Source organism: Pristiophorus japonicus, chromosome 15 (genome assembly GCF_044704955.1).
Source record: "Pristiophorus japonicus isolate sPriJap1 chromosome 15, sPriJap1.hap1, whole genome shotgun sequence".
NCBI classification, from domain to species: Eukaryota; Metazoa; Chordata; class Chondrichthyes; family Pristiophoridae; genus Pristiophorus; species Pristiophorus japonicus.
In genome coordinates this window covers 52,772,037-52,916,215 of record NC_091991.1, presented here as the reverse complement: position 1 = coordinate 52,916,215, position 144,179 = coordinate 52,772,037, and the positions used below count along the sequence as shown (strand labels likewise).

General features: G+C 46.4%; 2 protein-coding genes and 1 non-coding gene across 3 annotated transcripts in view; all 3 read left to right on the top strand.

Annotated features, from left to right (window-relative positions):
• Nucleotides 1–12,129, top strand: part of stmp1 (short transmembrane mitochondrial protein 1) — a 16,946-nt gene extending 4,817 nt beyond the window's left edge. Inside the window, exons 2-3 of the mRNA XM_070901648.1 lie at nucleotides 8,556–8,609; nucleotides 11,629–12,129. Coding sequence (XP_070757749.1) covers nucleotides 8,556–8,609; nucleotides 11,629–11,709 — 135 coding nt within the window. The 3' untranslated portion in view covers nucleotides 11,710–12,129. The remainder of the gene's footprint in view (nucleotides 1–8,555; nucleotides 8,610–11,628) is intronic.
• A 38,589-nt stretch (nucleotides 12,130–50,718) lies between these two features.
• Nucleotides 50,719–111,568, top strand: LOC139281476 (sodium- and chloride-dependent GABA transporter 1-like). Its single transcript, XM_070901647.1, has 14 exons — nucleotides 50,719–50,947; nucleotides 56,834–56,965; nucleotides 59,851–59,951; nucleotides 64,782–64,891; nucleotides 67,597–67,729; nucleotides 68,062–68,196; nucleotides 71,128–71,231; nucleotides 76,413–76,537; nucleotides 94,631–94,743; nucleotides 98,747–98,878; nucleotides 101,357–101,459; nucleotides 103,221–103,321; nucleotides 109,874–110,041; nucleotides 111,464–111,568. The coding sequence occupies exons 1-14, from the start codon at nucleotides 50,788–50,790 to the stop codon at nucleotides 111,566–111,568; spliced, it is 1,722 nt and encodes a 573-aa protein (XP_070757748.1). The 5' UTR covers nucleotides 50,719–50,787.
• Nucleotides 111,569–119,841: 8,273 nt separating this feature from the next.
• Nucleotides 119,842–120,038, top strand: LOC139226031 (U2 spliceosomal RNA). Its single transcript, XR_011587196.1, has one exon. It is a non-coding gene; the product is annotated as a U2 spliceosomal RNA (small nuclear RNA).
• Nucleotides 120,039–144,179: the final 24,141 nt, after the last annotated feature.

Below are 144,179 nucleotides of genomic sequence, written 5' to 3'. Positions count from 1 at the left end.
TCGAGTTGTAACACTTTAGAAAGGGAGAGAGAAATTTGTGCGTGAGTTACAAAGCACACATCCTAGTATAGTGACGATGAAGGTCATTGCCATGTCCCACATATGGTGGCTGGGAATTGATTCTGAGCTGGAAGCATGTGTGCATCAGTGCAACACTTGCATGCAGCTCAGCAAAGCTCCAGCAGAATCGCCGCTGAGTCTATGGTCATGGCCATCCAAACCTTGGTCCAGGATCCATGTAGATTTTGCAGGTCCCTTCCTAGGCAAGATGTTTTTACTGGTGGTGGATGCTTGAAATGGATAGAATGCATAATCTAGCATGTCCACGGCAACCACAGAGAATCTCATTGTCATGTTTGCGACACATGGTCTGCCTGACATAGTGGTGAGCGACAATGGGTCATGCTTCACCAGTCAGAAGTTTTACAAACTCCTGAAAGTCAACGGCATAAAACATGTAAGGTCAGCACCGTTCAAGCCTGCGTCCAACGGGCAAGCAGAACGTGCAGTACAAATTATCAAGCAAAGCATGAGGAGAGTAACCCAAGGGTCACTGCAGACCCGCTTGTCTTGCATCCAGCTGAGTTACAGATCAAGACCCCATACACTCTCAGGTGTCTCGCCTGTTGAACTCATAAGAGATCTTAAGACCAAGTTATCTCTTGTACACCCAGATTTAAGTAATCATGTTGAATAGTCAACAAGGGTACCACGATTGCACAACTGTCTCTCGCGAGATTTCTGTGAATGGTCCTGTATATGTGTTGAATTATGGTCAGCGTCCCAAATGGATCGCTGGTACGGTCATGGCCAAGGAGGGCAATAGAGTATTTGTTGTTAAGCTCAAGAATGGGCAAACTTGCAGGAAACACATGGATCAAACAAAGCTGAGGCACACAGACAAGCCAGAGCAGTCGGACAAAGAAACCGTCGACAACCAACCTACCAGCAGCCTCTGGACTCGAGGGTCATCAGTGAACCTGGAATTTCCATCACTGACCTGTTCAGTAAAAATGGACTTACAATTCCTGACATGGCCACTGCCACCCCCAACAAGTCAGCCATCAGCCACAATAGACTCCGCACATTCACCCAAGGCCGAAATCGAACTGAGATGGTCAACCCGGGAGCGTAAAGCACCGGACCGTCTCAACCTGTGAAAGACCGTGATAAGATCTCCAAGGAGGGTATTGTCATGTATGTACATGCTGTTTATACAATGTCATTGTTGGAGGCCACTGAGCAGCACACACATGGTGCTTCTCCTGTATAAAAGGCCAGCCATTTTGTGAGTCAGGCACTTTGGGCCATAATAAAGCAGAACCCAGTTAAACAGTACTCAGTTTGTACCTTTTATTGCATACATAACAATAACAATAGTGACTGCACTTCAATTGTATGTGAAATGCTTTGGGATGTTTCTGATAGACATTACAAGCTGCTATAATATAAATGCAAATCTTTCATTTTTTTCCTCTTTCCAGCCAGGTATTCTACCAAAGGTCCAGTGTCCAGTTTGGTGTGAGGTAGCAGCCCCAGATAATTGCAGCTGCTGATTTCTTTATAATGCATTTGTGTGCATTTCCATAGAACATTATGTTCAAACATTCACTGAGTGTGTGCGCTCTGCAATGCTGGACTGATGTCAGTGGGGTTCAGCTGCAATTTATCAAATGTTCAACCGATTTAAAGAGAGTCTTATTCCTTTGATAACTTGCATTTATATAGGGCCTTTAATATAACAAAAAATCCCAAAGTGCTTCATGGAGGCCGCGCCCAAGAGGGAAGAGGTGAGTTTTAAGGAGGTTCCTAAAGGAAAAAAGAGAGGCAGAAGAGTTTAGGAAAGAAGGTATGAGTAAGTTGGACTTGGCTAGTTAAAGTTTTAGTCCCAGGTGGGCTGAACAGAAGGTGGATGCACAAGAGGCAGGAGGAGGGGATTACAGAACTGGGACAGGTTAGAGATGGACCTTGGGGAACTGGGTTCCCACATAGTTCTTCAAGGGTTGAAGTGATGGATGAGCAAGATTTAATGTGGAATAGCTTATGAGCAGCAGAGTTTTGGACGAGATGGAGTATCACAGGCCAGCAAGGAGAATAGAGAGTAATTAAATCTGGAGGTAAACAAAATGTGTGTAAATGAGCTCGGGTAGGGGTGAAAACAGGCAATGTTAGAGGTGGAAGTAGACAGCCTTTGTGACAGTATTTTTGTTGTTGAGAAAATAGGTTGCTGTGGATCCCCTGGCCCATGTCATACCTAGTGAACCTAAGACTCAGGGTCAGGAAATAGAATGACTACAATAAATTTGCTCTTCATATAGTCACTGAATTATAGCATGTACATGCTGATACAATAAATAAATGCATATTCTCCTGCGTCACTTCACCATTGCCATGAGAGCAAGTTGGTCTTTCTAATTGAGTTGACTTCAAAGTTGAAGAAATGTTTTCCAGTGCAGCTTGTGATCCACCCAACATAGCTGTGACTCAGCACACCGCTCTGAGGCTCAATTAAGCTGTGTTTACCATGGGTGTGTTAGAGACTTATTAATCAAAAACTGCTGTTAGTCAGCTGTATTGGGGGGGGAAGAAGAATTTTTAAACAGTTGCCTTCTCACCTCTGCAGGCTTTTATTTTGATGACAACTTGCGTTTATATAGCATATTTACACAGTAAAATGTCCCAAGGTGCTTCACAGGAGCATTATGAAACAAAGTTTGACAACGCGTCACATGCGATATTGGGATAGGTGATCGAAAGCTTGGTCAAAGAGAGAGGTTTTAAGGAGCGTCTTAAATTAGGATAGGGGGGTTTATGGAGGGAATTCCGGAGCTTAGGGTCCAAATAGCTGAAGTCAAGGATGCCACTGGTGGGGCGAAGGAAATGGCGGATGCACTAGAAGCTAGCATTGGAGGAGCACAGAGTTCTCGGAGGGTTGTAGGACTGGAGTAGGTTAGAGATGGGGAGGGGCCCGACATTTAACGCTTTTAAGAATTATTTTCCTGGGCTGATTAGTTTTCAAAGTATCAGCTCAAACGTGAATAGAGCAGCAATAAAGCTATTGAAACATTAGGAACAGCTGTATTACTGTAACTGTTTGAAATATGCAGCAGATCTGCTACCATCTGTAAAGGGAAAATGCAAGTCAGCATTTTGGATATATACTATTAAGTTATACAACTGAAATGTTAACCTGTGTTTTCTCTTTACAAATTCAGCAACTTGTTATTATATAGTACCTATAATGTTGAAAAACATCCCAAGGCGTTTTACAGAGCTGTATTCAGCCAAAAATGGATGGTGAGTTAAAGAAAGATATTTAAGTGGGGTGCTCAAAAGCTTAGTCAAGAATTGCTGTTAAGGAGTTTGTTGAAAAGGAGTTGTGAAGGAGTTTAGTCAGGGAATTTTAGAGCATGAGGCCGTGACTGCTGAAGGTATAGACTACCAGTGGTGACATAGTGGAAGAGAGAGATGCACAAGAGTCCAGAGTTTGTGGAACAGAGTTTTGGGAGGCAATTGTAAAGCTAGAAGTTGTTACAGCGATAGCTGAACGGATTTAAACACGATTTAAAATTAGAGATGTTGGGTGACCAGACGCCAATGTAGGCCAGCAAGGATGGTGGTATGGGTAAACTGGAGAGGTGGACCAAAGGCGATCAACTCCGTCTCCACGGTGTTTAACTGGAGGAAATTGCAGCTCGACACCGATATTGGGACAAGCAGTCTGACAATACAGAGGTGGTGAAGGGGGTTGAGAACTGATGGCGAGGTAGAGCTGGCTGTCGAGTGTACATGTGGAAGCTGACCCAATGTTTTTGGATGCTGTCCCTTGGGGACAGCTTATAGATGAGGAATAGGAGGAGGTCAAGAATTGGGGCGATCCAGAGTAACCGTGCAGGGCTGGAAGAAAAACCATTAGAGTGGAACATAGGAACAGGAGCCCTTGAACTTGTTTTACTATTCAGTTAGCTCATGGTTGATCTGTATCTCTAGTCCATTTATCCTCCTTTGTTCCATATCCTTTGAAACCCTTAGCAACAAAGATATATTGACCTCCGTATTGAAAATTTCAATTGACTCAGCATTCACAGCTTTTGGGAATGAGCTTCAGACTTTCGCAACTCTTTGTGGATTGGACATGGGGAGTGTGGGTGAAGGTTTGGCTTGGTGGTGGTGGTGGCGGTGGAGAGGGGGTGGGTGGAGGGAGAAAGCAACAAAGAAAGCTGAATTAATGTTCTCAATCTTAGTGACTGATCAGTCCATGATCTTCTGGGGGGAGAGGGCGAACAGCCAGAGGTCGTGGTCCACATCGGTGCGAATGACATAGGAAGAGGGATGAGGTCCTGCAGGCAGAGTTTAGGGAGTTAGGAGAGAGATTAAAAAGCAGGACCTCAAAGGTAGTAATCTCAGGATTACTCCCAGTGCCACGAGCTAGTGAGTACAGAAATAAGAGGATAGAGCAGATGAATACATGGCTGGCGAGAGGGTGCAGCGGGAGGGCTTTAGTTTCCTGAGGCATTGGGACCGTTTCTGGGGAAGCTGGGACCTGTACAAGCCGGATGGGTTGCACCTCAACAAAGCCGGGACCAATATCCTCGTGGGGGGGGGTTTGCTAGTGTGTTGGGGAGGGTTTAAGCTAGCTTGGCAGGGGGATGGGAACCTGAAAATAGATTCAATTGGGAGGGGAGTAAAGCTGGAATTAGAAAACAAAACTAAAGAAAGTGAGTTTGAGGGAGCGAGGAAACAAGTAGGAAAAAAGGGTAAAAAAACAAACTTAAAGGCACTTTGTCTAAATGCACGTAGCATTTGTAACAAAATAGATGTTGACGGCACAAATTGGTATGATCTGATAGCCATTAAAGACATGGTTGCAAGGTGACCAGGACTGGGAATTAAATATTCAGGCGTACTTGACAATCCGGAAGGACAGACAGAAAGGAAAAGGAGGTGGGGTAGCTCTATTGATAAAGGATGGAATCACTGCAATAGTAAGAAATGATACTGGCTCAAATGATAAGGATGTTGAAACAGTTTGGGTGGAGATAAGGAACAATAAGGGGAAAAAGTCACTGGTGGGCGTAGTCTATAGGCCCCCTAACAGTAGTAACTCTGTTGGTCAGAGCATAAGTGGGGGCTTGTAAAAATGGAACAGCAATAATCATGGGTGACTTTAACCTCCATATTGATTGGACAAACCAAATTGGTCAGGGTAGCCTTGAGGAGGTCATAGAGTGCGGAACGGATGGGTTCCTTGAGCAGTATGTAACGGGGGGCAGGCTATCTTGGATCTGGTCCTGTGTAATGAGACAGGATTAATAAACAATCTCCTAGTAAAGGATCCTCTCCGAATGAGTGATCATAGCATGATTAAATTTCAAATTCAGATGGCGGGTGAGAAAGTTGCATCTCTAACTAGCGTACTAAGTTTAAATAAAGGAGACTATGAAGGTATGAGGGCAGAGTTGGGTAAAGTGGACTGGGAAAATAGATTAAATGTAGGATGGTTGATGAACAGTGGTGTACATTTAAGGACATATTTCACAACACTCAAAATATATTCCAGTGAGGAAGAAAGGGTGCAAGAGAAAAGATAGCCACCCGTGGCTAACTAAAGAAATAAAGGATGGTATCCAATTAAAAACAAGGGCATACACAGTGGTCAAAACTAGTGGATGGACAGAAGACTGGGAAGTTTTTAAAAGCCAGCAAAGAACGACTAAAAAAAATGATTAAGGGAAGATAGACTATGAAAGTAAACTAGCACAAAATATAAAAACAGATAGCAAGAGTTTCTATAGGTATATAAAAAGGAAAAGTGTGGCTAAAGTCAATGTTGGTCCCTTAGAGGACGTGACCGAGGAACTAGGAATGGGGAACATGGGAATGGTGCAAATTCTGAACAAATATTTTGTATCAGTCTTTACGTTAGAGGACACTAACAATATTCCAACAGTGGATAGTCAAGGGGCTATAGGGGGGAGGAACTTAACACAATCACTAAGGAGGTGGTACTCAGTAAGATAATAGGACTAAAGGCAGATAAATCGCCTGGGCCTGATGGCTTGCATCCTAGGGTCTTAAGAGAAGTAGCGGCAGGGATTGTGGATGCATTGGTTGTAATTTACCAAAATTCCCTGGATTCTGGGGAGGTCCCAACAGATTGGAAAACTGCAAATGTAACGCCCCTATTTAAAAAAAAAAAAAGAGGCAGACAAAAAGCAGGAAACTATAGACCAGTTAGCCTAATCTATGGTTGAGAAAATGTTGGAGTCCATTATTAAAGAAGCAGTAGCTGGACAGTTGGAAAAGCAAAATTCAGTCAGGCAGAGTCAGCATGGATTTATGAAGGGGAAGTCATTTTTGACAAATTTGCTGGAGTTCTTTGAGGATGTAACGAACAGGGTGGATAAAGGGGAACCAGTGGATGTGGTGTATTTGGACTTCCAGAAGGCATTTGACAAGGTGCCACATAAAAGGTTACTGCACAAAATAAAAGTTCACCGGGTTGGGGGTAATATATTAACATGGATAGAGGATTGGCTAACCAGCAGAAAACAGAGTCAGGATAAATGGTTCATTCTCTGGTTGACGACAAGTAACTGGTGGGGTGCCGCAGGGATCAGTGCTGGGACCCTAACTATTTACAATCTATATAAACGACTTGGAAGAAGGGACTGCGTGTAAGTAGCCAAGTTTGCTGACGATACAAAGATGGGAGGAAAAGCAATGTGTGAGGCAGACAAAAAAAATCTGCAAAAGGACATAGACAGGTTAAGTGAGTGGGCAAAAATTTGACAGATGGAGTATAATGTTGGAAAGTGTGAGGTCACGCACTTTGGCAGAAAAAAAATCATAGCGCAAGTTATTTAAATAGAGAAAGATTGCAAAGTGCCGCAGTACAGCGGGTCCTGGGGGTACTTGTGCATGAAACAAAAGAATAGTATGCAAGTACAGCAAGTGATGAGGAAGGCCAATGTATCTTGGCCTTTATTGCAAAGAGGATGGAATATAAAAGCAGGGAAGTCTTGCTACGGCTAAATAAGGTATTGGTGAGGCCACATCTGGAATACTGCGTGCAGTTTTGGTTTCCATATTTATGAAAAGATATACTTGCTTTGGAGACAGTTCAGAGAAGGTTCACTAGGTTGATTCCGGGGTTAAGGGGGTTGATTTATGAGGAAAGGTTGGGCCTCTACTCATTGGAATTCAGAAGAATGAGAGGTGATCTTATCGAAACGTATAAGATTCTGAGGGGGCTTGACAAGGTGGATGCAGAGAGGATGTTTTCACTGATGGGGGAGACTAGAAGTAGGGGGCATGATCTTAGAATAAGGGGTCACCCATTTAAAACTGAGATGAGGAGAAATTTTTTCTGAGAGTTGTAAATCTGTGGAATTCGCTGCCTCAGTGCTGTGGAAGCTGGGACATTGAATAAATTTAAGATAGAAATACAGTTTCTTAAACGATAAGGGAATAAAGGGTTAAAGGGAGCGGGCGGGGAAGTGGAGCTGAGTCCGTGATCAGATCAGCCATGATCTTATTAAATGGTGGAACAGACTCGAGGGGCTGTGTGGCCTACTCCTGTTCCTATTATTATGTTCTTATGTTCTTATCTTGCACTTGGTGGAGGAGAGAGGGGTGTCGGGAGGCAGTAGTAGAGAAAAGACGCCAGGAATTATCTTTGCTCTCCTGGATGACCCTGAAATAGTAGGCATTATTAGTAGAGGAGAGTGATGTCCAGTAGCAGGTTGATGTGGTCTAGCCAGATCTAGTGATGTATGGCTAAACCAGTTATGTGACAGATACACTCAAGTCTGCACCCCTTGAACTTGAGAGTGTGAAAACGGGGACTGTACCAGGGGGATCGACCAGGGTGGGCGGGTGGGAATAAAAGTTTCACTGAGTACAGCACATCAAAGAAGGTGGTGAGGGAGTGGTTGAGATCCAAATAAGCCTGCTGTGCAATTTCAGCATTTTCTGTTTTTACTTCAGATTTGTATAGCTTTATTGGTGAGCTGGCTGAAGGCTTTGCAATACCAGGAAAACACTGCAAGCTGGTTACACTACACATTTGATTGGAGCTGCTTCAAAAGAGGTGGCTTTGCTCTGTCACTGATGTCACCAGAGCTCAGAGTAGAAAGTCTGACATGGTGGTGTCTCCACTGCGTCAATAATGAACACAGGGTGGGAGCAGCTGCTGAGCTCTGAAGTGCGAAGAACTCCTCAACTGCTTTAATGTCATTAGCCACCGTAGCAAGTGCAGCACCAACTGAACCTTCAGTAATGGTCATTACAGAACAAACAGTCAAGCTCAATTTTTACAGGACCATCTAAAGTTAACCATGGTCAACTCCAGGTCCCCACTAATTTCAATCTTAGATGTGTGAAGTGTTATATTCCAGTAACTGTATTTAGGTATATGCACGCACATGCTCAGAGATGATTAGTTGTTCAGTTCTATAGAAAGTGTTATGTATGAGCATAATTGCACTACCCCACTAACGATGAGTGTGTGTGGTCGCTCTGCCCTAGTAACTTGTGTGTGTTTTCTATTTCAGTTAGGATTTACTTTTGGAAACCTAGTGGGAATGTATCTAGCCCAAAATTATCAGGTATGTTTATGAAAATTAATTAGTCTTTCAGGGATAATTTTGTATAAGCCAAGATATTTAATCCAAAAGCAGAATATTAATGTTTTATAGTTCGTGTTTCTATAATAATGCAATCCAGTATTATTAGAAATTTATTAAATCACTTGTGCAGGTGTTATGTGACTAATTTGTCTCATTTGCTATTCCTTCCTTTTTCGGTTTCCTTGTACAGGTTGAACCTCCCTTATCAGAGACTCCCTTATCCGGTACCATTCCCAGCCACTACGACATGAACAAATTGAAGTCCTTCCCCCCGATCCACCGCACCCCTCCCCCTACAATCTCTCTGCCGCACTCCCAGCCCCAAGCCAGCCAACCCCAATATCCCCTTGCTCACTTCCTGTACCATCCAATTTAACGTGACCTCCCTCGTCCGGCAAAATCCCTTGTCCGGCACAGGCCAGGTCCCGTGGGTGCCGGATAAAGGAGATTCATCCTGTACCACACTCTTATTCTGAGGCAAGGGAGAAAATATGCGATCTGCTCTTGAGTATCTGCCAATACTGTGCTATTGAGTGTACAAGAGTGGCTACTGTTGTTTCTACCCCCATTGCCAGAGCCGGATATGGCATGGTTCTTATCACCTTATATAATCTCAGGAGGCCTTTTTTAACCTAATTTCTGTGATGAGTACAATGATGCAGTGGTTACAGTATCGAACTAGCAACTGCAGTGGTCGTGAGTTCAAATCAAACCCCTCTCCCCAGTAGGTTACTAAGGACTCTGGTTTACATTTATCCACAATTGGCTACAAATCAGTGAAGCAGTGGTGAGAGTACTAGTGCCTTCAGAGCAACTCTTTCTTATGTGTATAACCTATTCAGGCTGCAAAACTTACAAAAATCTACACTTGGTGCCCTTGATATAGGTGGGCAGCCTGTAACTTATGAAATCTTGATCCACAGGCATGCCAGACTGAAAAATTTAACTTTCCCATTAGAACTGCAGGCAAAGCTCGAGTTTCTTTCAAAGGAAAATGCCTGTTTGGAGGAAGGGAAACTGGTGAATTTCAAGAAATGTCATTGGTTGCTTAAAGTTGGGAAATTGTCAAAGAACCTTGCTTCCTAAATTCACTAAAAACTTCAATTCAGAGAGTTAACCTTCTCATGTAACCAGTGTTACTTGAATAATGGAACTTTTGACCCACGAGGTACAGAAGCTTTCAGTTAGTCCCATAGAGAGCACAATTTGTGGTTTTACTCCCACGCTATCAAGGATACAGCATTACATCGGGAAAGGAATTGCAGAAAGCACTTGAGGTTTAACAACTAGGTTAGCTAAAAATAAAAGTTCTCCCTATTGATCTAAGATCAGCACCTAGACCATTCACAAGGTGCTTGTTCATGATGATAGACTTCCATTGACTCGCATCTTCACCTTTATCTTGGAAAGCTGCAACTGTCTATTTACAGATGAAGCTTTAACAGCAGTCCAGCAGATTCCTGGTGCATTGGGGAGTTGGGATACCTCATCAATTTAAAAAAAAAAACAGCGCCAGCTTGACAGTGTGGGATCCGCCTTTCATAGGTACCTGAATCCAAACTGTTCTGGATGTAGTCTGCCACTAGACAGCTTCAGGCCATATGCACAAATGCTCTGCCTCCTCAGTAGGGTGCAAGATTCAATTACATGAAGCTCTTAAGGTTGATGACAATATCATCATTGTTATTTCCAAATGCAAGGCTCATTGTGAACTGAATATACTTGTGCTGGAAATTGTCCCATAGCATTGAGATCAATGACGAAACAGCCTTGAGCTCATGATCCTGAGACAAATGTATGAAGTGTGTAAGACTTATCTTTTATAAGAACAGGTTTTTCTCCTGTAAGATCTTGTCTTGACTCTACACTTCACAGGGTTCGGATTTGAGATCGAACAATACGGATGCAGGATATTTTGTTTCCCCCTCACGGGGTAACCTTTCCTTAAAAATCGAGTGTACAAATAATCCAATAGCATCAATACACAAGTTACTGTATAGACCTACCCCGTAAGACTTACTTTGCTTTCAGTTCATTTACTTTATACTTAAGCAATTTTAAGCAAAACTCACATGTAACTAATACTACTGATGGTCAAGCGCCTAGTAATTAGTCTGTGGCTCTTTGGTTGGCAACTGACTCCAAGTTGCCCCCTCTCTGACTGCAGCACCTGACTAGAGACTTTGTAATTATACTTAGAAAATTGGCTATCAGCCTACTGTGTGCGTGTTCCAAACTATCCAGACTATCAAAAAGGGTTATGTTCCAGTACAATGTAACTTCTGTGAGCTCAGTTGGTTCTCATCAATCCGTGGGATAGTTACTTAGGCAGGGTTTGTTCTCTTAGTCTTATCAATCCGTGGGACAGTTATTGCACTTGTCTGCATTTCTTAAAGTTCAACAAAAGGCCTCTTGACCTGCAAGATATACTGGGTTATAAGAATTGAGTTAATTTGTAGATTCAGCCATCCAAGTGCTGTAGTCTTACAAGTGGGCTACAGCATCCCTGCCACTGACTGCTTCTCTAGAGCATGGACACTTATCCAAAAGGTGGGATTTGAGCTACTTGCTTTCTGCCACAGGCTTGAGCTTCAAACAGTGTGATTATCCCCAGATGAGAGTTTGAAAGCACATTAGCAATGTGTGGAAACACTCTTGAGCTCTGAGCAGATGCTTAGAGCTGAAATTTTATTGCCACTAAAGTAGTTGTGCACCCAACTTATCAGGTTTAGAAATGTTTATTACCGTAACTTAAATGCTAACAATTTCACGGCAGAAACCCACAATATGATTAGCTGATATGCTTCACTGCAATTAGATGATTATGCCATAATTTTCATTTGGTAATGACTCACTAAAGCCAGGATCTGCCATCTACCCTTCTTAGAGGAAATCTCTAGGCTAAACCAATTACGTTTTTAAGGTTTTCCTGCCATGTTTTGAAGTGTACATTCACTGAGAACAACAGAAAGTTTATCTAGACCTTTTGGCTTTTCAGATTCCAAATATCTATAAGAAGCTTGAAGAATTCAAGAAGGACGCGGAAGCACGAAAAAAGCCACCAGATGATCGATCATGAGGTGTACAGCCCACGGATAACCTTGGGACATTGGCATTCAGTTACAAGTGCTAAATTGGCTGGATGAATTGAGTACCAAACAGTATTCGGGCCACCTCAGCAATTCTATTTATTTAGCATCTATTAAGAAGTCGTCAGTTACTTCAGTTGATTTACCAATGTTTTTATTACCTGTGACCTATTGTTTTACCATCTTTGCTCCTATTGGTATTTAATTCTGCTTGGATTGGTACAATTCTTGATGGATTGTCAACTTTGATTAATGGAATCAAATCTTGATCCCAGATGTGTGCTTATAGGCCAGTGAGGACATCATAAAATCTATGCCGACTCTTATTTGCTGCTCTTTGTATTGAGAACAATGTACTGCATTAATTACATTTCTGATATCAAATATAGAGTCATTGGTACTGTAACAAAGTGTGTGTCTTGGCATTTGTTTTTTTTACTTTCCATTGCATAAAGGGTAATGAGTGGTTGCTTGTGTGTGAGTTTCATAGGAAATTCCATCAGTATTTTGGGAAATGTTGTATTCAAATTAGCCGAGTACAATGTCAAAACACAGAAGCCAATCCAGTGCTACTTAGGGTACTCTCAGGAAACACTGTTAATGTAACAACACCAAGTGATGTATATTACTCCATGCTCTAAATCTGGGCAATGTTTTTATGATATTTTGAAGCACCACAAGAAATATACGCTCAAGCTGCACCAGGAACTGATCAATGGTGAACTGCATCTATAATGGGCAGGGTTATACTGGCAGATAGAATGGTAGGTCCATTAAAAGCCTTCAGCTAGGGTTTCCGGCTTCCGAATCAACATACCTGTCCTCCATTCCCTGATACCATCATCATCATAGGCAGTTCCTTGGGATTGAGGAAGACTTGCTTCCACTCTTAGCATGAGTTCTTAGGTGAAACAGTCCAATACGAGAACCACAGTCTGTCACAGGTGGGACAGATAGTCGTTGAAGAAAAGGGTGGGCGGGGAGTCTGGTTTGCCGCACGCTCCTTCCGCTGCCTGCGCTTGATTTCTGCATGCACTCGGCGACAAGACTTGAGGTGCTCAGCGCCCTCCCAGATGTACTTCCTCCACTTAGGGCAGTCCTTGGCCAGGGACTCCCAGGTGTCAGTGGGGATGTTGCACTTTATCAGGGAGGCTTACATTAATGGGTACAAACTCAAGGAAGTGAGTTACAGCACTCACTCTAGTTGAATCATTAACTTTTATATATAAATGTTAGCTATACATGAGATCTAGCTCAGGACCAACGCTAACCCAGATGTCTGAATTTTCATGGAAAAATAAATTTCAACAAAGCAGTAAGCATTCTAATGTCAGCTGTTGGAATGCTTTTATTTTGCTGTGCGTGTGTGCCAGATCTTATCCGTGGAATTGTTTGTCTATCTCAAAGGGGTGCCTGCAATGTGTGTGTTAATGGGTATGTGGCTTTCACAGCTATCTCTGTAGTGAGTATGTGCTTATGCTGAGTGTTGGGGTTGAGTGTTTTCCCAGAGGGGTGTCACAATTCTTTCTCAATACTTTTCATAAGATAATGACCTGTTGTTCATGATCATCCTCAGAAAAAGTATCAATGGTTTTAATGTAGATACTGCAGCTTGTGACCTTTTTTAAGCCATCTGTGCAAATCCATTTTGTTTTGAACTTAATATTTAACACAACTTTTTTTTGAAATCTTTTCTGAGGAAAAATGGTGAGGAAAAAAAAAATCCCACAGCGTTCTGCGTGAATATGCAACTGGGTGAGTTGAAAGTGTGTACTGGTGCAATGCTACACCAGATGTTATAAAGAGGTAGCATCAGTAGACACTGTGGTAAACTTCAAGGTGTTAAGATTTTTGGTCTTTAGGGAGGAAGACCCTCTTACAGATGACATAGCATTAACCTGCTCTGCCACCCCTTCCTCTGCAACAGTGGCAGATGCCTTTTTAGAAAGGTGCCCCTTGTCACCATAAAAAAGCAATCCTTCTTTGTACAACCTCCCTCGCCTCAGCATTACTTCCAAGACTGCCAAAAAAGCAAGCCACATCCTCTCTCTACACCTATAATCCATTGGTGCATATTCCAAACATGCAGTAGAGAAAAAAAAAATGTCAAAGTTTTAATTCTCCGCAGGAAGTGCAGGGTACTCTTTTAAGGAGCTGCAGCAACACACTTAACCTTCCTCACATTTCCCAACACTCCCCTACTAGAAAGAAAGACTTCCATTCATATAAGCACCTTTCATGACCACTGGACCTCCCAGAGTGCATTACAGTCAATGAAGTAGTTTTTGGAATGTAGTCACTTGGAATGTAGGAAGTGCAGCAGCCAATTTGTGCACTTAAAGACCAGATAATCTGTTTTAGATGTTGATTAAGGGATAAATATTGGCCAGGTCACCGGGGATAACTCCCCTGCTTTTCAAAATAATGCCATGGAATCTTTTACGTCCACCTGAGAGAACAAACGCCTGGCTTTAACATATCGTCCGAAAGATGGCACCTCCGACAGTGCAGCACTCCCTCAGTACTGCACTACTACTCTGCCTCCATGCTCTCAGCTTTTGATCCAATCAATGCTGGGAATGTTCCGTCATTATTTGAATGAGAGGACTGTGGAAATTCCCAGGAATTCCCTTTGTCGCAAAATGCTCTGATGCACTCTGCACATCCTCAGCATTAAATCAGTTCTATAGATATTTAAATGATGGAATAGAGGTAGAAAAGGGCACGAAAAGGCAAATTAAATTCCTAGTTTTATCCAGAGGGACATTGAATATAAAAGTCAAAAGTGATGTTGAATTTATACAATTTATTGCTCATACCATTGTGGTATTACTTTGAGTTCTGGGTACTTTATTATAGGAAGACTCAGAACCATGGAAAGAGTGTATTAAATTTTTACAGTAATATGAGGTTAGAATTATGAAGAAAGAATTGGAAAAACTGGCTGTCTTCACTGAATAGAGAAGGTTATGAGGCAATCCAAGAGGTTTTTGAACATTAGGAAAGGTTCTGAGCAGGTAAAGATCATCATCATAGGTAGTCCCTCGGAATCGAGGAAGACTTGCTTCCACTCTTAGAATGAATCCTTAGGTGACTGAACAGTCCAATACGAGAGCCACAGTCCCTGTCACAGGTGGGACAAGACAGTCGTCGAGGGTAAGGGAGGGTGGGACAGGTTTGCCGCATGTTCTTTCCGTTGCCTGCGCTTGTTTTCTGCATGCAGTCGGCACCCTCCTGGATGCACTTCCTCCATTCGAGGCGATCCTTTGGCTTGGGACTCCCAGGTGTCGCTGGGGATGTTGCACTTTATCAGGGAGGCTTTGAGGGTGTCCTTGTAATGTTTCCTCTATCCACCTTTGGCTCGTTTGCCATGAAGGAGTTCCGAATAGAGCGCTTGCTTTGGGAGTCACGTGTCTGGCATGCAGACAATGTGGCCTGCCCAGCGGAGCTGATCAAGTGTGGAGATGTTGGCCTGGTCGAGGACGCTAATGTTGGTGCGTCTATCCTCCCAGGGGATTTATAGGATCTTACGGAGGCATCATTGGTGGTATTTCTCCAGTGATTGGTGGAGAAATACCACCCAGAAAGTGGTGAACCTGTGGAATTCTCTACCACAGAAAGTTGTTGAGGCCAATTCACTAAATATATTCAAAAAGGAGTTAGATGTAGTCCTTACTACCAGGGGGATCAAGGGGTATAGTGAGAAAGCAGGAATGGGGTACTGAAGTTGCATGTTCAGCCATGAACTCATTGAATGGCGATGCAGGCTCGAATGGCCTACTCCTGCACCTATTTTCTATGTTTCTATGATTTGCGGTGTCTACTGTACATGGCCCATGTCTCTGAGCCATACAGGAGAGCGGGTATTACTACAGTCCTGTAGACCATGAGCTTGGTGGTAGATTTGAGGGCCTGGTCTTCACTCTTTTTCTCAAGCGGCCGAAGGCTGCGCAGGCGCACTGGAGGCGGTGTTGAATCTCCTCATCAATGTCTGCTTTTGTTGATGAGAGGCTCCCGAGGTATGGGAAATGGTCCACGTTGTCCAGGGCCGCGCGTGGATCTTGATGTCTGGGGCGCAGTGCTGTGCGGCAAAGACAGGCTGGTGGAAGACCTATGTCTTACGGATGTTTAGCGTGGGGCCTATGCTTTCATACGCCTCAGTAAATAACGTCGACGATGTCCTGAAGTTCAGCCTCTGAATGTGCGCAGATGCAGGCGTTGTCTGCTTTCTGTAGCTCGACGACAGAGGTTGGGGTGGTCTTGGACCTGGCCTTGGAGACGATGAAGGTTAAACAGCTTCCCACTGGTTCTGTAGTTTAGTTCCACTCCAGCGGGGAGCTTGTTGACTGTGAGGTGGAGCATGGCAGCGAGGAAGATTGAGAAGAGCATTGTGGCGATGACGAGGCCCTGTTTGACCCCGGTCCGGCTGTGGATTGGGTCTGTAATGGATATGTTGGTAAGGAAGGCATTAAATCATGGTCGAGTAGGATTCTGAATTGCCAAGCGAGCTTCATGACTCTTCGTCTCTGAATCTATCATGTAAATGTCAGCAGGCTATTCAAGTTCAAGGACGATCGCAGCTGAGCATAATTCTCTCCTCACCTGACACCTGAACATGTTCAGTTCAATCAGGATGTTAATCATGAACAGAAACCCCATCCATTGTTTCTTCCATAGCCAAAGACAATGAGGCCGGTTGTGGCATCCTATGAGTGCCAAAATGTTTGATTGCCACACCCTTAGACATAATAAATATGTCATGTGATTAAAAATGCAAATACTGTCAATTTAAATGGGTAATAACCTGACATAACACTTACCAGACTGGTGCAAAGTGAACAATTACTTTGTTGCAACTGCCAGGTCGAACAAGAAACACAAATTCAAGGCCATGCAATTCAAGTAGCGAGTAACAATGAAATGAATTGATTTATGTCAACAACATTTTGCACCTGAAAGGGGCCAGTATATTTAGGGGGATAGATACAGTTCTCTGCAGCCGAGAGCATGAGTCCAAAAGGCTGTGTTGCCTGCCCGGTGCTAGGGTTAATGATGACATCTCTGGGCTGGAGAGGAACTTGGAGTAGGAAGGGAAAGATCCAGTTGTGGTCCACATAGGTATCAACGACATAGGGTAGGACAAAGAAAGAGGTTCTGCTGAGGGAGTATGACCAGCTAGGGATTAAATTAAAAAGCAGAATCACAAAGGTAATAATCTCTGGATTACTACCGGAGCAACGAGCAAATTAGCATAGGGTAAGATCAGAGAGATGAATGCATGGCTCAAAGATTGGTGTAGGAGAAATGGGTTTCGATTCATGGGGCACTGGCACCAGTTCTGGGGGAAGAGGGTGAATCGAATAACTAGGGCTGTAGATCGGGCTTTAAACTAAATGGTGGTGGTGGTGTGAGGGTTCAGATGAGGCGAAATTTAAAAGGTCAGAGTGAAAGGAGAAGGCAATAGTGCAGGGTTGCAATGGGGATAATGATAACCAGAGCATAACAGGAAGAGACAGAGCGTATAATCATAAGAGTATATCAGAAAGTAGGGTCAGAGTAGGGAAAAATGGTAAAAAGACAAAATTAAAGGCTCTTTATCTGAATGCACGCAGCATTCATAAAAAGATAGAAGAGCTCACAGCACAAATAGAATTAAATGGGTATGATCTGATAGCCATAACAGAGACGTGGTTGCAAAGTGACCAAGGCTGGGAACGGAATATTCCGAGGTATTTGACATTTCGGAAGGATGGGCAAAAAGGAAAAGGAGGTGGAGTAGCTCTGTTAATAAAGGATGAGATCAGTGCAGTAGTGAGAAATTATATTGGCTCAGAAGATCAAGATGTAGAATTACTTTGGGTGGAGATAAATACTAAGGGAAATAAGTCACTGGTGGGAGTAGTCTATAGGCCCCCTAACAGTAGCTACACTGTAGGACAGAGTATAAATCAAGAAATAATAGAGATTTGTAAGAAAGTTACTGCAATAATCATAGGTGATTTTAATCCTCATGTAGATTGGACAAATCAAATTGACAAAGATAGTCTTGAGGAAGAGTTCATAGAGTGTATTCGGATTGGTTTCTTAGAACAATACATTGTGGAACCAAGCAGGGAGAAGGCTATTTTGGATCTGGTACTGTGTAATGAGATCGGATTAATTAATGATCTCACAGTAAAGGATCCTCTAGGGAAGAATGATCATAGCATGTTAGAATTTCAAATTCAGTTTGAGGGTGAGAAACTTGGGTCTCAAACTAGTGTCCTGAATTTAAATAAAGGCACAAAGCTATGAAGACAGAGTTGGCTAAAGTGGACTGGGAAAACAGATTAAAGGGTAAGATGGTAGATAAGCAGTGGCAGACATTTAAGGAGAAATTTCATAACTCTCAGCAAAGATATATTCCAGTCAGAAAGAAAGACTTGAAGAGAAGAATGAACCATCCGTGGCTAACTAAGGAAGTTAAGGATGGTATCAAATTGAAAACAAAGGCATACAGTGTTGCAAAGATTAATGGTATGCCAGAGGATTGGGAAAGTTTTAGAAACCAGCAAAGGACAACTAAAAAAAGAATAAAGAAGGGGAAGATAGATTATGAGAGTAAACTAGCAAGAAATATAAAGACATAAGAATATAAGAACATAAGAATTAGGAACAGGAGTAGGCCATCTAGCCCCTCGAGCCTGCTCCGCCATTCAACAAGATCATGGCTGATCTGGCCGCGGACTCAGCTCCACTTACCCGCCCGCTCCCCGTAACCGTTAATTCCCTTATTGGTTAAAAATCTATCGATCTCTGATTTGAATACAGTCAATGAGCTAGCCTCAATTGCTTCCTTGGGCAGAGAATTCCACAGATTCACAACCCTCTGGGAGAAGAAATTCCTTCTCAACTCGGTTTTAAATTAGCTCCCCCGTATTTTGAGGCTGTGCCCCTAGTTCTAGTCTCCCCGACCAGTGGAAACAACCTCTCTGCCTCTATCTTGTCTATCCCTTTCATGATTTTAAATGTTTCTATAAGATCACCCCTCATCCTTCTGAACTCCAACGAGTAAAGACCCAATCTACTCAATCTATCATCATAAGGTAACCCTCTCATCTCCGGAATCAGCCTAGTGAATCGTCTCTGTACCCCCTCCAAAGCTAGCATATCCTTCCTTAAGTAAGGTGACCAAAACTGCACACAGTACTCCAGGTGCGGCCTCACCAATAGCCTGTACAGTTGCGGCAGGACCTCCCTGCTTTTTTTTACTCCATCCCTCTCGCAATGAAGGCCAACATTCCATTCGCCTTCCTGATTATCTGCTGCACCTGCAAACTAACTTTTTGGGATTCATGCACAAGGAGGAGTAGTGCCGTGCAATAAATTTTTAAGCCGGTTCACGGACTCCCAGGCCGCCTGCAATTTCTGCGGTCTGGAAGAGTCCGTGTTCCATGTTTTTATGGAATGCACAAGGTTGCAGCCCCTGTTTTATTATTTGAAGGGGCTGCTCCTGAAATTCTGGCTGCACTTCAGTCCCACTCTCCTGATCTTTGGGCACCCTGTGCGGAGGGGAGCGGGTAGGTCCGAAGGCCTCCTCGTAGGACTGCTCCTGGGCACGGCCAAGGGTGCCATCAGCCGGTCCAGGCAGCGGGCGGTCGAGGGGGTCGTTCAACCTGACTGCCTGCCTCTCTTCCGCTCTTACATCCGGTCCAGGGTGTCCTTGGAGATGGAGCACGCGGTGTCCACCGGTACGCTCGCGGCCTTCCGCGAGAGGTGGGCACCGGAGGGACTGGAGTGCATCATCACGCCCGGCAACCAAATTTTAATTTGATTTTACGTTTTAAAGTTTAATTTGTTTTAATTGCCGGTGCTTTTAGTGTCCCCCTTCCCTTTTATAGGGGGCACTGGGGAAAATTGTGATTTTAGTGCCCAAAAAAAAACCAAAAAAAAAAAAGAAAAACACAAAAAAAAAACAAAAAAAAAAGGGGGGAAAAAAAGGGCCTTGAAAATGTCTGGAGTGTCACCCAGGTCGGGTGGCACCGTTTATTGTTTTTATGTTTTCACAGGTGAACTCAAAAGAGTTTCATGCACAAGGAGGAGTAGTGCCGTGCAATAAATTTTTAAGCCGGTTCACGGACTCCCAGGCCGCCTGCAATTTCTGCGGTCTGGAAGAGTCCGTGTTCCATGTTTTTATGGAATGCACAAGGTTGCAGCCCCTGTTTTATTATTTGAAGGGGCTGCTCCTGAAATTCTGGCTGCACTTCAGTCCCACTCTCCTGATCTTTGGGCACCCTGTGCGGAGGGGAGCGGGTAGGTCCGAAGGCCTCCTCGTAGGACTGCTCCTGGGCACGGCCAAGGGTGCCATCAGCCGGTCCAGGCAGCGGGCGGTCGAGGGGGTCGTTCAACCTGACTGCCTGCCTCTCTTCCGCTCTTACATCCGGTCCAGGGTGTCCTTGGAGATGGAGCACGCGGTGTCCACCGGTACGCTCGCGGCCTTCCGCGAGAGGTGGGCACCGGAGGGACTGGAGTGCATCATCACGCCCGGCAACCAAATTTTAATTTGATTTTACGTTTTAAAGTTTAATTTGTTTTAATTGCCGGTGCTTTTAGTGTCCCCCTTCCCTTTTATAGGGGGCACTGGGGAAAATTGTGATTTTAGTGCCCAAAAAAAAACCAAAAAAAAAAAAGAAAAACACAAAAAAAAAACAAAAAAAAAAGGGGGGAAAAAAAGGGCCTTGAAAATGTCTGGAGTGTCACCCAGGTCGGGTGGCACCGTTTATTGTTTTTATGTTTTCACAGGTGAACTCAAAAGAGTTTCATGCACAAGGAGGAGTAGTGCCGTGCAATAAATTTTTAAGCCGGTTCACGGACTCCCAGGCCGCCTGCAATTTCTGCGGTCTGGAAGAGTCCGTGTTCCATGTTTTTATGGAATGCACAAGGTTGCAGCCCCTGTTTTATTATTTGAAGGGGCTGCTCCTGAAATTCTGGCTGCACTTCAGTCCCACTCTCCTGATCTTTGGGCACCCTGTGCGGAGGGGAGCGGGTAGGTCCGAAAGCCTCCTCATAGGACTGCTCCTGGGCACGGCCAAGGGTGCCATCAGCCGGTCCAGGCAGCGGGCGGTCGAGGGGGTCGTTCAACCTGACTGCCTGCCTCTCTTCCGCTCTTACATCCGGTCCAGGGTGTCCTTGGAGATGGAGCACGCGGTGTCCACCGGTACGCTCGCGGCCTTCCGCGAGAGGTGGGCACCGGAGGGACTGGAGTGCATCATCACGCCCGGCAACCAAATTTTAATTTGATTTTACATTTTAAAGTTTAATTTGTTTTAATTGCCGGTGCTTTTAGTGTCCCCTTCCCTTTTATAGGGGGCACTGAAAAAATGTGATTTTAGCGCCCAAAAAAAACCCCCAAAAAAATGAAAAACACAAAAAAAAAACAAAAAAAGGAAAAAAGGGCCTTGTAAATGTCTGGTGTGTCACCCAAGTCAGGTGGCACGGTTTAATGTTTTATGTTTTTGCAGGTGAACTCCAAAAAGAGTTTCATGCACAAGGACCCCCAGATCGGGGGGCACGGTTTAATGTTTTTCTGTTAACTTCTAAAAGAGTTTCATGCACAAGGACCGCAGCATGTTGTAATTTCTCCCCATTCAAATAATATTCCCTTTTACTGTTTTTTATTCCAAGGTGGATGACCTCACATTTTCCGACATTGTATTCCATCTGCCAAACCTTAGCCCATTCGCTTAACCTATCTAAATCTCTTTGCAGCCTCTCTGTATCCTCTACGCAACCCGCTTTCCCACTAATCTTTGTGTCATCTGCAAATTTTGTTACACTACACTCTGTCCCCTCTTCCAGGTCATCTATGTAAGAGCTTCTACAGTTATATAAAAAGGAAGAGAGTAGCTAAAGTAAACGTTGGTCCCTTAGAGGATGAGACTGGAGAACTAATAGTGGGAAATCGGGAAATGGCAGAGACTTTAACAAATATTTTGTATCGGTCTTCACAGTAGGAAACACTAAAAGCATCCCAATAATAATAGATAATCAAGGGGCTATAGGGAAGGTGGAACTTAAAACAATCACTATCACTAGAGACTAAGTCCCCTGGACCCGATGGCCTGCATCCTAGGTTCTTAAAAGAAGTGGCTGCAGAGATAGTGGAAGCATTGGTTGTAATCTACCAAAATACCCTGGAGTCTGGAAAGGTCTCAGTGGATTGGAAAACCGCAAATGTAGCATTCCTATTGAAGAAAGGAAGGAGACAGAAAGAAGGAAACTATAGACCAGTTAGCCTAACATCTGTCATTGGGAAAATGCTGGTGTCTATTATTGAGGAAGTATTAGCAGGACATTTAGAAAATCATAATACAATCAAGCAGAATCAGCATGGTTTTATGAAAGGGAAATCATGTTTCACAAATTTGCTAGAATTCTTTGAGGATGTAACGAGCAAGGTGGATAAAGGGGAACCAGTAGCTGTGGTGTATTTGGATTTCCAGAAGGCATTCGACAGGGTGCCACATAAAAGGGTACTGCACAAGATAAGAGCTCACAGGGTTCAGGGTAATAGATTAACATGGATAGAGGATTGGCTAACCAGCAGGAAACAGAGAGCCGGGATAAATGGGTCATTTTCAAGTTGGCAAACTGTAACTAGTGGGGAACCAGTGGCCTCAACTATTTACAATCCATATTAATGATTTGGATGAAGGGACTGAGTGTAATGTAGCCAAATTTGCTGATGTTACAAAGATAGATGGGAAAGCAAGTTGTGAAGATTACAAATAATCTGCAAAGGGATATAGATAGGTAAAGTGAGTGGGCAAAAATTTGGCAGATGCAATATATTGTGAGAAAATGTGAAGTTATCCACTTTGATAGGAAGAATACAAAAGCAAATTATTACTTAAATGGAGAGAGACCACAAAATGCTGCGGTACAGAGGTATCTGGGGGCCCTTGTGCATGAAACACAAAAAGTTAGCATGCAGGTACAGCAAGTAATTCGTAAAGCAAATGGAATATTGGCCTTTATTGCAAGAGGGATGGAGTAGGAAAGTCTTGCTACAACTGTACATAGTTTAGGTGAGACCACACCTGGAGTACTGCGTACATGTTTTGGTCTCCTTATTTAAGGAGGGATATACTTGTATTGGAGGCAGTTCAGAGAAGGTTTACTAGGTTGATTCCTGAGATGAAGGGGTTATGAAGAAAGGTTGAGCAGGTTGGGTCTATACTCATTGGAGTTTAGAAGAATGAGAGGTGATCTTATTGAAACATAAGATTCTGAGGGGGATTGACAAGGTTGATACAGAGAGGATGTTTCCCCTTGTGGGGGAATCTAGAACTAGGTGGCATAGTTACAGAATAAGGGGTCGTCCATTTAAAACGGAGATGAGGATGAATTTCTTCACTCAGAGGGTTGTGAATCTTTGAAATTCTCTACCCGAGAGAACTGTGGAGGCTGGATCATTGAATATAGTTAAGGTGGAGATAGGCAGGTTTTTGAACAACATGGGTGTCAAGGGTTATGGGGAGCGGGCAGGAAAGTGGAGTTGAGGCCAAGACCAGATCAGCCATGATCTTATTGAATGGCGGAGCAGGCTCGAGCGGTCAAATGGCCTACTCCTGCTCTTATTTCTTATGTTCTTATGAAAGAAAAATGCAAAATCTGCTGGTGATGGGCATTTCACACTTCCATATTTTTCCGGGAAAGCATTATTCATCTGATAGTGTGAGATATTGTAATCCAGCAGAGGGCAGCAGCTCCTGCCATCACTGGTGATGTAGTGACTGAACAGCAGGAGATTTCATATTCACTAGTGTATTTTTACTGTTCAATGTTTGTTTGATAACGTCCTGTGGAGAGCCTTGGGATATTTTACTATGTTAAAGGTGCTATATAAATATAAACTGTTGTTCATTTCGACAAACTCCTAGCATTCATTGTATTGAGCTCTGAAACTTTTTCCTTTCGTAAATGGACTGTGTTGTAATGAACTCTCTCATAGGTTCTGTGTGCTTTATAGGGATGAATCTGAGATTCTAACTTTAGGAGTACGCCTCTCAAGCCTACCCTGCCATGTTTGAAGCCATTTCAGCTGCAGATTTCTAATTCCAATTCCTTGCCTTTGCTCCATACCACTTAATGGGCTCAACTTTGGCCAGGAGTTGCTCCGTTTTTTTTGGAGTAACCTGCTTTTTCTGGCGTAACTTAAAAATCCCCAGTTTCCCCAATCAATTTTCACCAGCGTAACTCACTTAGTTACATTTTTTTTAGGTTCGTGTACCAGCCACCCATGCCAGTTCTGCCCATTTAGGTAACTTTGGCCAGCTAATAGTTCCTCCATTTCTACTTAGGCCAGCGTATGTGGCCACTTCAGAAAACCCTTGCGGAGAGTTAAAGAAATCGGCGCAGGTAGGGTCATCGGAGGCCATTCAGCCTGGGATAGGGGCGGGGAGCGGAGAGGACCTGCACCGAAACCAACCAGGCCTTACCCTTAGCAATGTTTGCAAACAAAAACTACTAACAATTTTCTAAGAAATAAAAAATTGAAATCCTACCTTCATCTTCAAACTGCAATTCACCTTTCTGCACTCGGCCCGGGAAGGCAGTGGGCTGGTGCGGGAGGCCACTTGGCCTGGGCTAGGGGCGGGACAACGCTCCGGGAGGCCATTCGGTCAGGGCTAGGGGCGGGCAGGAGAACTGATAGTGCTCCTGCCTGCCGATGATTTCTATCAGTTCTCCTGCCCGCCCCTAGCCCAACAAAGGAGGCAGAATAAATGCAGAGAATTTTACCCAAAGAAGCCCAGAAACAGAGGGAGGAAGAACATCATCATGCTCTCAAACTGACAGAGACCTACATCAATTGGGACTGTTGTTGCAGACTTGCAGCGCTACTGCGCATGTGCGGACATCATGAATCACCACTGCACATGTGCAGATGTCCCGGCACATTTTCCAGCGCAGAATGACTGTCCACACTGCGCGACTGCAGTGAAGAGGCCAGACAGCGGCCAAAGTTCCAACATTTTTTTTCGCCGCATCTGGGAACCTACATAAGCGGCGCAACTCCGGTAATTGCGCCGAAAAACGGGCTCAGCCAAAATTAAGCCCATGGTCCTTAATTCCCAAGTAAATTGTTAATTCAGTTTTTTTTTTACCAAAATAATTATTTATCTAGTAATTTGTGTTAAGCATAACATAGGAAAGTAGGAATTTAGTGCAAACAAATTGATCAGAAAATTTGAATTAAATGACTGAAGAAGAGGGGCAGATTGTGTCCCACTTTTAAACATGTCAATTTGCTTTGCATCTATGGCTTTGACATAATGCAGTAATTTCTGTCTTCACTGCATGGATGGTACTCTGGCAGAGCAAATTACTTCCCAGTTATAGAATCATCTGACTTTCATTCCATTGAAATCAATGAAATAAAATGAAAATCAGATAGGTTCTATAACGAGCAGGGGATAGGCTCTGTCAGATTACTACCCATGTGATGAAGACAAAAATTTACACTGTTGTGTTCGATATTCTCATAAGCTTTGCTGTTAATGGCCGCTGAAAATGGCCACAGCGCTAAGGAGAATAAATTTGTTTGAGGAGCTGGAAATTGGTGGCACAGCTCTAACCTTGCATGCCACGTGCAGACGTCCCAGCACATTTTCCAGCGGTGTTCAAGCTTTTTACAGCCTCTGGGAGTGAGGCAGTGGCGCACACAAGGAATTGTTAGTAATTAAAAAGGCAATGCACTCAGAATTAATACAAATTAAAATGCAGTGAAAAATGCAGTTTTCAGCCCTTACTGCCTTTCAAAGAAAAATTTTACATTAAAAAGAAGTCCCAAATGTGAATATCCAGCTCTTAGAGCTGAATTCCCTTGCGTACCTCAAAAAATGGGAAAACTACTTCAGCACTAACACAAATGGCTCAGCAAACCAGAGAAGCGGCACCCAGGGTCTCACATGCAGCACTCCAGCTTTATGCAGGGGGCCAAAACTGCAAGAGATGTCTTCTACCCACGGGCCAGGAAGCCCTCCAGTAAGAAGGTAGTGCGGCTTCACCACCGAAACCGTCACTGCCTGTAGTGTCGCCCCCACCACCTGGCTCCAGTGCCCAAAGAAGCTTCATGGGCTCAGACCTCTGCTGAAATTCAAGTGGGAGGAGACTACATCTTCAAAAGCCGTCTCCTACCAACTGCACCACTAGCCTCACACACTGCTCAATGCACGATTCCCACCCCCAATCACTCACCTACTAACAATCTGCAACAATCACGAGGCACATCTCCCATTCCCAGCATCACCTCGTCCCCTTGGAGGAGATGGTGCAGGCCATTCTTGACAGGGGCATGCCTGAGCCCTTGGTCAACGGTGGGGCTGAAAGGATAAAAAAAATGCTGGTATCCTCATACATTATCATCCTTTTGGCATGCAGCCCTTGCTTTCCCACAACTCCACCCTTGAGGGGGAGGAGGAGGAGATGGAGATAATAGAATAATAAAGTCAGCAGCATTCCACCAGCCATGCTGCAGCCACTGGGGTAGCACTGCATGACATCAGTAGGATAGGCAAAGGCACAGACAAGACAGTCACTAAAGGAATGCAGAAGGATGATGAGTTGATTTCTTCATGTCATATTGGATGGATAGATGTATACAGTTGGATTGGAAGGTTTGCTTTGTGATGGCTTTTAATTCAGCATTGTGGCCAAGAAAACTCTGTATGGTCAACAGCAGAGAGAATGTAAGGTGTGGGACAAATGTGGAAAAGGGTTGGAGTTGCGTTCACTGGTATTGCAGGTGGATGATTCCAACCCAGGCAGAAAGGGACTGAATGGGTTACATCCTTCCTTCTGCTTCCTCCTCTTCGGCTTCTTAATCTTCTGTGTCTTCCTTATCCCTCTGCAAGTGGATGCTGTAAATCTGAAATGAAAGCATAAAATGCTGGAACTACTCAGCTGGTCAGGCAGCATTTCGACCTGAGATGTGAATTCTGTTCCTCTCTCCACGGATGTTGCCTGAGCAGCTGAGTATTTGCAGCATTTTATGTCTTCTCAGAGACCCTCCTTTACCATTCGAGGCCTTGCAAGCACCCAGCAGCACTACCTACACCGTAAAAAACTTTTAACATCTGTTGCATGAAGCCATTACTTTCATAAAATAAAAAAAAAACAGTCCAAAAGCTGAAATCCAAACTTACCAGGTTGACCTGGTGTGCTTAGGACCCAGCTCTGAATCAGTGCTCGGGTCGAAGTTCAGAGAGGTGACGTTAAGTTTGCATTGTACACCGATTGACATCACTATGCCGCCATTTTTTTTCCAATGAGCTAATACTTACCGACAGTGCTACAGAGAGGAGCAAAGTGGAAGACGCTGCAGAACCCGCCACCAGCTGATAACAGGTGGCATTAAGCCCCTGAATATTTAGCCCTTAGACTTTGGAATCACAAACAAAATATCTAAATTTGGAGATGACACCAAATTGGGAGGGATAGTTAACACTTGCAACAAATTACAAGAAGACATTAATAAACTTGCAGAATGGGCATATAATTGGCAAATGGATTTCAACATAGATAAGCGTGAGGCATTACATTTTGGGAAGAAAAATAAGGAGTTCACATATTACTTGGAAAATAAGAATCTAAATGGGGCAGAGAAGCAAAGGGATCTGGGAATACAAATACAAAAATCACTAAAAGTTGCGACAAAGTCAATAATGCCATAACAAAAGCAAACCAAGCACTAGGGTTTATTTCGAAAGGGTTAGAATTGAAAAGTAGAGAAGTTATGCTAAACTTCTATTGAACCTTGGTTAGACCACACTTGGTGTACTGTGTGCAGTTTTGGTTGTGATATTATTAAAAAGGCATAGAAGCACTAGAGAAGGTGCAAAAAAGATTTACAAGGTTAATGTCAGAATTCGAAGGTTATACCTATCAGAAAAGGATGAACAAACTGGGTCTCTTTTCTCTTGAAAAGAGAGCACCGAGGGGTGACCTAATAGAAGTCTTTAAAATTATGAAAGGTTATGATAGAGTAGACACAGAGGCAAAAAAATTTCCGCTACTCAGAGGATGGAATGGGTGACGAGTCAGCTGTAAATTTAAAATGATTGACAATGGGTCAGGAACCCACTGTCAACCCACCACCACACTACTTTCCCAGATAGCGGGTCTGTCAACGCTGAACAGACCCGGCACGCAGCAGTGGGGGTGGCAATTTAGGTCATTATGACCTTGTTAAGAATCTATTAAAAAGAATTTTGAGCTGAACTTACCATTTTATCAGGTCGTTCACGAGGTTTACACTGCTCGGGGATCACGTCAGGTAAGGACGTCAGAAGTTGTGTGAACATGAATTCATTTTTTTACTTGACAGCATCAAATGTGCTATAAAAGCTCCCATCTCACAGCTGTTTACTTTCCAAGATCAAAAGCTGCATTACTGCATTTGGAAGGCACATTTAGCTTTATGCAGGTTGCAAGTGTTTGGAACAATCTCTCTATCCAGTGTCACCTCATTGGAACAACCTCTCGCACCATTGACAGATCGCTTCTGTCATCTCAAGTTCCCCTGCCATCTATTACATTAGCATGGGTGCCCTTGAAACTATCTCACCTTGGTCCTCAAAATCTCACCACGATCAGCCCCAACACCAGCAGCACCAGGCACACCAGCAACACCAACAACACCAACCTTCTCTGCAATCAACTGATGGTGCACAGGACACAGGGCATCAGCACTGGACTACATTGCTGCCCAGGACACCAGGGATGGCTATATTTACTTCACTTGACACTGTACACCCTGGTTGCCACATGATGTGCCAGGTTGGCACCACCCCACACCAACACCATAAAGCATCCGTACAATGCCCAAGCCATTCCTTTCACACTAATTACCATTGTGGGGATACTGTTATGTCTCACCATTCACTGCAACTCACTAAGTCACTTCTAAAGCTGCACACAAATCTGCCCAAGAATGCAAAGTGTTGAAAATAAAGATTACAATATTAGACAGCAGATTAACAAAAACTTCACATGAACATTGGCTAAAACACCCAAATGCCTACCCTTGTGTGTTGTTAGTTGGTATGATTGGACTATGATGAGGGTGAGTGTGAGGGGTGAGTAGTGAGATGGGGAAGTGGTAATGTACATAGAGAGAGATGGATGAAGGTGCAAAGTAAGTTGGTGTGAGTAAGGATGTGTAGGTGTAAAGTAGAGACAGCATAGTGATGGGGATGTGATGAGTGGCACAGCAGCATGAGGTTGAGTGTGGCTTTGCAGTAACGTTTTGTGATCCACTGAATCATTGAAAGCTTTGCTCCGCTGCAGCCTTGTTCTCCTGTCGTCTTCCCTACTTGTGCCCTCTTGTGCAATATGCAACCAGGCTGCATTGATCTCCTGGGGGGGTCTCTTCCGCTCATGGGAAAGGAAGAGAACCTGCGTGCTGTGACTCCCTCCATAAGCATATGGAGGGAGTCATGGGAGAGCCTGGGTGCAGCCGTGCACCTTTGTGCAGTGCTTGTCAGTGCTTGCAGTACCTCAATGCTGCAGAACACTAGCAGCACAACTGTTAAAGTAAATTTGCTCTGATGATGTAATTAAATGACATCATCAGAGCCACTTCCTTCAACTAGCTGGGAAATGTGCTGGGCGGGCTTAACAAGCCCAATCAGCGTAAAATCATTTCTACGCAGTGGGCTGGAGCCAGCAGCAAGGTTGGGACCCGCCACTGACTCCGGCCGCACCGGACCTGCCGAGGTCACGGGAAATTGCGGCCAAAGAGTGTGGGCTAGAAATTCGGCAGGTTTGCGCCCATTTACCATTGTTTTACTGCCGTGACAGGACGGAAAAAGTGTTTTTTTTTGGGGGGGGGGGGCGTTGGTAAACGCGGCACACAAAATTTAGTGCCCGGGCGGAAAATTCGGCAATGGTTTTGCGCCAGTGGTAAAAATTATTGCTCGCCCGTTTTTTTCACTGTTTTTATGATGTCAATCGGCATTCAATGTCCTGCTATTGCCGCAGGCGGGAAATTCGCCGATACTACCATTTTTACTGCCTGCCAAGAAACCCGCCGGGAAAACTCAAGTCTTACAAGGTTGGACCCACGACGCACCCGGTGCTAACGACGCCATCTTGGAAAACAGAGCAGAAGTTCAGTGCATAAAGGATTTGGAGGGAAGGCTGCGTTTTACACATTGAGGTTTTTGTGAGTTTATAGTTCGTTTTAAGGCCATTTGAGGATATTTGAGGACATTTAAAAGAATGGAGGCTATAATATCTCTGCCATTATTGCTGGCTGCTTTTTCTATGCAGCATCGAGCTGGAAGAAGGCTTATTCAAGAGCATTATGAGCGTAATCAAAGAGCTCGCAGACGTATGGTGAGGAGACCTTACCCCCCACGAGTTTACAGGGAACAGCGCTCATACCTGCAGCTGTCTGAGGCACAGTGTGTTCGGAGGCTGTGCTTCTGAAAAGAGATGGTCACAGAGATATACCAGCTGATAAAGGCAGATCTACAGCCTGCCAGCGGGAACAGGACTGCACTGCCCATTGAGGTGAAGGTGACTGTGGCACTTGATTTCTATGCCTCTGGCTCCTTTCAAGCATCAGCAGGAGACATATGCTGCATTTCACAGCTCACTACACATAGCTGCATTCGTCAGATGACTACTGCACTATAGGATGGACTTTATAAAGTTCCCAATGATCAGGGAGGCACAGAATGAGAGGGCTATAGGTTTTGCACGATTTGCTTGCTTCCCCAAGGTTCAGGGTGCCATTGACTGTACGCGCATCGCCCTGCGAGCACCTTTAGAGGAGCCAGAGGTTTACCAAAACTGAAAGGGATTCCACTCCCTGAACGTATAGATCGTGTGCGACCATACTCAGTGCATCACAGCAGTCAACGCCCAGTTTCCAGGGAGCATCCATGATGCTTTCATCTTGTATGAGAGCAGTGTCTCATGCCTGTTTGAATGTCAGCCACAAGGCCAGAGTTGGCTGATCGGGGACAAAGGTTACGGCCTTGCCACCTGGCTCATGACTCCCCTCCAGAAACCTCAGACACAAGCTGAGCATCGCTATAATGACAGCCATTTGGCCACACGCAACTTCATCGAAAAGACAATTGGAGTGCTCAAGCAATGCTTCCGATGCCTGGAGGCAGTCTACAATAATCCCCTCAGCAGGTCACTGAGTTCATTGTGGTGCGCTGCATGCGACACAACTTAGCCATCATGAGGAGACCGGAATTGCCATTGGGGACTGCAGGATCACCTCAGGGGAGAGGGGAGGAGGAGGAGGAGGACAAGGAGGGCGATGAGGAGGACGAGGAGGAAGATGAGGAGCCTGGCGATGAACACATGCCACTACTACATCAGCAGTTCATAAATCAACGCTTTGCTTGAACAATGAAAGGCAGGTTTCCCCTTTGCCTGCCCACTCTATCCCACCATATTGACTATTCCCCCTCTTATTCTACAAATGAGACACTGCACAAGAATGGTTAAGGTGAACAAAAAAATTTATAAAACATTTGTAAATTTATGAAACATTTGTACATTCTTGAAACTTTGTAAACTTTAATTTTGCAACTTAAATACATTTTGAACTTGAACACAATTTGTAAAACTTTAAAAACTTTAATAAAATAACCAAAACAGGAAAACTACAGCAAAACAACAAAAAAAACCCTGCACCAAATGTTTTTTTAACTGCGGCCATCTTCCCCCCCCAGATCTCAATCCCCCCCTCGTTTCTTGCCCCTACCCTTATCTGTGTTAGGACCAAGACGGTGTGCAGCAAGGCATGCAGAACACTGCTGTTGTTGGGGGAGAGACAATGGAGATGCCATTGGACCCCCTGGAGAAGCTCGGGCGATGGAAGGCCCGGCTTCTGAGTCGGAAGGCTCTTGCTCAGCCTCCCCACTCGCAGGTGCTGTCGGTCTGGGTGGTATGACACTGGGGACTGCAGTGCCAAAAGTCGACACTATCAATTGCCCCAGAACATTGACAGCTTCAGTGTTGTCCCAGATCACAGCTGGAATCAGTAACATGTCCGCAGATTGTGCCGTAGATTATGCCGTAATGTTGCCGGAAATGCCATCCAGGGCCTGGAAGAGCTCTCGACCGAGTTCAACAATCTCCCTTGGCAATCCCACCATATCCAGGTGTGCTTCTGCCTGTCTTTCAGCAGACCGGCTTTGGCGACTCAACCTCCGAAGAGACGGCATATGGAATTCAACCCTAGGGGTGCGTTGCTGCACATGAATTGGACCCGCTACCTTGGATGGGACAAAACCTGTGAATGTGACTTCCTCCAAGGAACTTGCGGCCGCAGCTAAAAGATGTGCTGACTGGATCACCCCCTCCATTCACTCCACACCCACCACTCCCTCCATCCCCACCACCCTTCCACCCCAAACACCCCCTTCAGCCCTTCCAGCCCCACCACCATTCCACCCCCAACACCATCTCCAACCCCTCCACCCCCAACACCCACTCCACCCTTCCACCCCCAACACCCCCTCCACCCCCATCACCCCCTCCAACCCCAACACCACCTCCACCCCCAACACCCCCTCCAACCCTTCCACCCCCAACACTCCCTCCAACCCTTCCACCCCCTCCAACCTCTCCACCCCATCACCCCCTCCAATTCCAACACCACCTCCACCCCCAACACCCCCTCCAACTCCTCCACTCCCAACACCCCCTCCAACACCTCCACCCCCATCACCCCCTCCAACTCAACACCACCTCCACCCCCAACACCCCCTCCAACCCCAACACCATCTCCACCCCCAACACCCCCTCCAACCCCTCCACCCCCAACACCCCCTCCAACCCCAGCACCAGCTCCACCCCGAACACCACCTCCACCCAAAACACCCCCTCCACCCACAACACCCCCTCCATCCCCAACACCCCTTTAACACCCAACACCACCTCCATCCAAAACACCCCTCCACCCCCAACACCTCCTCCAACCCTTCCACCCCCAACACCCCCTCCAACCCCTCCACCCCATCACCCCCTCCACCCCCAACACCCCCTCCAACTCCAACACCACCTCCACCCCCAACACCCCCTCCAACCCCTCCACCCCCAACACCCCCTCCAACCCCAGCACCAACTCCACCCCGAACACCACCTCAACCCAAAACACCCCCTCCACCCACAACACCCCCTCCATCCCCAACACCCCTTTAACACCCAACACCACCTCCATCCAAAACACCCCTCCACCCCCAACACCCCCTCCAACCCTTCCACCCCCAACACCCCCTCCAACCCCTCCACCCCAACACCCCCTCCACCCCCATCACCCCCTCCAACTCCAACACCACCTCCACCCCCAACACCCCCTCCAACCCCTCCACCCCCAACACCCCCACCCCAACATCCTCCCCAACCCCAGCACCAGCTCCACCCCCAACACCCCTTTAAACCCCAACACCACATCCATCCAAAACACCCCCTCCATCCCCAACACCCCTTCAACCCTTCCACTCCCAACACCCCCTCCAACCCCTCCACCCCCATCACCCCCTCCAACCCCAACACCACCTCCACCCCCAACACCCCCTCCAACCCCTCCACCCCCATCACCCCCTCCAACCCCAGCACCAGCTCCACCCCGAACACCACCTCCACCCAAAACACCCCCTCCACCCCATCACCCCCTCCACCCCCAACACCCCCTCCAACCCTTCCACCCCCAACACCCCCTCCAACCCTTCCACCCCACACCCCCTCCAACCCCACCACCACCTCCACCCCCAACACCCCCTCCAACCCTTCCACCCCAACACCACCTCCACCCCCAACACCACCTCCAACACCCCCTCCACCCCCAACACCCCCACCACTCCCTCCACCCCAACACCCCCTCCAACCCCTCCACCCCCAACACCAGCTCCAGCCCCTACACCCCCTCCAACCGCTCCACATCCTATCACCCCCTCCAGCCCCCCACTCCCTCCACCCCCAACACCCCTTCCAACACCACCTCCATCCCCAACACACCCTCCACCCACCACTCCCTCCACCCCCAACACCCCCTCCAACCCCTCCACCCCACCACTCTCTCCACCCCAACACCCTCTCCAACCCCTCCACCCCCAACACCCCCTCCACCCCCTCCAACCCCAGCACCAGCTCCACCCCCAACACCACCTCCACCCAAAACACCCCTCCACCCCCACCACTCCCTCCACCCCCAACACCCCCACCACTTCCTCCACCCCCAACACCCCTCAAACCCCTCCACCCCCACCACTGCCTCCACCCCCAACACACCCTCCAACCCCTCCACTCCCAACACCCACTCCAACCCGAGCACTAGCTCCACTCCCAACACCATCTCCACCCAAAACACCCCCTCCACCCCCCCACCACTCCCTCCACCCCCAACACCCCCTCCACCCCCAACACCCTCACCATCCCCTCCACTCCCGCCACCACTAGCCCCGCCCTCCGCAACAGCTTCATGATGTTGTTTCTCCCATGGAGGGTCCTCAGCGCAGCCCTCATCTTCCTCCTCGATCCACATGTGATGGGCTGAGGTGGAGGCTTGCATAGGATGACGTGGCACCTCAGAATCCTCATCCGAAAAATAGAAAACAACAGATGAGTGGTTAGCAGCAGGGAGGGGGCAGGGTGACATGAGTAAGGACACATAGTGCAGGCTTATTTGAAGGACCACCACTACTGCATTATATGTCACTGAGAGACACTGCATCACATTGCCCCAACCCGAGTACACAGACACTGCATCATATGACCCCAACCCAGCCCGGGGATTTTGCAGGACTTACCTGCAGTTTTGACCATGGGCTCAGCACCCGCATGAGGAGCTGACCTTCAGGAGGTGCCAATTAAGCCAGCCACATGCTCCTCCAGATCTGTTAAGGGATGCGAATTGGGCGGACCACCACCTGTCTGTCGCTGCTCGCGGCGATTGTGCGACAACTTTTCCTGGAAAAATGACAATAGGAATGGTTACCAGAGTGTAGTTTTGCTCTTGTGGCACACACAGATAGTCATCAAAGCACTTATACCATACTGTGTGCATTTAATACAGTCCTCTGTTTAATGGCCCTGGTAGTTGCACGTAGTTCAAGAGGAAGACATTGACGTGCAGAAACATTGTTTAAGATGTCAAAAAGCAGTCCTAATAATATGTAACGATCATTCATGGCAAAACAGGTGCAACACTAAGCCTACCTACAGCGACATATGTCAGATTTATAATTTAAGTAATCAAGGAGTGCATGAATAAAAATATTACTCTTATGATCCTGCATTGGTCACCACCTTTTCCTGCATTGCTGGTGGTCCCTGGGAATGTCATCTACAACACAGGTCCAAAATCTCCTTACAACAGTGGGGTGGGCTGGCGGGGGGGGGTGGGGGTTTACTTCGACCCCTCCCACTAAACTCCCCCCATCTACTCTCAATTGCCGTTATAAGTGCCTCATTCGCATCGGAACTAAATTTCCTGGCCCTCTGCCTACTATGATCACCCTGCTGCACCTTCTCCTGTCTCTGAAAAATGGCAGATTGAGAGCTCGGTAAACTGCGCATTGTGGGCGCACCCTAACACCTGACGAGATGGTGGTTGCTTGCTTACCGATTGACATGTCGTACACTGACTCAAGATGTACTCTATATCTTTATCAAGACCTGGCCACCATAAATAACTGCGTGCAAAACTCTTGGTCAAGCACATTCCCAGGTGCTGGTCATGGAGGTCTCCAAATAATTTGGACCTGAATTTATTTGGTATAACCACTCTTGCACCTCACATGATTCAATCATTTTCAACTGATAATTCATTCCATGAATAAAGAATGGATGAATATCTTTGCCTGTCATCTGGTTTGGCCATCCATTTGCAATTTAATCATACACCTTTGACATCACTGGGTCACGTTTGGTTGCTCTACCAATCTCTTCAGCAGCTCATCAATGTATGAAAAATAAAATACTTCTTCCCTATCAGGTGTAACTTGTGATGGGGAAGGCAATCTAGACATTGCATCAGCTGATCATCTGCAATCAATGTCATACGTATATGCTGACAAAATCAAAGCCCATCTCTGCATTCGGACTGCAGCTAATGTTGGAACTGGGGACTTTGGATGGAGGATTGCTGTTAGGGGTTAGGTCCATAATGATAGTAAGCTTATGCCCATACAAGTATTTGTGAAACTTCTTGACCCCAAAAATTAATGCCAAAGCTTCCCTTTCGATTTGCGCATAATCACTCTCACTGGTACTGAGAGTGCGTGAAGCAAAAGCAATTGGTCTTTCCTCCCCACTATGTAATACATGAGAGATTACTGCCCCAATTCCATATGGAGAGGCATTGCATGCGAGCTTAATCCCCTTAGATATGTCATAGTGAACTAACATAGTGTTCTCTACCAATTTGCTTTTACATTCCTTAAATGCTGTATCATATTCTTTTGACCACTTCCAATGGACCTGTTTTTTCAATAATTCATTCAGTGGATGTAATACTGTAGCCACATTTGGTAGGAACTTCCCATAATAGTTCAAAAGACCCAAGAATGAACGAAGTTCAGTGACATTCCTGGGAGTGGGTGCATTTCTAATTGCATCCAGTTTTCCCATGGTTGGATGGAAACCATCTTTGTCTACTCTGTACCCTAAGTACTCCACTGAGTTTTGAAATAACTCACACTTACGAGCAGACACTCATACTCTGTGCTTCTCTAGCCATTTGAGGACTTCATTCAATATGTTGTTATGAATTTGCCTATTTGGTGCTGAAATTAGTATGTCATCCAAATAACATACTACCTCTTCAAAACCTTGCAAAATCTGGTTCATCACCCCTTGGAATATGGCAGGGACGGAAGACATTCCAAATGGTAGCCTATTAAATTGGTATAGGCCGAGATGAGTATTTATAGTCAAGCATGACTTGGACTCTTCATCTAGTTCAAGCTGTAAGTAGACATTCGTAAGATCCAGTTTTGAGAAGATCTGACCACCGGTCAGTGTTGTGAACAAATTTCTATATTTGGCAATGTATTGGGGACATTACCCTCTAGAACCTGGTTTACAGTTACTTTATAATCACCACACAATCTTACCTTACCATCGGACAACAACAATGAGTATAGCCCAATTACATCGATCTATCTTACAAATAATGTTCTCAGTCCCTAGTCTTTTGAGTTCTTGCTCAACTTTCTCCTTGAGTGCCGATGGTACGGAATGTGGCTTGTAGTAAACCAATCTAGCGTCCTTCTGTACCCTGACACTTGCCTTGAAGCCTTGGACCGGACTGCCCGTTTCGCTGAACACCTTCGGATAACTCTTGATAACATCATCCGTTGATGCAAATCTCGTTTCAACACGGAAAATTTCATTCCATTCCAGCTTCAGTGATCTCAACCAATTTCTTCCGAGTAAGGCAGGCTTGTCTCCTTTCACTACTATTAGAGGCAAGTTCTGAAATTAATCCTTGTATTTCACCAGTACAGTGAGACGACCTACCACAGGAATTTTCTCTCCCGAGTAGCCTCGCAGCTCTATCTTGGCTTTCTCCAATGGGAAATCAAGCAATTTTTTGAGGTGTAGTGACTCTGGTACTATACTCACGGATGCACCCGTGTCGAATTCCATTGGTATCTTGAACCCCACAACCTCTATGTGGATTTTGATACTTTTCGAATCGCTGTCCATTAAACTCGTGCTCTTGATGATGTGTAACTTTAATATCTCCTATTCCTGTTGTTGGTCTTCCATGCTATGTAGTCTCTGGGGATTTCTACTCATAGCTTTAAAAGCTGGTTTACCCTTCAGTTGGCATGCCTTCGCAAGATGCCCAGTCTTTCTGCAGAAGAAACACTCTGCTTTCACATAGGGACAACTTTGAGCAATGTGTGTCCCAGGCACTGATAGCACGACTTCAATGCTCTGTTACAATTTCCAGTTTCTGAGACTTTGGGCCCCCACCGCCTTTTACTTTGAACCTGCAGACGATTCACCTCGGTTGCCTGTCGACTGTAATTATTATGAAATTCTCGGGAATATTGATCGGCCATGCCCATCGACCTCGCTGTCTGACAAGCAATCTCAAAAGTCAATCATCTGTCGTCAATAACTTTCTTCTGATCGCATAATTTTTCATCCCACGAACAAAACGGTCCCTCAATGCTCGGTTTTGAAAGTTTCCGAAATTACAGTGAATAGATAGCTTTTTTAATGCTACAAGATACTCACTGATAATTTCATCAGTCTTTTGATTTTGTATACCAAAACGATAGCTTTCAGCAATTTCTAAGGATACCGGGTTGTAGTGCTGCTCCAGCTTCATTCAAATCTCTTTAAACGTAGTATCCTTTGGCTCATCAGGCACAAGCAGATTTACCAGGGTTTCATACAATTCCGGACATGCTTCAGATAAGAAAATCGCTCTCTTACGTTCCAACACAGCCCGGTTCTGATCAGCATTCTCTGGAACTTAGATGATATTATTTGCAGTGAAATACATTTCTAGCCGGTCCACATACGCCTTAAACCTGTCCTGGTTGCGATTATTTTCACCTAAGTGTCCCATTACTGCTATGGGTGCTGCCATTTTGTCTTTGCAGTGCAGGCAGTGTGCTCATTTTTTTACCTCGGATTTTGTAGCTATTTCCAAAGACAGAGAAGCTTCCAAAGTCTCTGTCAGCTGGCTGAATCCTTCACCAGAAAAATTTCAGCTTTATATCATCCGAAAAATCCCATCTCGTCGCCAAATGTGATATATTCACAGAGCACAGCACAAGCAGCTTTCTATAATGGCAGACAGCATCACAGAAGTTCTGGAAGCTTCTGGTCAGCTGACTCATTTATTCACCTTTAGTTACAGTAACACAATATGTCCACATCCACAGTGTGGAGCTACAATATTACAACTCTTTTTGCAAAATAAACTTAAACAGTTAAATCAAGTGCCCCCTGATCTGGGGACACTCCAAACACTTTTCAAGGCCCTTTTTTGTTTTTTAGTTTGGTGATTTTTTGTGGGGTTTTTTTGTTTTTTTTGGGGCACTAAAACCATAAATTATACAAGTGACCCCTATAAAAGGGGAGGGGGACACTAAAACCCGGCAATTAAACAAATTAAGCTTTAAAACATATAAAATCAAATTAAAATTTGGTTGCCGGGGGTAATGATGCACTCCAGTCCCTCTGGCACCCACCTCTTGCGGAAAGCCGCGAGCGTACCAGTGGACACCGCGTGTTCCATCTCCAGGACATCCTGGCGCGGATGTAAGAGCGGAAGAGAGGCAGGCAGTCAGGCTGAATGACCCCCCTCGACCGCCTGCTGCCTGGACCAGCTGATGGCACCCTTGGCCGTGCCCAGGAGCAGTCCTACAAGGAGGCCTTCGGACCTACCCGCTCCCCTCCGCTCAGGGTGGCCAAAGATTAGGAATGTGGGATTGAAGTGCAAACAAAATTTGAGGAGCAGCCTCTTTAAATAGTGGAATAGGGGCTGCAACCTCGTACATTCCATAAAAACATGGAACACAGACTCCTCCAGACTGCAGAAATTGCAGGCGGCCTGGGAGCCCGTGAACCGACTTAAAAATTTGTTGCATGGGACTGCTCCGTGCACCACCCTCCAGGCCAAGTCCCCAATAAATAGTGGGAGAACTCCCGTGTAGAGTGCACTCCATCGGGGACCCCCGCCTCCTCCACACAGCAAGATGGTGCGCCATGGCGTGTCCGGACGGCAGACGAGGATGGCAAGGTGGAGAGTGTGCAGGAGCAGCCCGTACAGGAAACCCCTCTGTGCAGAACTGAAAGGCACGGAGTGGATTTCCCCGAGGTGGCTCAAGTTGTGAGGCGCCGGCTCCTGAGGGAGGTTTCGGGGCTTGGCGCCGATGAAGAATTCCGTCCGGATGGGGATCAGTTTGGACGGGATCTCCCCACGTGCTTGAGCCTCCTCGACACACCTAACGGAGTAAAGGCCCAGCGCTGTTTCTAGCGATTTGAAGGCATCGGCCGCGCAGTGGATGTTGGCCCAGTTTAGGCGCCGTGCCAGCACGTCTGGCGCCATCCAGCCCGCTCCTCCGCCATCGAGCAGGTCCCTGACCCTGGTCACTTTGCCAGCCACAGCCCTCTCGTCTGCCTGCCACCTAAAACTGCGGTTGTGGAGGTACGGATTCCTGAGCAGCGGCTCCTGCAGGACAGCCGCCACTCCAGACCATGGAAAGCTGCGCTTGGTGGTGACTTTGTTCCAGACCCGATGAGTTCCTGGTAAAAGATAGGTAGCCCCTACACAGGGATCCTGACGCCCCCCAGGCTCACAAACAGGAGCTGCGTGTCGTAATTGAGGCTGTACTGCTGGCGGAAGAAATACATCGCCAGCGCACGCCACCTAGGAAGGGGCTCGACGTAAAGGTATCTCTGCAGGGTCTGAAGACGGAAAGTCGCTAGATACACCAACTTCTTCTGTATCTTGGTGACAAACGCAAGGGGAGGGGTCAAAGTGACCAGCCGGTACCACAGCATAGCAGCCACCAGCTGGTTTATGACTACTGCTCGACCCCTGTAGGACAGCACTCGGAGCAGTCCTGTCCAGCGCCCTAGGCGAGCGCCGACCTTGGCCTCCAGCTCTTGCCAGTTCGCCGGCCAGGTTTCCTCATTGGGGCTAAGGTAGACTCCCAGATAGAGGAGATGGGTCGTGCTCCAGGCAAAAGGCCTGAGCTCCTCTGGCAGGGAGTCCACCCGCCACTGACCCACCAGGACCTAACATTTCTCCTAGTTGATCCTGGTGGAGGATGTGGCCGAGTAAATCTCCTGGCACTCACGCATCCTCCACAGGTCAACGGCTACAACATTGCAAGCTTACAGACATTAACAGGTGAAACAGTGATTTACTTGTACTTCTTTCAATTTAGTATGCTGTATTCGCTGCTCACGATGTGGTCTCCTCTACACTGGGGAGACCAAATGCAGATTGGGTAACTGCTTTGCGGAGCACCTCCATTCAGTCCATAACTGTGACCCTGAGCTTCTGGTCACCTGTCACTTTAATTCTCCGCTCCACTCCCACTCCGACAACTCTGTCCTCAGCCTCCTATACCGTTCCAATGAAGTTCAATGCAAGCTTGAGGAACAGCACCTCATCTTTCGTTTGGGCACTTTTTAGCCTTCTGGACTCAACATTGAGTTCAACAATTTTAGATAACCTCTGCCCATTTTTGGCTCCCTTTCCCTCTCCCCTCCCGATCTTATGTTTTTTTTTCTCTCTGTCTCCAATGGCAGCTGGTCATTATCCCGCCATTCACACCCTATCTAGACTAACCTTTTTCTAACTCCTGGCATTAACATTTCAATTCGGCCAATCATCCCTTTTGTCTCTCTAATCTCTCCTGCCTTCCACCCTACCACAGACCTTCCCTTTTGTTCTTTCTTCCCCTCCCCCTTTCAGTGCTCCTTAAGAATCTGTTCTTTTCGAAAATTCTGCAGTTCTGACGAAGGGTCATTGACCTGAAACGTTAACTATTTGTTTTTCTCTCCAGGGATGCTGCCTGACCCGCTGAGATTTGCAGCATTTTCTGTTTTTATTTCAGGGCCATAACCACTAGGTTGCCATACCCTATAAAAATTAATGATTGCATAAAAAGAACTTAACATGAGCAGTATTTTAGGTATTTTCTTGTCACTTGTTTTTAAAATATAATTTTTAAATAGAGTATTGGTATTGATATCACCTGGAACTGGTTTCAATGAGTTACTCTTTAAGTAAGAGGCTTAGCAACCGTAGTTGTCTGTACTTGGGGTGGGGAGCAGGGAGAGAGGGATTGTAGTGGGAAGACACAGAGCAAATGGTAATAAGCACAAATAAGAACTCAAACTTGAAATGAATCCTGAGTGTAATGACAGTGACTGAACAGTGGCATGCAACAGACTGGCAAGGTTACGCTTTGTTACCTTGTGGCACTCAGCCTAAACTGCATTGACATGACTGATGTACAGGGAGCTTTATTTTGCATCAATCCTGCACTGTATATGATCTGGGAGTCTGATACCTACCTCAAACCATTTGAACAGCTTTGATGGTATAGACAAATTATGGAGCAGCCACTTGACTTCCAGCTTAAAAAAATATCTTCACTGTTATGCACAACAAATCTCTGATTTTTGATAGATCTGCTCCATGTTTTGGGACAAATGCAGCACCCAAATGAATAAAGGTGACAGGACTTGCTTCTGTTTAAAAACAGTTCCAATATTTTCTGCCTGATTTTAATGATACCATATTCCTCAGCCCCACACACCCAGCTCACATATTTTCTGAATGGTTTTTGTACTAATCATCTCCCTAAATACAGCTTTTTTTTTTAGATACATTTGCCACTCAAAGCGACCAGCGGCTGGACCACGGGAAATGTTTCTGCCGACCTCTTTTGTTTATTGCCAGGAACTGTGGGCGGCAGTCGTAACCCGAGAGGCAACTCGCCTGTTCGGGGCCAGCAAGATCATCTGACTGGGATGCCAGCCAAGACAACAAATAAGCCCCGGGGAAATGAGGCAATCGGGAGAGAGGGTCGGCGGGGGAATGGGGCGACGGGGGGTGGGGAGTGGTGGTGAGTTTTAATATAGAGCCAGGAGGACAACTTCTGCACTTCCTGGCTCTTCATTCAATGAAGTATAACATTTTGAACTGGACGACGATTGGGCACCCGAATCAACATGGCGAGCGGTGGACTTCTGCAATGGACTGAGTGCGCGTATGCCGCAAGCCATATTCGACCATTCAGTGGCTGTTTCGCACCTGAAAATTGGGCACTGTGCCCAATGGTAATCTTCAAATGAAGCAGGGTTAAAGAGTTGGGCGGGGTGGGATGGGGATTAATTAGATCAAGGCTTGCAAACAGAATTCACTCGTTGCTATTTTTATATAATACTTTGATTTAATATTATTAAATTAAACAGCAAAACTGATGCCATTTGGGAAGTGAAGGAGAGTTTGGTTGGGACATAGGAGCTTCTCTGCAGTGCCGGCTGAAGGAGCTGGGAGACTCAGGACTGAGCTGCTACAGCAGCATCCCTGTAATTACAGTGTGACAAACTTACAGTTTCTATTATAAACATGGATGTAGGAATTTAGAATGAAAAAAAATGCGTGCAGATATTTTTAATATATTACCTAGAATTTCTATCTATATTATATTATATATATCATTTATGATATTGTTTTAAGTATTAAAATTGAGGCCATTTGCTTCCTTGGAAACAACAGAAGTGTATCTGGGCTGAAGTCCCAGAAACATTTAGTTAATCAAACGAGGTCATTCAAATTTCTTTGATTTTTTCATTCTTGGGATAGGGACATACTTTGTTTCCTTGATGTACCTTATGTACCTTACATTGGTTTCTATGTGCTGCATACTTTGCGATCTGTGCTTCTGCTGTATGTTGGGTGCTCTGTGTTGTGTGCAGTGTGCTTTGCACTCTTTGCATTTTGCTGTTTGTTTTGTACTCTTTGTATGTCTGTGAGCCTTCAGTGTTTTTCATTGTGTACTTTGCTCTTTACTTGATTTTTTTCCTGTACCCTAGGGCAGTGTTCTATCCATTCAGTTGGGCATGTAAGTAGAAATGACATCCAATTATACAGCACTCACAGCATAATGTGGCTGAAGAACAGCATGAATGGAAAATTACACCAGCAACATGGGATTGTTGAGTGACAAACACCTCTAAAAGTTAGTCCTTTTATTTATCAGCGAGTAAATACCTTTGTTAGGTTAAAGAAGACAAAACTTGCATCCTTCATGTCATAAGAACATAAAAAATAGGAGCAGGAGTAGGCCATAAGGCCCCTTGAGTTGCTCCGCCATTCAATAAGATTATGGCTGACCTGATCATGGACTCAGCTCCACTTCCCTGCCCGCTCCCCATAACCCCTTATCCCCTTATCCCCTTATCGTTTAAGAAACTGTCTATTTCTGTCTTAAATTTATTTAATATCCCAGCTTCCACAGCACTCTGAGGCAGCGAATCCCACAGATTCACAATCCTCTGAGAGAAGAAATTTCTCCTCATCCCAGTTCTAAAGGGTGGCTCCTTATTCTAAGATCATTCCCTCTAGTTCTAGTCTCCCCCACCCGTGGAAACATCCTCTCTGCATCCATCTTGTCAAGTCCCCTCATAATCTTATACGTTTCTATAAGATCACCTCTCATTCTTCTGAATTCCAGTGAATAGAGGCCCAACCTACTCAACCTTTCCTCATAAGTCAACCCCCTCATCCCCGGGATCAACCGAGTGAACCTTCTCTGAACTGCCTCCACAGCAAGTATATCCTTTTGTAAATATGGAAACCAAAACTGCACGCAGTATTCCAGGTGTGGCCTCCCCAATACCTTATATAGCTGTAGCAAGACTTTTCTGCTTTTATACTCCATCCCCTTTGCAATAAAGGCCAAGATTCAATTGGCCTTCCTGATCATTTGCTGTACCTGCATACTATCCTTTTGTGTTTCATGCACAAGTACCCCCAGGTCCCGCTGTACTGCGGCACTTTGCAATCTTTCTCCATTTAAATAATAACTTGCTCTTTGATTTTTTTCTGCCAAAGTACATGACCTCACACTTTCCAACATTATACTCCATCTGCCAAATTCTTGCCCACTCACTTAGCCTGTTATGTCCTCCTGCAGTCTCTTTATGTCCTCCTCACACATTGTGCTTCCTCCCATCTTTGTATCGTCAGCAAACTTGGCTATGTTACACTCAGTCCCCTCTTCCAAGTCGTTAATATAGATTGTAAATAGTTGGGGTGCCAGCACTGATCCCTGTGGCACCCCACTCGTTACTGATTTCCAACCAAAGAATGAGCCATTTATCCCGACTCTCTGTTTTCTGTTAGTCAATCCTCTATCCATGCCAATATATTAACCCCAACCCCATGAACTTTTATCTTGTGCAATAACCTTTTATGTAGCACCTTGTCAAATGCCTTCTGGAAATCCAAACACACCACATCCACTGGTTCCCCTTTATCCACCCTGTTTGGTACATCCTCAAAGAATTCCAGAAAATTTGTCAAACATGACTTCCCCTTCATAAATTCATGTTGACTTTGCCTGACCAAATTTTGATTTTCCAAATGTCATGTTACTGCTTCTTTAATAATGGACTCCAACATTTTCCCAACCACAAATGTTAGGCTAACTGGTCTATAGTTTCCTGCTTTTTGTCTGCCTTTTTTGAATAGGGGCGTTACATTTGCAGTTTTCCAATCTGCTGGGTCCTCTCCAGAATCCAGGGAATTTTGGTAAATTACAACCAATGCATCAACAATTCTTGCCGCTACTTCTCTTAAGACCCTAGGATGCAAGCCATCAAGTCCAAGGGATTTATCTGCCTTTATTCCCATTATCTTACTGAGCACCGCCTCTTTAGTGATTGTGATTGTGTTAAGTTCCTCCTCCCCTATAGCCCCTTGACTATCCACTGTTGGAATATTGTTAGTGTCCTCTACTGTAAAGACTGATACAAAATACTTGTTTAGAGTTTCTGCCATCTCCATGTTTCCCATTACTAATTCCCGGTCTCATCCTCTAAGGGATCGCCTCAGGACATCTCAAAGCGCGTTCTAGCCAATGAATTGCTTTTGGCGTGAAGTCATTGTTGTTATGTAGGCAAATAGGGCACAGTCCCATAAAAGGCAGTGAGGAAAATGACCAGTTCTGGCGGGAGTTGATTGAGGAATAAATGTTGGCCAGGACACCTCTCATAGGAACAGGAGTAGCCCATTCAGCCCTCGAGCCACTTCTGCCATTCAATTAGATCATGGCCGTTCTGTAGCTTAACTCTATCTACCCATTTTGGTTCCGTAATCCTTAATACCACCGCCTAAAAAAAATCTGTCAATCTCTCCTTTGAAATAGTGCCACAGGATCTTTTATATCCACCTCAGGCCTGGACATTTCATCTGAAAAATAGTGCTTTCAATGGTGCAGTACTCCCTTAGTACTGGAATAAAATATCAGCTTAAATTATGTGCACAAATCCTAGAGTGAGGCTTGAACCATGACCTTCTTAAATCAGAGGCAAGTGTACTGCCACTGTTGTAGAGCCACCTAGTGAACTACTGATGTAATAACAGTAAAGCCACGTGCTCTGCACAGTCTACCTGGCAGCCATGTTGTGCAAGTGTGTGTGTTTAGCTGTGTCTCAAGATATCATAGTCACTATGCAATGGGCAAGTTTACATCGTGCCTTCAGCCACTTCATGCCACTAACATGTCTTCCTACTCCCACTTGAGTCTAATGTCCACCAACTGAAATGTCTTGGGAAGTTTTGCTATATTAAAGGTATTACATAAGTGCAGTTTTTATTGCATAGTCAGTGATATACAAGCCCTGATTTTACTAGGCCTCACCAATAGTAGGCAGCCGATAAGGTACCAGCGCGCCTGATTATCAAAGATCCCTTGCATACTTCACAGTTTTGGTGTGGCCCTCCCACAGCACGAAGCTTGCCTATAGAAACTGGATACAGGGGAAATCCTGGGCATCAGCTCTTCATATCAACTCCACATCCTTCGATCACTTTTCTGGTGTTATATAGCCACAGGAACACCATGATGCACATCAGTCTTTATCCAGGAAGCAGCCATGCTGCCTTCATTGTACAGCAGTCAACTATACCCATAGGAGAATAAACACAAGTGCATAGTTCGTAGGAGAATAGAGCTGTGCTCTAAATCCCCTAATAGTGAAGAAGTGCCTTGTCCTGGATGCCTCAGAATCTGTTCCTCATCTTTTAAAAATAATGTGCCATGTAAGACTTAATACCTATAAGCTTTTGAAGAACTCAGCTATTTTATCAAATAAGGTAGAAGTAAGCATTATACCAGCAGCTGCATCCTGTTATTAATTAAAGCCGTTACGAAGCCTATGTCACAGACATGTCAAGAGAACAAAAGGAAGGGTAACTGGAGCATGGTTGTTCAAGATGTTGGACGAAATAAGGAAGTTAAGGAAGTGTCTCGTGCGCTTAAGATGGGCGACTTGCTAAAAAGTCCATTAATAGATTAATTAGAATTAACAAAAGTGTGTTTAAAACTTGGATTGATTTGGGAACTTTTGTTAAATGCTACTGATCATATTGTATTGGACGTTAAAGTTTCTCCAGGGCTCTTGAATGGGATGAAACAGTAATGTAATGGGAATTTCTCTAAAATCATTTTCCTAGGTGATTATGAGTGAATTGCAGGAACATGAACATGGGTTAGGAAAAGATGTGTGAGTGCATGCCTGAGTAACATGAAAAGATTTTCAATTTGGTATCAATATAAATTCTATTGAAAGTCAGAAAAATGTAGGTGAGAATCATTTATTGATATGTTTCTCTTGGAGATATTTGTGTCTTTGCCTATACTGAACAATGAGGAAAATGTATTTGATAGACTGGCCACTACCCTAGACATTGGGACCACACAAGGGGAGATGAGAAAATACCACTGATCTTTTCATGAGATAACTTAAAAGCCCAGGAATGGCTTGTATTTGATGTCAAGTGTGGTATGATATTGTGTGTGTGCAAATGTGATATGTTGCGCATGAGGCAACTAGCATGCGGAAATGCATGGTTGAAGATGCACTGAAGAACGGGTCCCAGACATGTTCAGTTCTTTGACAACAGCACGAAATGAAATAGTTAATGTGGCCCAGGGCAGTGAGACAACTTTTATTCAAAGCACTGATATACTCCATAGTGAAACTGACATCTTTTTAATGAAACAATATAGAGTTAAATGCACTGGTACCTATCAGAGGGATTGAAATTAAAGTAAATAAAAAGGGACATAGAATTTGGATTTCTAAAGATTTATGGTAACCAATTAGTATCAAGTCCGAATGCAGCTTAGACACAATGAAAGAGAATAAACAAAAAGGAATAGTTATGCACAATGTTTCAAATGGTGTTTGGCAGGGGATATGCAAATTTCCAATTTAGTTTTGACCCATGGTTAGAATAATCTCTTTACTTCTCATGCACTTTGTCTTGGCCAATTCCCACTTCCATATGGCCACAATGAGAGTCATGAATCTGATATTTAACCTCAGACTGAAAATAAAATTGATTGTAGTTGAAACACCAATATCATTTTGTCATGAAGAAATCAGGTATTGATTCTCTAATCATGCAGAATTCTATACAGGAGTAATCGCTAATCTGATTAGACAAACAAATCAAAACTCATTAAATGCATCTCAAAATAGAATGAACTAGGACAAGAGGAAGGAGTAAATTAGGGAGAGAAGAGTGCAAACCATCCAATTAAAGGCATGAAACTTCTACTTATTCATTCACTCAGTCAGTGATCAACTTATTACATGGTAATCTATCACGAATACAAGATTACTGCAGCATCTCTCTTGGAAAGGTGATTAACGATAAAAAAAAAGGTAAGATCTTATAGTTTGACATTTATAGTAATAGTTTTAGGAAATCGAAAAGACTTATGGCAGCAGCTATGTGAACAGTATAAAACACCATTGCTTAGTGTTGTGTGCATCAAGTTAGGGTTAGCTTTGTTTTGGGAAATGTTATGTTCAAAATTGATATCACACTGATGAATGAACACTTTCTACTGGATCCAATGTCAACATCGAGCTCTTCCGGCGCAGGTATAGCATGGGTTAGATGCACAGTAAGGCTCTTTGTATTCTATTACACACACATATCTGGGTCAAGTTAGATCTAGATAGGTTAGATCTAGAGAAAAAAATTCCATTAGTATGGTTAAAACTCCAAACTCAGAAGAGAAGCCATATCAGCCATCCTTATAACCCTTCTGATTGATACTGTGATGTGATTATTTATCTCTAGGATTCTTACTGCTGATGTTGAACTTTTGTTATTATGTTTGGATTTAATTGCTTGCTATAGTTTCTAACGTCAGTAATTTAACACTTATTGTCAGTAATTTACAATCTGAACTTTTTGCCAATATTTGATCTCACTAGCTAGATGACAGCTTTGTTTAGAAATTGGAACTTGTATCCTTATTCATGCTGTGTATGGGTTAGCTCTTCCAGGGTTAACAATTAAACTCCAATCACAGTGTATCTTTCACTGGGGAATATACCTATCATATTCTTGCATTACTTTTGAAGATGAAAAATAACATGTTGTCAAACTTAAACTACAGGCTAAAACTAATTACTTAAATTTAGTTGCTGATTAAATAATACGCAGAAGCCTGAAGATGCAGTTAGATACTGAAATAGCACAATACTTAAAAACCATTGATTCAGTTCACAAGATGGTTCTGATTGTCTCTTCTCAGAAAGCTCTCTAAAATAATCTTGAATGGTGAATTGTGTGGGAATAATTCCTCATGCAGCTCCTGTAAGTCCTATCAGTTACTAGAGGTGAGATGAGACTCTGAAATAGCCCCTGAATGTAAAAACTTACTCTTTGAAGATGGCCTGTAACAAACACACATCACAGCAAACCACAGATTGAGGCACATCTAGGTGCTGTTTGCACCTTCCCAGTTATACCGGTTCTCAACAACCATTAGAAGGAAGAATTACAATATGTGTCTGCCCCATCACCCAAGCAGGGTTGCAAGTGGCACTTACTTTGAGATGAAAAGGAATTCTCTAGCTGAGAGTTACAAACATACGGGTATACAAACAATGATGGATAGGAAAAGAGCCTGTGGTTCATCCAGTCTGTCCCACACATTGTGCTGCCTTGTGCACCACAATATATATACTTTCCAAAACCATGCAATCTCCTTGGAGAGGCAAAAAAAAACAGATAAAAGACCAAGCCAATTTGGGGGGACAAACATCTGTGAAATTTCTCTCCGGCATCCCAGGCGATCAAAACTAGCCCAGGAGATCACTCTGGCCCTGATAAATCTACCTTCTGTACAAGGTGATATTCACCAGAAACAGGTCCAGCTCTCACTTGAAGGAATTCAGCAAATTGGCATCCATCGCACGAGCCAGCTACCTGTTCCACAGATCCATTATTCCCTGGTTAGATGCCATGTGCTGGCAATATAGCGATAAAACAAGAACATTCTCAAGCCTTTGTAGGAATGCCACCATGTATTAAGGAACCTTGCTATGAGAACCTATTTTAAAATTAGGAATAATGGTTAATGTCTAGTTCCTTTGTTCTCTCTGTTTCTGTTTTTTTAAATTCAGAGTTCTGTTGATATTGGGAAATAATAGCAGGAAGCAGAGGCAAGCAGGTTTGGGATTGTGGAGAAATTAATACTGTGCAGATCATAGCTCAATGGAGGACTTGGTCAAAATACTGAACTGGACAGGTTATAAGGCCATTTCTTATGTCAGTGCTTTTATGTTCTAAACTGGCTGGAAGGACTTACTTACACTGACTGAATGAGGGGACAACTGAGAACATTAGGTTAATGCTATATCTGTTACAGATCTATATCCAGCTTTCTCTTACTGTTAGCCTCAGTAACTTCATGGGTTAATAACTATATTTGTTATTGATGCTAATCCAGCTCCCTCATACTATCAATACTGTCTCTACTACTGTTAGGGTTGTCAAGTTAAACTAAAACCTGCCATATTATGGCAGTGCTGTTGAATTTTCTGATGTGTTGCATCAGGTTTGAAATCTCTTCATGTCAGTTTTACTCCAGCCCAGTTGTTTTTTGACATTTCCTTTGAAGTAAAGTATTTGTTAGTGCTTGGCAGGATTGGGTTTCACCCATCCTGTGGGGCTGAGATGTTAAAAATACAGCTAGGCTTATTTGAGAAAATGTTTTTTCCTGCATCCCGCCATCCCCAAATTTAAACAAAGCAGAAATTACACTTGTACTTATGAATTATTTCTTTTCTTTTTGCACTTTCAGTAAAAAGTGAAATCTTAAGGGAAAAGCATTTGATTCCAACGAAGAACTGCGAGTTCATAAGTCTTCAACCCTTCCATGTGAAGTGGATGAAAGTGTCCAGTGATGGGGGAGAGGGAACAAGCTTCGCTGGAGATCAGTCTTCCCCCAGGCTTGAGGCATGCACAACCAGAGGAAATGGCACAGCCTCCAGACAGCCAGGCCAATAAAAGTGAACCCTTACCAGAGAGAGGGAATTGGAAAGGAAAATTTGACTTCCTACTTTCCTGTGTGGGATATGCCATTGGACTCGGGAATGTCTGGAGATTCCCTTACCTCTGTGGCAAAAATGGTGGAGGTAGGACACACTACTGAACACTACTGCATACAATTTACACAGATAGGACACTGGACACCATTGCCGTCCAACACAGACGAAATTATGAGCATACATCAGTGTTACAATGGTACAAAGAATGTGCTGTAGAGGACGACTCTGATGTTCCATCCAGCTGATGCTGTAGTCTTCACCCCCTCCCACCTATTGGATCCTGATATTTTCACTTTTTCCACCCAGTTACACTGTTGCACTGTTCACTTCATTCTCCCAGTTCCATCCTCGCCTCCACATTTCAAACTGGCCCTCTATCAATTCAAGTTGCAATTCCTCTCCTCCCCAATTCAAGTTGCCACTCCTCTTTCTTCCCCCCTCCCCCCCCCCCACAGTTCATTCGGCAATCTCGTTCACTCCTCTCCTCACACAGGCACTTATTGCTCCTTCACTTCATGCTGACACTCTTCCCTTCAGGTCACGTTGGCACTCTTCTCCTCCATCCCTCTTAGGTCATGCCATCACTAATTTACAAATCCCCATTTCCACCCTCCCCGTACCACCGTTTTCGCTGGCATCTGGCATTCATCTGCCTCTTCAATGTGTGCATGTTGTCTTCTCCTTTCTTCCCTCAATTAAAGTGGCCACTCCTCTTTCTCCCTGAAATCATATTGGCACTCAGCTCCCCCAATAGTTTATTTTGACGGTATCACATTGGCACATTATTTCCTCCTCTCCTCCCTCAGTTCACGCTGCCACTCTTCCTTCAGTTCACGCTTGTATTTTTGTTACCCTACCCCCACGCCCAGTTCATGCAAGCCTGCTTCTTTCCTCTCTCACATTAACTCGAGCTAGCGTTCTTCTCCCCATCCACTCTCTACATGCTGGTACTTTTCCCCCTCTCCTCCGTCAAAGCACATTAGCATTCTCCTCGCCCTCCCTGTTCACATTGGAATCATGGAGCGCCTCTAGGCCATGTGAAGAGAACAGAAAATGCAAGCACATCTGAGTCTGGATGGGTATAATGCAGGAGTTGACCAGGGGAGGGGCAGGAAATTGACCCCTATCTGTTCATCTGGGTTAGAAATAAAAATTGTCGGTGGAATCACTTTGAAAAAAAAAATCACTTATGCGATTGATTGAAAGGAGAGAGTGATTTTCTGTGGGTTTCTCTGCGATCGTTGATGTCATGTATTCAACCAGCATTGTAACCCATGTATAAACTGACCTAAGTTGTACACCGTGAGAACACTGACCACTAGGTGGGAGACACTCCTAACCTGGACCTTCAGGTAAAAAAGGGGAAGCTCCACCCACCTTCATCACTTGAGTGCTAAGGAATAAAGGACAGGTCACAGACTGACCTTCTCTCAAGCATGGGCCTCGTGTGCATTTATACTGTGTAGTAAGGACATATCAATGGCGACAAGAAACTGGAATTTAAACCACGCGAGCATGGCCACTAGCAGAACAGACGAGAGGTACTGTGTTAAGGAATGGTTGGGACAGAGATTCAACATTGTTAAAGCAGCACACAGTTCTCCAGGCAGACAAGGGCAGTCAGGCATGCCCCAACATGTAGTCGAACCCAGAGGGGGAGTTCGACAGAGACAATGGCAAGCTAAACAGCGATTCACGCCATTGCAAGGGACAATGCGGCCAGTAATGGGGCCATCAACACCTGTTAATGGTGCACTCAAGGACAATAACAGGGGCAGTCAGGGATGATCGACTGGCAAGGGACCTTTTGTTTCAAACCACAACTCATGCTAGAGGGGTGGAGGCATACATTCAGCCGGAGTTTGCAGAGATGAGCAAAATACCTGCAGAAATTGCAGAAATGGACACTGGGGGAAATCGCTGGAAGCTGAAGTTCAGCAAGTTCATGTGGAGCACGTATACAGTTCATACACCAGGACGCCACCGATAATGATGAAAGTGCTCCTCAATGGCATCCCAGTATCAATGGAGTTAGACACGGGTGGCAGCCAGTCCCTGATGGGTATCAAACAGTCCGAAAAGTTGTGGGCATCCAAGGCCAGGAGGCCAAAATTATCGCCGATTGACGCACAGCTACGGACTTACACAAAGCAGATCATTCCAGTGCTAGGCAGCGCCACGGTAGTCGTGACCCACAAAGATTCGGAGAACAGGTTGCCACTCTGGATTGTCCCGGGGGACGGTCCCGCACTACTGGGGAGGAGTTGGCTTGCTGTCATGAACTGGAAATGGGGCGATGTCAATGCAATTTCCTCTGTGGAGCGAGTATCATGCTCACAGGTCCTGGACAAATTTGACTCATTATTTCAACCAGGCATTGGCACTTTCATGGGGGCCAAGGTAGTGATTCACATAAACCCGGACGCCAGACCAGTACACCACAAGGCCAGAGCGGTGCCGTATGTGATGCGGGAAAAGATAGAAGGCGAATTGGACCACCTGTTGAGGGAAGGCATCATCTCGCCAGTCGAATTCAGTGACTGGGCGAGCCCGATTGTGCCGGTGCTCAAGGCGGATGGGTCGGTCAGGATATGTGGCGATTACAAGGCCACCATCAATCGGGTGTCACTCCAAGACCAGTACCTGCTACCGAGAGCGGAGGACCTCTTTGCGACGCTATCCGGTGGCAAACTTTTTTCAAAATTGGACCTGACCTCAGCTTACATGACCCAGGAGCTGGCGAGTGAGTCGAAGAAGCTGACCACCATCACGATACACAAGGGGTTGTTTGAGTACAACAGATGTCCGTTCGGGATTCGCTCGGCCGTCGCGATCTTCCAACGAAATATGGAAAGCCTCCTCAAGTCGATTCCAGGGACGGTGGTTTTTCAGGACAACATCCTCATTACGGGTTACGATACTGAAGAACACCTCCACAACCTGGAGGAGGTGCTACGCAGACTGGACCGGGTAGGTCTGCGACTGAAAAAGGTGAAGTGCGTCTTCCTAGCTCCAGAGGTAGAATTCCTGGGGATGAGGGTAGCAGCAGACGGGATCAGCCCTACTGCATCCAAGACGGAAGCGATCCAGAGAGCACCCAGACCCCGTAACACGATGGAGCTGTGTTCATTCCTGGGGTTCCTGAACTATTTTGGTAACTTTCTTCCCAAATTGAGCACGCTGCTAGAGCCGCTACACGTGCTCCTACGCAAAGGTCGCGATTGGGTCTGGAGGGACAGCCAGGAAAGGGCTTTTAATAGAGCATGCAATTTGTTATGTTCCAAAAATCTGTGAACGCTATATGACCCATGTAAGAAACTTGTGTTAACGTGCGATGCGTCATCCTATGGTGTCGGGTATGTGTTGCAGCATGTCAATGCCAAGGGTCAGTTACAGCCGGTAGCTTATGCCTCCAGGAGTCTGTCCCAGGCAGAAAGGGGCTACGGGATGGTAGAAAAGGAGGCGCTCGCATGTGTATATGCGGTAAAGAAAATGCACCAGTACCTGTTTGGCAGGAAATTTGAGCTGGAGACAGATCACAAACCCCTAACGTCCCTTTTGGCTGACAACAAGACCATAAATGCAAACACATCGGCCCGCATACAGAGGTGGGCACTCACGTTAGCTGCCTATGACTACACAATTCGGCACAGACCGGGCTCCGAAAACTGCGCCGATGCACTCAGCAGGCTACCACTAGCCACCACTGAGGGGGCTACCGAGCATGGTGCTGAGATGGTCATGGCTGTTGAAGCTTTCGGAAGCGAAGGCTCACCCGTGACAGCCCGTCAGATTAAAGTCTGGGCAAATAGAGACCCGCTATTGTCTCTAGTCAAGAAATGTGTCCTGAATGGGGAATGGGCAGCCACGTACAGGGCATGCCCTGAGAAATTTAAACCATTTCACAGGCGCAAGGATGAACTCTCGATTCAGGCCGATTGCCTACTGTGGGGAAACCGCGTAGTCATGCCCCAGATGGGCAGAGAGGTGTTCATCAGAGAACTCCACAATGGGCACCCGGGCATTGTCACGATGAAGGCAATTGCCAGGTCACACGTTTGGTGGCCAGGGATAGACGCAGATCTGGAACTTTGTGTTCGCAGGTGCAACACGTGTGCCCAGCTGGGCCATGCGCCCAGGGAAGCCCCCCTTAGCCCCTGGCCATGGCCCGCCAAGCCTTGGTCACGCATCCATGTGGACTATGCAGGTCCTTTCATGGGGAAAATGTTTTTGGTTGTAGTAGACGCCTACTCCAAATGGATCGAGTGTGACATTTTAAATTCAAGCACATCCTCTGCCACGGTAGAAAGTCTACGGGCAATGTTCGCCACCCACGGTCTACTGGACATCTTGGTCAGCGACAATGGCCCGTGCTTCACAAGCACTGAATTCCAGGACTTCATGGCAGGCAATGGAATTAACCATGTTAGAACGGCACCGTTCAAGTCGGCCTCAAACGGCCAGGCAGAACGAGCAGTGCAGATAATCAAACAGGGGATGCTCAGATTCCAAGGGGGTTCCCTACAAACCCGCTTATCACGCCTCATGTTGGCCTATAGATCCCGACCACACTCGCTCACAGGGGTTCCACCCGCAGAGCTACTAATGAAAAGGACGCTCAAAACCCGATTATCCCTTATACACCCCACCATGAAAGAAATTGTCGAGAGCAGGCACCAGTCACAATATCACTACCATGACAGGAATGCGAGGGCGCGATGTATTGATGTAAATGATCCTGTTTTTGTCCTCAACTATGCTGCAGGGCCCAAATGGCTCGCAGGCACTGTGGTTGCCAAAGAGGGAAATAGGATTCTGGTAGTTAAACTTACCAATGGACAAATCTGCCGCAAACATGTGGATCAAACAAAAAGTTGGTTCAGCAACCCCATAGAAGAAGCAGAGGAAGAACACGATATAGAGTTCACTCCACCACAGGTGACCGAACACTGGAACCAAAGGGAGGAGAGCCCAGTCACTGTGGGCAGTCCGGACAGGCCTGAGGCACTGCAAACAGCAGACACTCAGGCCAGCGCCCAACAACCGGAGCCTCAACTCAGGCGCTCTACAAGGGAGCGTAAACCACCAGAGAGACTCAACCTGTGATCCCAATAAGACTTTGGGGGGGGAGGTGATGTCATGTATTCAACCAGCATTGTAACCCATGTATAAACTGACCTAAGTTGTACACCGTGAGAACACTGACTACTAGGTGGGAGACACTCCTAACCTGGACCTTCAGGTATAAAAGGGGAAGCTCCACCCACCTTCATCACTTGAGTGCTAAGGAATAAAGGACAGGTCACAGACTGACCTTCTCTCAAGCATGGGCCTCGTGTGCATTTATACTGTGTAGTAAGGACGTATCAGTTACTAATCTATTATTCAATGAATCAGTATGGTTAACCTGTTTATTTGAACCAATGAAAAAAGCATGACATCTGATATCTGCAGTAGACAAATTTAATGTGACATCTTACAGATTGATGGTGTGATAGTTACATTTAAGGCTTTTACTTCTAGATAAGCATACATTAGACAATCTCATGTGGTGTTGCATACAGATAAAATGTTTTTTTAAATGTTGGCATCAAGTGGGCCTCGACAGTTGACGGCTCTGACTGGGTTGCTCATAAATCTGGCTTGTTGAGTGGCCCTTCTTTGAATTGAGTTAAAATGTTGGTTGGAACTTGAAGTTTCAATTACTAAATTACTTCAACTTACTTAATTAAACTTTCTGTGGTGTGGAAGTGTAATTGCTGTCTTCTGTGTTTGTTGTTGTATGTGATCTGCAGATTTAATTGGTGCTTGCTAAACATGTGACCAATAATACCACAATCAGACCAGATGGAAAGCAACAATCTTAAATCATATGTTCATATAGATACAAAGCATTTTATTATATAGATAGGTAGATTTTTCCAAAATCCAGTCCCTGTTTTATTGGAATAACAACCTCATGTTATATTTCAGGTGCCTTCCTGATCCCATACTTTCTGACGCTGATATTTGCTGGGATCCCTTTGTTCCTCCTAGAAACGGCTCTTGGTCAGTACACATCCATTGGAGGCCTCGGTGTGTGGAAGCTAGTTCCTATGTTTAAGGGTCTGTATATTTGGGTATGGAATTTGGAACTTGCTTTGAAAAATGTTATCACCTGGATTGTATATTTTTTTCAAAATGTTTGGAATTATTTGTTTAAAGTTTGTTGTTCTGACACAAAATCAGTAATATTAGTAACATAATGAAATAAGAGCTAAATATTCAACATTGTAGCTGTGCTTTGAAAGGAAAGCTGGGGACTGGTTTGTGCAATGGGTGAGATGCTGCCCTTTCACCTCTGAAACCTATAATCAGAGTCAGCTTGGACCGATGTAATGAAAGTCTCTCTCTACTGGCTGTAGATATATCACAGCATGCTGTCCAAGTCCTCGAACATGATAAGGCATCTTAACATACAAGTGCACTTTGCAAAATTGCAGGCTCACCACATTTGCAGTGTGCGAGCTACTTCGCTGCATACAAGCGGTCACAAAATCTACCCTATTATGTAAAATGACTTTGGGGCAGGTCCAGCCCAGAATGTAATGAACGTGGGTCAGTGTCACAGAACAGCCCATAGTTTGGTACAAATTCTCACTCTCAGGCCACATCGACAGCTGAGCATGGGAAATAGAAATTTCACATTGGAACAACAGAAGAGTTCTTCGAAAATTGAAGTTAACATACATGGCTGGGTCATAGAATTTCTTTTTTAGTGAAGGACATTTACATTGGGCCCGAACTTGATGGCCTTAAAACCCGTTGCTGCCGGCTACCGCTGAGTTTTTTGGGCAGTCTCCCCTTGGTGCCAGTTTTGACTAGGCCTCCCACCAGCGGGAGGGGAGGACCACTGGGAACCACCCACTGACGGCCGTTAGCACGCAAGTGTCCTCCTGCCCGCCGAGCTGGCAGATTCCTCCCGGCGGGAGTCGGCGGCAGCAGGTGGAAGGACCGCTGCGTGGCAGCAGGTCTAACCCCAACGATAAGTATGAAGACCTGCAAAAAAAGGTTAGTAAACTGCTTTTATTATTTTTTTTGCAGCAGTTTTGTGGATGGGGTCCCCTGAAGGTTTTCCAGTGTTTTTTATTTTCTGTGCAAATTTTTATTTATATGTGTCTCCCCCTCCCGCCTCCCCCCGGACCCAACTCAATCCTTGGCGGCACTTTGGTGAAGATTGCATTTGTCGCCAAGATTGGGAGCTCCCGCCTGCTGCCGCCCAGATTCACGGTGTAAGTCATTTTTTGGCCGCTGGGTGGTTTTTGCAGATCTTTTGGAGGAATCTACCTGACAAAGTACCGCCAGATCTCTCAGCGGTCCTTTGGGCGGTACTTGGGTGGGTCTTAGCATTGACCAAGTTCTGGCCCTATTTATGTGTCTAACCAGTACAACACCTGACTTAGAAGTGCTTTATAGGGACTGTATGGAGAGCTTTACTCTTTGTCTAACTTGTGTTATACTTGGAATAAAAAGTGTCCTGCAGCCTGCACAGATTTCATGCTAGATACGGAGCATTGAAGCACAGTGGGAGGAAGAGATCTCAATTTTGCATCACTTCTGAGGGATAATTTCAAGATCCTGTACTCCTATTGGGGAATTACACTTGCATGGAGGGTGGGTGAGAGAATCACTGCTGTAGCCCATATCTGACTTGTCTTCCCTCGAAGTATTGCTCCCCACTTGGAGTGCAGAATTGTGGAATTACCTCTGCTTTGTATTGGAAGAAGTTGGCCATGATTGTTTATGGCCATGCAATACTAGAATGTATTCTGCAACATTGCTGAACATCCAAAACATGTATAAAAGTTAACAAAAAATTAGGTACAAGAGTTGCATGTGACAATGGTATTTTTGCATAGTATTAAGTCTACATTGGATCACATACGTCATTTTACTTCCCTAAAGGTAAAGCAATTCTCTCTGTATTAAACTGAGGGAGTGCTGTATTGTTGGAGGTGCCATCTTTTGGATGAAATATTAGATCAAGGCCCAGACTTCACTCTCAGGTAGACATGAAGGATCCCATGGCACTATTTAAAGAAGAGCACTGGAGTTCTCCTGGAGTGCTGGCCAACATTTATCTGTCAACTAAACACCACCAAAAGCATATCTGGTCATTTATCTAATTTCTGTTCATGGGACCTTCTTATTTGCATTAAAACTCAGCTTTTGAATGACTGGTGGATCAGAAGGGCTCACTACTTTTTGTGTCAATATTTCCCAACAAGTCAGTCCTTAAGCATGGCTCTCCAGAATGGTTGGCTCCACTTTTACAACCTTACCTTACAGCCTTACTTTTAACAAAAGGATCTACACAAATATGACGCAAATATGATAGTTTTGACCAGTTCACGACTTACTGCTTCTTCCCTGGACCTGAGCCAGGGATAAATTATATTATGACTTAATTGTCTAAAAGCATGAGTTCAATGTTTGGAAGCCTACATTAACTATTCTCCTCCTTTCGGTTCAACAGCTGAACTTAATATTATATGGCTATCCTCAGGCAGTTTACAGGGTATTCCCTTTATAATTCTCGGAGGCAAAATTTCGGACAACTTTACAAGGCACTGTTCCGACAATGTTTATAAAGATAGCAGTGTAATACCATGTAGTGCACAATGTGTTATTCTGCTACACAGGGGAACTGTGTATGTTGAAAGCCATAAGGCCCATTTGTCGCTACATAAAAAACACCTTTAGATCAACCAGAATTAACGTTGTTTGGAGAGGAGACTGTGTAGTTGGGAAAGTCTTTGTAAGCTGCAGGCTCCAGATCAATGATTCGTTTTCTTTCCATTTCTTTGAAGATTGTTTTGTAGCCATACTAAATCATGATGGTCTCGTGTGTGTTCTGACATGTCATTTTTAATAAACTGGTGGAGATATATTTTGATAGATTATAGATAGCATGTATTTTCCACAATAAACTATACTCTGTTTCTTGACAGGAGTTGGGCTGGCTGCTGTCATCTTGTCCTTTTGGCTCAACATTTACTATATTGTGATCATAGCTTGGGCTCTCTACTACCTCTTCAACTCTTTCACATCGGTGAGTACTTAGGTATCATCACGAGTAATTTCTGCCAGGGTTCTCCTGATCTCCTCTGTAACTTCAGTGGAAGATCTGCGGAAACCTTGGAGAAATGGTAGGGGTACCACTGCTGACCATTCCTCTGCACCAACCTCATCATCATTATCATCATCATCATAGGCAGTCCCTTGAAATCGAGGAAGACTTGCTTCCACTCTAAAAGTGAGTTCTCAGGCGACTGTACAGTCCAATACAGGAATTACAGTTTCTGTCACAGGTGGGACAGACAATGGTTGAAGGAACGGGTGGGTGGGACTGGTTTGCCGCACGCTCCTTCCACTGCCTGCGTTTGTTTTCTGCATGCTCTCGGCAACAAGATTCGAGGTGCTCAGCGCCCTCCCGGGTGCTCTACCTCCACATAGAGTGGTCTTTGCACAGGGATTCCCAGGTGTTGGTGGGGATGTTACACTTTATCAAGGAGGCTTTGAGGGTGTCCTTGAAACATTTCCTCTGCCCACCTGGGGATCGCTTGCCGTGTAGGAGTTCCGAGTAGAGCGCTTGCTTTGGGAGTCTTGTGTCGGGCATGCGGATGATATGGCCCGACACAAGACTCAACAGAGCTGGCCAAGTGTGGTCAGTACTTCGATGCTGAGGGTGTTGGCCTGATTGAGAACACTGATGTTGACCCTGACACCCAACACTGCCCTCCCGTCATCAAAATCCACGGCCTTGGACAATGTGGACCACTTTCCATACTGCGGGAGACTACTATCAGCAAAGGCAGACATTGATGACGAGATCCAACACCGTGTCCAGTGTGCCAGCACAGCCTTCGGTCGTCTGAGGAAGAATGTTTGAAGACCAGGACCTCAAATCTGGCACCAAGCTTATGGTCTACAGGGCTGTAGTATTACCCATCTTCCTGTATGGCTCAGAGATGTGTACCATATACAGTAGACACCTCAAATCACTGGAGAAATGTCACCAACGCTGTCTTCGCAAAATCCTGCAAATTGCCTGGGAGGATAGACGCACCAACATCAGTGTATCAACCTATATTATGCCTGACCTAGGAGTATTTTTAATACTGCAGTTTACAGGAAACTTTGTTCTGTTATCAACACGTGCTATTCTTGACCTGACTGTGGTTGATAAGATAGTATAGAAGAAAGTTTACTCTTTGTAAAAACCTGTAATATATTTGATTTGAGTGTATTTGGAATTAATAATGGGGAAAAGGGAAATGGCAGAGACAGTGAACAAATATTTTGTTTCTGTCTTCACGGTAGAAGACATTAAAAATATCCCAATAGTGGTTAATCAAGGGGCTATAGGGAGGGAGGAACTTAATACAATCACTATCACTAAAGAAATAGTACTCGGTAAAATAATGGGACTAAAGGCGGACAAGCCCCCTGGACCTGATGCCTTACATCCTAGGGTCTTAAAAGAAAAGGCTGCAGAGATAGTGGATGCATTGGTTGTAATCTAACAAAATTCCCTGGATTCTGGAGAGGTCCCAGCGGATTGGAAAACTGCAAATGTAATGCCCCTATTTAAAAAAGGAGGCAGACAGAAAGCAGGAAACGATAGACCAGTTAGCCTAACATCTGTCGTTGGGAAAATGCTGGCGTCCATTATTAAGGAAGCAGTAGCAGAACATTTGGAAAACCATAATTCAATCAAGCAGAGTCAGCATGGTTTTATGAAAGGGAAATCACGTTTGGCAAATTTGCTGGAGTTCTTTGAGGATGTAACAAGCACAGTGGTTAAGGGGGAACCAGTGGTGTATTTGGATTTCCAGAAGGTATTCGATAAGGTGCCACATAAAAGGTTACTGCAAAAGATAAAAGTTCACGGGTTAGGGGTAATATATTAGCATGGATAGAGGATTGGCTAACGAACAGAAAACAGAGAGTCGGGATAAATGAGTCATTTTCTGGTTGGCAAACAGTAACTGGTGAGGTGCCGCAGGGATCAGGGCTGGGGCCCCAACTATTCGCAATCTATTTTAATAACTTGGATGAGGGGACCGAGTGTAATGTAACCAAGTTTGCTGATGATACAAAGATCGGAGGAAAAGCTATGTGTGAGGAGGACACAATAAATCTGCAAAAGGACATAGATAGGCTAAGTGAGTGGGCAAAAATTTAGCAGATGGAGTATTATGTTGGAAAGTGTGAGGTCATGCACTTTGCCAGAAAAAAATCAAAGAGCAAGTTATTATTTAAATGGAGAAAGATTGCAAAGTGCTGCAGTACAGCGGGACCTGGGGGTACTTGTTCATGAAACTCAGGTTAGTATGTAGGTACATAAAGTGTTCAGGAAGGCTAATGTAATCTTGGCCTTTATTGTAAAGGGGATGGAGTATAAAAACAGGGAAGTTTTGCTACAGTTATACAGGGTATTGGTGAGGCCACACCTGGAATACTGCGTGCAGTTTTGGTTTCCATATTTACGAAAGGATATACTTGCTTTGGAGACAGTTCAGAGAAGGTTCACAAGGTTGATTCCGGAGATGAGGGGGTTGACTTATGAGGAAAGGTTGAGTAGGTTGGGCCTCTATTCATTGGAATTCAGAAGAATGTGAGGCGATCTTATCGAAACGTATAAGATTATGAGGGGGCTTGACAAGGTGGATGCAGGGAGGAAGTTTCCACTGATAGGGGAGACTAGAACTAGAGGGCATAATCTTAGAATAAGGGGCAGCCCATTTAAAACTGAGATGAGGAGAAATTTCTTCTCTCAGAGGATTGTGGATTTGTGGAATTCGCTGCCTCAGAGAGCTGTGGAAGCTGGGGCATTGAATAAATTTAAGACAGAAATAGATAGTTTCTTAAACGATAAGGGAATAAGGGGTTATGGGGAGCGGACAGGGAAGTGGACCTGAGTCCATGATCATATCAGCCATGATCGTATTAAATGGCGGAGCAGGCTCGAGGGGCCATATGGCCTTCTCCTGTTCCTATTTCTTATGTTCTTATTCTTATGAAGGGACCGAGTGTAATGTAGCCAAGTTTGCTGATGATACAAAGACGGATGGGAAAGCCAATTGTGAGAAAGACACAAAAAATCTGCGAAGGGACATAGACAGGCTAAGTGAGTGGGCAATAATTTGGCAAATGGAGTATAATGTGGGAAAAAGAGGTTATTCACTTTGACAGAAAAAATAGAAAAGCAAATTATAATTTAAATGGAGAAAAATTGCAAAGTGCTGCAGTACAGTGGGACCTTGGGGTTCTTGTGCATGAAACACAAAAAGTGAGTATGCAGGTACAGCAAGTAATCAGGAATGTTGGCCTTTATTGTAAGGGGGATAGAGTATAAAAGCAGAGAAGTTCTGCTACAACTGTACAGGGTATTGGTGAGGCCACACCTAGAGTACTGCGTATAGTTTTGGTCTCTGTATTTAAGGAAGGATATACTTGCATTGGAGGCTGTTCAGAGAAGGTTTACTAGGTTGATTCCGGTGATGAGGGGGTTGACCTATGAAGATAGATTGAGTAGGTTGGGCCTAAACTCATTGGAGTTTAGAAGAATGAGAGGTGATCTTATCGAAACATACAAGATAATGATGGGGCTCGACAAGGTGGATGCAGAGAGGATATTTCCACACATAGGAGAAATGAAAACTAGGGGTCATAGTCTTAGAATAAAGGGCTGCTCATTTAAAACTGTGATGAGGAGAATTTTTTTCTCTCAGAGGGTTGTAAATCGATGGCATTCTCTGTCCCAGAGAGCTGTGGAGGCGGGGTCATTGAATATATTTAAGGCCGAGATAGACAGATGTTTGATAAGAGGATAAAGGGTTATGGGGAGCGGACAGGGAAGTGGAACTGAGTCCATGATCAGATCAGCCAAGATCTTATTAAATGGTGGAGCAGGCTCGAGGGGCCAAATGGCCTCCTCCTGCTCCTATTTCTTATGTTTTTATGTTCTTGATGGAATATGTGGAGAAAGTTTTCTTCTGTATCTGTCTTGTACTATACCTGCAGTAGGTGCAGGTACCTATTATAATGAGGCAGGAGGGGCTATACTGGACTCTCATCTCATCTTTTGTGGACTGCAACCATTCAGCTAGGCCCAGCCTAGGAACAGACATTTGTGGGACTCCCTCGGAGCCCTTTGCATAGCCTAGAAGAGTGAAACTCCCCACTGGGTCGCCAGGGGAGTTGGGCGTGATGGGAATACAGATTTTTTATACAGGTGCGGAAGCTTGTTGTAAATAAGGTTTCATTTGTCATGAATAGAGGCAGAGAATTTGACCAGGAAGTTCTAAGAGAAACTGAACTTCAAGGTGGGGAGAGTGGGCAATTGTGTGGAGATGGACAAAAGTGGTCTTGGTAAAGGAATGGATGTCAGAGAAAAAGCTCAGCTTGACATCTGGCAGTATGCCAACTTTCTGCTCCTCCAGACTTAGCCTTGGATTTTAGCCTGAGGTGAAGCCAAGGAGGTTGATGGAGTCAAGGCTGGAGACACATAACTACTGTCCCATTCACAGAGATAGCTTTGGTTTTGCCAATGTTAATTTGGAGGAAATTTTGTTTCACCCATGCCTTCATGTCAGATATGCAGTTAGAGAATACAGCTACAGCTGTACGGTTGATAGCGGAGACAGAGTGGTAAAACTGGATGTTCAATGTACACGTGGAAGTTGACCTGTTGCTTCTGGATGCTATTGTCGAGGGCCTCATATAAATGATGAGTGTACCAAGGATGGAGCTCTGAAGTTACACTGGAGATGAATGCACTGATGCAGGAGAACCCATAAATAACAAAAAAGACAAGTTGGATTTTTTTGCTTCTTTTACGTACATTGATTGAAGGATGTATATATTTTTTCTTCAGGAACTTCCTTGGCAAAGCTGTGACAATGAATGGAACACAAAAGCTTGTTTCTCTAACTACTCTCTGGTTGCTACCGCTAACATGACCAGTGCAGTGACAGAATTCTGGGAGTAAGTGACATTCATTCTGTCTGTTGAATTGGAGTGCATATTGGTATTAGGAACTATGATTTAAGAAGACAATTACTATTAAAGACTTTGGTTAACTGTAATTATGTAAAATATAAGACTTGTCAGATGCATAAAAGATATTCATGCTGGACACACTGCCCAGGATCTTCCAACGTCTGTTTATTGGGACATATCTTGAAGGGGTGAGGAGTGGGACTTCTGTCTACCATGGAGATCTGCTCTTATGCTGGTCAACCTTCTATCCATGGATCATTACATTTTAGAAAGCAGGCTTCTGAGGCCTGCTGCAGCATGATGATGCAAGTAGGTGGCCTGCAAAAACTAAATTAAAAAAAATCTTTGATGCTAGACAACGTTTTGTGAAAGCTGACACAATCCTTAGCACAAAAAATTTCTGGATTTCACTGCCAACAGCACAATGCTAGATGCCTGGGCCTAAGAGGTATCCTTTGTATCTCGCAGTTAACCCAAGCAAGTTATGGGAAATATGTCAGAAGACACAGTTCCCTGACCTGCATTTAATTGTACCCCATACTGCCAGGCCCGGGGAGTGGGAATTGATAGAAGGTATGGATATGGCAGAGCATATTTGCAAGCTATATTTAGGCATCAATCTTCCCCAGATCCACCAAAACGTTGGTGGAGGCACAGCAGGAAATCTAGGCCATGTTTGTATAACTCCTGTACCTGACCACATGACAAGTGGAATTGAAATAGTTTGCATTTCAACTTTACTTGTGGCTAGAGTTCACCCAGCAAATACTCCAGTCTTGCAACAGCTCATTACTCTCTTTCAGCCCGTAAATTTCTCCTTGAACCTAAAGGTGGTGTTTTTTTCTTCAGAGCAAAGTGAAGGTGGAACAAAAAGGTGACTGGTTGTTCAGTGGGTTGGAATACTGTTGCTTTTCATCTCCTGGTTTAAATCCAACCGAGACTGATACAGGGGCCATAGTAAAATATGTCTGGGACAGGATCAAATAGTTCTTGCTGGGTTCAAGCTTACATCGCAAATCTCACATCAGCTCAAATAGACACTGATGTGATACCCTCACTTAGAGATGCCTAAAGGAAGATTGATGTGGAAAATGGAAAGTCACTATGGTGCAGAAGAGGATGCTATTTGGAGCTTGGGATAAAGCTACATTTTTGGGACAGTTTAGAGATTATGTTATTCTGCATCTACCTCATGCTTCACCTAACCTGGGAGTGCTTGATGCTGACACTCATTCCATTTCACTGTACTGATATGCCTCATTTCAATGGAAAGAAATGCACCTAAAAACAAATTGGTGGTGGATTATTTTCATTTGCTTATTTTCATTTTCTAGGTGTTCTTGAGTTTTACTTCCTCAGTTGTGGTTTTCCCTAAGCTGCACCTTTCTCTAGCTGAAAACATAGAAACATAGAAACGTAGAAAATAGGTGCAGGAGTAGACTATTCGGCCCTTCGAGCCTGCACCACCATTCGATAAGATCATTGTTGATCATTCACCTCAATACCCCTTTCCTGTTTTCTCTCCAAACCCCTTGATCCCTTTAGCTGTAAGGGCCATATCTAACTCCCTCTTGAATATATCCAATGAACTGGCATCAACCACACTCTGCGGTAGGGAATTCCACAGGTTATTGAGAGGCAAATCATCCACTCTCATGTGAATTGAGTTAACCAAAGAGCAACAGTGGCAGAGAACAGGTAGTTTATTCACTGGAGTTTAGAAGGATGAGTGAAAAGGTTTCTCCTCATCTCAGTCCTAAATGTCTTACCCCTTATCCTTAGACTACGTCCCCTGGTTCTGGACTTCCCCAACATCGGGAACACTCTTCCTGCATCTAACCTGTCCAGTCCCGTCAGAATTTTATATGTTTCTATGAGATCTCCTCTCATCCTTCTAAACTCCAGTGAATAAACTACCTGTTCTCTGCCACTGTTGCTCTTTGGTTAACTCAATTCACATGAGAGTGGATGATTTGCCTCTCAATTTTCTCATTCTTTCCTATGGAAAGTATCTGGGCCTCAACTCCTGATGAATTGGGAATTTTCAAAGTGCATGCAGGGGCATTACAGGCATGAACTTGTATTTAAATATTTTGTTCACATTGGTACATTTCAAAACTGAGGTAAGTCATTATTATGTCAAAGTCGCCTCCTACATGAGACTAACCATGACTGTACCAAGGAACCAGAAAAGGGCCTGCTAAGAGTAGGAAATATTTGATTCAAACTACCAAAGGAGCCCTGGGCAGCAGCAGGAAACTTGCTGGATCATCATCTGAATGTGGAATGGAATAGCAGGTGTATGCCAATGCTGCCTCTACACACTCTGGTATGGATCACAGGCACATGACAATGGGATGATACGAGTGGACATAAACGGTTCCTGTGAGGAAGATAACCTGGTGGGATAATCACTCCCAGGCTGCTCTCATGTAACTCCCAGTGACTGTTTCAAAAATGTATTGCCAGCGAACTTGGAGCAGTTGTTTGTCCAGCTGGAGATGATGAGAGGTAGAGTAAGTCTTAAATAACAGGAGAAAATAACTGAGGAATTTGATGCAGTTGAGTTGAAGGATGAGAATAATCATTTGTGGATGGAACCATTGAGAATAAATGGAGATTAAGGAGATGTATACATTGCTATGAGATAATGAATGTGTGCCACATTATATATTTTTATATATTTTCAGGCAAAACATGCACCAAATGACAAATGGTCTGGATGAGCCAGGGAGCATACGATGGCCTTTGGCTGGCACACTGGCCCTCGCTTGGATGTTGGTCTATTTCTCAATCTGGAAAGGAGTGGAATGGACAGGAAAGGTATGAGCAAGAAATTCTTGCCTTATTTTCCATTCAAAAAAATCAAGCGAAGGCAACAAAATGGTGCTCATTTCGTAAAGCTGAGTTCAGTTCATGGTTTATTGGTCTTGAAAATAAAAAACAAAGTTTTTTAATGTATCTCTGATTTTTATCCTGCACTGCTCGCAACAGTGTCCGGAAGATTAATCTTTAAATCCTGGAGACTGCAGGACAATCCTAGAGGGTTTGCAACCCTATTTGTTGGTCAAGATGTAGTTTCCGTTGCTGTAAATTCTGCCATGTTTTACATTCATGTGTCTGATTCTGCTTTTTTTCTGCTTTCTCCTTAACAGGTGGTGTATTTTTCTGCCACTTATCCCTACGTCATGCTGATAATTTTATTCTTCCGTGGAGTGACCCTCCCAGGAGCAAAGGAAGGCATTCTGTTTTACCTTACTCCCAATTTCAACAAGCTCTCAAACTCTCAAGTGCGTACAATATAGATTTTGAATGTAACCATATATAAGTTCAATATAATAAATAGTAACAACGACTGTACCATAGCGCAACCATTTGTTGGATTTTCTGCTCAATTGTCCTTGTGATTGAGGCAGAAAGTTTAGAGTTTTCTCTTCTTTCATGTGGTTTTCACCTTTCTAAGTTGGCCAGAGCCCTGACAGTGCACATTGTACTTTGAAGGAAGTGGTTTGATGGGTTGAATGGTCTTTTCCAGTTCCATACATTGTCATTCTAGCAAATTTATGTTTGACTATAACTTCTGTTTCCTATTTGGACTAATATATAGACTTGTTGATTCACCCTCAGCATCTACTCCCTTCTCAGAGAATTATAGAATCTTACAGCGCAGTAGGGGGCCGTTCGGCCCATCCTTCCAGCATGATTCATAGGAAAATACATTGAACATAGACTAACTGAGTATTTATGAAAGAGAGTTTGCACTGGGAAGAAATGTGAGAAGATTACTGTTAGCATTTAGCCATTTAGTCAACCCACGTGATGGGTCAGTTGTCAAGAGTTTTGGTTGCACATGAGGAGCCGGATATCCATCACCCAAACATGGTAGCACTTACCACAGCTATCAAATAGAAAATGCTACTGTTCAGGTGACAATTGTCTGTAATATGAAATGGCAAGGCAGAAACAGGCACAGATCTCCTCAATGAGAAATGTTCCACACTAATTCAGCAGTTAAATCTACTTTACTGACTAAATCTGGAGGAAAATCAGAAATGTTACAAAGCAAAGATCCCATACTTGCAAACTTAGATCTGCTGCACATTTCCATCTGTGCTCCTCACTCCAGTCTCCATTTCAGGTTGTTGGTCATTTGCTGCATGCAATGCAAGGCCTTTATATTTTGTCACGTTCCTACATTTCACCTTTGCAATACCAGAACTGAGAGATTACAGCTATCGGGAAAGATTGATCAGGTTGTGGCTTTTTTCTTTATAAAAGAGAAGACTTAGAAGTGATCTGATAGAGGTCTTTAAAATTATGAATGGGTTGGACAGGGTATAAAGAAAAAAGCCCCAACCTGATCAATCTTTCCCGATAGCTATAATCTCTGTTTTGATATTGCAAAGGTGAAATGTAGGGACATGAAGAAATATAAAGGCCTTGCGTTGGACTGGGTAGAGTGTAGTATTGGGTACCTGTTTCCACTTGTGCGAGAATCCAAAACTAGGGGCCATAAATACAAGATAGTTGCTAATAAATCCAATAGAAAAATAAGGAGAAATTTCTTCATTCAGAGAGTGGTTACAATGTGGAATTCGCTACCAGAGGAAATGGTTGAGGCAAATATCTTAGATGCTTTCAAAAGGAAACTAGATGAGTACATGAGAGAAAAGGAAACAGAAAGATACGCTGAATGGCTGAGACGAGGCAGATGGAATGGAGGAGATTCGTGTGGAGTATAAAAACCAGCACAGACTATTTGGGCCAAATGGTCTGTTTCTGTGCTGTATATTCCATGTAATTTTATGTAATAGATCAGGCACGAAGGGCTGAATGGCCTATTCCTGTACCTATGGTCCTATTTTTCCAGGTGAATTGAATGATTTTTCTGCCACACGTTTAGTAACAGCAATGACCTCAAGTGACATAAAGTAATGTAATGTCAACAACATTACTTTCGTTTGTCATTACCATGTTTTCCTACTTTTCTACTCACTTGTCTTGGAGTTACTAACTCATATATGGTACAGTTCCTGTACCAGCACCTTCTGATGCTCAAGTCACCATTCTTCATGACTGAGCCCAAACAGTGAGTGTTAGCAAGTTATTTTGTTTTGGAGCCGGCACAAACAAGGTCAATGCTGTACTTGTCCTATGTCTACACATATGCAGTTTCCAGTAGAGGCCAGTGAACAGACCAGTAGCAAGAATCGTGGCTGATATTTGTTTCCTTTTTTATCTGAAACCACTGAAGCAAATTGTACTATCTTCATTGTTGCTCTGGCTAAACAAAGCTAGCTTCACATGGACCAGTGATCAAACCTGGAACTATCTGGGTCTGAATGATTCAGTTTGATGGTTTTTTGGCACTCAATGCCAGCAACAAGCACTTTCAGGTCAGGTACAGTGGGATAGATACAGGGTAGAGCTCCCTCTGTACTGTCCATCAAGTACTTCACGTACAGATCAGATGGCTGGTAAAGCTCCCTCTACTTTGCTGCAACAGTAGATGAAGATTTCCTCTGTGCAGTAGATGTAGTGCAATCATAAACCTGTTCTTTACAAATGTGCTTACAATTTTGCTACACCTAGCACACAAAGTAAATATTTTCCTAATGTGCCTAAACTGCACCATCAAAAGGTGCCATTTTAGGTTTGAACTGGTCGGAGCATGCGCTATGCAGATTACAGTTAGTTCTATTGGCAATTGAGCCTAAGAGACCTAAAAGGGCCAGTTTGGAATAATTGTTGTGGGCCTTGGAGGAGCAGGAATGCTCCTCCAGGCACCACCTGCTGCTGAACAGGGCTCCCCTCCACTTCCTGATCACAACTCCAGCTGCGCCCCCCCACCCCTGCACCCCGATCTCTGAACCTACCTTACTGGTGGCTGGGTCAGTCCGCTATTGGTAGGCCTCACACCTGTTTGGTATCCAGAAGCTCGATGGCTGAGGCAGAGGCCTCAAAATCACTACTACCTTTTCAATTTGCGTGTGGGTGACTGGTTGGCTCTGCCAGTCTGATTCCTGAAAGTTACAATCATTCTTAATGTGAGTCACGGTCTTAGCTGTATTATAATTAGTAAAACATTACCTTGAGTTACATTTTGGGTTGGCCTGATTGGGATAAGTTTAGATCTATTTTGTTTCAGTGAGTTTTTATTGTTTAACCAGTGATCTACATTTAATTATTAACCATAATAGATGTGTGCTCCTTTTGGGCAGGTCTGGCTTGATGCAGCTACACAGATCTTCTTCTCCTATGGACTGGGTCTAGGGTCACTTATTGCTTTGGGCAGTTACAATAACTTTCACAACAATATTTACAGGTAAAAACATTTACATTATTTTGGTTGAACGATGTTCATGCACCCCCTTTAGAATTACACCCTTGAGTTTATATTGCCTCTCCTCATTCTTCCTACCAAAATGCATCACTTTGCACTTTTCAGCATTAAATTTCATCAACCACATGGCTGCCCATTCCACCAGCCTGTGAAGTCTATCACTATCCTCCATTATACTTCCAAGTTTTGTGTCATCTGCAAATGTTGAAATTGTGCCCTATACACCCAAGTCTAAATCATTAATATATATCAAGAAAAGCAAAGGTCCTAGTATTGACCCCTGGGGAGCACCACTGTGTACCTACCTCCAGTCCCAAGAGCAACCATTCACCTCTACTCTCTGTTTTCTGTTACTTAGCCAATTTCATATCCTGTTGCCACTGTCCATTTTATTCCATGGGCTTCAACTTTGCTGGCAAGCCTATTATGTGGCATTTTATCAAACACCTTTTGGAAGTCCATGTACACCACATCTACTGCATTGCCCTCATCAACCCTCTCTATTACCTCATCATAAAACTCAATCAAGTTAGTTAAACATGATTTGCTTTTAACAAATCCATGTTGGCTTTCCTTAATTAATCCACACTTGTTCAAGTGACTGTTAATTTTGTCCTGGATTATCATTTCTAAAAGCTTCCTCACTACTGAGGTTAAAACGACTGGTCTGTAGTTGCTCAGACCCTTTTTCAAACAAGGGTGTACATTTGTAATTCTCTAGTCTTCTGGCACCACCTCCGCATCTAAGGAGGATGGGAAGGTTATGGTCAGTACCTCCACAATTTCCACCTTTACTTGCCTCAGCATCCTAACATGTATCCCATTGGTCCTGGTAACTAATCTACTTTAAGTACAGCGAGCCTTTGTAGTATCTCCTCTTTATCAATTTTTATTCCATCCAGTATCTCAACTACCGCCTCGTTCACTATGACTTTGGCAGCATCTTCTTCCTTGCTAAAGACAGATGCAAAGTACTCATTTAATACCTCAGCCATGCCCTCTGCCTCCATGCATAGGTCTCAATTTGCGTGCTCTTACTATCCATTTACTATTTATATGCCTATAGAAGACTTTTGAATTCCCTTTTATGTTAGCTGCCAATTTATTCTCATACTCTCTCTTTGCCCCTCTTATTTCCATTATCACTTCACATCTGAACTTTCTATATTCAACCTGGTTCTCACTTGTATTCTCAACCTGACATCTGTCATGCATGCTCTTTTTCTGCTTCATCTTATTCTCTATCTCTTTCACCATCCAGGGCACTCTGGCTTTGGTTGCCCTACCTTTCCCCCTCATGGAAATGTACCTCAACTGTACCCGAACCATCTCTTCTTTAAGGGCAGTCCAGTGGTGACTACAGATTTGCCTGCCAATCTTTGATTCCGATTTACCCGGGCCAAATCCATTCTCACCCACTGAAATTGGCGTTCCTCCAATGAAGCATTTTTGCTCCCTGTTCTTTTCCATAACTAATCTAAACCTTATGATTCAGTGATCACTGTTCTCTAAATATTCCACTACTGAAACTTGCTCCACTTGACCCACCTCATTCCCCAGATCCAGCAATGCCTCCTTCATCATCGGGCCGGAAACATACTGATCAAGAAAGTTCTCCTGAACACACTTCAGAAATTCTTCCCCCTCTGTCCTTTACATTATTACTATCCCAATCTATATTAGGTTAGTTGAAGTCCCCCAGTATCACTACTATATAGTTCTTGCACCTCTCTGTAATTTCCCTGCAAATTTGCTGCTCTATATCCTTCCCACTAGTTGGCAGTCTATAGAATACAACTAGTAGTTTAATGGCATCTTTACTATTTCTCAACTCTAACCAAATAGATCCTTGACCCCACCAGGACATCCTCTCTCCAGTACTGTAATATTCTCCTTAACCAATACTGCCACCCTGCCTCCTTTCTTTCCTTTACTACCTTTCCAGAACACCTGATATCCAGGAATATTTATTACCCAATCCTGCCCTTTTTTAAGCCTGGTCTCCGTTATCGCCACAACATCATATTCCCATGTGGCTATTTGCTCGTGCAGCTCACCAACCTTATTTACCACACTTTGTGCATTCACACACATGCACTGTAAACCTATCTTAGACCTTCTTGTATTCTCTCTTAGTCTGACCCCACCTAATACTATACTATTTCTTACTCTAGTGTTATCTGTCTCTCCTAATCCTTTGTGCACCTTTTTTCTCCTTTCTAATGCTACATCCTGGTGCCCAGCCCCCTGTCAAATTAGTTTAAATCCTTCCCAACAAAATGGCCAAGCTGACATAAATAAGGCTTTCAATCTCTGCCATGACAATCATAGAGTGAATGCCTTATTAATAAATTGTTATTTCTATTTGGATCTTGGATTCCAGTCATTGCACTGAAAACCAAGAAGGCCTTCCACTAGTTACTGACATAAACTTTACAGCACATTATTTATCCAGAGTTTGAAGTGGCAAGCGATGGCCTCTCTGCAGATTAGAAGCAGCAAGTGTCAACCTTCATAGTGGTAATGATGATTCCACACTCCCAGCAGAGACTTACACACACATACACACACACACATACACAGTGCCAGCCAGAGACAGGGCTACAGCATTGTCATCTTGGTTTTCTGACCAGCACATCCTGTGACAGTACCTCCCCACTGGGAGCATGATTGTGGAATTACTCTTACATAATTCTTTTATGAAATTATATTTGATTCGTCTATCATCGTATTTCCTTTTATAGTTTATATCCTATTACGTTGTAAAAAATCTTCCTCTTCCCTCTGTTAGAGAGAAAGTTGATGCGAGTCTACTCTGTTTCTTAAAGAGGAACTTCACTGACAGGATAAGTGTAAAGAATGACATGTACTCACCCTGACACCATTCTTCAGTGTAAGGTTAGGTGCATTGAAAGATATGTACAGCCCTCGATGTCAATTCTTTAGTTTAGATATAAATGTAAGTGCAAGGAATTATGTGTTTCTGCACTGCAACTAAAAAATAAATATTTTGATCAGCCATCTCCAGAACTATCACACGGCTGACATCTAAATAGTTTACAGAGAAACATAGAAAATAGGTACAGGAGCAGGCCAATCGGTCCTTCGAGCCTGCACCACCATTTAATATGATCATGGCTGATCATGCAACTTCAGTACCCCACTCCTGCCTTCTCTCCATACCCCCTGATCCCTTTAGCCGTAAGGGCCACATCTAACTCCCTTTTGAATATATCCAACGAACTGGATTCAACAACTTTTTGTGGTAGAGAATTCCACAGGTTCACAATTCTCTGGGTGAAAAAGTTTCTCCTCATCTCGGTCCTATATGGCTCACCCCTTATCCTTAGACTGTGACCCCTGGTTCTGGACATCCCCAACATCGGGAACATTCTTTCCGCATCTAACCTGTCCAATCCCGTCAGAATTTTATATGCTTCTATGAGATCCCCTCTCATTCTTCTAAATTCCAGTGAATAAAAGCCTAATCAATCCAGTCTTTCTTCATATGTCAGTCCTGCCATCCCAGAAATCAGTCTGGTGAACCTTCACTGCACTCCCTCAATAGCAAGAATGTCCTTCCTCAGATTAGGAGACCAAAACTGCGCATAATACTTAAGGTGTGGTCTCACCAAGGCCCTGCACAACTGCAGTAAGTCCTCCCTACTCCTATACTCAAATCCTCTCGTTATGAAGGCCAACATACCATTTGCTTTCTTTACTGCCTGCTGTACCTGCATGCCTACTTTCAATGACTGATGTACCATGATACCCAGGTCTTGTTGCACCTCCCCTTTTACTAATCTGTCACCATTCAGTTAATAATCTGCCTTCCTGTTTTTGCCACCAAAGTGGATAACCTCAAACTTATCCACATTATACTGCATCTGCCATGCATTTGCCCACTCAAATTGTATTTGCCCACTCAAGTTGACAACTCCAATTGTATTCACATGAGAAAAAACTGGGGGATGAAAATCTGTGTTTATTTTCCTTTGTTACAGTATTTATAAAGGCAATAAAATATTTTACAGTTTCTGTCACTTCACATTTTCATGAGCCTCCCCCAAGACAGTTTAATGTACTTTCTGGCAGACTGGCTCAAGAACGGTAGAGCCCATTGCTAGGGAACAGGTCTCCTGCGTATTCATTGGAGCACAGAACAGTGTGTGGGTCAGAGAGATTGAAAGGGAATGAGAGAGAAAGAATGAAAAATAACAAAGTTATTGTAGTGTATTTGTTGCATGGGTTCTTTGCTTATGAATTCATAGTTACACATTTGCTGTAAAGAACTAGCTGGTTTATTAGCAAAGGTTTAACAATCAAACTTAACTCTACCAGTTCATCCACCAGGCTCACAACTACACACCTCATTGTGGAGAACCTGAACTCAGTTAACTGGGGTTTTATTGAGTATTGTGAACATTGGAGGCAGTTCAGAGAAGGTTCACTAGGTTGATTCCTGTGATGAGGAGGTTGACTTATGAGGAAAAGTTGAGTAGGTTGGGCCTCTACTCATTGGAATTCAGAAGAATGAGAGGTGATCTTATCGAAATGTATAAGATTATGGGGGGGCTTGACAAGGTGGATGCAGAGAGAATGTTTCCACTGGGGGTAGACTAGAACTAGAGGGCATGATCTTAGAATAAGGGGTTGCCCATTTAACACAGAGATGAGGAGAAATTTCTTCTCTCAGAGGATTGTAAATCTGTGGAATTCGCTGCCTCAGAGCGCTGTGGAAGCTGGGACATTGAATAAATTTAAGGCAGAAATAGACAGTTTCTTAAACGATAAGGGGATAAGGGGTTATGGGGAGCGGGCAGGAAAGTGGAGCTGAGTCCATGATCAGATCAGCCATGGTCTTATTGAATGGCGGAGCAGGCTCGAGGGGCCGTATGGCCTACTCCTGTTCCTATTTCTTATGTTCTTATGTTCATATGTTGTAACATCACATGGCTGGCTAAACCACTCACAGTGCAGCACCACAAGCCCGTGAGCATGCCCACAAGTGCATACATTACAGTTATTAAAATGAAAATATACCATGGTCTTTTCCAAATTCATAGATGTTGAAATTTGGTCCCAGCAGCCACAACTTAAACAAGATTAATGGTATTTGAACAAGAGATAAGATTAATTCTATGTGTCTGCTTTACCTTCCAGGGATTGCCTCATAGTCTGCAGTATAAACTCCTGTACCAGCATATTTGCTGGAGTAGTCATCTTCTCAGTCATTGGATTCATGTCTCATCTCACAAACAAACCAATAAATGAACTTGCCTCATCAGGTAAGATCAGAGCTTTTTATTCTATGATCCTTGATGCTCAGTTGTGTCTACGTATAATTAATGCAAGGGTCAAACCTAATATTAGAACAACAGATGAGAAACAGAGTTACAGATATTTTGGGCTGGATTTTAGGCTTTTCTGTTTTCGGGGTGAAAGTGGAGGCGGGGCGGGAAAGTTATTGGCCAGGAATAGTTTGCACTTTGGTGAGGAAGTTTCGGCATCTGCGCCCTGCGTCAGGGGGACACAGCGCTAAAGGAGATGTAGTATATTTTTTGTCGCGCAAGGATGGGAAACTCGCGAACACTGAAGTGCTGGGCCATGTGTGCTCTGAGAGAGGCCTTGGGGGGGTGGGAAAACCTTAAAAAACCCACAAAAACATTCCCAAAACATTGCCCACACCGCTACGACACAACTCGCTAAAAAAATTAAAAGAACAAACACTCACACTTACCTTTGGAGTACTTTGCCTTACTCTGCACCGCCAGCTATGCTGGACCGCACTGATTTCCCAGGCGGTCATTGCCGGCGCATGGATCGGGCAAAAGTCCAAACTACTCCCGGTGTCACAACCAGAGGTGTTGCACACCTGGCGTAGCTCTTCCTGGCGGTGCAGTTCAGCGCCGCTGCAAAATCGGACTGGAGGATCGCGACGGGACGCAGGAGACCTGAACGCCGCCTTTCACGCTGCTCCGGGGAAAAACCCGGAGCGCAAAGGATGGGAAAATCCAACCCCAACTATTATGTGGCCTTTTGACATTGGGCGTGTATCATTGGGCTGTTTCCATGCTCCATTTATCGAATAGATTACAGAAACGTCTTTGAGAGGTCATATAGAACAACAAGCTTGACCATTGCTGCCTCTGTCTTTGCTCAAATCCATTTAGTTGCCTCAGATTGGCTAGGGTGTCTGTACACAGTGACCTCAATTGTACTAGGGCCCGATAAGCTAATAATTATGATTGAAAATCAATGAAATACACTAATTGAAAAGATATGAGCATGTGAGCAGCCTGGTAGCACACACCATAGAACACCAGCATGTTGCACCAGGGGATGGTAGTCGGTGGACGTATACCTTCAGTTAGTTAAACTGATCACTGCGCAGTCCTTGTTGAGACAAAATCTCATCTCCACCATTAGCATATCCTCCATTGTGTAGTGTGATACTACTACCATCCTAGGTGGGACTGACAGATCCAGTAGCCCAGAAATGGGTATCCAGAGCCTTTTATTCTATGATCTGTGGGCCATCAGCAGTGGTAGAACTATATAGCACCACAGTGTGCAATCTCACACATCCCTCACTCCTTGAACACCATGGAATCTCACCAGATCTCTTTTCTGCTGTTGGGGAATTTAAATTCAGTTAAATAAATAAATCTGGAATAAAAAGCTAGCTCAGTAATGGTGACCATGAAACTATCGACTTGTGTAAAATCCCATCTGATTTACTAATGTCCTTTAGGAAAGGAAATCTGCCGCCCTTACTTGGTCTGGCTTATGTGTGACACCAGACCCACAGCAATGTGATTGACTCTTAACTGCCCTCTGAAATGGCCTAGCAAGCTACTCAGTTGTAACAAACCGTTACAAAAAACAATAATAAGAATAAAACCGGAGGGACCACCCGGCATCGACCTCGGCACTGACTTCAGACACGACAACGGCACAACCAGCCCAGTCGACCCTGCAAAGTTCTCCTCACTAACGTCTGGGGATTTCTGTCAAAATTGGAAGAGCTGTCAAACAGGCTAGTCAATTAACAGCCTGACATAGTCATACTCGCGGAATCATACCTTTCAGCCAATATCCCAGATTCCTCCATCACCATTCCGTCCCATTGGCAGGACAGACCCACCAGGGGTGGTGGCACAGTGGTATACAGTCGGGAGGGAGTGGCCCTGAGAATCTTCAACATTGACTCCGGACCCCATGAAGTCTCATGGATTCAGGTCAAGCATGGGCAAGGAAACCTCCTGCTGGTTGCCACCTACTGCCCTCCCTCAGCTGATGAATCAGTACTCCTCCATGTTGAACACCACTTGGAAGAAGCACTGAGGGTAGCAAGGGCACAGAATGTACTCTGGGTGGGGGACTTCAATGTCCATCAGTAGCACCATGACTGACCGAGCTGGCCGTGACCTGAAGAATATAGCTGCCAGACTGGGCCTGCAGCAGGTGGAGAGAGAACCAACAGGAGGGAAAATCCTACTTGACCTCGTCCTTACCAATCTATCTGTCACAGATGCATCTGTCCATGACAGCTTTGGTAGCAGTGACCACCGCACAGTCATTGTGGACACGAAGATCCAGCTTCACACTGAAGACACCCTCCATCATGGTGTGTGGCACTACCATCGTGCTAAATGGGATAGATTCAGAACAGATCTAGCAGCTCAAAACTGGGCATCCATGAAGCACTGTGGGCCATCAGCAGCAGCAGAATTTTACTTCATCATAATCTGCAACCTCATGGCTCGGCATATCACTCATTCTATCATTATCATCAAGCCAGGGAACCAACCCTCGTTCAATGAGGAGTGCAGAAGAGCATGCCAGAGTAGCACCAGGCATAACTAAAAATGAGGTGCCAACCTACGGAAACTACAGCACAGGACTACATGCATGCTAAACAGTGAAAGCAGCATGCTATAGACAGAGCTAAGCGATCTCACAATCAATGGATCAGATCAAAGCTCTGCATTCAGTTGTGAATGGTGGTGGACAATTAAACAACTAATGGTTGGAGGAGGCTCCATGAATATCCCCATCCTACATGATGGCGGGGCCCAGCACGCGAGTGCAAAAGACAAGGTTGAAGCGTTTGCAACCATCTTCAGCCAGAAACAGAGAAATATAGAAATTTATAGCGCAGAAGGAGGCCATTTCGGCCCATCGTGTCCATACTGGCCGACAAAGAGCCGCACGGCCATCGGTCAGCAACCCTGAAGGTTACATAAAAAACTACGAACAATGAACAATTGCGGATAGGCAAAGAGCACCCAGCCCAACCATTCCGCCTCACACAACTGCGACACCCACTTATACTGAAACCTTCTATACTGCACCCCAACCAGAGCCATGTGATCTCCTGGGAGAGGCAAAAATGAGATAAAAACCCAGTCCAAAATAGGGAGAAAAAAATCTGGGAAAATTCCTCTCCGACCCATCCAGGCGATCAAAACTAGTCCAGGAGGTCACCCTGGCCGTATTCGATACTTACCATTATATCTGCGCCGGCCGAAAAAAGGTCATCCAGTCTAATCCCAGTTACCAGCTCTAGGTCCATAACCCTGCAGGTTATGATACTTTAAGTGCCCATCCAACCATCTTTTAAAAGTGGTGAGGGTTTCTGTATCCACCACTCTTCTAGGCAGTGAGTTCCAGATCCCCACAACCCTCTGCGGAAAATCCCCTCTAAACCTTCCACCAACCACCTTAAAACTATGCCCCCTTGTAATAGACTCCTCTACCAATGGAAATAGTCCCTTACTATCCACTATGTCCAGGCCCCTCAATATTTTGTACACCTCAATAAGGTCTCCTCTCAACCTCCTCTGTTCTAATGAGAACAAACCCATCCTATCCAATCTGTCCTCATAACTAAGAGTGTCCATTCCAGGCAGCATCCTAGTAAATCTCCTCTGCACCCTCTCTAGTGCAATCATAGAAACATAGAAACAGAGAAAATAGGTGCAGGAGTAGGCCATTCGGCCCTTCAAGCCTGCACCACCATTCAATGAGTTCATGGCTGAACATGCAACTTCAGTACCCCATTCCTGCTTTCTCACCATACCCCTTAATTCCCCTAGTAGTAAGGACTTCATCTAACTCCTTTTTGAATATATTTAGTGAATTGGCCTCAACAACTTTCTGTGGTAGAGAATTCCACAGGTTCACCACTCTCTGGGTGAAGAAATTCCTCCTCATCTTGGTCCTAAATGGCTTCCCCCTTATCCTTAGACTGTGTCCCCTGGTTCTGGACTTCCCCAACATTGGGAACATTCTTCCTGCATCTAACCTGTCCAACCCAGTCAGAATTTTAAACGTTTCTATGAGGTCCCCTCTCATTCTTCTGAACTCCAGTGAATACAAGCCCAGTTGATCCAGTCTTTCTTGATAGGTCAGTCCCGCCATCCCGGGAATCAGTCTGGTGAACCTTCGCTGCACTCCCTCAATAGCAAGAATGTCCTTCCTCAGGTTAGGAGACCAAAACTGTACACAATACTCCAGGTGTGGCCTCACCAAGGCCCTGTACAATTGTAGCAACACCTCCCTGCCCCTGTACTCAAATCCCCTCGCTATGAAGGCCAACATGCCATTTGCTTTCTTAACCGCCTGCTGTACCTGCATGCCAACCTTCAATGACTGATGTACCATGACACCCAGGTCTCTTTGCACCTCCCCTTTTCCTAATCTGTCACCATTCAGATAATAGTCTGTCTCTCTGTTTTTACCACCAAAGTGAATAACCTCACATTTATCCACATTATACTTCATCTGCCATGCATTTGCCCACTCACCTAACCTATCCAAGTCGCTCTGCAGCCTCATAGCATCCTCCTCGCAGCTCACACTGCCACCCAACTTAGTGTCATCCGCAAATTTGGAGATACTACATTTAATCCCCTCGTCTAAATCATTAATGTACAGTGTAAACAGCTGGGGCCCCAGCACAGAACCTTGCGGTACCCCACTAGTCACTGCCTGCCATTCTGAAAAGTCCCCATTTACTCCTACTCTTTTCTTCCTGTCTGATAACCAGTTCTCAATCCATGTCAGCATACTACCCCCAATCCCATGTGCTTTAACTTTGCACATTAATCTCTTGTGTGGGACCTTGTCGAAAGCCTTCTGAAAGTCCAAGTATACCACATCAACTGGTTCTCCCTTGTCCACTCTACTGGAAATATCCTCAAAAAATTCCAGAAGATTTGTCAAGCATGATTTCCCTTTCACAAATCCATGCTGACTTGGACCTATCATATTACCTCTTTCCAAATGCACTGCTATGACATCCTTAATAATTGATTCCATCATTTTACCCACTACCGATGTCAGGCTGACCGGTCTATAATTCCCTGTTTTCTCTCTCCCTCCTTTTTTAAAAAGTGGGGTTACATTGGCTACCCTCCACTCCATAGGAACTGATCCAGAGTCAATGGAATGTTGGAAAATGACTGTCAATGCATCCACTATTTCCAAGGCCACCTCCTTAAGTACTCTGGGATGCAGTCCATCAGGCCCTGGGGATTTATCGGCCTTCAATCCCATCAATTTCCCCAACACAATTTCCCGACTAATAAGGATTTCCCTCAGTTCCTCCTCCTTACTAGACCCTCCGACCCCTTTTATATCCGGAAGGTTGTTTGTGTCCTCCTCAGTGAATACCGAACCAAAGTACTTGTTCAATTGGTCCGCCATTTCTTTGTTCCCCGTTATGACTTCCCCTGATTCTGACTGCAGGGGACCTACGTTTGTCTTTACTAACCTTTTTCTCTTTACATATCTATAGAAACTTTTGCAATCCGTCTTAATGTTCCCTGCAAGCTTCTTCTCGTACTCCATTTTCCCTGCCCTAATCAAACCCTTTGTCCTCCTCTGCTGAGTTCTAAATTTCTCCCAGTCCCCGGGTTCGCTGCTATTTCTGGCCAATTTGTATGCCACTTCCTTGGCTTTAATGCTATCCCTGATTTCCCTTGATAGCCACGGTTGAGCCACCTTCCCTTTTTTATTTTTATGCCAGACAGGAATGTACAATTGTTGTAGTTCATCCATGCGGTCTCTAAATGTTTGCCATTGCCCATCCACAGTCAACCCCTTCAGTATCATTCGCCAATCTATCCTAGCCAATTCAGGCCTCATACCTTCAAAGTTACCCTTCTTTAAGTTCTGGACCATGGTCTCTGAATTTACTGTTTCATTCTCCATCCTAATGCAGAATTCCACCATATTATGGTCACTCTTCCCCAAGGGGCCTCGCACAACGAGATTGCTAATTAATCCTCTCTCATTACACAACACAGTCTAAGATGGCCTCCCCCCTAGTTGGTTCCTCGACATATTGGTCTAAAAAACCATCCCTTATGCACTCCAGGAAATCCTCCTCCACCGTATTGCTTCCAGTTTGGCTAGCCCAATCTATGTGCATATTAAAGTCACCCATTATAACTGCTGCACCTTTATTGCACGCACCCCTAATTTCATGTTTGATGCCCTCCCCAACATCACTACTACTGTTTGGAGGTCTGTACACAACTCCCACTAACGTTTTTTGCCCTTTGGTATTCTGCAGCTCTACCCATATAGATTTCACATCATCCAAGCTAATGTCCTTCTGAACTATTGCCTTAATTTGCTCCTCAACCAGCAATGCTACCCCACCTCCTTTTCCTTTTATTCTATCTTTTCTGAATGTTGAATACCCCTGGATGTTGAGTTCCCAGCCCTGATCATCCTGGAGCCACGTCTCCGTAATCCCAATCACATCATATTTGTTAACATCTATTTGCACAGTTAATTCATCCACCTTATTGCGGATACTCCTTGCATTAAGACACAAAGCCTTCAGGCTTGTGTTTTTAACACCCTTTGTCCTTTTAGAATTTTGCTGTACAGTGGCCCTTTTTGTTCTTTGCCTTGGGTTTCTCTGCCCTCCACTTTTCCTCATCTCCTTTCTGTCTTTTGCTTTTGCCTCCTTTTTGTTTCCCTTTGTCTCCCTGCATTGGTTCCCATCCCCCTGCCATATTAGTTTAAATCCTCCCCAACAGCACTAGCAAACACTCCCCCTAGGACATTGGTTCCGGTCCTGCCCAGGTGCAGACCGTCCGGTTTGTACTGGTCCCACCTCCCCCAGAACCGGTTCCAATGCCCCAGGAATTTGAATCCCTCCCTGCTGCACCACTGCTCAAGCCACGTATTCATCTGCGCTATCCTGCGATTCCTACTCTGACTATCACGTGGCACTGGTAGCAATCCCAAGATTACTACTTTTGAGGTCCTACTTTTTAATTTAGCTCCTAGCTCCTTAAATTCGTTTCGTAGGACCTCATCCCTTTTTTTACCTATGTCGTTGGTACCAATGTGCACCACGACAACTGGCTGTTCGCCCTCCCTTTTTAGAATGTCCTGCACCTGCTCCGAGACATCCTTGACCCTTGCACCAGGGAGGCAACATACCATCCTGGAGTCTCGGTTGCGGCCGCAGAAACGCCTATCTATTCCCCTCACCATGTCCTTCCTATAATATGGCGATCAGAACTGCATGCAGTACTCCAGCTGTGGCCTAACCAAAGTATATACAATTTAAGCATAACCTTCCTGCTCTTATATTTTATGTCTTGGTCAATAAAGGCAAGCATTCCGTATGCCTTCGTAACCACCTTATCCACCTGGCCTGCAACTTTCAGGGATCTGCGGACAAGCACTCCAAGGTCCCTTTGTTCATCTACATTATTAAGTGGCCTACCACTTAATGCGTATACCTTTCTTTATTAGCCCTCCCAGAGTGCATTACCTCATACTTCTCGGAATTAAATTTCATTTGCCACTGCTCTGCCCACTTGACCAATAGATTGATATCCTCCTGCAGCCTATGACTTTCTCCTTCATTATCAACCACACAGCCAATTACATAAGAACATAAGAACATAACATAAGAATTAGGAACAGGAGTAGGCCATCTAGCCCCTCGAGCCCGCTCCGCCATTGAATAAGATCATGGCTGATCTGGCCGTGGACTCAGCTCCACTTACCCGCCCTCGCCCCGTAACCCTTAATTCCCTTAATGGTTAAAAATCTATCAATCTGTGACTTGAATACATTCAATGAGCTAGCCTCAACTGCTTCCTTGGGCAGAGAATTCCACAGATTCACAACCCTCTGGGAGAAGAAATTCCTTCTCAACTCGGTTTTAAATTGGCTCCCCCGTATTTTGAGGCTGTGCCCCTTAGTTCTAGTCTCCCCGACCAGTGGAAACTACCTCTCTGCCTCTATCTTGTCTATCCCTTTCATTATTTTAAATGTTTCTATAAGATCACCCCTCATCCTTCTGAACTCCAACGAGTAAAGACCCAGTCTACTCAATCTATCATCATAAGGTAACCCCCTCATCTCCGGAATCAGCCTAGTGAATCGTCTCTGTACCCCCTCCAAAGCCAGTGTATCCTTCCTTAAGTAAGGTGACCAAAACTGCACGCAGTACTCCAGGTGCGGCCTTACCAATACCCTATACAGTTGCAGCAGGACCTCCCTACTTTTGTACTCCATCCCTCTCGCAATGAAGGCCAACCATTCCATTCGCCTTCCTGATTTTACTATCATCTGCAAACTTCTTAATCATACTTCGTATATTCAAATCTAAATCGTTGATATATACCACAAGAAGCAAGGGACCCAGTACTGAGCCCTGCGGAACCCCACTGGAAACATCCTTCTAGTTACAAAACCATCCATCAAACGTTACCCTTTGTTTCCTACCTCCAAGCCAATTTTGGATCCAACTTGCCACTTTGCCCTGGATCCCATGGGCTTTAACCTTCATTACCAATCTACCATGTGGGACCTTATCAAAAGCTTTGCTAAAGTCCATATACACTACATCGTATGCACGACCCTCATCAACCCTCTTGGTTACCTCCTCAAAAAATTCAATCAGGTTAGTCAAACATGATCTTCCCTTAACAAATCCGTGCTGACTGTCCTTAATTAATCCTTGCCTTTCCAAATGTAGATTTATCCTGTCTTTCAGGATTTTTTCAATAATTTTCCCACCACTGAGGTTAGACTGACAGGCCTGTAATTATTCGGCCTATCCCTTTCTCCCTTCTTATATAACGGTACTAGATTAGCAGTCCTTCAATCTTCCGGCACCATGCCCAGATCCAAAAAGGACTGGAAAATGATGGCCAAGGCCTCTGCTATTTCCTCTTTTATCTCGCTCAACAGCCTGGGATGCATTTCATCCAGGCCTGGGGACATCTACTTTCAAAGCTTCTAAACTCCCTAATACTTCCTCTTTCACTATATTTATTTCATCCAGAATATCACACTCCTCCTCGATAGCAGTATCTACATTGCCCCTTTCCTTTGTGAAAACAAATGCAATGTATTCGTTAAGAACCTTCCCAACATCTTTCGCCTCCACACAAACATTACCCTCGTGGTCTCTAATAGGCCCTACTTTTCTTTAGTTACCCTCTTACTCTTAATGTATTTATAGAACATCTTAGGGTTTTCCTTAATTCTATAGCCAAGAATTTTTTGTGCTCTCTCTTTAGCATTTCTAATATCTTTTTTAATTTTGCCTCTTAACTTTCTATATTCGTCTAAAGATTCTATAGCATTTAGCCATTGGTATATGACATAAGCATCCCTTTTTTTCTTTATCTTCCCGTGTAAGTCCCTAGGCATCTAGAATTATTATTCCCACCCTTTTTCTTTAAGGACACATGTTTGGCCTGAGCCTTCCGGATCTCCTCCTTGAATGCCCTCCACTGATCCGACACTGATTTACCCACAAGTAGCTGTTTCCAGTCCACTATGGCCAAATTACTCCTTAACTTAGCAAAATTAGCTTTTCCCCAATTTGGGACTTTTATTCCAGGCCTATCCTTGTCCTTATCCATAAGCAACTTGAATCTGACTGAATTATGGTCACTGGCCCCCAAGTGCTTTCCCACTAATACCCCTTCAACCTGCCCAGCTTCATCCCCAAAACTAAATCCAAAACCGCCCCCATTCGTGTTGGGCTTGCTACATACTGACTAAAAAAGTTCTCTTGAATGCATATCAAGAATTCCGCACCCTATATACCCTTCACACTATATTTGACCCAATCAATATTCGGATAGTTAAAATCCCCTACTATTACTACCCTATGGCTTTTGGACTTCACAGCAATTTGCCTACATATTTGCTCCTCTATCTCCTTCCCGCTGTTTGGGGGTCTATAATACATGCCCAGCGGTGTGATTGCCCCTTTTTTATTTTTCAATTTGACCCATAGGGCCGCATTTGATGATCCCTCGAACAGATCATCCCCTCACCGCTGTAATAGTTTCTTTAATCAGTACCGCGACCCCCCCCCCCTTTTTACCCCCCTCTCTGTCTTGTCTAAAAATCCTGTAACCGGGAATATTGATCTGCCAAACCCGCCCCTCTTTTAGCCATGTTTCTGAAATGGCTATAATGTCATACTCCCAAGTATCTACCTGTGCTCTTAGCTCATCCACCTTATTCGCTATACTCCTTGCATTAAAATATATACCATTTAGCACAGGAACACCTCCTTGCTTACCACTTACTAAGCCTTGTTTCCTCTGTCTTACAGATTCGCGTTCTAGATTCTTGCTATCCAATTTCTGCTTTACATCCTTCCCTATTGAATTTGTTCTCAGGTTCCCATTTCCCTGCCAAGCTAGGTTAAACTCTCCCCAACAGCACTAGCAAAATTCCCCGCAAGGATATTGGTCCCGGCGCTGTTGAGGTGCAATCCGTCTGGTTTGTACAGGTCCCATCTCCCCCAGAAGCAGTCCCAATGCCTCAAAAATTTAAAGCCCTCCTTCCTACACCAACTCTTCAGCCATGTGTTCATCCTCTCTATCCTTCTAGTCTTGTGCTCATTAGCACGTGGAGATTACTACCTTTGAGGTCCTACCCTTTAATTTTCTTCCTAGCTCCTTGAATTCTGTAGGACCTCATCCCTCTTTTTACCTATGTCATTGGTCCCGATATGGACCACGACCGCTAGCTGTTTACCCTCTCCACCCCCAGAATGACCTGCATCCGCTCTGTGACATCCTTAACCCTGGCACCAGGGAGGCACCAAACCATTCCAAAGTGCCGACTGAATGATCCATAATAACAACAACTTGAAATTATATAACGTAGTAAAATGTCCCAAGGCGCTTCACAAGAGTGTTATAAGACAAAAAAAAATTTGACATCGAGCCACATAAGAAGATATTATGGCAAATGACCAAAAGCTTGGTCAAAGAGGTAGATTTTAAGGAACGTCTTAAGGAGGAAAGAGAGGTAGCGAAGTGGAGAGGTTTATCGAGGGAGTTCCAGAGTTTGGGACCCAGGCAGCTGAAGGCACGGCCACTGATGGTTGAGCAGTTATAATCAGGGATGCTCAAGAGGGCAGAATTTGAGGAGCGCAGATATCTCGGGGGTTGTGAGGTTGAAGGAGATTACAGCGATAGGAAGGGGCGAGGCCATGGAGGGATTTGTAAACAAGTATGATAATTTTGAAATTGAGCCATTGTTTAACCGGGAGCCAAAGTAGGTCAGCAAGCACAGGGGTGATGGGTGAACGGGACTTGGTGCAAGTTAGGAAATGGGCAGCCGAGTTTTGGATGACCTCAAGTTTACTTAGGATAGAATATAGGAGGCCAGCCAGGAATGCATTGGAGTAGTCAAGTCTAGAGGTAACAGCCTATTCCTGACATCCCCACCATCGTAGAAGGCAGTCTTCAGCCAATTTGATTCACTCCACATGATATCAAGAAATGGCTAAGCACACTGGATACAGCAAAGGCAATGGGCCCCGACAACATCCCGGTTGTCGTGCTGATGATTTGCGCTCCAGAACTAGCTGAACCTCTCACCAAGCTGTTCCAGTATAGCTACAACACTGGCATTTACTTGACAATGTGGAAAACTGCCCAGGTTTGTCCTGTCCACAAAAAGCAGGACAAATCCAATCTGGGAAATGATCACCCCATCATTCTATTCTCAATCATCAGCAAAGTGATGGAATATGTCATCGATAGTGTTATCAAGCAACACTTACTCACGAATATCTTGCTCACCGATGCTCAGTTTGAGTTCCACCAGGACGACTCAGCTTCAGCCCTCATTACATCCTTGGTCCAACATGGACACAGGAGCTGAAATCCAGAGGTGAGGTGTGAGTGACTACCCTTGATATCAAGGCAGCATTTGACCGAGTATGGCATCAAGGAGCCCTAGTAACATTGGAATCATACCTAGCACAAAGGAAGATAGTTGTGGTTGTTGGAGGTCAATCATCTCAGCCCCAGTACATTGCTCCAGGAGTTACTCGGGACAATGTCATTGGCCCAATCATCTTCGGCTGCTTCATCAATAACTTTCAGCATAAGGTCAGAAGTGGGGATGTTTGCTGATGATTGCACATTTATCAGTTCCATTCGCAAATCCCCAGATAATGAAACAGTCTATGCCCGCCTGCAGCAAGACCTGGACAATATTCAGGTTTGGGCTGATAAGTGGCAAGCAACATTCGCACTATGCAAGTGCCAGGCAATGACTATCTCCACCAAACGAAAGCCTAACCATGGAACCTTGACATTCAACAGCAGTACCACCGCCGAATCCCCCACCATCAACATCCTGGGAGTCACCATGGACCAGAAGCTTAACTGGATCAGCCACATAAATATTGTGGTTACAATAGCAGGTCAGAGGCTGGGTATTCTGCAGCAAGTGTCTACCTCCTGACTCCCCAAAGCCTTTCCACCATCTACAAGGCATAAATCAGAAGTGTGATGGAATACTGTCCATTTGCCTGAATGAGTGCAGCTCCACCAACATTCAAGAAGTTCGACACCATCCAGGAAAAAGCAGCCCGCTTGATCGGCACCCCCATCCATCACCTTAAACATTCATTCCCTCCACCACTGGTGCAGCGTGACTGCAGTGTGTACCATCTAGAAGATGTACTGCAGCAACTTGCCAAGGCGTCTTCGGCTACACCTCCCAAATCCGCAACCTCTACCACCTAGAAGGACAAGGGCAGCAGGCGCATGGGAACATCATCACCTGCAAGTTCCCCTCAAAGTTACACACAATCCTGACTTGGAAATATATCGCCATTTCTTCATCGTCGCTGGGTCAAAATCTTGGAACTCACTCCCTAACAGCACTGTGGGAGCATCTTCACCACAAGTACTGCAGCGGTTCAAGAAGGTGGCTGACCACCATCTTCTCAAGGGTGTCATGTATTTAAACATCTTGCAATGACATAGTCATGTAACTGTAACTCATGTACACTGTACCTGTACCCTAGAAATGCACACCTTGACCACAGTGGGTGAACTTGCAGGAGACACTCCTCACCTGGGTTTCCAGGTATAAAAGGGGAGGTCCCACCCAGGGTCAGCACTCCTTGGTCCTGGCAATAAAGGTGAAGGTCACAGAGTGACCGGGTCTGATATATTCATGCCTTGTGTGAGTCTGTAGTAAGGTGCAGGGGATACTACATTTGGCGACAAGAAACGGAAATCACCGAACCACGAGGATGGCCACTGGTGACACAGAGGAACGCCACTGTGTGTGTGAGGACTTCGTAGAAAGACTCCAGCAGAGCTTTGTCACAAAGGACTGGCTGGAAGAGACAATGGCTGACAAGCGGAGGGCGCATCTACTGACCAGCTGCGGACCACAGACGTATGTGCTGATGAAAGACCTGCTCGCACCCCAAAAGCCGGTGGACAAGTCCTTCGAAGAGCTCAGCCAGCTGATCAGTGAGCATCTCAAGCCGGCGAGTAGCGTGCACATGGCCCGGCACCGGTTCTACTCTCACCGGCGTCAGGAGGGACAAAACGTCTCGGACTTCGTGGCGGAACTGTAGCGCTTGGCCTGTCTCTGTAAGTTCTCCATCCTGCAGGCCTGCAGGATGGAGATGTTAAGGGACTTTTTCATCGAAGGCATTAATCATGCCGGCATTTTCAGGAAGCTTATAAAGACTAAGGACTTGACTTTGGAAGGGGCGGCGTTGATAGCTCAGACCTTTATGGCAGGGGAAGAGGAGACCAAGCTAACTTACACGCGCAGCCCTGGTCCAAATGTGGCGACGGACCAGGGAGTTAACATGGTGAACGTGGCTCGGGACCCCGCATGCAGGCAAGGGCATTTCGAAACCGCCCAGGCAGCAACAGGCTTCAGGGTGGGCCTGCAACAAGGACAATGGAAAGGGGATCGGCAATTCATGCCATCTCGAGGAACAATGCGTCCCGCGATGGGATCATTAATACCCACCAATAGAGTGCTTAGAAACAGCCAAATGGGCAAACAGAGAGGAATGCCTGGTAATAGTCCTTTTGTTAATAGCAATCTCAATCTCAGCTCATGCTGGAGGTGCGGGGGTAGACACACTGCGAGAAGCTGCAGGTTCCAGCAATATACCTATAGGATTTGTAATGTCAGTGGACACTTGGCCAGGATGTGCAAAAAGGCAGTGGCGAGGCTAATCTGCGAGACAGAGGAACCAGACGAGAGGTCTGCAATGCAGGATGAGGCCTGGGGTAAAGCCATAGATGAAGTTCAGCAGGTTCATGTGGCTGACGTCCACAGCTCATACACTAAAACGCCACCCATGATGATGAAAGTCTTACTGAATGGCATCCTGGTGCACATGGAGCTGGATACAGGAGCTAGCCAGTCACTCATGAGCGCCCAACAATTTGAGAGACTATGGCCACACAGAGCTAGCAGGCCCAAACTGGAACGCATTGAGATGCAGCTACGGACGTACACCAAAGAGATCATCCCAGTGCTAGGCAGTGCAAACTTGGTGGTAACACATAATGGATTACAGAACCGGCTGCCACTCTGGATCGTTCCGGGAAATGGCCCCGCGCTTTTGGGAAGGAGTTGGCTAGCTGAGATGAATTGGAAATGGGGGAATGTGCACGCCATTTCATCCATGGAGTTCATGCTCACATGTCCTGCAAAAATTTGGGTCACTGTTTCAACCTGGTGTCGGAACGTTCAAGGGCACTAAAGTAGTGATATGCATCACTCTGGACACCAGACCAGTGCACCACAAAGCCAGAGCGGTGCCGTATGTGATGCATGAAAATTGAATGTGAACTGGAGAGGCTGCTCAGAGAGGGCATAATTTCGGCCGTTGAATTCAGCGACTGGGCAAGTCCCATCGTTCCCATCCTCAAAGCAGATGGCTCGGTTAGGATTTGTGGCAACTACAAAGCCACCATCAACCGAGTATCGCTGCAAGACCAATACCCGCTTCCGAGAGCGAAGGACCTTTTTGCCACGCTGGCAGGTGGCAAGCTGTTCACGAAGTTGGACCTCACTTCAGCCTACATGACTCAGGAACTGGCTGAAGAATCCAAGCTCTGACCACCATCACGACACACAAGTGATTACTTGTCTACAACAGGTGTCCGTTCGGCATTCGTTCGGCAGCAACATCTTTCAGAGAAACATGGAAAGCTTGCTCAAGTCCATTCCTGGAACGATCGTATTCCAAGACAACATTCTCATAACGGGTCGAGACACCGAAGAACACCTTCACAACCTGATTGGACCGGGTAGGCTTGCGGCTGAAAAAGGCCAAGTGTGTGTTTTTGGCCCCAGAGGTCGAGTTTTTGGGCAGGAGAGTTGCCGCAGATGGGATCCGGCCCACTGAATCAAAAACAGAAGCGATCCGCCGGGCGCCCACGCCGGGCAACACGTCGGAGTTGCGATCATTCCTGGGACTTTTGAACTATTTCGGGAACTTTCTGCTGAACTTAAGCACATTGTTGGAACCGTTACACATGCTCCTGTGTAAAGATTGTGAATGGTTTTGAGGGTTTGTCAAGAACGGGCTTTCAATAAGGCGAGGAACCTGCTGTGTTCCAACAAACTGTTGAGTTTGTATGACTCTTGTAAAAAACTGGTCTTAACATGCGATGCGTCATCCTACGGGGTTGGGTGCGTGTTGCAGCAGGGTAACGATGACGGCCGACTCCAACCGGTGGCTTATGCCTCCAGGTCACTCTCCCAGGCAGAGCGTGGATACGGCATGGCCGAAAAGAAAGCACTCGCTTGTGTTTACAGTGTGAAAAAGATGCATCAGTACCTTTTTGGTCGACAGTTCGAGCTAGAGACGGACCACAAGCCATTAACATCCCTGTTGTCCGACAGCAAGGCTATCAACGCTGGGCTCTCACTGCGTATGACTACACTATACGGCACCGGCCAGGCACCGAAAATTGCGCTGACGCGCTCAGCAGGCTCCCACTCGCCACCACCAAGGGGGCGTCGGAGCAGAGCACCGAGATGGTTATGGCCGTTGAGGCTTTTGACACTGCGGGCTCCCCCATCACAGCCTGCCAGATCAAACTCTGGACCAACAGGAACCCCCTCCTATCCATGATAAAGAAATGTGTCCTGACTGGGGATTGGGCGCCCGCACACAGGGTGTGCCCCGAGGAAGTCAGACCGTTTCACAGACGGATGGATGAGCTTTCCGTCCAATCCGACTGCCTGCTATGGGGCAGCTGGGTAGTCATGCCCCAGAAAGGAAGGGAAGCGTTCATCAGGGAACTCCACAGCGAGCATCCTGACATCGTGTTAATGAAGGCCATTGCCCGGTCACATGTATGGTGGCCGGGGATTGACTCAGACCTGGAACACTGGGTTCGCGGGTGCACAACGTGTGTCCAGCTGGGCAATGCCCCCAGGGAGGCCCCACTCAGCCCATGGCCCTGGCCCACTAGACCATGGTCACGTATTCACGTAGACTATGCGGGCCCGTTCATGGGGAAAATGTTCCTGATCGTTGTCGATGCATACTCGAAGTGGATCGAGTGCATCATATTGAACTCGTGCACGACATCCATCACCGTGGAGAGTCTGCGTACGGTTTTCGTGACCCATGGATTGCCGGACATCCTGGTCAGCGACAATGGCCCGTGTTTCACCAGCCATGAATTCCAGGAGTTTATGTCGGGCAATGGTATCAAGCATGTCCGGACAACGCCGTTCAAGCCGGCTTCCAATGGCCAGGCGGAACGGGCGGTCCAAGTCATAAAACAGGGCATGCTACGCATCCAAGGACCCTCCCTTCAGTACCGCCTATCGCGCCTCCTGCTGGCCTACAGGTCCCGCCTGCACTCGCTCACGGGAACTCCTCATGAAACGCACGCTCAAGACGCGACTGTCCCTCATCCACCCAGCCCTGACAGACATTGTTGAGGGCAAGCGCCAGTCCCAAACCGAGCTCCATGACCGAAACTCAAGGAAGAGGTGTATAGAAATAGATGACCCGGTATTTGTTCTTAACCATGCTTTGGGACCCAAGTGGCTTGAGGGCACCGTAATTGGCAAAGAAGGAAACAGTGTCATGGTGGTCTGACTAAACAATGGGCAGATATGCCGCTAACACTTGGACCAAGTAAAGAAAAGGTTCAGCATAGACACGGAGGAACCTGAAGAAGAGCATGAGATGTCAACTGCCAGTGGACGAGCAACAAAGACAGCCCTCAGCATGCACAGTCCCTGCGGCCAGCCCGGACAGGCCGGAATCAACTCAAGTGACAAAGACGCGTGCCAAGGCTAAGCCACCAGAGCCACAACTGTGGCGCTCCACGAGAGAGTGTCGACCACCTGACAGACTTAACCTCTGAAACAAAAAGACTTAAGGGGGGAGGTGATATCATGTATTTAAACATCTTGCAATGACATAGTCATGTAACTGTAACTCATGTACACTGTACCTGTACCCTAGAAATGCACACCTTGTCCACAGGGGGTGAACTTGCGGGAGACACTCCTCACCTGGGTTTCCAGGTATAAAAGGGGAGGTCCCACCCAGGGTCAACACTCCTTGGTCCTGGCAATAAAGGTGAAGGTCACAGAGTGACCATGTCTGATATATCCATGCCTCGTGTGAGTCTGTAGTAAGGTGCAGGGGACACTACAAAGGGCAATTAGGGATGGGCAATAAATGCTGGCCTTGCCAGCGACGCCCACATCCCTGGAACAAATTTTTTAAAAAGGGGACAGGCATGATGCTGTTCTGAAAATCCCACCGGTTGTTTGGGGATTCTGCCGCTGATGTGTTTTTACAGGTGCAGGCAACCTGCCCCAGCCATGCAGACGTGTCCCTCCCAGGATTTGGGAGAGAGTCTCTAGCTTGGAACTGAGCCAGGCAGGGTTTCTGCTCCAATTTGTCCCAACCGAGTGGCCTTGCAGGAATTTTGGAATTTTATCGTGTGTTTTCTGTGGAATAGATTAATTGTAATGAATCTTTTTGTCGTGCTGGAGCTCAAGGAAATCAGTTGAAATAACTTTGTGATTGCATGTCATTTATTGCACAGGTCCTGGGCTGGCATTTCTTGCCTACCCACAGGCTGTAACACAGCTGCATCCATCGTCACTATGGTCCATTCTCTTTTTCTCCATGTTAATGATGCTTGGTCTTGATTCACAGGTTAGTATTGAAATAAGAAGCAATTAAAATGATAAAAAAATTATTTCTGATATGACATCCTCTCAAGCATCAAAGGAGCAAATTAGTATGATTAAGTTTGAATTAAAATAATTTTAAAGTTATGTTTACCCAATCCTTTCTCCCTTCCTCTCCTGAAGGTGCCATTTCTGGTTGCTCTGGTACTTTGTCCAATGACCTTTATTCTTGTGTGAGAGCTTAGACAGTGAGCCATTTGATCCTGAGGTGCATGAGAGTTAAGCAAGTTCCTTACCTAACATTCACACACATCAATTTTCCAGCCGGAGTCACGAGATAATGATCAAGAGTGGGAACACTGGCTATTTTGCCCCTTCTTGGCCCAAGACATAGAGGAACTGCAGTGAAGGGAACCCTCATGATGTGCGTGGAGTGCAATATGTAGGCCCTTCAGTGTATTCAAGGGCAGCACATTTGCCCTGTGTGACAGAAAATAGAGTCTCTGAAGCCTAGAATCTCTGCTTGCGCAGCAATTCACCACACTCGACAGCAATCGGGTATGGTAGCATAGTGGTTCTGTTACTATTTGAACCTGAGCTGAGATTCCAACCCCATATCCTCTCCATCACCAAATCTGCCTACTTTCACCTCTGTAACATCGCCCGTCTCCGACCCTAGTTCATCTCATCTGCTACTGAAACCCTCATCCATGCCTTTGTTACCTCTAGACTGGACTATTCCAATGCTGTCCTGACCAGTCTCCCACCTTCCACCCTCATAATCTTGAACTTATCCAAAATTCTACTGCCTGTCACTTAACTCCCATCAAGTCTTGTTCACCCATCACCCCTGTGCTCGCTGACTCACATTGACTCATGGTCCGGCAACGCCTCGATCTTAAAATTCTCAACCTTTTTTTACAAATCCCTCTGTGGCTTCGCCCCTTCTTATCTCTATAACCTCTTCCAGCTTTGCAACCCTGCGAAATCTTTGTGCTCCTCCAAATCTGACTTTTTATGCATCCCCGATTTTAATCGCTCCACCATTGGTGGCCATGCCTTCAGCTGCCTAGGCTCTAAGCTCTGGAATTCCTTCCCTAAACCATTCCGCCTTGCTTTAAGATGCTCCTGAAAACCTACCTCTTTGACTAAGATTTTAGTCCCCTGTCCTAATAGCTTTTTATATGGCTTAGTGTCAGATTTTGCTTGATAATCGCTCCTCTGAAGCGCCTTGGAATATTTTACTACATTAAAGGCGATATATAAATACAAGTTGTTGTTGTTACTGGACTAATAATCCAGCGACATGAAGACAACTCCCATCATGGCAGTTCGTCAATTTAAACTCCGTTTAAATAAAAAAGCGAAATAAATCTGTTATCAGTAAAAGTGTTTGATTGTCATAAAAACCCAACTGTTTCACTAATATCCTTTAGGAAAAGGAACTTGCCATCCCTACCCTATGTGGCCTATATTTGACTCCAGTCCCACACCAATGTGGTTGACTCTTAACTGCCGTCTGAAATGGCCTTAGTAATCCACTCTGTTATATCAAACAGGACTTCACAGGTGCGATTATCAAACAAAGTTTGACACCAAGCCATATATAAAGCTATTAGGACAGGGGACCAAAAGCTTGGTCAAATAAGTCATTTTTCAGGAGCATCTTAAAGGAGGAGAGAGAGGTATCAGCTTCGAACTAGGCATCAGATTCAGATACGACAAAAGCACAAAGCCCTCCTCACTAACATCTGGGGATTGGTGTCAAAGTTGGAAAAGCTGTGCCACAGAAAAGTCAAGCAACAGCCTGACATAGTCATACTCACAGAATCATATCTATTAGCTAACATCCCAGACTCCTCCATCTCCATTGTTGGGTATGGCCTGTCCCACTCGCAGAGGTGGGGGCACTGTTGTATACAGTCGGATGGGAGTGGTTTTCGAAGTTCTCAACTTTGATTCCGAATCTCTGAAGTCTCATGACTTTAGGTGAAAAACGGACACGAAAACCTCCTGCTGATTACCAGCTACCACCCTCCCTCTGCTAATGAATCAGAACTCCTCCATGTTGAGCACCACTTGGAGAAAGCACTGGGGGAAACAAGGGCACAGAATGTACTCTGGGTGGGGGGACTTCAATGTCCTTCAGGTCTCGGCCAGCTCGTAGTACCAAAAAAAACCAAGCTGGCCAAGGCCTGAAGCACATAGCTGCCAGACTGGGCACTGAACATGACCAACATGAGGGAATAACCTCATCCGCACCAATCTATCTGCCGCATACGGATCTGTCCATGACAGTGTTGGTAGCAGTGACCTATCCTTATGGAGACCAAGTCCCATCTTCACAATTAGGACACTCTTCAACATGTTGTGTGGCATTATCCCCGTGTTAACTAAAATAGATTAAGAACAGATCTATTGCTCAAAACTGGGCATCCATGAGGCTCTATCGGCCATCATCAGCAGCAGAATTGTATTCCACCACAACCTGTAACCTCATGGCTTGGCATAACCCTCTCACTTCCATCATTATCAAGAAAAGCGACCAGCCCTGGTTCAATGAAATGTGCAGAAGAGTATGCCAGGAGCAGCATCAGGCATACCTCAAAATGAGGTACCAATCTGGTGAAGCTATAACTACATGCACGCTAAACAGCGGAAACAGCATGCTATAGACAGCCAAGTGATCCCACAACCAACAGATCTGATCAAAGCTTTCCAGTCCTCCCACATCTAGTCACAAATGTTGGTGAACAATTAAGCAGCTAATGGGAGGTGGAGGCTCCCTGAGCAGCCCCTTCCTCAATGATGGTGGAGTCAGCAAGAGTGCAAAAGACAAGGCTGAAGCATTCGCAACAAGAATACCCTGAGCCATGGCTACAGCGGGTAGCAATCTGGAGAAGAGCATTACAAGTAATTACTCTGTGTGCTGGTACATGCGGCCTGAGGCCTGAGCCAGATTCGGCATAGGACCTCTTTTGAATGGAAGTGATGCTGAGCTGGCTGGTAGGTAGGTCTGAAAAGAGGTGGGGAAGGAATACCAATCTGAGGGAGGTGAGCTCCGGTTGGGTCAGGTTAAGGCCTGAAAAAAAGGTCATAAACCTTTACTTGCTCCTTCTGGCTCCACAAAAATATAACTCAATAAAAGTTTTTTTGAGTAGCTTCAAGTCATCCCTTAAAGGACCACTATTTAGGTCACTCAAGACCTCAGTACAACTAAATGGAACTTGCATGGCCGTGAGGTGAATTTCTCCCTCCTGGACTCTGGGAAAGCCAGCCAGTTCTACAGAATTGTGTTACCCTCTCACATGGTCAGTGGTGAAAGTGATAAAGTTGTTGGCCCTGTTGAATAATGCAGCTGTGACCCCCTTTGATACATCGCAGTAAATGCATTATACTGCAGATGATCCCAGTAGTAGCTTGGAATGAACCTTGAAACCAAGGTGACATTGATGGCCACTGGCAGTGCCAAATAGATTTTAGATCTGGTGCACAGCTCTTCCTGAAGGAGATAGCTCAGCTCTGTCACAGCCTCCTCGATAATCATCAGGTACTTCTTAGGTACACCTTATCTCTCATTCCCAGGTAACTGCTCTAGTACGGTAGTCCTGCTGTATTACGTACTGTTGGGCCTGAGCATTCCCGTTCCTTGTTGCCATCTGAATTCACAGCGGCAAATTCCTGCCCTTGCTGGTTCTCCTCTACCAATTGCAGTTGTGGTATATAATACTCTTCAAACAGAAAGCTCGAAGTTTCACTGAAAGCATGCAGATTCACCTTTAATAACACCAACAGCCATGTACATGCTCTAGTGATGAGACAAAACCACTGCACTGACCTTTTGTTCCCTTAGATTACTTAGATCCAAATGCACTTGTGAAAATTGTAAAAATAGGAATCTCAATGGACCAACTCCTGATCTTAGAATCTAGTAGTGACAATGGTTTTACTTCTCCTAAATCTATTGTGTTCATTTCTTCTATATTTCTTACTCTGCTTCTGTTCTAAATCTAATTACTTCCTTTCAGTTCTGCACAGTGGAAGGCTTCATTACTGCGCTAATGGACGAATACCCTCATAAACTGCGAGTTCATAAAAAGCTGTTCATTGCAGTGGTGTGCATCCTGTCATATTTCATTGGATTATGTAACATTACTCAGGTACATTTGGAATAAAATCCTTAGACATGTCTCATTTATACTGTACTCTTCAGACTACAGACAGGATATATGTCAACACTTGAGATATTGCTTTAACTACAGCTCATAAGTGATTTGATCAAAAGTAAGTTCACAGTTCAATTTTTTTTTCAGGGGTCTATTTCATGCTCATCAAGGTAGGATATGTGACTGCTGAAGAATGCTAAATTTCTCTTTCCACTTTTTGAGCTTTATGTCAGCATCAAGGCAATTCCAGATCAATTATAGCATGGGTCAGATTCAGAATAAAGTGATTTATTTCATGTCCCTTAACTGTGACCTCAAGATGTCGCTCTCCTACAATGGTTTGGCTTTTGCAATGGTTTTGATTTTAGCACATCAGACTCTGCAAGTGAGGTTGCCAATTTTGTGCCAATAAGTATTGAATTACCAACAGTTTTGGGCTGTAGGGATGGATCTAGCTCACGCCATTTCAATCACAACCCCTGACAATCATCAAAGATAAAATAATTTAATTACAATGTTCTGGGGTAGATTCAAAACTGTAATCTATAATGTAACCCAAGTCTCCTCAATCCTCTATGAGCATCCTATATCCACTCTATAATGTAACCCAAGTCTCCTCAATCCTCTATGAGCATCCTATATCCACTCTATAATGTAACCCACATTTCATAGATTCTCATTTAGTATCATTTCTTTTTTCAGTTCAATGCTTGAAATATGATCAAAATGCATATTTCTTGCAATCTTTATATTGGGTAGCACACTATCATGAAGTAGAACTCTTACCTTTATTTCCTTTCATGGCAAACTCAGCCAGGATACCAGGTGAAGGTCTTTTCCAGAGACGGTCACTCTCATAACCAGGGAAAGACCACTGAGGAAAAAGATACAAAAGACGGAGTGAGATTTTATTCCCCTTCTAGTTGGTCTCTCCATGCCACACATCATCCATGGCGGTTGGGTAGCCTATTCCCAAGTTTCTGGAACTCCTCTCTGAAAGATTTGTGTAGAAATTATAATGTAATAGCCTGCGAATGACTTTTAGATTGTTTTTCTCTCCCTTCCTGTGAAAAAGTGATTGACTGACACTTTAGGGGAAAAATTCGATCGCGCTTCATTTAGGGCGGTAACCCAAACGGAGCGGTAATTTTAGCGCCTTGAAAAAGTTTGCACGCTCCGCCCAGAAATTCATCAGAATTGATTGACGAGCTGACAGGGGCGCTAAATCATCCGTTGCACACTACACCTGGGGAGGATATAATGAAAGTTTAGTCGGTAAATTTGGCGGACCAATTGCGCATGCGCCAAACTCCAATTCAGATCCCGGTAAAAGCCAAGTCTTAAAGGCGCGGCATAGTAATGAACCATTACATTTTCAAAATCACTTGTTTTCAACCGTACTGTTATGTCTGTCTTCCGCTGCAAACTCGGAGGCTCACGTACGTGCTCTGTGTAAACGTTTCACTGACTGTGACCTCCGAGGGAAGTGCTTCCTCATCCCTTTAAGTAGCCACCAGTTAACGACTCTGCAAGCCTGTACTGTCTGTTTTTCCAGACGTTGTCCTTGGCGGTCACTAAATGAGACGGCTGCACCGAATTTACTGACCGGGGCGCAAGCGTGGGCGTTGCACCAGGACTGTCATCAGGTTCGCACTGATCATCATCAGCTAGGCGCTACTGGTTTGTACCCCCGGTGAGCCGCTAATGAATTTTTGGTCAGGGTGCTAAAAGCTGCGTTCCCAGTTGGTAACCTCTTACGCTCCCATTAACGTCCTCTCTGGCCGCTAATTGAGGCATTAGACAACCGAAAACCTAGCCCTTTGTGCTTAACGACAATGCTATGGTTGTAATCAGAACTCAGAGTGGAGAATTAGTAGCACAAACTCTCATTCCACCACTATGTTGTGCTGTATGTTAAAACTCCCACACTGCATCACTAGGAAAATAGAAGTGGGCAGTGGGTTGCTGAAGTTGTTGCTTTATAAGATGAATCAATGGATTGCCAGAGCTGTTGCTAGGCAAGTTAAGTCAGTGGGTCACTATAACTGCTGTTGTCAAACTAAAGCTATGAGCTATTATTGTTCCTGGATGAGCTGGGACATTTGGCTTGTATTGCAGCTGCTGAATGAGGTAAGTTAGTGAGTTACTATACCTGCTGTAAAAGTAGGCTAGTGGGTTTTCACCACTTTGGGTCAGTGGATTTTCACAGCTGCTGGGTCAATGGGTTTTCACTGTTGCTGGATGAACTAGGTCAATAGGTTGATGTGGTTTTTTGTGCACTTTTCTGACTGTTGGACCTGCTGTCCCAAAGAATGAGTACATTAATGCTTGTTGCATTTTAGTATAGTTACTATTGCCCTATACTCTGAGCTGATTTAAAGATAGTGTTCTGAGAAGATTTTTTTCTAACTGATTTATAGTTTATATTTTATACCTTGCATTTCTAAACTTTGTTTCTGTTTCTAAATATAGGGTGGTCTCTACATGTTCAAGTTGTTTGACTATTATTCTGCTAGTGGGATTACCCTCCTCTTTCTGGTATTCTTTGAGACTATCTCAATATCTTGGTTTTATGGTTAGTGACTGTTTTAAATATTATTTTATTTTCTTCTTATTAGGAACCAGGGTCGAGTCAGATATGTTTACATCATGGTCCCTGTTAATCTCCCATTGTAGTCAGTTATGGAAGGGACAATGGCATAATAGTAGACCTAGATGTAGACATCGGCATAAATGGTCCTCTTCAATTCCTACGGTTTGGGAGCGACAAGCTATACTGATGATTATTAAAAAACTAGATCCAAATAGAAATAGTGAGGCACTTAAATTTTAAATCTCACACCAACAGGTGCACTGGGCAATGGCAAGACATGGCTTTTGATTCCGCACAGGCCCTCAGCTGTGTAATGAAGGGGAAGTACTCAGCAGAAGGGAGTTTCTTCTCTAAAACCTAGAGATTCATTCTTAGACTGCTATTCTGTGCCACCCAGTGGTGAATATAGATCGGCATTGCCCGAGGACGGAGAGAAGGCTCTCTGCCTGGTGTCCCAGGAGGAGTCTGGTGATCTAGAAAAGGTTAGGAGGGGAAATCAATCTTCAGCTTATTTCCCCTGAATCGCTAATTTAGCTTTCCTTTCTTATCACTAAACCAATAAAATTTGTACCACAATGACACTCCTTACTTGACTAAATTATGTAGGCGATGAAGTCATACTGGCAAGTGGTTTGATTTGGTCAGAGCAGAGTTTTTTTTGCAGATAGTAAGAACATAGAGGTAAGTATGAGCCTACTGAGGGAGAACTATCACTCAGCAAGATTTCCTCTGCTTTCTGTCACTGGAAATTGCTGTGGGTGTAATGCATTATAGCAGTAGCAATTAAGCAGCAGGGGACTGCAATTTCTGGAGTTCTCAGTTTTGCTTACTTGCTACTTGCTGGTGGTAAAATTATTGTGTTTTTTTTTACTAGACAACGACTTTCATGCAGTCTCTGCAGTAAGGTTATTTATAATGCACATACGGTCATTATTAACTCCTGAGGAGGATGCATATTAATTTGATGTCTTAACGCATTGCTCCCATGAAGCTCTAACCTGAAATGGGCATTAAAGGTCACCAGTTTCTTCTACATTGGGAATCCTATTTTAGATTGGCCAGTGGCGATGACATCTATACTTTGCATCCCCAATCATTCTTAAAGCACTGTCCTCTTGACAGAATGCCACTAATAAGTTTCAGTTAATCCACCTAACTAAAATTATTTTTAGGTATTTACACCTGTATTTTGCAGTAGCAAAGTTTGTATAGGTTTCCAATAAACTTGCTCACCCAACTAGTTACTATACACTGTTAGGACTGGATCTTCATGTTAATATTGGTGTCTTCTGGAGCATGCTGATTCAAACCATACCATAGCAACACCCAATCTCTGTGTACCAAACTGCAAAGCACCCTTGGTATTGGCAGTCATGAAGGACTCTGTATACAGTGTGCATAACCAATCTCCTAGCCATTATGTAGTACATACACAAAAAAAATACAAATTTCAGGGATCTGTTCCAAAATCCAAAGTAGGGTTGAATGGCCATCTTCACTGTTTCCACTGCGGTCATGTATTATAACCAGAACGCAGCACCATTATTTATAATGCTATTGGGTTACTTTCTGGCAAGCTCAGCTAGCAATGATCCCTGGAAGACACACTTTTTCCAATCTGTGTAAAACACTTCACTTGGGTATAACCAGATTTTCAAATAAAAGCAACATGTGTAAAAGGAAATTGAAATTCACTAGAAGCATTTGGCTTAAAAGGCTATAAATTTTGATTGTTTTTCACAGGTGTTAACAAGTTCTATGAATGCATTGAGGAAATGATTGGGTACAAGCCATGCATATGGTGGAAGCTTTGTTGGGTATACTTTACCCCCATTGTAGTTCTGGTAAGACAACGTCCTCTTTGGTAGTGTTATGAAGTTGTTGCGTATTTCACTGACAAGAGTGCACTAAAGCTTTTCTTATGTGATGTTTTTTGAAATATATGTAAACTTGTATTTACTCTGTACAGCCACCAGAGGGCTCATCCCTTGGAGTCCCAAGGGATCCCATAATCCCTTGGGAGCACAGGTATTTAAGGAGGCCTCATAGGTTGGAGAGGCACTCTGGAGACCTGCAATAAAAGACTACGGTCGCACTTTAATTTGAGCTCACAGTGTTCAGTCTGACTCTTTCTCCATGCATAACAACTGGCGACGAGATACAGATAGCGAACCCAAAGATGCAGAGTGGGTGTCCTGGAGAAATTCTCGGAGGGAGATGATTGGGAAACTTTTGTGGAGCGACTTGACCAATACTTCGTGGCCAACGAGCTAGATGGGGAAGAGAATGCTGCCAAACAAAGGGCGATCCTCCTCACCATCTGTGGGGCACCAATGTATGGCCTCATGAAGAATCTGCTCACTCCACCGAAACCCACGGAGAAATTGTACGATGATTTGTGCACACTGGTCCGAGAGCATTTGAACCCAAAGGAAAGCGTTCTGATGGCGAGGTAACTGTTCTACACCTACAAAAGGTCTGAAGGCCAGGAAGTGGCGAGTTATGTCGCCGAGCTAAGACGGCTTGCAGGACATTGCAAATTTGAAGGACATTTGGAGTACATGCTCAGAGACTTTTTCGTACTTGGCATTGGCCACGAAACCATATTTCGCAAACTTTTGACTGTAGAGACCCCAACCTTGAATAAGGCCATAGCGAAAGTCCAAGCATTCATTGTCGCCAGTGACAATACTAAGCAAATCTCTCGACACACAAGTGCTGCTACAATACTGTGAATAAAGTGATGTTGTTTTTGAATTGCAACATACAGGGCAGGTCACACATGCCTGCAGCTGCACATCCGCGGATGTCTCAGAGTCTACCAGCAAGGGTGATGAATGCAAGGCCATTTACACCTTGTTGGTGCTGCGGAGGTAATTATCGTTTCCATTCATGCCGATTCAAAGAATACATTTGCAAGGGCTGTGGAACAATGGGACACCTCCAACTTATGTGCAGGCGAGCTGCTAATCCTGTTAAACCTACAAACCACCATGTTGCAGAGGAGGACAGATCCATGGAGGATCACGATGAACCAAAGCCTCAGACCAAGGAGGCAGAGGTACATGGGGTGCACATATTCCCCATGAATTGTCCCCCGATAATGCTGAATATTGAACTAAATGGACTCCCGCTGTCAATGGAACTGGACACGGGCACAAACCAGTCCATTATGGGCAAAAAGACTTTCGAAAGACTGTGGTCTCAAGGCCAATCTTAACTCCAATTCACGAAGCTAAGAACTTACACGAAAGAACTGATTCCCGTAATTGGCAGTGCTACCGTAAAGGTCTCCTACGATGGAGCGGTGCACAAGCTACCACTCTGGGTCGTACCGGGCGATGGTCCCATGCTGCTCAGCAGGAGCTGGCTGGGAAAGATACGCTGGAACTGGGACGAAGTCCAACGCTATCGTCCGCTGATGACACTTTGTGTGCCCAGATCTTAAACAAGTTCCCTTCGCTGTTTGAACCAGGCATTGGGAAATTCCAAGGAGCAAAAGTGAAGATCCACCTAATTCCGGGGACGCGACCCATCCATCACAAGGCGAGAGCAGTACCCTCATGATGAGAGAAAGGATAGACATCGAGCTAGGCCGGCTGCAACAAGAGGGCATCATTTCACTGATCGAATTTAATGAGTGGGCCAGCCCGGTCGTTCCTGTCCTCAAGGGTGACGGCACCATCAGAAGCTGTGGCAATTACAAAGTAACTATTAATTGTTTCTCCCTGCAGGACCAATACCCACTACCAAAGGCCGGTGACCTCTTTGCAATGCTGGTGGGAGGAAAGACGTTCACGAAGCTGGATCTGACTTCAGCCTACATGAGGAATCATCGAAGGGCCTCACCTGCATCAACATGAACAAAGGTCTTTTTATTTATAACAGATGCCCATTTGGAATTCGATCAGCGGCGGCGATATTCCAGAGAAACATGGAAAGTTTACTGAAGTTAGTCCCGCACACTGTGGTCTTCCAGGACGACATCTTGGTTACAGGTCGGAACACAGCTGAGCATCTGCAGAACCTGGAGGAGGTTCTTAGTCGACTGAACCGCATGGGACTCAGGTTAAAATGCTCTAAATGCGTTTTCCTGGTGCCTGAAGTGGAGTTCTTGGGAAGGAGGATTGCGGCAGACGGCATCAGGCGCACCAACGCGAAGACGGAGGCAATCGAGAACACACTGAGGCCACAGAACGTGACGAAGCTGCGGTCGTTTCTGGGACTCCTGAACTACTTTGATAACTTCTTACCGGGTCTTAGCACACTGTTAGAACCACTGCATGTCTTACTACGAAAAGGGGATGAATGGGTTTGGGGCAAAAGCCAAGAAAATGCTTTTGTAAAAGCGAGAAAATTGTTATGCTCAAACAAATTGCTTGTGTTGTATGATCCATTAAGCGTTTGGTACTAGTATGTGATGCGTCGTCATATGGCGTCTGGTGTGTATTGCAACAAGCTAATGATTTCGGGAAACTGCAACCGGTTGCTTATGCATCCAGAAGTCTGTCTAAGGCTGGGAGAGCCCACAGCATGATTGAGAAAGAAGCGTTAGCGTGTGTCCAAGGGGTAAAGAAAATGCATCAATACCTGGTTGGGCTAAAATTCGAATTGGAAACTGACCATTAGCCATTCATATCCCTGTTTTCCGAGAGTAAAGGGATAAATACCAACGCGTCGGCCCGCATCCAGAGATGGGCGCTCATGTTGTTCGCATACAACTACGCCATCCGCCACAGACCAGGCACAGAAAACTGCACCGATGCTCTCAGTACACTGCCATTGCCCATCATGGGGGTGGAAATGGCGCAGCCCGCAGATTTAGCCATAGTTATGGAAGCATTTGAGAGTGAGAAATCACCCGTCACTGCCCGACAGATCAAAACCTGGATGAGCCAGGACCCCTTATTATCTCTAGTCAAAAGCTGTGTGCTTCACGGGAGCTGGTCCAGTGTCCCAGTGGAAATGCAGGAAGAGATAAAGCCGTTCCAGTGGCGCAAAGATGAAATGTCTATACAGGCAGACTGACTTTTGTGGGGCAATCGTGTAGTGGTTCCCAAGAAGGGCAGAGTCACCTTCATCAATGACCTCCACAGTACCGACCCATGCATCGTAATGATGAAAGTGATAGCTAGATCCTATGTGTGGTGGCCCAGTATCAATGCGGACTTAGAGTCCTGCGTTCACAGATGTAATACATGCTCGCAGTTAAGCAATGTACCCAGGGAGGCGCCGCTAAGTTTATGATCTTGGCCCTCCAAACCATAGCCTAGGGTATACGTCGACTATACAGGCCCGTTCTTGGGTAAAATGTTCCTTGTGGTTATAGACACGTACTCCAAGTGGATTGAATGTGAGATAATGTCGGCTAGCACGTCCGCTGCTACTACTGAAAGCCTGCGGGCCATGTTTGCCACTCACGGCCTATCCGATGTCCTGGTGAGCGACAACGGGCCATGTTTTACCAGTGCTGAGCTCAAAGAATTCATGACCCGTAACGGAATCAAACATGTCACATCTGCCCCATTTAAACCAGCGTCCAGTGGTCAGGCAGAGAGAGCAGTGCAAACCATCAAGCAAGACTTGAAGTGGGTAATTGAAGGCTCACTGCAGACTCGCCTATCCCGAGTCCTGCTTAGCTACTGCACGAGACCCCACTCGCTCATTGGGATCCCACCTGCTGAACTGCTCATGAAAAGAGCACTTAAGACAAGGCTTTCGCTAGTTCACCCTGATCTACATGAACAGGTAGAGAGCAGGCGGCTTCAACAAAGTACATACCATGATAGCGCAAATGTTTCACGCGAGATTGAAATCAATGATCCTGTATTTGTATTGAATTATGGACAAGGTCCCAAGTGGCTTCCCGGCACTGTTGTGGCCAAAGAGGTGAGCAGGATGTTTCAGGTCAAACTTTCAATTGGACTCATTCACCGGAAACACTTGGACCAAATCAAACTCAGATTCATGGACTATCCTGAGCAACCCACCTTGGACCCTACCTTTTTTGATCCCCCAACATACACACCAGTGGCAACCGGCACCACGGTTGACCACGAAGCAGAACCCATCATCCATAGCAGCCCAGCAGGACCCAACACACCAGGCAGCACAGCAAGGCCAGCTGCACAGCAGTCCAGCGAGGGCCCAACAAATGATCCAACAATACCAGCTTTCACACCGATCAACCAGGGCAAGAAGGACCCCAGATCGACTCACATTGTAAATAGTTACACTATCGACTTTTGCGGGGGTGGGGCGGAACTGTTGTTATTTCTGTAAACTTGTATTTACTGTCTACCAGAGGGCTCATCCCCTGGAGTCATAAGAACATAAGAACATAAGAATTAGGAACAGGAGTAGGCCATCTAGCCCCTCGAGCCTGCTCCGCCATTCAACAAGATCATGGCTGATCTGGCCGTGGACTCAGCTCCACTCACCCGCCCGCTCCCCATAACCCTTAATTCCCTTATTGGTTAAAAATCTATCTATCTGTGATTTGAATACATTCACTGAGCTAGCCTCAACTGCTTCCTTGGGCAGAGAATTCCACAGATTCACAACCCTCTGGGAGAAGAAATTCCTTCTCAACTCAGTTTTAAATTGGCTCCCCCGTATTTTGAGGCTGTGCCCCCTAGTTCTAGTCTCCCCGACCAGTGGAATCACAGGGAGCACAGGTATTCAAGGAGGCCTTACAGGCTGGAGAGGCACTCTGGAGACCTGCAATAAAAGACTAAGGTCACACTTTACTTTGAGCTCACAGTGTTCAGTCTGACTCTTTCTCCATACATAGCACTTTTGGTCTCTGGAGTAGTGTGATAACACAAGTATGATACCAGAAGGCTGCTCTTTTACTACAAACATAGGTCCCACAGACCACAATAGACCCAACCTGCATAGCACCAACTACATAAAACCATGAGGGCAGAAAACTAGTAAAAGCCTGTTTATTGTAAATCTTTTCTTTTCATTTCTTTCTTTTCTAACTCTTTCCTATTTTAATTCTTTCTGAATCTAATTCTCCCTCTCTGAACCAATTCGTTTGTCTTTCTCACTTTCTTTGAAATTGTTTTCTCTCTCTTCCTTGAATTATTTCTCTCTTGTTACTAATGTTATTTCTTACATTTCCTCCTGGATACTTAACGTGCACATTTCTTCACATTCCTACTTCTTTCTGTCCTTGCCCCAATTTCTTTTCATGAAAGAAACCTTGCATTTGCCGCTATCTCAGACATCACACCATCCATGTCACATGACTTGATCATTCCCCAATTTGGACCAAGTTAGTCCTCGTAATGAACCACAAAAAAATATAATGCCCCCTAACAGCACAGTAGGTAAAATACATCCCGTTTCTGATCAGGAAGATCCCCATTAAATTCCTGATCTGTTCTGAGTTATCTGATTTCAGCATACGTTTTGATAGATATACAACATATTGACCTCAGTGTCCCCGGATTGGAGTGAAGAAAGATCATACTGCGTTCCCACTCCTGATTATTATTCAGGGCTCTCTACTGGAAAGTATACAATTAGTCATAAGAAGAAGAAAAACCCAGACCTGGCAGTAATATTCCCCATGATTGAATCCCCCATCATAGCCTCACGCATAAAGAATGGCTACTTAGATGAGCTCCAGGAGACTGTGCTGATAGAACCATACCCCTGGATGTCAGTGACTTCAGCAGAGGAAGGGAAAATTGGGAGAAAGACAAGTTTAATAAACCACTGAATGTGACAGTGATGTCCTTAACAGAATATAGTTTAATCACTTGTTAACAAACTGCTATCCCTCTTCAGTCAAAGCCAGTCAGGCAAGTTGTCCACATTGCAGGACTTCGATATGGAATTCAAAGTGAAGAAAATGTTGGTGCAGTAACAATAATCTGCCTGCAGATGGCTTTAACATGCTTAGTAAATTTTAATTTTTTTTCATAACATTTATTGGTAGGATGTCAATACTGCACACACTTCTATTTTTTATTAAATTGTCACAAGATCCTGTTTTTTTTTGCTGGTATTGTTCCCTATGTGAACTCAGAATGGTGTAACTAATTTAGACAACCTAACAGACGTTAACAGTCTCCAATGGTCAATTATGCTTAGTGCATGATACAGAGTGCTTCCTCCTTGCTTTACTTTCACAATATTCGTGCACACATTGAACCATGGACATCACTGGAAAATCTCTGAAGGTCTTTTACATCCTGATACACCTTGTCCTTACAACACTTGAAAAATCCCCACCCACACTTTAAAAAATATAAAAATTACTTGCAAGCTACTTACCTTAAAATGCCAGTGAACTGTGGTATAATAGAATGTTGTTAATGTTGTATATATCCAATCAGTGCGCATACATCATCCAAATATTGTTTTTTGTGCCTGAATTTTAGGGAGTATTTCTCTTCAGTGCTGTTGAAATGACACCACTGACTCTTGGGGATTACGTCTACCCCAAATGGGGGCAGGGGATTGGCTGGTTCATGGCACTCTCCTCCATGGTATTTATCCCAGGATACATTGTCTACATGTTTATCACCACAAAAGGAACGTTCATACAGGTATGAAAAAAACCCCTCAGCATCTGGAATTCAGACTCTGAGCACTGGACTTCATGCCTTTCATGCATCTTATCAAAGGGAATTCAAGTCCGTAACTTCTCAATTCAATTAAGTTGAGAGCTACATATGAAACCTGTTTGGTGCTGAGGACCCATAGTTATTGAAGGGGTAGGAGAGAGTAAGTCAAGCATTATACCGATCATACTAGATCCATGATGCTCTAGTCATCATTCTATTTGTTTATTTATGTTTCTACAAACATATATGTATTACTTGAGGCCTAATGAGATGTTTGACAATCAAAGGCTGACTCAGTGATCCTGTATGTTAGGAGAGCAGATGAGCAACCGGTGCAAAGGGACCTTTACACTGGAGGCTATGTACCAATATCATTCTGGATTGCAACCCAGTGTGCTTCTGCATTTAGTAAGCTGAAGTGCTTGCATTCATTTTGTGTGCCAGCCTCATTATAATGCCAGATTTTAAGCAAAGCTTTTAAATGTATACAATTCAGTGACATTTGTGTAGATTTACTCTTTTGCCTTGTACATTCATTTGGAATGCAAACAATGGAGGTTCCATGACTGAAGAAGCCTTGAATCACGTCTGTGTTATTTTTGTAGTGTTCACAGTTCCTTTGTGCTTTTCTTAGTAATTTTCTGTTTCTGAAATTTTATTAATATTTATTTTCTTAAAAAAAGAGAGAGTTTTTTTCTTCCTCACTAAGGTTAAGTTTGTTTTTAAAGCACCTTACATATAACAAACAAGTGATTGAAGCATTGGTCAGCATGGCTAGCACCGTCACTCCTTTCACACCATTAGCGTGACACAGCTGCCCAATATCATACTGCTGCTTCTCCCAAAGTACATGAGGTTACTGATGGCTGTCATGTCCCCTAACCTGAAGCCCATCCTTGTGTTACAATGATTCAATATGTGAAGCCCTTAGAAAATGTGAGTGTTGCAAGGTTTTCAAATGTACATTGCATCTTCACTCTGTTTCCTACTGTGGCCTGGGTATGTATGAGATGCAATGAAAGAGCTTAAGTTTATGACAGTGCTTGATGTGATCTGGCTCCTTTTTGAGAAGTACTGTCACTCCCCAGATCATTCTATAGGGGGTGTCTCATTCTCTATACATTTAAATACTGAAAAAAGGTTTAAATATTGAAACCAAAATGCGGTCAATGGGTTTAATCAGTTTTGTGTCTGTTTATGTATAACGATAATGGTACTCTTTGTTGGTGTGTGCTGATCTTAACACTGAAAGATTAACAATTGTGGCTTCATTACAACAAGTTAATGGGAAAATCACATGCTTTGAGTCCTTATGATATTCTGTGGCTTAATGTAATAGCTGAAATGTTTTTTTTTGGCTTTGATTTCTTTTGGTAACATCTTTTCTTTCTCTCCTCACTATAGCGTTTGCAAGTGATGATACAGCCCAGACAAGAGGTCATAATTCAAAACAATGGGTTGAAATCCAACCAGTCTCTAAACAGAAGCTACGCTGATGATACTGTTTAGTTGTCTACCTTCATAAAGGCAAAAGCTCTATTCCCCCCTTTCGCTTTTTGCACAGCAATCCACAGGCGCGGTTAGATTGCAGTTAGATTACAGCTTGTTCTACTGAACTGGTTTCTATTCATCAGTTATAAAAAAGGTGTTTTCTTTTTGATAACTCCTGCCAGATTAAAAATAAACATCACTTTTCGCACAGTGCAATGTCATCTTCCTCTTTTCAGTTACTATTGTCAATCTGCCCAATAAAGCTGCTCTACATTGAAACTTCTTGTTCTCACCTGTCCCAGAAAGGATTGCTACAGGTACCACCAAAGGACTTGGGATTAGTCAGAAAAGACCCTGCGATTTGTCATTTAATGTGACCCTTCTGTAGGTTCTGTTAACATAAGCAGAGGTTAAGAACAGTTAGATTGTCTTATGCCCATCCCAGTATCTAGACTTGGGTATCTCCTCAGTGCCTCTTTTTACAACAAGAGTCACATACTCAGTGGAATGAACTGCTTGGTACACTGCTCTGAATTTTCCCCTATAAAACAAACCCTGAAAACAAATATTCAGGAAAATAGTATGTGTCTGCTGACTGAGATGATCATTTCCATTATATATCTTGGGCGTGAACATTTAGCTATTTATATTATTGCTGTCGCAAGAAGAAAATAAAGAAATGAATGCTGCCATAGATAAAACATCACACTAATTGTTTCCTGTTGCATCATTCCCAGGAATCTGTGCCCATAGACAAATAAAATAAAACAGAAAAACTGCAAATGCTATAAAGAAAATGTTAGAAAATACACAGCAGATCAGTTAGAGGTGCTGCCTTGTCTCTGGTGGTTCAAGTGAATTTTAAAGATCCAATTGAACTATTCAAAGGAAAGGAGAGACTTCTCCTGATATCCTGGTCAACAATCTTCCTGCAATCAATACCATCAAAAACAGATTCACTGGTCTTTTTTCTCACTTACTGCTGTGTACAAATCAGCTGCCATATTCGCCTACAAAATAACAACACATCAAAAGTAATGAATTGGCTGTGAACTGCTTTCAGGTATCCTGAGGATGCAAAAGATACTATATAAATGCAAATTATACCTTTCTTTCTCTTACTTCCACATCTGTGAAGAATAATCATTCCATGTAGCTTAATGTATGAGAGTCAATGATCTATCCACACAACTTGCTGTATGAAGGTCTAGTGGTCCCTTCACATGGCCATGTATGAGGGCCAGTGATTACGTATTATTACCTTTTTATCTGAATTTAAACATGTAAAGGGATGGTAAATAAATTCATCTATACTCATTAACATGGTAGACTGAGACCAATGTTTTCTTTCTCTGCATGTCTTTTGGAACTGAACTGCAATGCAAGACTTGCAAGTTTAGAACTTGGCAGTAAACTGTGAAAGGGAATCATGATGTCCCTACATCACAGAGCAAATGTATTTTCCAGTTAAGGGATCACGTGAATCAAAAGAAATCAGAAAATGATTACATGGAACAAGGAGCAACTGACTCCAGATCAGTAACAAAATTGGAAATTTGATGATGAAAATCCAATAGTTAGACAAAGTTGCACTGAAGAACTTGCTTGAAGATAATGAAAAGCGAGTATTGAACTCAACCTTATACTTATAAATAACTAGACTGTCACACAACAGGGGTGTTAATCTAGAGATTGTAGAGTAATGCTTAACTCACTTTGGATGTCAGAGAAATATTTTCCAGAACTTGGATGTGGAGAGTAGTGGGCTCAATGAGCTGAATGCTTTTCCTTGTTCCATCTTTTATTGCATTCACATGTGTGTGACTCTTAGAAGACCCCACACTTTATATTTAGTCTGCGCTGAATTAGTTGAGCTTGGCCAGGACAACAGTGGAAATGTTTTAGTTGGCCTCAGGTTCCCTGAGCTGAGGAAGGGAAAATGTGGCAGGTTTCTGATCACAGTCATAGAATCATAGAATAATTACAGACCAGAAGGAGTCCATTCGGCCCATTGAGCCCGTGCCAGCTCTCTGCAACAGCACCTCAGCTAGTCCCATTCCCCTTCCCTTTCCCCATAGCCCTGTCATTTTTTTTCCTTCAGGTACTTATCCAATTTCCTTTTGAAAGCCACAATTGAGTCTGCCTCCATTACCCTTTCAGTCAGTGCATTCCAGATCCTAACCACTCGCTGCATAAAAAAGTTTTTTCTCGTATTGCCTTTGGTTCTTCTGCCAATCACCTTAAATCTGTGTCCTCTGGTTCTTGCCCTTTCCACCAATGGGAACAGTTTCTTTCTCTACTCTGTCGAGACTCCTCATGATTTTGAACACCTCTATCAAATCTCCTCTCAACCCTTCTCTGCTCTAAGGAGAACAACCCCAACTTCCCTAGTCTATCTACGTATCTGAAGTCCCTCATCCCTGGAATCATTCTCGTTAAATTTTTCTGCACCCTTCCTAAGGCCTTCTCATCCTTCCTAAAGTGCGGTGCCCAGAATTGGACACATTACTCCAGTTGAGGCCGAACCAATGTTTTATAAAGGTCCATCATAACTTCCTTGCTTTTGTACTGTATGCCTCTATTTATGAAGCCCAGTATTCCATATGTTTTTTTTTTAAACTGCTTTCTCAAACTGCCTTGCCACCTTCAACGATTTGTGCACATATACCCGTAGGTCTCTATGTTCGTGCACCCCCTTTAGGATTGTACCTTTTAGTTTATATTGCCTCTCCTCGTTCTTCCCATCAAAATGTATCACTTCGCACTTTTCTGCATTAAATTTCATCTGTCCACCCATTTCACCAGCCTGTCTATGTCTTCTTGAAATTTATCACTATTGTAATGTATTTGCTTCATGGGTTCTTTGCTTAAGAATTCATAGCAACACATTGCTATTAAGAACAAATTGGTTTATTAATAAAAGGTTTAACAATCACACTACACATTACCAGTTCAACTGTTCAACTATTTTAGTTGTGCACTTTAAACAAATGCCCCCTGCAAGGGGGGGGGGGTCACACTCCAAAATAAAATGTTTTTCCAGTGCCCGTTTTTTTTGCGGGGGGGTGGGGGGTTTTAGGGCACTAAAAACAGAAATTATACAAGTGCCCCCTGGCTATAAAACTGGCAAATTAAACAAATTAAACTTTAAACTTAAATGATCAAATTAAAATTTGGTTGCCGGGGGTGATGATGCATTCCAGTCCCTCTGGCGCCCACCTCTCGTGGAAGGCCACGAGCGTACTGGTGGACATCGCGTGCTCCATTTCCAGGGACAACCTGGTTCGGATGTAACTGTGGAAGAGAGACAGGCAGTCGGGCTGAACGGCCACCTTGACCGCCCGCTGCTTGGACTGCTGATGGCCCCCTTGGCCGTGCCCAGGAGCAGTCCTATGAGGAGACCTTCCGACCTGCCCGCTCCCCTCCGCACAGGGTGCCCAAAGATCAGGAGTGTGGGACTGAAGTGCAACTAGAATTTGAGGAGCGGCCCCTTCAAATAATGGAAGAGAACCTGCAACCTCGCATACTCCATAAAAACATGGAACACGGACTCCTCCAGACTGCAGAAATTGCAAGCGGCCTGGGAGCCTGTTAACCGACTTAAAAACTTATTGCACGGGACCGCTCCTGTGGACGGCAAGATGGTGCGCCATGGCGTGTCCGGACGGCAGATGAGGATGGCAAGGTGAAGAGTGTGCAAGAGCAGCCCGTACAGGAAACCCCTCCGCGCAGAACTGAAAGGCACGGAGGAGATTTCCCCGAGGAGGCTCAGGTTGTGAGCACCAAGCACCAAGTTTCGGGGCTTGGTGCCGATGAGAAATTCTGTCGGGACGGGGGTCAGTTTGGACGGGATCTCCCCACGTGCCTGAGTCTCCTCGACACAATTAACAGAGTCAGGGCCCAGTGCTATTTTTAGCGACTCGATGGCATTGGCCGTGCGTTGGACTTCGGCCTAGTTTAGGCACCGTGCCAGCACATCTGATGGCATCCAGCCCGCTCCTCCGCCATTGAGCAGGTCCCTGACCCTGGTCACCTCGCCAGCCACAGCCCTCTCATCCGCCTACCACCTAAAACCGTGGTCATGGAGGTACGGATTCCTGAGCAGCGGCTCCTGAAGGACAGCCGCCACTCCAGACAAGGGAGAGCTGTGCTTGGTGGCGACTCTGTTCCAGACCCTGATGAGTTCCTGGTAAATGACAGGCAGCCCCTGCATGGCAGTCCTGACAACCCCCAGGCTCACAAACAGGAGCTGCATGTCATAATTGAGGCTGTACTGCCAGCGCACACCACCTAGGAGGGGACTCGACGTAGAGGTATCTCTTCAGGGTCTGAAGACGGAAAGTTGCATGCTGGGTGCTGATGTACACCAATGCCTGACCGCCCTCTCCAAGCGAGAGACTCAGAACCGCAGTAGAGACCCAGTGCTTCAAGTTGTTCCAGAAGAAGTCCACCAGCTTCTTCTGTATCTTGGTGACAAACGCAGGGGGAGGGGTCAAAGTGGCCAGCCGGTACCACAGCATAGCGGCCACCAGCTGGTTTATGACTAGCATTCGATCCCTGTAGAACAGCACTTGAAGCAGTCCTGTCCAGCGCCCTAGGCGAGCATTGACTTTGGCCTCCAGCTCCTGCCAGTTCGCCGACCAGGCTTCCTCGTCTGGGGCTATGGTAGACTCCAAGATAGAGGAGATGGGTCGTGCTCCAGGCAAAGTGCCTGAGCTCCTCCGGCAGGGAGTCCACTCGCCATTGACACACCAGGAGAATGGAACATTTCTCCCTGTTGATCCTGGCGGAGTATGCGGCCGAGTAAATCTCCTGGCACTCACGCATCCTCCGCAGGTAAATGGGATCCTCGACCAAAAGGAACACTGTAAAGTCCTTACACAATATCACAAATCCACACGAGGCACATTCAATGGACAAGGTCACTCCATGACCTGAACCTTTATTCACAGGACCAAGAAGTAATGACCCTGCGTGGGACCTCCCTTTATATACCTGGATGACCAGGTGAGGAGTGTCTCTTACAAGTTCACCCCCTGTGGTCAAGGTGTGCATTCCTTATGTATATACAGTATTGCAGTGTTGTTACATAAAGGTTACATACATGACATCATCTCCCCCTCAACATCTTATTGGGATCATAGGTTAAGTCTCTCGGGTGGTCTGTGCTCTCTCATGGAGCGCCGCCGTTGGGGCTCTGGTTGTTGAGCCTTGGTATGCGTGTCTGTCACCTGTGGTGATTCCGGCTCGTCCGGGCTGACCGCAGGGACTGTGCATGCTGCTGAATGTTCTTGTTGCTCGTTCACTGGCGGTGGTGTGAATACCATCTCATGATCTTCCTCAGGTTCCTCAGTGTCCATGCTGAACCTTTTTTTTACTTGGTCCACATGCTTGCGGCATATCTGCCCATTGTTAAGTTTAACCACTATGACCCTATTCCTCTCTTTGTCTAGTACAGTACCCTCAAGCCATTTGGGCCCCAAAGCGTGATTAAGAACAAATACAGGGTCATCAATTTCTATACATCCCCGCCTTGAATTTCGGTCATGGTACTCGTTTTGGGACTGGCGCTTGCCCTCAACAATGCCAGGCAGGACTGGATGAATGAGAGACAGCCGAGTTTTGAGTGTTCATTTCATGAATAGCTCCACGGGCGGGACCCTCGTGAGTGAGTGTGGTCAGGACCTATAGGCCAGCAGGAGGTGTGATAGGTGGCATTGAAGGGAGGGTCCTTGAATCCGGAGCATGCCTTGTTTTACGATTTGGACCGCACGTTCCGCCTGGCCATTGGAGGCCGGCTTGAACAATGCTGTCCTGACATGGTTAATGCCATTACCCGACATGAACTCCCGGAATTCGTAGCTTGTGAAACATGGACCATTGTCGCTAACAAGGATGTCTGGCAAGCCATGGGTCGCAAAGACCGCGCGCAGACTCTCCATGGTGGTGGATGTCGTGCACGAATTGAAAATGATGCACTCGATCCATTTCGAGTACGCATCAACCACAATGAGAAACATTCTTCCCATGAACGGGCCCGCGTAGTCTACGTGAATACGTGACCATGGCCTGGTGGGCCAGGGCCACAGGCTGAGTGGGGCCTCACTGGGGTCATTACCTAGCTGGGCGCACGTCGTGCACCTGCGAACACAGTGTTTCAGGTCTGAATCAATTCCCGGCCACCACACATGTGACCGGGCAATGGCCTTCATCAGCACAATGCCTGGGTGCTCGCTGTGGAGTTCCCTCATGAATGCTTCCCTGCCCTTCTGGGGCATGACTACCCAGCTGCCCCATAGTAGGCAGTCGGCTTGGATGGAGAGCTCATCCATCCGTCTGTGAAAAGGTCTGACCTCCTCAGGGCATGCTCCGTATGCGGGCGCCCAAGCCCCAGTCAGGACACATTTCTTAATCAAGGATAGGAGGGGATCTCTGTTGGTCCAGATTTTGATCTGGCGGGCTGTGATGGGGGAGCCTGCACTATCAAAGGCATCGACAGCCATGACCATCTCAGCGCTTTGCTCCGCTGCCCCCTCAGTGGTGGCCAGTGGAAGCCTGCTGAGTGCGTCAGCGTAATTTTCGGTGCCGGGCCGGTGCCGGATGGTGTAGTCATACGCAGCGAGTGTGAGAGCCCATCGCTGTATGCGAACTGACGCATTGGCATTGACAGCCTTGCTGTCTGACAGCAGGGATGTTAACGGCTTGTGGTCCATTTCTAATTCGAACCTCCTGCCAAAAAGATACTGATGCATCTTTTTCACCCCATAGACACATGAGAGTGCCTCCTTCTCAACCATCCCATATCCCCGTTCAGCTTGAGAGAGCGACCTGGAGGCATACGCCACAGGTTGTAGTTGGCCCTCAGCGTTACCGTGCTGCAACACGCACCCAACCCCATAAGACGATGCATCACATGTCAGAACCAATTTCTTACGGGGGTTGTGCGGGGTCAACATCTTATTTGAACAAAATAGGTTCCACGCCAGATTGAAAGCCTGTTCCTGACAGTCCCCCCAAAACCAATTGCAACCCTTATGCAGGAACATGTGTAACGACTCTAACAATGTGCTTAAGTTCGGCAGAAAGTTCCCGAAATAGTTCAAGAGTCCCAGAAATGAACGCAACTCTGATGTGTTGCAGGGCCTGGGCGCTCGTCGAATCACTTCTGTTTTGGATTCAGTAGGCCGAATCCCATCTGCAGCAACCCTCCTGCCCAGAAACTTGACCTCGGGAGCCAAAAACACACTTAGACTTCTTGAGTCGCAGGCCTACCCGGTCCAGTCGACGTAGCACCTCCTCCAGGTTGTGGAGGTGTTCCTCGGTGTCACGACCGGTGATGAGGATGTCATCCTGAAATACAATTGTTCCGGGAATGGATTTAAGCAGGCTTTCCATGTTTCTTTGAAAAATCATGGTCGCTGATCGAATGCCAAACGGACACCTGTTGTAAACAAACAGTCCCTTGTGTGTGGTGATGGTGGTCAGTAGTTTAGATTCGTCAGCCAGTTCTTGGGTCATATAAGCTGAAGTGAGGTCAAACTTGCTGAACAGCTTGCCGCCTGCCAGCATGGCAAAAAGGTCCTCCGCTCTAGGGAGCGGGTATTGGTCTTGTAGGGACACCCGGTTGATAGTGGCCTTGTAATCGCCACAGATCCTGACCGAGCCATCCGCTTTTAGGATGGGAATGATGGGGCTCGCCCAGTCGCTGAATTAAACGGGCGAGATGATGCCCTCTCTCAGCAACCGGTCCAACTCGCTCTCAATTTTCTCCCGCATCACATACGGCACTGCTCTGGCTTTGTGGCGCACTGGTCTGGCGTCCGGGGTGATGCATATCACTACTTTGGTACCTTTGAATGTCCCGACGCCAGGTTGAAATGGTGACTCAAATTGCTGTAGGACCTGTGAGCATGAACTTCGCCCCACAGATGACATGGCGTGCACATCCCCCCATTTCCAGTTCATCTCAGCTAACCAGCTCCTCCCCAACAGTGCGGGACCATTGCCCGGGACAATTCAGAGCGGCAGCCGGTTCACCGATCCATTTTGTGTGACCGCCAACATTGCACTGCCTAGCACTGGAATGATTTCTTTGGTGTACGTCCGTAATTGCGTCTCAATGCATTCTAGTTTGGGTCTGCTGGCTTTGAGTGGCCACAGCTTTTCGAATTGTTGAACACTCATGAGTGACTGGATGGCCCCCGTGTCCAGCTCCATGCATACAGGGATGCTGTTTAATAGGACTTTCATCACCATAGGTGGTGTTTTGGTATATGAACTGTGAATGTTGGATCGCTTCTCGGCCTTTTGGCTAAGATCATGCGTAACTGACCTGACAGGGGAGTAACCATGACCCCAACGTGGTTCTCCCTGGATCAGGAAGGTGGTTCTCCTATGCTTTTTGGAAATAGGAGGTGGGTGGGGTGGTTTGACCCATCCACCTCCACGGAGGTGTGTGGGGTTGCTGACCCATCCACCTCCATGGCACGAACCTGGTATTACAGTACTTCCAGGAACGGTGCTTGGGCTCTAGGCCTTTTGGCTAAGAGCATTAGCGCAGGGTGATCCTTGATGTGTGCAAGGTGACCTCTGGTGTTTGTGATCTGACAAAGAATTGGAAAGATTGGCTACGAAAAATTTAAAAAAAAAACTGTGAATGTTTGCCACATGAACCCGCTGAACTTCAGCGTCCATTGATTTGCCCCAATCGTCATCCTGCCTCACAGACCCCTCATCTGGTTCATCTGCCTCGTATATTAGCCTGGTTACAGGCTTTCTGCACATTCTGGCTAAATGGCCACTGAGGTTACAATTTCTACAGACGAACTGTTGAAACCTGCAAGTCCTGGCAGCATGTCTGCCGCCACACCTCCAGCATGAACTGAGATTCCCATTGTTGTGGACAAAAGAGTTATTACAAGGCATTTCTTGCTGATTGACTGCTCTTGAGCACCCTGTTAGTGGGTGTCAATGGCCCCATCCCGGGCCGCATTGTCCACTGGGGGAGTGTAAATGTACGTTCAGCCTGCCATTGTCTCTGTTGGAGACTTACTCTTGGGTCTATTGCTGCCTGGGGTGTCTCGAACTGCCCTTGCCTGCCTGCGGGGCTCTGTGTTGCATTTATGATATTGACTCCCTGATCTATCGCCACGTTGGAGGCAGAATTGCGCGCGTATATTATCTTGGTTTCCTCCTCCCCCGCCATAAAAGTCTGAGCTATCAACGCCGTCGCTTCCAAGGTCAAGTCCTTGGTCACAATTAGCTTTCTGAAAATCCCAGCATGACCGATGCCCTCAATAAAGAAATCCCTTAGCATCTCCCCCCTGCAGACGTCTGTCAACTTACAGAGGCTGGCCAAGCGCTGGAGGTCCGCAACGAAATCCGGTATGCTCTGTCCTTCCTGACGTCGGTGGGTATAGAATCTGTGTCGGGCCATGTGTACGCTACCCGCCGGTTTGAGGTGCTCACCGATTAGAGTGCTGAGCTCTTCAAAGGTTTTGTCCGCCGGCTTCTCGGGTGCTAGCAGATCTTTCATGAGCGCGTAAGTCTTAGGTCCACAGCTGGTCAGCAGATGAGCCCTTTGCTTGTCGGCCGCTGCGTCTCCCAGCCAGTCCTTCGTGACAAAACTCTGCTGGAGCCTCTCAATGAAATTGTCCCAGTCCTCACCAACACAGTACCGTTCATCTGTGCTGCCGGTGGCCATTCTCGTGGGTCGTTGATTCCCGTTTCTCGTCGCCAATGTAAAGTCCTTGCACAATACCACAATTCCACACGAGGCACATTCTATGGACAAGGTCACTCCATGACCTGTACCTTTATTCACAGGACCAAGAAGTGATAACCCTGCGTGGGACCTCCCTTTATATACCTGGATGACCAGGTGAGGAGTGTCTCCCACAAGTTCACCCCCTGTGGGCAAGGTGTGCATTTCTTATGTATATACAGTATTGCAGTGTTGTTACATAAAGGTTACATACATGACAAACACGTCATCAGCGTAAGCCGAGAGGACGACCCCCACTCCCGCCAGTCCTTGCAGAGCCAGTCCCATCAACCTCTTCCGCAAGAGGCGCAGAAAAGGCTCCACGCATAAGGCATATAACTGGCCGGATATGGGACATTCCTGGTGCACCGCTCTCCCAAAGCGAAGGGGTGCCATTAAAGACCCGCTAACCTTAATCTGATACTCCGCCAGGCATACAAAAGTTGGATCCGGGCGACGAAATGTGTCCCGAACCCGAAAGCGCGCAGAGTTCCGAACAGATACTCGTGATCCACCCTGTCGAACACCTTCCCCTGGTCTAGGGAAAGGAAGGCGACCGACAGACCAGCCTCCTGGGAATGGTGGACTAGGTCCCGGACCAGATGGATGTTGTGGTGGATTGTCTGGCTCGGGGCCATGTAGGACTGGTCGGGGTGGATCATGTGGTCCAGCACAGTGCCAAGGCGAGCAGACATCACCCTGGCAAAAATGTTGTAATCCATGCTGTGGAGGGAGACCAGGTGCCAATTCTTAAGTCGGCAGAGATCGTCCTGCTTAGAGCAGGACGATGAATTCCCTGCGCCAAGAGAGGGGCATCTCCCCAGTCATCAGACTTTCTCCCAGGACCCGCACGTAGTTGCCCCCCCAAGACATCCCAGAACGCCCTGTGGAACTCCATGGTCAGCCCGCCCAACCCCGGGGACTTTCCCCTCAAGAGCTCATTGAGGGCACCGGTCAGCTCCACCAGGTTTAGCAGAGCGTTCAGATTTTCAGTGCCCTCCGGGCCGACCTTCAGCAAGTCCTCCCACAAAACTCTATGCACTTCCTCTCTGGACAGATCCGGAGAGAACAAAGCACATAATAGTCTCGGGCCCTGTTACTGATGCCCTCCGGATCCAAGACCATGGACCATCATTGGCCAGCAGCGTCAAGCGCTGCTTACGGACCTCTGTCTTTTCTCCAGCGATTAGAAGAAGGGGGAGCCGTGGTCCAGGTCCTGAAGGAACCGGATCCGCGACCTCACGATCGTGACTCGGGACCCGACAAGCTGCAGGTCCTTCAGCGCGGCCTTCTTCACTTCGTACACCGTCCGCAGGGCCGGGTCCTCGACGACTTGACCCAGACTGGCTTCCAGGTTGAGCACCTCCTTCTCCAGGTGCCCCACCCTGGCCTCCAACCTCTTGGTCAACCCCTTCGCGTACTCTTTACCAAAGAGATGGACATGAGCCTTGCCCATGTCCCACCATAACCTCAAGGAGGGGAAGCGCCCCCCCCGCTTCCTTCTCCAGTCAGTCCAGAAGCGACGGAACGAATCTTGGAACTGCTTGTCCTCCAGCAGCAGGTTGTTAAAGTGCAAGTACGTAGACCCCACCCACACACGGAGCGAAGCAAGCTCCGCCCACAGGTTGTGGTCCAAGCATGATGTCAGCCGCATGGAGGCTGCCAGAACGCAGAAGACGAACGCCCGAGACATGTAAAGGCGGTCGATTCTGGACCATCCGCTTCCAGGTCTCACCCAAGTAAAGGCGCTGGAATCGGGATGGAGATTTTGCCAAACATCCAACAAGTAGAAGGACACGACCAGGTTCCTCAACTCCTCCATCGCCGTCATGCTTTGCGGGGCACCGGAGCGGTCCCTCGCCTTGAGGGTGCAGTTAAAATCCTCCCCCCCCCCCCCCCGAGGACAATGCAGTCGCCAACATCGACAGAGCTTAGAAGAGTGGACACTTCTTCGAAGAAACGCACTTGCTGCGGGCCGGGCTGGGGGGCGGACACGTTCACTAAATGGAGCGGCAAGTCCCCAGGTGAACCGCGACATGGAGCAAGCGGCCTGGCACAGGCTCCTCGATCCCTAAGATCTCCAGCTGAAAATGTGGGGTCAGCAAGATAGCCACCCCACAAGAAGTGGCAGTGAGGTGGCTCATGTGGACCTCTCCTTGCCATTCTGGGAGCCACGTGGCCTCGTCTCCCGGAATGGTGTGGGTGAAGCACACCGCATATTTCCCTTCCCATTGAAGTGAAAAATTGTTAAATCTATGGCACGCCATTCTGCTTCCATTGATGTTGAGGCTGGCTATGGTTATCTTCATGACATAGTGCAACCTCTAACTTAAACTATGGTGGGGCGGGGCGGGGGGGGGGGCGGAGTCGTTTGATGACATCCACTCCCTCAGCAGCCTAGCGAGGGACGTTCTGAGCCGGCGCAGCTCAAGGGTTTCTGGTTTTGATAGGGTCCTGTCCGCGCCCATGGTTTTGACGGCAGCGCGGACGGACCTGATGAGCAGCGCAAGCTCGGACCATTTGTCCAGGGCCAGATGGGCTCTATTGCAGCGACCCTGGCTTTGCAGCAAAAAGTCCCGGAGTTCCTTGGCAGGAATGAGGGGGGACGAAGCGGCAGGCACGAGGCTGTCATGTATGTAACCATCATGCAATGGTAATCTTCATGTAACTGTAACCTTCATGCAACTCCTGTACACTGTACTTATACCGTAGAAATGCACACCCTGACCACAGGGGGTGAACTTGCAGGAGACACTCCTCACCTGGGTTTCCAGGTATAAAAGGGGAGGTCCCACCCAGGGTCAGCACTCCTTAGTCCTGGACAATAAAGGTGAAGGTCACAGAGTGACTGGTCTACTATACATGTCTCATGTGAGTTTGTAGTAAGGTGCAAGGACACCACATTTGGCGACGAGAAACAGGAATCACCGAACCACGAGGATGGCCACCGGTAGCACAGAGGAACGTTACTGTGTGGGTGAGGACTGGGATGACTTCATGGAAAGATTCCAGCAGAGCTTTGTCACAAAGGACTGGCTGAGAGCGACAGCGGCTGACAAGCGGGGGGTGCATCTACTGACCAGCTGCGGACCACAGACGTATGCGCTGATGAAAGACCTGCTCGCACCCCAAAAGCCAGCGGACAAGTCCTTTGAAGAGCTCAGCCAGCTGATCAGTGAGCATCTTAAGCCGGCAACACATGGCCCGGCACCGGTTCTACACACACCGGCGTCAGGATGGACAAAACATCTCGGACTTCGTTGCGGACCTGCGGCGCTTGGCCAGTCTCTGTAAGTTCACAGATGCCTGCAGGGGGGAGATGTTAAGGGATTTCTTCATCGAGGGCATTAATCATGCGGGGATTTTCAAGAAGCTCATAAAGACTAAGGACTTGACTTTAGAAGGGGCGGCGTTGATAGCTCAGACTTTCATGGCAGGGGAAGAGGAAACCAAGCTAATTTACACGCGCAACCCTGGTCCCAACGTGGCGATGGACCATGGAGTTAACATGGTGAATGCGGCCCGGGACCCCGCAGGCAGGCAAGGGCATTTCGAAACTGCCCAGGCAGCAGCAGACTCCAGGGTGCGCCCACATCAGGGACAATGGAAAGGGGATCGGCAATTCATGCCATCACGAGGAACAATGCGTCCTGCGATGGGACCATTAACAGAGTGCTTAGAAACAACCAAATGGGCAATCAGAGAGGAATGCCTGGTAACAGTCCCTTTGTTAACAACAATCTCAGCTCATGCTGGAGGTGCGGGGGTAGACATACTGCGAAAAGCTGCAGGTTTCAGCAATATACCTGTTGGATTTGTAACGTCTGTGGGCATTTGGCCAGGATGTGCAAAAAGGCTGTAGCGAGGCTAATCTGCGAAACAGAGGAACCAGATGAGGGGTCTGCAATGCAGGATGATGCCTGGGGAAAAGCCATGGATGCTGAAGTTCAGCAGGTTTAGGTGGCTGACGTCCACAGCTCATACACTAAAACGCCACCCATGATGATGAAAGTTTTATTGAATGGCATCCCGTTGCACATGGAGTTGGATACGGGAGCTAGCCAGTCACTTATGAGCGGCCAACAATTTGAGAGACTATGGCCACACAGAGCTAGCAGGCCCAAACTGGAACGCATTGACACACAGCTACGGACGTACACCAAAGAGATCATTCCAGTGTTGGGCAATGCAAACTTGGTGGTAACACATAATGGATCACAGAACCGGCTGCCACTCTTGATTGTCCCGGGAAATGGCCCCGCGCTCTTGGGGAGGAGTTGGCTAGCTGAGATGAATTGGAAATGGGGGGGATGTGCACGCCATTTCATCTGTGGAGCGAAGTTCATGCTCACAGGTCCTACAAAAATTCAGGTCACTGTTTCAACCTGGTGTCGGAATGTTCAAGGGCACCAAAGTAGTAATACTCATCACTATGGATGCCAGACCAGTGCACCACAAAGCCAGAGCGGTGCCCTATGTGATGTGTGAGAAAATTGAAAGTGAATTGGACAGGCTGCTCAGAGAGTGCATAATTTCGGCTGTTGAATTCAGCAACTGGGTTAGTCCCATCTTTCCTGTCCTTAAAGCAGATGGCTCGGTCAGGATTTGTGCCGACTACAAAGCCACCATCAACAGAGTGTTGCTGCAAGACCAATACCCGCTCCCGAGAGCGGAGGACCTTTTTGCCACGCTGGCAGGTGGCAAGCTGTTCACGAAGTTGGACCTCACTTTGGCCTACATGACTCAGGAACTGGCTGAAGAATCCAAGCTTCTGACCACCATCACGATGCACAAGAGATTATTTATCTACAACAGATGCCCATTTGGCATTAGTTCGGCAGCAGCTATCTTTCAGAGAAACATGGAAAGCTTGCTCAAATGCATTTCTGGAACAATCGTATTCCAAGACGACATTCTTATAATGGGTCGGGACACCAAGGAACACCTCCACAACCTGGAGGAGGTGCTACGCCAACTGGACCAGGTAGGCTTGCGGCTGAAAAAAGCCAAGTGTGTGTTTTTGGCCTCAGAGTTCAAGTTTTTGGGCAGGATGGTTGCCGCAGACGGGATCCAGTCTACTGAATCAAAAACGGAGGCGATCCGCCGGGCGCCCAGGCCCGGCATCACGCCGGAGTTGCGATCATTCCTGGGACTTTTGAACTATTTTGGGAACTTTCTGCCAAACTTAAGCACATTGTTGGAGCCACTACACATGCTCCTGCGAAAAGGTTGCGAATGGCTTTGAGGGGGACTGTCAAGAACGAGCTTTCAATAAGGCGAGGAACCTGCTATGTTCTAACAAACTGTTGACTTTGTATGACCCCTGTAAAAAACTGGTTTTAACGTGCGATGTAGCATCCTACGGGGTTGGGTGTGTGTTGCAGCAGGGTAATGATGATGGCCGACTCCAACCGGTGGTTTATGCCTCCAGGTCACTCTCCCAGGCAGAAGAGCGTGGATACGGCATGATAGAAAAGGAAGTACTCGCTTGTGTTTACGGTGTGAAAAAGATGCACCAGTACCTTTTCGATAGATGGTTCGAGCTCGAGACAGAACACAAGCCGTTAACATCCCTGTTGTCCGACAGCAAGGCTGTCAATGCCAATGCGTCAGCTTGCATACAGCGATGGACCCTCACGCTGGCTGCGTATGACTACACCATACGGCACTGGCCAAGCACCGAAAATTGCGCTGACGCGCTCAACAGGCTCCCACTGGCCACCACCAAGGGGGCGTCGGAACAGAGCGCTGAGATGGTCATGGTGGTTGAGGCTTTTGACACCGCAGGCTCCCCCATCACAGCCTGCCAGATCAAACTCTGGACCAACAGAGACACCCTCCTATCCATATTAAAGAAATGTGTCCTGACTGGGGATTGGGCGCCCGCACACAAGGCGTGCCCCGAGGAGGTCAGATCGTTTCAGAGACGGATGGATGAGCTCTCCATCCAAGCCGACTGCCTGCTATGGGGCAGCCGGGTAGTCATGCCGCAGAAAGGAAGGGAAGCGTTCATCAGGGAACTCCACAGCGAGCACCCTGGCATCGTGTTAATGAAGGCCATTGCCCGCTCACATATATGGTTGCCGGGGGTTGACTCAGACCTGGAACACTCAGTTCGCAGGTGCACGACATGTGCCCAGCTGGGCAATGCCCCCAGGGAGGCCCCACTCAGCCCGTGGCCCTGGCCCACCAGGCCAAGGGGTATTCACGTAAACTATGTGGTCCCGTTCATGGGGAAAATATTCCTGATCGCTGTCAATGCATACTCAAAATGGATCGAGTGCATCATATTAAACTCGTGCACGACATCCATCACCATGGAGAGTCTGCGTACGGTTTTCGCAACCCACGGCTTGCCAGACATCCTGGTCATGACAATGGCCCGTGTTTCACCAGCCATGAATTCCAGAAGTTTATGTCGGGCAATGGTAACAAGCACGTCCGGGCAGCGCCGTTCAAGCCAGCTTCCAATGGCCAGGCGGAAAATGCAGTCCAAGTCATAAAACAGGGCATACTACTCTTCAAGGACCTTCTCTTCAGTACCGCCTATCGCGCCTCCTGCTGGCCTACAGGTCCCGCCCGCACTCGCTCACGGGAGTCCCGCCAGCGGAACTCCTCATGAAATGCACGCTCAAAACGCGGCTGTCCCTCATCCACCCAGCCCTGGCAGACATTGTTGAGGGCAAGCGCCAGTCCCAAACCGAGCTCCATGACCAAAACTCAAGGGGGAGGTGTATAGAAATGGATGACCCAGTATTTGTTCTTAACCATGCTTTGGGACCCAAGTGGCTTGAGGGCACAGTAATTGGCAAAGAAGGGAATAGGTTCATAGTGGTCAGACTAAACAATGGGCAGATATGTTGCAAACACTTGGACCAAGTAAAGAAAAGGTTCAGCATAGACACGGAGGAACCTGAAGAAGAGTATGAGATGTCACCCACACCACTGCCAGTGGATGAGCAATAAGGACAGTCCACAGCATGCACAGTCCCTGCGGCCAGCCCGGACAGGCCGGAATCACCTCAGGTGACAGAGACGCGTGCCGAGGCTCAGCCACCAGAGCCACAACTGCGGCGCTCCACGAGAGAGTGTCGACCACCTGAAAGACTTAACCTTTGAGACAAAAAAACGTAAGGGGGGAGGTGATGTCATGTATGTAAACATTATGCAATGGTAATCTTCATGTAACTGTAACCTTCATGCAACTCCTGTACACTGTACTTATACCCTAGAAATGCACACCCTGACCACAGGACGTGAACTTGCGGGAGACACTCCTCACCTGGGTTTCAAGGTATAAAAGGGGAGGTCCCACACAGGGTCAGCACTCCTTGGTCCTGGACAACAAAGGTTAAGGTCACAGAATGACTGGTCTGCTATACATGCCTTGTGTGAATTTGCAGTAAGGTGCAAGGACACCACAGAGGAGATCCACCACCTCACTGATGATGGACTCCAGATCTTCTCCTGCACCCTCCACCGAGTCCCCGTCCCCCTCTGGGTGTTAAAAAAGCAAGCCTGAAGGCTTTGTGTCTTAATGCAAGGAGTATCCGCAATAAGGTGGATGAATTAACTGTGCAAATAGATGTTAACAAATATGATGTGATTGGGATTACGGAGACGTGGCTCCAGGATGATCAGGGCTGGGAACTCAACATCCAGGGGTATTCAACATTCAGGAAGGATAGAATAAAAGGAAAAGGAGGTGGGGGAGCATTGCTGGTTAAAGAGGAGATTAATGCAATAGTTAGGAAAGACATTAGCTTGGATGATGTGGAATCTATATGGGTAGAGCTGCAGAACACTAAAGGGCAAAAATTGTTAGTGGGAGTTGTGTACAGACCTCCAAACAGTAGTAGTGACGTTGGGGAGGGCATCAAACAGGAAATTAGGAGTGCATGCAATAAAGGTGCAGCAGTTATAATGGGTGATTTTAATATGCACATAGATTGGGCTAGCCAAACTGGAAGCAATACGGTGGAGGAGGATTTCCTGGAATGCATAAGGGATGGTTTTCTAGACCAATATGTCGAGGAACCAACTAGGGGGGAGGCCATCTTAGACTGGGTGTTGTGTAATGAGAGAGGATTAATTAGCAATCTCATTGTGCGAGGCCCCTTGGGGAAGAGTGACCATAATATGGTGGAATTCTGCATTAGGATGGAGAATGAAACAGTAAATTCAGAGACCATGGTCCAGAACTTAAAGAAGGGTAACTTTGAAGGTATGAGGCCTGAATTGGCTAGGATAGATTGGCGAATGATACTGAAGGGGTTGACTGTGGATGGGCAATGGCAGACATTTAGAGACCGCATGGATGAATTACAACAATTGTACATTCCTGTCTGGCGTAAAAATAAAAAAGGGAAGGTGGCTCAACCGTGGCTATCAAGGGAAATCAGGGATAGCATTAAAGCCAAGGAAATGGCATACAAATTGGCCAGAAATAGCAGCGAACCTGGGGACTGGGAGAAATTTAGAACTCAGCAGAGGAGGACAAAGGGTTTGATTTGGGCAGGGAAAATGGAGTACGAGAAGAAGCTTGCAGGGAACATTAAGGCGGATTGCAAAAGTTTCTATAGGTATGTAAAGAGAAAAAGGTTAGTGAAGACAAACGTAGGTCCCCTGCAGTCAGAATCAGGGGAAGTCATAACGGGGAACAAAGAAATGGCAGACCAATTGAACAAGTACTTTGGTTCAGTATTCACTAAGGAGGACACAAACAACCTTCCGGATATAAAAGTGGTCAGAGGGTCTATTAAGGAGGAGGAACTGAGGGAAATCTTTATTAGTCGGGAAATTGTGTTGGGGAAATTGATGGGATTGAAGGCCGATAAATCCCCAGGGCCTGATGGACTGCATCCCAGAGTACTTAAGGAGGTGGCCTTGGAAATAGCGGATGCATTGACAGTCATTTTCCAACATTCCATTGACTCTGAATCAGTTCCTATCGAGTGGAGGGTAGCCAATGTAACCCCACTTTTTAAAAAAGGAGGGAGAGAGAAAGCAGGGAATTATAGACCGGTCAGCCTGACCTCAGTAGTGGGTAAAATGATGGAATCAATTATTAAGGATGTCATAGCAGCGCATTTGGAAAATGGTGACATGATAGGTCCAAGTCAGCATGGATTTGTGAAAGGGAGATCATGCTTGACAAATCTTCTGGAATTTTTTGAGGATGTTTCCAATAAAGTGGACAAAGGAGTACCAGTTGATGTGGTATATTTGGACTTTCAGAAGGCTTTCGACAAGGTCCCACACAGGAGATTAATGTGCAAAGTTAAAGCACATGGGATTGGGGGTAGTGTGCTGACGTGGATTGAGAACTGGTTGTCAGACAGGAAGCAAAGAGTAGGAGTAAATGGGTACTTTTCGGAATGGCAGGCAGTGACTAGTGGGGTACCGCAGGGTTCTGTGCTGGGGCCCCAGCTGTTTACATTGTACATTAATGATTTAGACGAGGGGATTAAATGTAGTATCTCCAAATTTGCGGATGACACTAAGTTGGGTGGCAGTGTGAGCTGCGAGGAGGATGCTATGAGGCTACAGAGTGACTTGGATAGGTTAGGTGAGTGGGCAAATGCGTGGCAGATGAAGTATAATGTGGATAAATGTGAGGTTATCCACTTTGGTGGTAAAAACAGAGAGACAGACTATTATCTGAATGGTGACAGATTAGGAAAAGGGAAGGTGCAACGAGACCTGGGTGTCATGGTACATCAGTCATTGAAGGTTGGCATGCAGGTACAGCAGGCTGTTAAGAAAGCAAATGGCATGTTGGCCTTCATAGCGAGGGGATTTGAGTACAGGGGCAGGGAGGTGTTGCTACAGTTGTACAGGGCCTTGGTGAGGCCACACCTGGAGTATTGTGCACAGTTTTGGTCTCCTAACTTGAGGAAGGACATTCTTGCTATTGAGGGAGTGCAGCGAAGATTCACCAGACTGATTCCCGGGATGGTGGGATTGACCTATCAAGAAAGACTGGATCAACTGGGCTTGTATTCACTGGAGTTCAGAAGAGTGAGAGGGGACCTCATAGAAACGTTTAAAATTCTGACGGGTTTGGACAGGTTGGATGCAGGAAGAATGTTCCCAATGTTGGGGAAGTCCAGAACCAGGGGTCACAGTCTAAGGATAAGGGGTAAGCCATTTAGGACCGAGATAAGGAGAAACTTCTTCACCCAGAGAGTGGTGAACCTGTGGAATTCTCTACCACAGGAAGTAGTTGAGGCCAATTCACTAAATATATTCAAAAGGGAGTTAGATGAAGTCCTTACTACTCGGGGGATCAAGGGGTATGGCGTAAAAGCAGGAAGTGGGTACTGAAGTTTCATGTTCAGCCATGAACTCATTGAATGGCGGTGCAGGCTAGAAGGGCTGAATGGCCTGCTCCTGCACCTATTTTCTATGTTTCCATGTTTCTATGTCGCCACCAGCTGCCGGTCCGTTGACCATCCGGCCCTACCACTGTCACGATCCCACCCCCAGGATCATTGGCAGAGGAGTCCTCCCTGGGCTCCCCCTGGAATGCCGGGTTGGGAAGTGGCAGCGGATGGGGGGCACCTCCGCCCCAGGCACCGGGAAGCATGCAGGGCCGAAAAACAGCTCCAGGTTCTCCAAGTCCCCCGGCTCTATCATCAGGGATGACGATTGGGGTTCCACACCCTCCCCGCTACCACTCCCCGGCCCAGCGGGTGGGTGTTCATGAAGTGCATTAAAATCTTGTTCTTTTCCTGCCAGGTCGAGCAGATCTGGGGGATGTCAATAATTGGCTGGGCGGGCTCGGACTTGACCTCATTGGCCCTGCACCCCTCAGTCCCCGGAATGCTCGACCCGGCGGCGACATTTTCTTTTTGCAGCCCCGCGCCTCCCGCAAGTGGCAGTTCTTGTTTCCCATCCCCGGGAGGCTCAGGCTGGGCAGCCTTGGATGTCTCGTTCTCCCAAGGGACAGACTACCCCCGCCTTCCGCGTGCATTGAGAGTGCTGGTGGGTGAGGCGGGGCATCAACTCCTCCACGGAGGGACCTTGGTCATCCTCCGATTCCTTGGAGTGATGCCTCCTTTTTCTTTTTTTCTTTTTTCTTTTTTCTCTCCGAGAACAGTAAGTAACCTGTTAACATTGTTGTTGCCAATTTAAGTGTATCTAAGGGTTAAGTCATGGCAGGAGAGCTCGGTGACATGATATGCTCCTCCTGTACCATGTGGGAACTCAGGGACACTTCCGATGTCCCTGACGACTACGTGTGCGGGAAGTGTGTCCACCTCCAGCTCCTGACAGTCCTCATTGCGGAATTGGAGCTGAGGGTGGATTCACTCTGGAGCATCCACGATGCTGAGAATGATGTGAGTAGCACATGTAGCGAGCTGGTCTTACCACAGGTGAAGGGTCCACAGCCAGCTAGGGAATGGAAGACCAGCAGGAAGAGCAGTGCAAGGAAGGTAGTGCAGGGGTCCCCTACGGTCATCCCCCTGCAAAACAGATACATAATTTTGAGTACTGTTGAGGGGGATGACTCATCAGGAGCCAAGTTCATGGCACCGTGGCTGGCTCTGCTGCACAGGAGGGCAGGAAAAAGAGTGGGAGAGCGATAGTGATAGGGAATTCTATTGTAAGGGGAATAGATAGGCGTTTCTGCGGCCGCAACCGAGACTCCAGGATGGTATGTTGCCTCCCTGGTGCAAGGGTCAAGGATGTCTCGGAGCGGGTGCAGCATATTCTAAAAAGGGAGGGAGAACAGCCAATGACATAGGTAAAAAAAGGGATGAGACGAATTTAAGGAGCTAGGAGCTAAATTAAAAAGTAGGACCTCAAAAGTAGTAATCTCGGGATTGCTACCAGTGCCACGTGCTAGTCAGAGTAGGAATCGCAGGATAGCACAGATGAATACATGGCTTGAGCAGTGGTGCAGCAGGGAGGGATTCAAATTCCTGGGGCATTGGAACATGTTCTGGGGGAGGTGGGACCAGTACAAACCAGACGGTCTGCACCTGGGCAGGACCGTAACCAATGTCCTCGGGGGAGTATTTGCTAGTGCTGTTGGGGAGGAGTTAAACTAATATGGCAGGGGGATGGGAACCAATTCAGGGAGACAGAGGAAACCAAAAAGGAGACAAAAGCAAAAGACAGAAAGGAGATGAGTAAAAGTGGAGGGCAGAGAAACCCAAGGCAAAAAACAAAAAGGGCCACTGAATATAAAGGGGCTGCAGGAGGGGTCAAAACTAGAAATCATGGTTTAAAAACTAGGATTAAAACACGCTACCTAAACGCACGCAGCATTCGAAATAAAGTAAATAAGTTGACGGCACAAATCATTACAAATGGGTATGATTTGGTGGCCATTACAGAAACATGGTTGCAGGGTGGCCAAGACTGGGAATTAAACATACAGGGGTATCTGACGATTCAGAAAGATAGACAAGAAGGGAAAGGAGGTTGGGTAGCTCTGTTAATAAAGGATGATATCAGGGAAATTGTGAGAGACGATATTGGCTCTAATGAACAAAATATTGAATCATTGTGGGTGGAGATTAGAGATAGTAAGGGGAAAAAGTCACTGGTGGGCGTAGTTTATAGGCCCCCAAATAATAACTTCATGGTGGGGCGGGCAATAATCAAGGGAATAATGGAGGCATGTGAAAAAGGAATGGCAGTAGTCATGGGGGATTTTAACCCACATATCGATTGGTCAAATCAAATCGCACGGGGTAGCCTGGAGGAGGAATTCATAGAATGCATACGGGATTGTTTCTTAGAACAATATGTTACAGAACCTAGAAGGGAGCAAGCTATCTTAGATCTGGTCCTGTGTAATGAGACAGGAAAAATAAACAATCTCCACGTAAAAGATACTCTCGGAATGAATGATCACAGTATGGTTGAATTTGTAATACAGATTGAGGGTGAGGAAGTTGTGTCAGAAACGAGCGTACTATGCTTAAACAAAGGGGACTACAGTGGGATGAGGGCAGAGTTGGCTAAAGTAGACTGGAAACACAGTCTAAACGGTGGCACAATTGAGGAACAGTGGAGAACTTTTAAGGAGCTCTTTCATAGTGCGCAACAAAAATATATTCCAGTGAAAAAGAAGCGTGGTAAGAGAAGGGATAACCAGCCGTGGATAACCAAGGAAATAAAGGAGAGTATCAATCAAAGACCAATGCGTATAAGGTGGCCAAGGTTAGTGGGAAACTAGAAGATTGGGAAAATTTTAAACGACAGCAAAGAATGACTAAGAAAGCAATAAAGAAAGGAAAGATAGATTACGAAGGTAAACTTGCGCAAAACATAAAAACGGATAGTAAAAGCTTTTACAGATATATAAAACGGAAAAGAGTGACTAAAGTAAATGTTGGTCCCTTAGAAGATGAGAAGGGGGAGTTAACAATGGGAAATGTGGAAATGTTGAGACTTTAAACAATTATTTTGCTTCGGTCTTCACAGTGGAAGACACAAAAACCATGCCAAAAATTGCTGGTCACAGGAATGTGGGAAGGGAGGACCTTGAAATAATCACTATCACTAGTGAGGTAGTGCTGGACAGGCTAATGGGACTCAAGGTAGACAAGTCCCCTGATCCTGATGAAATGCATCCCAGGGTATTAAAAGAGATGGCGGAAGTTATAGCAGATGCAATCGTTTTAATCTACCAAAATTCCCTGGACTCTGGGGAGGTACCAGCAGTTTGGAAAGCAGCTAATGTAACGCCTCTGTTTAAAAAAGGGGGCAGACAAAAGGCAGGTAACTATAGGCTGATTAGTTCAACATCTGTAGTGGGGAAAATGCTTGAAACTATCATTAAGGAAGAAATAGCGGGACATCTAGATAGGAATAGTGCAATCAAGCAGACGCAGCATGGATTCATGAAGGGGAAATCATGTTTAACTAATTTACTGGAATTCTTTGAGGATATAACGAGCATGGTGGATAGAGGTGTACCGATGGATGTGGTGTATTTAGATTTCCAAAAGGCATTTGATAAGGTGCCACACAAAAGGTTACTGCAGAAGATAGAGGTACGCGGAGTCAGAGGAAATGTATTAGCATGGATAGAGAATTGGCTGGCGAACAGAAAGCAGAGAGTCGGGATAAATGGGTCCTTTTCGGGTTGGAAATCGGTGGTTAGTGATGTGCCACAGGGATCGGTGCTGGGACCACAACTGTTTACAATATACATAGATGACCTGGAAGAGGGGACAGAGTGTAGTGTAACAAAATTTGCAGATGACACTAAGATTAGTGGGAAAGCGGGTTGTGTAGGGGACACAGAGAGGCTGCAAAGAGATTTGGATAGGTTAAGCGAATGGGCTAAGGTTTGGCAGATGGAATACAATGTCGGAAAGTGTGAGGTCATCCACCTTGGGAAAAAAAAACAGTAAAAGGGAATATTATTTGAATGGGGAGAAATTACAACATGCTGCGGTGCAGAGGGACCTGGGGGTTCTTGAATCCCAAAAAGTTAGTTTGCAGGTGTAGCAGGTAATCAGGAAGGCGAATGGAATGTAGGCCTTCATTTCAAGAGGGATGGAGTACAAAAGCAGGGAGGTCCTGCTGCAACTGTATAGCGTATTGGTAAGGCCGCACCTGGAGTACTGCGTGCAGTTTTGGTCACCTTACTTAAGGAAGGATATACTGGCTTTGGAGAGGGTACAGAGACGATTCACCAGGCTGATTCCGGAGAGGAGGGGGTTACCTTATGATGATAGATTGAGTAGACTGGGTCTTTACTCGGAGTTCAGAAGGATGAGGGGTGATCTTATAGAAACATTTAAAATCATGAAAGGGATAGACAAGATAGAGGCAGAGAGGTTGTTTCCACTGGTCGGGGAGACTGGAACTAGGGGGCACAGCCTCAAAATACGGGGGAGCCAATTTAAAACCGAGTTGAGAAGGAATTTCTTCTCCCAGAGGGTTGTGAATCTGTGGAATTCTCTGCCCAAGGAAGCAGTTGAGGCTAGCCCATTGAATGTATTCAAGTCACAGATAGATAGATTTTTAAACAATAATGGAATTAAGGGTTACGGGGAGCGGGCAGGTAAGTGGAGCTGAGTCCACGGCCAGTTCAGCCATGATCTTATTGAATGGCGGAGCAGGCTCGAGGGGCTAGATGGCCTACTCCTGTTCCTAATTCTTATGTTCTTATGTTCTCCTTTTTTACCTGGAGGGATGCGGAGGCAGGGAGAACTCCATGCCTGCTCGGGCTCCCGCCTTCGCTCCCTCCTTCCGATTATCTTGCCCACGCCTGAGCCCGACCACGGGTGGCAAACTCCCCGCAGAGGCAGGTGTGGTCAGGGGCTCGGGCCCGGGCTTGGAATGCACTGCGCTCACTGGCGATAGTGGGGGGCGGTGAGCGCGTTGATTGGGCTGTGTGGCCCACTGAAGAAACTGTCCGGAGGGTGTTTATTTGTTTTGTTCCGTGCCTTCCTTCCGTGCGGATGTTCTCCCACCCCCCCACCCCCCGCGCCGGAGGCTGCGAAGACAAAGGCTTCCGACGATGCCCTCGCGCGTACGGCTCCCGGCACGCGGACGGTACTAGGGGTCAGAGTGGCAGCGGCGCCAGCCTTGGCCGCTTTGGCTGTTTTAGTGGCCTTGGAGGCCGGAGAGTTCTTGTGGACGTGCCCCACCTTCTTACAGGTGTGGCACCGCACGCCGTCCGACGTCCAGAAGACGCGGTAGGCAGTCCCCTCGTGGACCACACTGAATGTACTCTCTGTCGTCTCCTCCCGGGCCAGCTGAATGAAAAGCTGGCGGCGGAAGGAGAACACGTGACGCAGCCTGGTCTCCCTGAGGTCGAGCGGTATGGGGTTAATCCCCGACCTTACCTCCCCCAGTTGATGTAGGTGGGGGAGGAGGAGCCCAGCGGGAACAAAGGGCGGGATGTTTGAGATGACGATCCTCTGCGCGGTGGCCTCGAGAGGATCCACCGGCAGAAAGGTCCCGCCCATCATGAGCCCCTGACTGAGGGCAGGGGACACCGCCCGCTCCGATCCCAGGAAGAACACAGCCTTCCCGTACATTTTGGACTACCCCAGCCATTACCCTCACGAACTCCTCGATGGTCATGTTGGGGTGAGTACAACTCTTGACCCGTTCTTTTTAGTAATGATTCTGAAAGGTGGCGGGGCAACAGGAGCCACCGTGGCCTTTGCTCCCACGTGAGCATAAGTTTGTGCTGGTCCCGCCACCGGCGGAGATGGACTCGCCTTATCGGGGTCCCTTTAAGGACTACAACTCTTTTGGGGGACAAAATAAACAGTTAGATCAAGTGCCCCCCGATCTGGGGGACACTGCAGACACTTTTCAACTGCCCCTTTTTAAAAAATTATTTTTTTTGTTTTTTGTTTTTTTGTATTTTTTGGGGGGATTTTTTGGGGGGCATTAAAATCATATATTTTACAAGTGCCCCCTCTAAAAGGGGAGGGGGATACTAAAAGCGGCAATTAAAACAAATTAAACTTTAAAACATTTAAAATAAAATTTAAATTTGGTTGCTGGGGGTGATGATGCACTCCAGTCCCTCCGGTGCCCACCTCTCACGGAAGGCCACAAGCGTACCGGTGGACACTGCGTGCTCCAACTCCAAGGACACCCTGGCCCGGATGCAGCACAGAAAAGAGGCAAGCAGTCAGGCTGAATGACCCCTTCGACCGCCCGCTGCCTGGACTGGCTGATGGCACCCTTGGCCGTGCCCAGGAGCAGTCCTACGAGGAGGCCCTCGGACCTACCCGCTCCCCTCCGCACAGGGTGCCCAAGATCAGGAGTGTGGGACTGAAGTGCAACCAGAAATTGAGGAGCAGCCCCTTTAAATAGTTGAACAGGGGCTGCAACCTCGTACATTTCATAAAAACATGGAACACGGACTCCTCCAGACCGCAGAAATTGCAGGCGGCCTGGGAGCCCGTGAACCAGCTTAAAAATTTGTTGCACGGGACTGCTCTGTGCACCACCCTCCAGGCCAAGTCCCCGATAAATAATGGGAGGACTCCCGCGTAGAGTGCACTCCATCGAGAACCCCCGCCTCCTCCAGACGGCAAGATGGTGCGCCATGGCGTGTCCGGATGGCAGACGAGGATGGCAAGTTTGAGAGTGTGCAGGATCAGCCCGTACAGGAAACAACTCTGCGCAGAACTGAAAGGCACGGAGGGGATTTCCCCGAGGCGGCTCAAGTTGTGAGGCGCCGGCTCCCGAGGGAGGTTCCGGGGTTTGGCGCCGATGAGGAATTCCGTCCGGACAGAGGTCAGTTCGGACGGGATCTCCCCACATGCTTGAGCCTCCTCGACACACCTAACGGAGTCAGGGCCCAGAGCTGTTTTTAACGACTCGATGGCATCGGCCGCACGGCGGACGTCGGCCGAATTTAGGCGCCGTGCCAGCATGTCTGGCGCCATCCAGCCCGCTCCTCCGCCATCGAGCAGGGCCCTGACCCTGGTCACCTCGCCAGCCACGGCCCTCTCGTCCGCCTGCTACCTAAAACCTCGGTCGTGGAGGTACGGATTCCCGAGCAGAGGCTCCTGCAGGACTGCTGCCACTCCAGACGGTGGAGAGCTGCGCTTGGTGGAAACTTTGTTCCAGACCCTGATGAGTTTCTGGTAAAAGACAGGCAGCCCCTGGACGGCGGTCCTGACGCACCCCAGGCTCACAAACAGGAGCTGCGTGTCGTAGTTGAGGCTGTGCTGCTGGCGGAAGAAATACGTCGCCAGCGCACGCCACCTAGGAGGGGGCTCAACGTAAAGGTCTGAAGACGGAAAGTTGCTAGCTGGGTGCTGACGCACATCAAGACCTGACTGCCCTCTCTAAGTGGGAGACTCAAGACCGCGGCAGAGACCCAGTGCTTCCTGTTGTTCCAGAAGAAGTCCACCAACTTCTTCTGTATCTTGGCGACAAACGCAGGGGGAGGGGTCAAAGTGACCAGCCGGTACCACAACATTGCGGCCACCAGCTGGTTTATGACTAGCGCTCGTGCCCTGTAGGACAGCACTCAGAGCAGTCCTGTCCAGCGCCCTAGGCGAGCGGCGACCTTAGCCTCCAGCTCTTGCCAGTTCGACGGCCAGGCTTCCTCGTCGGGGCTAAGGTAGACTCCCAGATAGAGGATATGGGTCGTGCTCCAGGCAAAAGGCCTGAGCTCCTCCGGCAGGGAGTCCACCCGCCACTGACCCACCAGGAGTCCGGAACATTTCTCCCAGTTGATCCTGGCGGAGGATGTGGCCGAGTAAACCTCCTGGCACTCACGTATCCTCCGCAGTTCAGCGGGATCCTCTACCGCGAGGAGCACGTCATCGGCGTAAGCCGAGAGGACGACCTCCACGCCCGGCCCTTGCAGAGCCAGTCCCGTCAACCTCGTCCGCAGGAGGCGCAGGAAAGGCTCCACGCAGATGTCATATAACTGGCCGGACATGGGGCATCCCTGTCGCACCCCTCTCCTGAAGCGAAGGGGCGCCGTCAAGGACCCGTTAACCTTAATCAGACACTCCGCGGCGGCGTACAAAAGTCGGATCCGGGCGACGAAATGCGTCCCGAACCCAAAAGTGTGCAGAGTTCCGAACACATAGTCGTGTTCCACCCTGTCGAACGCCTTCTCTTGGTCGAGAGATAGGAAGGCGACCGACAGACCAGCCTCCTGGGAATGATGGATGAGGTCCCGGACCAGATGGATGTTATCGTGGATTGTCCGGCCCGGGACCGTGTAGGACTGGTCGGGGTGGATCATGTGGTCCAGCACGGTGCCAAGGCGAGCAGACATCACATTGGCGAAGATTTTGTAGTCCGTGCTGAGGAGGGAGACCGGGCGCCAGTTCTTAAGTAGGCGGAGATCGCCCTTCTTAGGCAGCAGGATGATGACTGCCCTGCGCCAAGAGAAGGGCATCTCCCCGGTCGCCAGACTTTCCCCCAGGACCCGCGTGTAGTCGCACCCCAGGACGTCCCAGAACGCCCTGTGGAACTCCACAGTCAGCCCGTCCAGCCCTGGGGATTTTCCCCTCGAGAGTCGGTCGAGGGCACCGGTCAGCTCCGCCAGGCTTAGCGGAGCTTCCAGATTTTCGGCGCCCTCCGGGCCGACCTTCGGCAGGTCCTCCCACAAAACTCTATGCGCTTCCTCGCTGGACGGCTGGAGGGCTGCGGAGAGAACAGAGCCCCAGCGGAGATGGACTCGCCATATCGGGGTCCCTTTAAGGACTACAACTCTTTTGGAGTAAACAAAATCAACATTAAATCAAGTGCCCCCCGATCTGGGGGACACTCCAAACACTTTTCATGTGCCCTTTTTTTTTTGGGGCACTAAAATCATAGTTTTTCTTCCAAGTGTCCCCTATAAAAGGGGAGGGGGACACTAAAACCGGCATTTAAAATAAATTAGACTTTAAAACAAATAAAATCAAATTAAAATTTGGTTGCCGGGGGTGATGATGCACTCCAGTCCCTCCGGTGCCCACCTCTCGCGGAAGGCCGCGAGCGTACTGGTGGACACCGCGTGCTCCATCTCTAAGGACACCCTGGCCCGGATGTAGGCGCGGAAGAGAGGCAGGCAGTCAGGCTGAACGAGCCCCTCGACCGCCCGCTGCCTGGACCGGCTGATGGTCCCCTTGGCTGTGCCCAGGAGCAGTCCTACGAGGAGGCCCATGGACCTACCCGCTCCCCTCCGCACAGGGTTCCCAAAGTTCAGGAGTGTGGGACTGAAGTGCAACCAGAAATTGAGGAGCAGCCCCTTTAAATAATGGAACAGGGGCTCAAACTCGCACACTCCATAAAAACATAGAACACGGACTCTTCCAGACCGCAGAAATTGCAGGCGGCCTGGGAGCCCGTGAACCAGCTTAAAAATTTGTTGCACGGGACTGCTCTGTGCACCACCCTCCAGGCCAAGTCCCCGATAAATAATGGGAGGACTCCCGCGTAGAGTGCACTCCATCGAGAACCCCCGCCTCCTCCAGACGGCAAGATGGTGCGCCATGGCGTGTCCGGATGGCAGACGAGGATGGCAAGTTTGAGAGTGTGCAGGATCAGCCCGTACAGGAAACAACTCTGCGCAGAACTGAAAGGCACGGAGGGGATTTCCCCGAGGCGGCTCAAGTTGTGAGGCGCCGGCTCCCGAGGGAGGTTCCGGGGTTTGGCGCCGATGAGGAATTCCGTCCGGACGGGGGTCAGTTCGGACAGGATCTCCCCACGTGCTTGAGCTTCCTCGACACACCTGACGGAGTCAGGGCCCAGAGCTGTTTTAGCGACTCGATGGCATCGGCCGCGCGGCGGACGTCGGCCGAATTTAGGCGCCGCGCCAGCATGTCTGGCGCCATCCAGCCCGCTCCGCCGCCATCGAGCAGGTCCCTGACCCTGGTCACCTCACCAGCCACAGGCCTCTCATCCGACTGCCACCTAAAACCTCAGTCGCGGATTCCCGAGCAGCGGCTCCTGCAGCACAGCCGCCACTCCAGACGGTGGAGAGCTGCGCTTGCTGGAGACTTTGTTCCAGACCCTGGTGAGTTCCTTGTAAAAGACAGGCAGCCCCTGGACGGCGGTCCTGACGCCCCCCAAGCTCACAAACAGGAGCTGCGTGTCGTAGTTGAGGCCGTGCTGCTGGCGGAAGAAATACCTCGCCAGAGCACACCACCTAGGAGGGGGCTCGACGTAAAGGTATCTCTGCAGGGTCTGAAGATGGAAAGTCGCTAGCTGGGTGCTGATGCACACCAACGACTGACCGCCCTCTCTAAGCGGGAGACTCAAGACCGCGGCAGAGACCCAGTGCTTCCTGTTGTTCCAGAAGAAGTCCATCAACTTCTTCTGTATCTTGGCGACAAACGCAGGGGGAGGGGTCAAAGTGACCAGCCGGTACCACAGCATAGTGGCCACCAGCTGGTTTATGACTAGCGCTCGACCCCTGTAGGACAGCACTCGGAGCAGTCCTGTCCAGCGCCCTAGGCGAGCGGCGACCTTGGCCTCCAGCTGTTGCCTGTTCGCCGGCCAGGCTTCCTCGTCGGGGCTAAGGTAGACTCCCAGATAGAGGAGATGGGTTGTGCTCCAGGCAAAAGGCCTGAGCTCCTCCGGCAGGGAGTCCACCCGCCACTGACCCACCAGGAGTCCGGAACATTTCTCCCAGTTGATCCTGGCGGAGGATGCGGCCGAGTAAATCTCCTGGCACTCACGCATCCTCCGCAGGTCAACGGGATCCTCTACTGCGAGGAGCATGTCATCGGCGTAAGCCGAGAGGACGATCTCCATGCCCGGCCCTTGCAGAGCCAGTCCTGTCAACCTCGTCCGCAGGAGGCGCAGGAAAGGCTCCACGCAGATGGCATATAACTTGCCGGACATGGGGCATCCCTGGCGCACTCCTCTCCCAAAGCGAAGGGGCGCCGTCAAGGACCCGTTAACATTAATCAGACACTCCGCGGTGGCGTACAAAAGTCGGATCCGGGCGACGAAATGCGTCCCGAACCCGAAAGCACGCAGAGTTCCGAACAGATAGTCGTGATCCACCCTGTCGAACGCCTTCTCTTGGTCGAGAGATAGGAAGGCGACCGACAGACCAGCCTCCTGGGAATGATGGATGAGGTCCCGGACCAGATGGTTGTTATCGTGGATTGTCCAGCCCAGGACCGTGTAGGACTGGTCGGGGTGGATCATGTGGTCCAGCACGGCGCCAAAGCGAGCAGACATCACCCTGGCGAAGATTTTGTAGTCCGTGCTGAGGAGGGAGACCGGGCGCCAGTTCTTAAGGAGGCGGAGATCACCCTTCTTAGGCAGCAGGACGATGACTGTCCTGCGCCAAGAGAGGGGCATCTCCCTGGTCGCCATACTCTCCCCCAGGACACGCGCGTAGTCGCCCCCCAGGACGTCCCAAAACGCCCTGTGGAACTCCACGGTCAGCCCGTCCAGCCCCGTGGCTTTTACCCTCGAGAGCCGGTCGAGGGCGCCGGTCAGCTCCGCCAGGCTTAGCGGAGCTTCCAGGTTTTCGGCGCCCTCCGGGCCGATCCTCAGCAAGTCCTCCCACAAAACTCTACGCGCTTCCTCGCTGGACGGCTCCGGAGAGAACAGAGCCCCGTAATATTCTTCGGGCCCTGTTGTTGACGCCCTCCGGATCCGAGACGAGAGAGCCGCCAAGAGCTGCTTACGGACACCCTGTCTTTTTTCCAGCGAGTAGAAGAAGGGGGAGCCGCGGTCCAGATACCGCAGGAACCATATCCGCGACCTCACGAACGCGCCTCGGGACCCGACGAACTGCAGGTCCTTCAGCGCGGCCTTCTTCGCCTCGTACATCATCCGCAGGGTCGGGTCCTCGACGACTTGACCGAGACGGGATTCCAGGTCGAGCACCTCTTTTTCTAGGTGCCCGACGCTGGCCGCTCGCCTCTTGGTCGATGCCCTCGCATACTCTTGACAGAAGACACGGATGTGAGCCGTGCCCACGTCCCACCATAGCCTCAAGGAGGGGAAGCCCCCCTGCTTCCTTCTCCAGCCGGCCCAGAAACGACGGAACGAGTCCTGGAACCGCACGTCCTCCAGCAGCCGGTTGTTAAAATGCCAGTACGCGGACCCCGTCCTCGCGCGGAGCGAAGCGAGCTCCGCCCACACTAGGTGGTGGCCCGAACACGGCACCGGCCGCTTGGAGGCCGCCGGGACACAGGAGACGTACGCCCGAGATATGTAAAGGTGGTTGATTCTGGACCATCCTACTCCAGGCCTCACCCAAGTAAAGGCGCTGGAGTCGGGATGGAGATTTCGCCAGACATCCACCAAGTCGAAGGTCCCGACCAGGTCCCTCAACTTCTCGATCGCCGTCATGCTCTGCGGGGCACCGGAGCGGTCCTTCGCCTCGAGGGTGCAGTTAAAATCCCCCCCGAGGACAATGCAGTCGCCGACGTCGACGGAGCCAAGAAGAGCGGA

Bases quoted from the DNA above. Each gene is read 5' to 3' on its own strand.
- LOC139281476 (XM_070901647.1), top strand. From the start codon at position 50,788: ATGGCACAGCCTCCAGACAGCCAGGCCAATAAAAGTGAACCCTTACCA. The intron at 67,730-68,061 runs GTATGAGCAAGA...TCTCCTTAACAG, and splicing joins GAGTGGAATGGACAGGAAAG to GTGGTGTATTTTTCTGCCAC. The intron at 110,042-111,463 runs GTATGAAAAAAA...TCCTCACTATAG, and splicing joins CAAAAGGAACGTTCATACAG to CGTTTGCAAGTGATGATACA.